The sequence below is a fragment of the Myodes glareolus genome, chromosome 14 (genome assembly GCF_982192425.1).
Source record: "Myodes glareolus chromosome 14, mMyoGla1.1, whole genome shotgun sequence".
NCBI classification, from domain to species: Eukaryota; Metazoa; Chordata; class Mammalia; order Rodentia; family Cricetidae; genus Myodes; species Myodes glareolus.
Window position 1 is genome coordinate 22,376,190 of NC_142039.1, and position 144,179 is coordinate 22,520,368.

At 40.8% G+C, this 144,179-nt stretch overlaps 1 non-coding gene and 1 pseudogene across 1 annotated transcript; both read right to left on the bottom strand.

Annotated features, from left to right (window-relative positions):
• Nucleotides 1-64,404: 64,404 nt before the first annotated feature.
• LOC125417579 (ATP synthase F(1) complex subunit gamma, mitochondrial pseudogene) lies at nucleotides 64,405-94,405 on the bottom strand (annotated as a pseudogene).
• Nucleotides 94,406-116,562: 22,157 nt separating this feature from the next.
• LOC125417712 (small nucleolar RNA SNORA68) lies at nucleotides 116,563-116,692 on the bottom strand. The gene has a single exon (XR_007237233.3). It is a non-coding gene; the product is annotated as a small nucleolar RNA SNORA68 (small nucleolar RNA).
• Nucleotides 116,693-144,179: the final 27,487 nt, after the last annotated feature.

Here is a 144,179-nt window from a genome sequence, read left to right on the forward strand (position 1 = left end):
ATTGTCATCTTTAGACATCTGTAGTAGCTGTTTTCCTTCGGCAGTTCTATAATACACCGACAAAAAGTAGCTAAGAAAGAAAGAGTTTATTGAGGTTTATAGTTCCAAAGGGATAGAGTCTATCATAGTGGAGAAGGCAAGGCAATGGAGAGGAAAGTCATGGCACAAGGAGCAGGAAGCTGGCTGATCACTTTGCATCCACACTCAGGAATCAGACAGAGAACAGCAAGTGAAATCGGGCTATAAATCTCAAAGCCTCAATGAGTCACTTCTTCCAACAACGTCCCATGCCCTAAGGATTGCATAACCTTCACAAATAGTGCTACCACTTTGTGACCAAAGGTTCAAACATATGAACATAAGAAGGACATTTCATAGTCAAATGCCTTCTTCCACCATCATTTTTCTGACCACCCACTTTATCTTCCAAGTTGGCCAAACCTCACCTTACTACCTCTATACTCATGGGGCTTGAGAGAGGGGTCAGTAACTGAGAACTTTTGCTATTGTTACAGAGGAGAACTTTGGTTCCCCTTCCAACATTTAGGTTGGATAGCTCAAAACTGCCTATAACTCTACCTCTAAGGGTCTGTCTTAATTAGTGTCCTATTGTAGACAGTGCTTCCTGTCCCAACCTCCCAAGTCCCAAATAATCACAAAGAAGCTTATACTAATTTCAAAAGCCTCAGCCAATAGTTTAGGCTTATTACTAGCTAGCTCTTACAACTTAAATTAACCCATTTCTATTAATTTCTGTTTTGCCACATGGCTTGTGGCTTCATCTGTACTGTGGGATGTATTATTCCTCCAGGGGCTGACTGGTATCTTTCCTAACTCTGTCCTTCTTCATCCAAGTTCTCAGTTTGATGGTGCTAACTTTATTCTGTCTTGCTATTGGTCAATAAGCTTTATTATTAACTAATGATATAAATCCATATTTATAGCATATGAAAAGATTATCCCATAGTATTTTATTGTTGTAAATAGATACCACAACCAAGGAAACTCTTATAAAAGACAACATTGAATTAGAAGCTTATTTAGAGTTTTAGCAAGTTAGTCCATTATCATCATGGTGGGGAGTGTAAAGTGGGAGGGTAGACACAGTGCTAGAAAAGTAGCCAAGAGCTTTACGTCATGATCACAAGGAGCACTCAAAGGGTGGGGTTTTGAAACCTCAAAGCCCATCCTTAGTGAAACACCCCCTCCAACAAGGCTACATTTCCCAACTGGGGACTAAGCATGCAAATATGCTAAATATACAAATACATGAGCCTATAGAAGTTAATCTTATTCAAATCACCACAGGGTTCAACATTCTCTTTTAAACATAATAGAAACCTGCATTCACACACACACACACAGAGAGAGAGACAGAGACAGAGAGAGACAGAGAGACAGAGAGACAGAGAGAGAGAGAACATGATACACCACTCAGCAGTTGCTTGGGAAGAGAGGAAGACAAGGAAACACAGAAAAGAACATTACTATAAAGAAACACAAATTTCCCTCAGTTACATCAACAAGGAAAATAGAACATTAAGGAGGTTCCCTACAAAGTGTGGGTTTGATGAAAAATACATTAAGAATGTAAAATAGCATAAACTATTTCCTTGGTGCCTATTTTTCTAGGAGAAAATATTCTTTGCAAATGGTTTATTGTCATAAGGTTCTACAATGAATTTCATAGAACAGAGAAAGGCAGACTGGGTAATAAACTATGCTTGCAGACTAAAGCTATCAGAAATGGTTCTTCCTTTTTCTTGTGTGCACTTCCCAATTTATGTACAATGAGAATAGATGGATTCTCAAGGAAAAAAAATAAACTTTATTTAAGGATAATAAATATTTGCACTTTATGAAATAGTATTTCTTAATACTGATGTCAGATGAAAGTTGAGAGTGTGTCGTTAATCTTGGTTGATAAGAATATTTTGGGGAGAGCTAAATTAATTAAAAAACAAAGCAATTTACATTTGAAAGCTCTGCCTGGAGCTAGTGTCTCAGGAAAAGGTTCCATTTGTTCTCCAGACTGTGTTCCAAATATCATTTATCAACTGTGATTTATACAGATTTATGTAGCAGTCAGTCTGAGGTGTAGCTCTCCTGTCAGTAGTGAAAGGCTGAGACTCTTTCTTAGTCGAAAAAGTGGTTGGCATATGTCACTTCCTAAGAAGCAGCACAGGCTCAATATTGTATGATCATTAAAGTATGTGATCTTACAAACTGCAACTGTGCCAGAGTCATTGGACAGTGGATTCATGGAAGAAAGATTACTGCTAAGATAGATAGATAGATAGATAGATAGATAGATAGATAGATAGATAGATAGATAGATAGATAGACAGACAAGAAGACAGGTAGGTAGGTAGGTAGGTAGGTAGGTAGGTAGGTAGGTAGGTAGATAGGCAGGCAGACAGACAGGCAGACAGACAGGCAGATAGGTAAGTACATACATATATAGGCAAGTAGAAAGGATAGATAGATAGATGGATAGATAGATAGATAATAAATAGATAGATAGAATGTCAGATAGATGGTTGATTGTTACATACATACATATGTACATATGTAAGTAGAAAGGATAAGCAGGTAGATAGATTAGACAGATAGATGATAGATAGATAGATAGATAGATAGATAGATAGATAGATAGATAGATGGATGGATGGATGGATGGATGGATGGATGGATGGATGGATGGATGGATGGATGGATAGATAGATAGATAGATAGATAGATAGATAGATAGATAGATAGATAGATAGATAGAGATGTATGTGGGTCTCTGTCTCTGTTCTCTTTCTCTCTCTGTCTTGTGTGTGTGTGTGTGTGTGTGTGTGTGTGTGTGTGTGTGTGTGTTTGTGTGTAGGCATGTGGTTGCACTCATGGGCAGCATATGGAGGCCAGAGGACATGGCTTTCATTCCACAGGTCCTATTCACACAGGTCTCTCACTGGCTTGGAATCAAAGAGAAGATGGACTGGCCAGTTATGAGGTTACAAGTCTGGGTACCACGCTTGACTGTTTAATATTTTGTTTTGTTTTTATAATTACGGTTTTGTGTTCTCATAGCTACAAGTCAAGCACTTGATTGAGCAAATTACCTCTCCACCATAAACTTGTTTTGTTGTTGTTGCTGTTGTTGTTGTTTTGAAAAGCTTTCCATTGACCCAGAAGTCTCTTTATGTTTTGTTGACTATGAATAGTTTTGCAATTAGATACTGGTAAAAGATTTTTTTTGAACTGGACATTTTAAAGGACAATGTGCACTTGAAGTCACATATTTAGCTGTTTTTTAATGATTCCAGTGAAAGTGCCTTTGTTAAAGTAAAATAAAAGCTATTGGTTACTTGTTAATGTCAATTATCCTGCTTGATTAAGAATTATTAACTGTGTTCCACACTATCACATTGACTCAAAACAAAATCTTCAGCAGGGATAGACATGATCCTACTTTGGCACTTAATATATGGTATATGTTTTAAAAGCACTTGGAACATAAACTTCAACAGATCTCAGGAACCAAAAAGCAGTCACCAAAGTTCACACATTGTGTGTCTCTATCTGTGAAGTTTCTCAAAAATGAGAAAATTATAGAGATGAAGAACAAATTACTCACCATTAGTGATTAGGGAGAGTGGGAGTCAGAGGATCTTTGTGGTTCTAGAAGGGTGTTGCATCTTGGTGACGGTGGTGGTGGTGGAATTGGTGGTGACAGCGAAAAAAAACTGTCCAAGATAGCACCGTCAAGACCCAGTATTAACAAACATGAATACTCCCATACACATATACACTATCACACATAAACTCACACACATAGGCAGTCACACACAAGTGTTCTCACAGATACACACTTTTAACCCCAGGGCACACATGAAACATACAGTTCTGCTGAAACCTGAGCATGGTCTGCAGATTGGACACAATGTCCATTTTCTGGTTTCCGTATCACCATACGGTTACATAAGATTAATATCACTAGATGAACCTCAGGGAAGGAGATGTAGAACTTCTGTGTTGGTTTGTGACTTCCTGAAAGCACATGGTCATTTCAAACTAAGATATTAGGAAACACCGTAGAGAAAATATCAATTGACCAGAAAGGCTCGGTCAAGTTTACTTACAGTTTCTATTCTCTTTCAAAGTAAGTATAACCAGATGTTAAAAATATTAAATTCCAGGATCACACGTTGTTTGGGGGACACCCCCTCCTTGAGCAAGAAACTTCCCACATCTCCCTGCTGAATATTTCTGCAGCTCACAGAGATGCGATGCCTCCTGCCTCAAGATGACCTGCTCCCTCCCGCAGGAGATCTGATGAAGGACTCTCGTCCCTCTTTTACTCCATCCTATGCTAAAGAACCTCTCTAGCTCTCACTTAGGGACAGGTATTCTAAAGATCCAGCTTGCTAAAAATAGAAGTTCTCCTAGGGAGCTTTTCCAGGGAGACTCTTTAAAGAAGAATTAATCTGCCTCTCTCTACACAGCACAATCACATCACAAATGGGAACTCGTGTGAGCTTTGAGGTCAACAATCTTGCCTATTTGCTCACTGTTGTATCCTCAACAGACCCCACACATCACAAACTGCTGTTGAAATAATTGAATCAGTGATTTCTACTTATATAACTGGCATTCGAATTTGTGAAATTGAATTGGTAAGTGTGAAAGGAACAAACCTAATTAATATGTTGGTCTTGGGGCATTTTAGTCTCTCTGCTCCTCCCTCTTCTCTCCGTCATTGAAAATAATTCTGTCTTTAGCTGCCCTGTTTCATAAAGAGTCTGATTTTTTTTTTGGTTTGTTTTTTGAACAGTCCTGGTGTGTGTGTGTGTGTGTGTGAGAGAGAGAGAGAGAGAGAGAGAGAGAGAGAGAGAGAGAGAGAGAAACAGAGAGAGAGACAGAGAGAGAGACAGAGACAGAGAGAGACAGAGACAGAGACAGAGGCAGAGGCAGAAACAAAGAGACAGAGATGGAAACAGAGAGGGAGGGAAACAGAAAGAGAGACAAAGTCAGAGACAGACAGAAGGACAGACAGACAGATGTGGGGTGTCAGGGAGGTCACACGTGTGAATCAGAGAGAGGAAAGGGCTAGTGACAGGAGGAAGCTGAGCTACAGTAGTTTCTAGAAAAGGTACCAAAAGTGGGATGCAGGGACAAGAAAGAGTTCACTTAGCTCTTTCAATGGAGCTCAGAGAGAGACCGCCAATTCAGCTTTGTTGGTTGCTTCTGAATTTGGGGTTTCCATTTGGTTCTGGTAAGCACTCAGTGTCTAATTGAGTGAGTTAACTGTACTCCAGTTAGGCTTAGCTGCGAAGTTGGTGTCCAGGCACTCCTGAAACTCATTCCCAGCCTGCTTCACTCCAGATTTGCTTCTTGTCACATCTTTTCTTTTCTTAATTAATTTCTTTGAGAGCTTGCTTGATTGTTCGCTGCTAAGATTGATAGGATTTTGCGGGGTATTTTTCTTACAACTTTCAGAGCAGATTTTAATTATATTCTAGCATTTTTAGTCTTGATAATTAAAAATCTTTGCTTTCATCTAAAGGTATTTTACCATAAGCCTCTAAAATGAAAATTCCACCTAAAAAAATTCCATCTTAATCAATTTAATTTCCTTCTCCTCTTTCATCTTTTGTTTTATAAGGTCAAATTTTCTCATATTTGAACATAAATGTGAGCCTCCTAAAATATGTTTTCCTATTTAATAACATAAGTACATGCATACTTATGTACTTATATGTGCAAAGACATGATTGAAATGATTTAGAAAAAAACATTAATTTGGAAGGGGAGGTCCAATTATGGAGAGAAATGAGGGAGGAATTTCATGTGTTAATCTCCACAAACTTCTTTGGTGGTTGAGCCTCAGCTATAACATGTCTATACACTTACTAAATTATTGAGTAATTTTAAATAATAAAGGCAAGGACAATGAAAAAGTGTCATTTTGGATAAAGCAGAGAATTTATTCCCTCCACTGGTTTCCGTTTTTATCACCATCTTAGAGTGTGGACCCAGTGTGGTGATGTGAGTCTGTAAACCCAGCTAAGAGTGTGAACCCAGGGTGATGATGTGAGTCTGTAATCCCAGCTAAGAGTGTGAACCCAGGGTGATGATGTGAGTCTGTAATCCCAGCTAAGAGTGTGAACCCAGGGTGATGGTGTGAGTCTATACTCCCAGCTAAGAGTGTGAACCCAGTGTGGTGGTGTGAGTCTGTAATCCCAGCTAAGAGTGTGAACCCAGGGTGATGGTGTGAGTCTGTAATCCCAGCTAAGAGTGTGAACCCAGTGTGGTGGTGTGAGTCTGTAATCCCAGCTAAGAGTGTGAACCCAGTGTGGTGGTGTGAGTCTGTAATCCAAGCTAAGAGTGTGAACCCAGGGTGATGGTGTGAATCTGGAATCCCAGCTAAGAGTGTGAACCCAGGGTGATGGTGTGAGTCTGTAATCCCAGATAAGAAAGTAGGAGCCCAAGAATCATATGTTCAAGTCCAATCCAGACTGTAGAGAGAGACCATGGCACAAAGAAAACAAAATGCAGGGATTTAGATTATTCTTATGTGAATCTTAATCTTTGTCATCCCTGGATTAGCTGAACCATCTGATGGTGATCACATCTCTAGTGATACACCCTTCTAGCTCATCAGCTCTGAATTTAACATGACCTTTTGCTTGATTACAGCATCCTGTCTATTACTTACCTTCCAAAGAAAAACAATATGTGTGTTGTACTTTTGGAGCATTGGACTGCTGTAGAAACTGTTTACACTATAATTACTTACCGAGAAAAATAAAGAGGCTGAGATCAGCCTGCCCAGGGAGTCCTTGAGCCCCTGTTTACTGTTTGTCTGTATTTGAAAACCTCTGTGCATGTTGCTCTATAGTGTTCTGACACTCACTGTCACCAGTGAGAGATGTCACCAAGCTTTTGAAAAAATGGTTTCTTTGTTAAAAATGCAAAATTATTATTTTCTTTAGACATTGCCTTCTTTCTAAATCTTCAAACTCCTTCTAGGGAGAGAATAGCATTTATGCATTTACTTTTCTTTTTTATGTAAGGTGGGTCCTTGCAAACCAAAACCAAGGCTTTAATCAAAACTTTAAAAAAAATATACTTTATTTTTTCCTTTTAATTTTCTGTAATACTAGAGATGGACCATAGGACCTCATGCATGGGAGGCAAATGCTATACCACTGAGGAACTATATTCCTAGTCCTTACCCTATTTTTTAAGCTTATTTTTACACTGCTACTTACTTAGTTTGAACAGGGGTCGGGTGGGGGACGAAGTGACATTGGCACTACATGGAGGCCAGAGAACAACTTATGGGAGTTGGTTATCCCCTTTCAACAAGTGGGTTTCGGGAACCCAGGGCCTTCTTTATTTTTGATGTTTTTCCTTAGGGTCGGTTGGGTTCTCTGTCATTGCTAATCAGTATTACCGAGGCTCAGAATCTGATTCCCAACGTAGGGTGCAGCTCTCAACTGCCTACAACTCCAGTTCCAGGGAATTCCATGCCCCTGCTGCCGTGCATGGGTACTCACAGCACGTGGTGTGCATACTGACAAACAGGTACACAAACATTAATGATGATGATAATAATAATAACCACATAAATTCTTCTTTCCAAGAAGATCCATATACACCAAAAGCTCTGACAGAAGGCACTGGACAGTACTCAGATGCTGACTGATAGAATCTCCAGGAAAAATAAAATCAGGGAGAGTGGAAAGTGGTGATCCATGAGCAGTGAGCATTGGTTTTAGTGTTCTTAAAGGATAAAGAAAACTTCAGAGACCAGAACAAAAGGGGAGAACCAGGAGCTTGTTCTATAGGGCTCAGTCCCAGTTCCTCATTCTGCTCTCAGTGTGGGATGAGTGAGCTGCAGAAGGTCAGAACCACTGAGAGAATATCTGAAAAATCTAGTAATATATGAGAGAGAAGAAGCCCCAACCTAGCAGATCAGCTGATGGGGGGGGGGAGAGACAGAACAAAAAAACCCTAAATGATCATAAACTAAAAAACCAAAACAAAGACTTAAGATGTGTAACCACCAGATCCCTCACTGGGCAGATCTGCGGTCAGACTGAAGTCTTGCCATCTGCACATCATGCTGTGCCCCGCAAATCCTCTCTTCTCAGCTTTGTAGGAGCAGTGGTAAGAGTTCACACTGTAAGGATGACTGCTGAGTCATTAGTGAGCTGCTCTTGAGACCTACTCTGGGATCAGGAAAAGTGTCAGGGGGCCATTCTCTGAGGCTTGTCAAGCAGAGTAGCTCAAGATGGAGGAAACATTGTTGCCCTGTTCTCTGTATGCTATAGATCTGGTCTGAGAAGTAGGCTGGAGTGAGACACATTAACTCTGAGGAGGATAAACCGTGGCAGGTGCCCAAAGGCACTGTAGTCTACTCCTTGGAGGTAGAAAAAGGAAGACCAGGAGTAATAAAAAGCAATTAGTCGTAAAAATTTTACAGCATGGATAAACCACAATTTATGGGGTCAGACTATCAAACCTCAAGGTTGACTCCAGCCCACAGTGGTCCACTTCATCCAACAAGGCCCCACCGACTAAAGCTTTCACAACCTCGGCAAACTATGCCGCTATCTGAGGACCAAGGACTCAAAGACCAAGCCCATAGGGACATATCATATTTAAGCCATAAAAGATCCACCAGGGTCTAAAGCATGTCAACCGTTTCCACTCCTAGAGACTAAGAGGCACGTCTAGTTATGATATCCACTGCACAGCCCATCAATCATACTCTCTGTTTTTAGGTCCAAATGAAGTGGCTGTATAGAGACAGTCTGCACCTGTTCTCGTGCAAGATGTAGGCTGTTTGCAATATCTAATTTTGATTTTGTAGATAACTTTATCCGGCACTGTTTTCCCAGCATCACCTTTGAGATAGACTGTCCCAAATGAAAGTGTCTCTTCCTCGGCTTTCCAGAGTGCTAGGGTGTTTGAGGCAGTGTGACTTTATTCTTTATTCTTTATTATTATTTCCTTCCCCTGTATTTACTTTGGGATTTTTTTTTCTGTTGTGTGAAAACTACTCACTAGTCTCACTCGGATTATTTACTTTGTATTCCTACCCTTAAGAACAACTATCTCAGCACAAATTGTCCTATCTTTATTCCCCCTAAATTATTAAAGTTGAAGGGCAAATTGTTCTTAACAGCTATCATTGCATTTTCATAGAGAGCCTGCTGCGCTTTGACTATGAAATGTCTGCAGGGGTTCCTGTGCTTGAACCTTGGTCCTCAGCCACTTGAGCAATTTGGGAAAGCTGTAGAATCTGTAGGAGGTGGAACCTCGCTGGAGGAGGAGAACCTCTGGAAGCAGACCTCCAGGGTAAGAAGTTGGAAAGGCTGGGAACGGAGGGTAGATCTGGAAGGAGTAGAAATGGCGGTCCATATGATTAAAATACACTGCATTCGTGTACGAAATTATCAAAGAATTAATAAAATACTACCTTTTTAAAAAGAAAAATTGACAAATAGAAGTGCTAAATTTCTTATAAACCTGCTTGTTATGTTTATTATCATAGGAGTGTCTTTTATGTCTATTAGCTTCCTAGGATTTTCAGTTTCTGTCTGGATAGAACATGATGGAAGGGCCAAGCTGGGGAAGTATGGGTATTTTTCTTAAGCCCCAAGTATTGAAGTAACAATTACCTTGTGTTGATATTTCTGTAGGGTTCTGAGTCTGATTCAGATCCGTGTGGTGTTTGTCTGTCTCTATCTCTGCCTTTCAGAGACACCATTCTAGATTTGGACATTTGATTGTTCACAAATCTTTGTTTTCAAAGGGATGAGTTTTTTTAAAAAATCATGTTCTGTACCATCACATGTATTTTATAGAATTATGATGTATTAAGAACAAAAACTAAATGCCAATTTAACCCCCCTCCAAAAAATAATGGAGATTTTGCTCATTTTTTTAGAAGTGGTAGAAAGAAAATTATAATTCCTAGAATCTGAAGAGTTTGTTTTTCTATCTTTACATAGTTTTGACTAAACATACCAGAATGAGATGTGATATACAAACATAGTAGCTATGAATTTCGGCCCACATTCTCAAATCTGTAAAAGATAATATTTGCTACTAAAATCTCAACCATATTTCTTATTGCCAGCCACCTTGTCACTGGGAAAACAAGGGAAATTGGCTTCTTTTTATTCCCAAAGATGTCCTATTACAATGTCTTCTCATAGCCAGAAAATATGAGCAGGCTGATTGTGGGGTCATGCAGAGTTCTGAGACCTTATGAAAGCTCTAAAATTATTGATTATCAATCTACACTGAGCCCAAAACTATTTGAATATAGTTCTTCATTTGAGCAGGGGTGAAGAAGAGGAAATACAATGGCAAATACTGATATCTCCAAACAGCAATTGACAGTTTTTGAAATCATAGTCTTGGATGTATAGAAGGCAAACATCAAGGGACTGGAGAGATAGCACTGACATAGTGTAATGTGCTTTGTAGGCACATATGAGGACCCTGGTTTCCTCCCCAGAAGGCAAGTCTAAAAAACTAGGTGTAGTGGTACATACCTGTAATCCTGCCAAGGCAGAGGTAGGAAGTTTCTTTGGATTAGCAGTCTAGCTGAATAAGTAACTTCCAGATACAGTAGAGACTCTATCTCAAAAAGCAAGGCAGAGAGCAATTGAGGAAGACAGTTGATATTGACTTCTGGCCTTCACACAAGTATGTTCGCTCGCACGTACACACACACACGCATACATACACACTCATACATGTATATACTCACGTGCATGCAGTGGAAAAACAATCAAGTATCAAGAACAGTAAGGACTTAGTAAGAAAGTCCGGTGAATTTTGGAGCTCTTGAGCCTCTCTGTGTGGTGGGGAAAGTTTCTGGGTTTCCAGAATTCTTCCTGCCTGGTCTTGTTACAGACACCACGTGTGCCTCAGTAGCTGATTTCGTTCCTCAGACGTCCTTACCTGCGTCACAGTCAAGAAGTACTTCAAAAAAAAAAAAAACCAGCAAATTGTTTGTTTATTCCTGAATTTTTCACTGCTGTTCACATATCCAGAGGAATATTTTTATTATACTGTGTGGCTATTTTTTGAAATAATAGATCAATTTCTCTTAAAATTGTGCTTATTTTGTTTTGTTTTATCTCGGTTTTTTAATTTTTTTTTGTAAAAAATACTATCTTTTTCTCATTTCACCTATCAGTCCCAGTTCCCACTCTCTCCCCTCCTCTCGTTCCTTCCACCTTCTTCCCCCTCCTAATCCACTTCTCAGAGAGGGTAAGGCTTCTCATGGGGAATCAATGGAAGTCTAGCACATTGCTTTGAGGCAGGACCAAGACCCTCCCCACTCTATCTAGGCTGAGCAAGGTATTCCTCCAAAGAGAATGGGTTCCAAAAGGCCAGTACAAGTGATAGGAATAAATTGTGGTCTCACTGCCAGTGTCCCCACAGTCTGCCCCAGTCAAACAACTGTCACGCACATTTGGAGGGCCTAGTTTGGTTCTAAGCAGATTCCCTTGCTATCAGGCCATTTTCTTTTGCCAAGAACTGGATAAATTTTTCATGCTTTAAAAGCATTACTGCTCCGGTTGTAAGACGTTGGGTGTAATACAGTAGCACAATTGGCCAGAAAGCAAGACAAGTTGATTATCCCAGCATAGCAGGTAAATAAAGGTCACTAACTACGGTTCTTTCTCTTAACTGCTGTGGGTTGCAAGAGCTCACTCATTCTGGGACATTTTCACTGCCAGTCTGAGCACATTCAGATTACGCTCTTGAAGAGGTAGTTTACATACATTAATTCTAAGTCAAAACTTAGTTAAAATTTTACAATTTGGGGAGTTTCTTTAAATATATATTTATTTATTCATCATCATAACAGTAGTTCTACATCTCCAAAGTACTCCCGTTTTCCACATTCGATTCAACACCCTACCCAAGTCCTGGCTATTGGTAGCTCCTCGAAGTGATACTTATATTTTTGTCCCCAACAGCTTTCTCCTTTCAGAATTTCTTACTAATGGAATCAAACAGCAGGTAGCTTTTTAACCTGACTTTTTCATGCAGCGGTGGAACACAGTGCCTTGAGATTTGTCCAGTGTGGGAAGTAACAAAATTCATTTCTTTTTACGGCTGATTGTGTTTTACTGCGTGGATGGACCGGAATTGATCTTTTACAGAGGTGAATAATTACCCAGGCATTATTTGCCAACAGGACTGTCCCTTCTCCACTGAATGACACCACCTGTTCAGATGCAATTAGTTATTTATGTGGAGTTTTGTTTGGGGATCGTTTATTCATTTGCTGATGAACACTTGGGTCATTTTCTGTTTTGGGCTGTCATCAAAGCTGACACGAATGTCTTCATTTGAGTATGGATTTCATTTATTTTGGATAAATACCTAGGGATAGGGTTGCTGGGTAACAAGATTAATTTCACAAGCAACTGCTAAAATCCTTTCCAATGTGGCTATAGAAGTTTGAATTCTCAGCAGCATAAGGGAATTCTTATTGTGATACATCTTCTTCAACATTTGAGCTATGGGGCTGTTTAGCACCAGCTATTCTAATAAGTACATAGTTGTATGTCATTGTCATTTAAATTTCCATTATCTTGACACCCATGCTGATTATCTCTCTTGCCATCCATATATCTTCTTTGGTGAAGTGTTTATGCAAATTTCAGGTCTACTTTTGAACCTAGATTATCACCTTTACTACTGCATTTGACATCTCTATAGTAATATTCTGGACACAAGCTTCCATTGCATTTTCCAAAACAGAAAAAAAAATTCTCCTAGGTTATAGTTTACATTCTTCATTATAATAATATATCTAAAAGGCAGGAGCTTTTATTTTATGAAGTCCACTGGATCTATTATTTCTTTCATGGATTTTCTCCCCTATGATCTGAGATATGTTTGACAATGTCCCAATGTTTACTTCTCTGGGCTTTATATTGATTCTACTCATCTCAAGTTCACATTTATAAACTGTACTTTTATTCCTTTCTCTCCTCCATCTTTCTTCATGTGGCAAACAATCATTCTGATGTCATTTGTTGAGAGGGCTCACATTTCTCCACGGAACACCACCACAGTCCAAAATCCACTGGCCATGTGCGTGTAGCACTCTTCTCTGACTCTTTGGACCCTCTGATCTACTTGTCTCTTATTCTATCCATACAGTATTGCTTTCAGGTTGTTGTGCATTTTTTGTAGCCCTTGAAATTATATAGCAGGGGTCCTCTAATTCTCTTCTTCTTTCTAAAAGAAAGTTATTTTAGCTATTCTATGTCAAATGTATAGAGAAAAACTATACATTTCAGAACAGTCTCAACACTTTCTAACACATACATACACAACTCCAAGAATATGTCTGGGAAAGTGTGACCCTATAGATCTACCCGGAGGATGTGATATACTTACTACAGGAGTTTTAAGGCAAAAGCCCTGTCTTTGGGAGCTCAGTGGACCGGGCTGTACAACTTATCCTAATATACCAGTTAGAGATGGTTAATAGCAGAACACAAAGAAACTATGTTTAACCAGCATGGATACAATTGGGAAGAGGGATAGAAAAGGGGTCCAAGTCCACCTTTGGGATACCGACATGAGATTGATGTTTAAATGGAAGAAGAATTGAGGCAAACTGCAAGAAACATCCATGATTAAGCAGCAATTTGGGTCCAGGAGTCACCTGGTTATTGTTAGGTGACGTCTGGTTCTGCAAAGAGGTCTGAAGACATTACGGTGCTGTTGCTTAAAAGAGTAAACTGGTTCCCACCAGATGACTCCCGCTCCAGGGTACAACCTCACCATCATAGATTTCTACCCACTGTTCAGATTGGCCCATCAGATGAGGTTTGTGCTGCTTAAGGATGATTCTCATACAAATGCTTATTGACCCTTCTTCCTGTTCCTGGAATCCGAGGTGATTAGGAGTTTCAAGAGCACAGGGTAAAGAGTCAAGTATGAAGCTTGAGGGGTATAAAATGGAGTCTGTTCAAGTGATTTCCAGTGTTCTCACTCAGACTGAGGCTCTTTATTCATGAGTATGGTCTCCTCAGCATTGGTGTGGGCTTGCTTATCTTTGCTCATTAGTGTTTCATAGTAGTTTTCTTGTATGGTTTTGTGAGTGTGTGTGTTCTTGTTTATGTGTGTGAGAAGATGTGTGCTGGTGTGTGTGTGTGTGTGTGTGTGTGTGTGTGTGTGTGTGTGTGTGTAGGTCAGAGGTCGGCATCAGGTATCTTTCTCCTCTCTGCTCAAACTTTCTTTTTTAAAACAGAGTCTGCCACTGACCTGGAGATGACCAGTTCAGAAGGCACAGTTGTCCAGAGAGCTGAGAAAGCGTCCTTTCTCACTTTCCCCGCAACAGGGTTATAGGAGGGTACTACCATGCCCAGCTTACTGTGGAAGAGTTGAGAATTTGAACTCAACCCTTCACAATTGTGTGGCAACCACTTTACCCAATGAATTGTCTTCCCAGTCCATTTCATAGGTTTTTAAAACCTTGGTTTTTAGCCTACTTAAAAATCTGTTTGTGTATTTTCAATGACCAATTGCATTGTTGGCACATAGAAATGCAATTGACTTTTGTACCCGACATCATTATTTTTCACCTTATAGCTTAACACAGTCTAAAATTTCTGCAGACTATTGCTACTTTTCAAAATGTTCTGTCTAGATAACCTAGAGATTTAGAATAAGGGTTATGCGGGAGCCGGAGAAGTGGCTCCATTTAAGAATGCTTGCTATTCTTGCGGAGACCCTAAGTTCAGTTCCTAGCACCCAAATTGGGCTGTTCACAATCTCCAGTAACTTTAACTTCAGGAGATCCAGCATCCTCTTCTTGCCTCTATAGGCACACACATGCGCGCGCGCACACACACACACACACACACACACACACAGAAAGAGAGAGATAAATAAATTTATATATTTTTAAAAGGCATTAATCAGTCTACTGGTAAGATTATGTCTACACTCTAAGATTCTCTTAGCTTGGTGTGGATAAACTCATTGTTTTGTCACCATTACTGTACAAGCCATGTGTGTGTGTTTGTGTGTGTGTGTGCACATGTGTGTTGCATTACAAGCCGTATGTGTTTGTGTGGATGTGCATTCATGCATGTGTGTTACAATACGAGCCATGTGTGTGTGTTTGTGTGCATGTGTGCATGCATGTGTGTTACATTACGAGCTGATTAACAATTCTTTAGGAATACAAATGCATTTTAATGAACCACCTTGATGTTTCACCTGGCTCTGGAGGAGTTGCTAATGACAACGGACTCAGGGAGGTTAATTTATCTTGCAGAATTTCAAATCTTCTCTTTTGCAGGATCAGCAAAGTGTCTAATGAATATTCACTTCATATAAAGTAAACAAAATTTCTACTAACTTTACTTAAGGTTAAAAGCCAATGTTATGCCACCAAACCACTGTGAATCTTATTCTTTCCTCTTAAACAGTATAATGAGTGAAAGCTTATAGGCAAAGTTTCTTCATACAAAAGCAGTTGAAACGAAGTAATAATGTCCTAAAATTACATAATTAATTTGTCATAAGGATTAGCATATAAAACACAGAAATGTGCCACAAATACAGAATGCAGTTTGTTGTAGGCAATTTTTAAAGTTAAGATGTTGTAGAAGTGTACACGTACACATCTCTGTGTGTGTGTGCAGGTGGGCATTTATGTGTGTGTGTGTGCAAGTATATGTGTATAATTATCACAAGCTTGTGGAGGCTAAGGTCAGCATCAGGTGCCATCTAGCTAATTTTTGGAGACAGCGATTTTCTGGCGGCTTGGACCACATCAAGTAACCTAGCCTGGTGGGGCATCAAGCTCCATGGCCCCTCCCGACTCTGTCTTTCCATAACTGACATTATAAACACACATCGCCACACCCAGTTATGTGGGTGCTGGGAACTGAATTTGGGTCCTCACCCTCAGGCACTTTGCTGACTTAGATTCTTTCTCAGGGCCCTAATTTCAAAAACATATGCATTTTTGAAGAGGGAGGGATATCAAGAGAGGGTTTCTCTGTAGCTTTGGAGCCTGTCCTGGAACTCGCATGGTAGACCAGGCTGTCCTCAAACTCACAGAGATCCACATATCTCTGCCTCCTGAGTGCTGGGATTAAAGGCATGAACCACCACTGCCTGGCTAACAAAACCAGAGCGAATGCCCCCATTTGAAGGTTCTTTTGTGCCATCAGTCAATATTTTTCTTAAATATTTTAAATAAATTCTTACTCATAAAGAATATATCCCATTTCTTTTTTAGAAGCATTAATTCTTTTATTAATATTATTTTGCTTCGTGTTGCCATTATCAACACTAATCTAACAGTATCTGCAGTGTTTGGTGACATATTTATTTATTTATTTTACCAATTTATTTATTTATTAAAAATTTCCACCTCCTCCCTGCCTCCCTTTTCCCTCCCCCTCCCCACCTCCTCCTCCCTCTCTAGTCCTAAGAGCAGTCAGGGTTCCCTGCCCCGTGGGAAGTTCAAGGTCCTCCCCTCCATCCAGGTCTATAAAGGTGAGCATCCAAACAAACCAGGCTCCCACAAAGTCAGTCCATCTCTTTTATGGGAATTTGTTGTCAGGAGCGGGGCCCCTTGTTCCATCCCACCTGGCTAGCTTACACCTGAAATAATCATACAGAAACTGTATTAATTAAGTCACTGCCTGGCCCCTTAGCTCTAGCCGCATATTGGCTAACTCTCACATCTTGATTAACCCATTTCTATTAAATCTGTGTATCACCATGTGACTTTGGCTTACAAGCAAGATTCTAACCTATGTCCATCTCAGGCAGGAGATTTATGGCATCTGCCACATTGCCCTTCTTCCCACCATGCAGTTCAGTCTACTCCACCTATCTAAGTGCTGCCCTATCGAAAGGCCAAGGCAGTTTCTTTATTAAACCAATGAAAGCAACACATAGACAGAAGGACCTCCTACATCAGGAATTATTAAGAGCAAAATAAAATGACACGCATGTTTGAAAATGCCCTAATGAGGGGACTGGAGAGACGGCTCAATGATTAAGGGCACTGACTATTCTCCCAGAGGACCTGGGCTCAATTACCAGTAGCCATATGGTGGCTCACAGCCTTCTGCAACTTCAGTTCCAGAGGATCTTAAACCCTTGCATAGATATACATGCAAGCAAAATACCAATATACACGAACTAGAAATAAAAAAATATTTTTTAAAAAAGCCCTAATGAGACCCATTATTTTGCATGCTATTTTTAAGGGCAAAAAGAAGTTGATAGATAATATGATTAGAAACAACTAGTGATATTTCCTTAAGGGTTAGCTCTGAGTGGAATCTGAAACCATTTTTACCACTGAATTTCCCATTCTCTGTTTCAAATTGTTTTTATTTGTCTCAAACAGTTTGATGTTTTCTTTGAAGTTTGATGCCTCCTTTATTCATTTTAAAAAGTAAAAGCAAGTGTGTTAAATGCTTGGGTCTGAATAAGAATTTTTCACATAAAACATTCTTCTAAGAAAGGGGTGGGTCTCATTCACCTGGCAACAAATAATCAAACAGAGTTCTATTTGAGACGATCATTGGTTTTCGACATGCAATAGAATTTGTTTAATTCTCATTTTGTCAGACAGAACATTAACAAGCTGTATAGTCAAGACTCAAGATATCATAACATCAATCATTTCTCTGCTTCATTAAGGCATTCTTAAACTATAGTAACATGCATTTACTTTTATTTAAGCATTTGATTACCCTCTTGAGCATGTGACACTTCTTGATACTTCTTGTGCTAGGGTTTTCAGGTTTATTCCCTTTTTGCACCATTGGTGCAAATGTCAATGTGATTATGATGCCAAGTAATGGTTTGGTGTTTCAGAGAAAAGAGTTTCAACCTTCTGTGTGCTTTCTCATCTGTGGATTATACTTCAAAAAACAACTGCTTCTAAAGACAAAACAAAACATTAAAAGACCCTGTTTCAAATGATAAGTTGGAAAGCAATAACAAAAAATACTTGACATCACACTCTGGCCTCCTCTGGTGCATGTACCCCTCTGACACACACACACACACACACACACACACACACACGCACGCACATGCACACACATGCACACACACACACATTCACGTGTTCATGTACACACACACACATGCATGCATGCATGTTCATTCTTGTGCATGCCCACTTACATGCACATATCCTCTACCTTCAATATTTTTTATTATATTTTGAAAGCTTTGAGCATCTCTACTACTTCATTGCTGCCTCAGTTTTCTGAGATAGTAAATTGCCAGTAAGACAGGCCATGACTGTGTGAGCAGAATGAGCCTTCTAGCATGCCAGGAGCCTGGATTCCTTGCTATTCCTTGATCTTATTTATTTCTCTGTCAGGTTTGTGATGGTAGGTCTGCTTTCTGAGCAAGCATCATCCATAACCTCAATTCTAAAGCTATTCCAACTCTGTCTAGCTCTCCATTTATCCTCCACCAAGTTCCCTGCACATTATTTGTGGCTTCAGGCTGGTGAATTTCTGCTGTGTTGTATGTCTTCTTGATAGATAGTGGTTCTTCTCTACATCTTAGAGTACTGTCTTTTCTTTATATAAAGGTACATTTTATTAATCTGTTTGTAATTCAAACTTCTCAGTTAAAGGAATATAATCTTATCTAGCTACTGAAGTTAAATTTCTAATTTATCTTATTTATGTCTAAAGTTGATGTAGCTAAAAATTTAGGAGTTCATTTTAATCCTTCCCCTTTTCCTAGAGAATTATAAAACTTGCTGTCACTGATGTTCCTCTGTCTATATTGCCTGCCTTATGATCTAACGCTACCTGGGTGGGTAACGGAGAATTTGGTAGTCAAACGTCTGCCCTACCTGATAGTGGGTCAAGAGCATAAATCATGTTCTCTGCATCCTGTTTTCTCGTGACATGCATAGAAAAGCAAGGTGATCTCTGACATGCTTTCTACTTTAACGACTTCTTATTGTCTAGAGTTAGCTTCTCTGCTCTTCTCTACTGAGCAAGGCAGGGGGGAAGGTCAAGAATAAGTGACTAAAATGGTTTCATACAAGTTTCCAGTGTGTTTGTCCATAAACTCTGCTTACCAAGCACTGTTCACCTGGACAAGCTGACGGAAAGTTTGCCTTTGATTGGCATGAGAAATTTGTCTTTTAAATATGATGAATCTGAATGACTTTATCACCTTTGCTCTTGTATAATAACTTTTAAGTAGAAGATTACAATCATATTCTTATTAGGGTTTTAGCATTGATTCCCTCAAGGATTCAAAAATACGTATCAAAGTGGCAGTGTGTGACTAAGCTTGGCATAATATTACGTGCCTGTAGCCCCAATAACAGAGGTAGAGGCAGGAAAATTTTAAGTTCAAGGTTAGCTTGGTTACGCAACAAGACCCTGTCTCAATAAGTAATAAGTAAATTATATAAACAGTTACCAAATTACGACATGCAACCTTTATAGAAAAAAAAAACAAACCAAAAAATCCTCTATTTAATATTTAACCCAAACACCTCTACTGCAGTCCTGCATCTTGTTTCTCCTTAGGCTCTGGTAAATGGGCGTGGCTTTATTTGTCTCTGAATACATATGAACTCCTTCTGATTACTGCTGTCTCCCCTTGAATCTCATTCTTCTCATTTCCGAATGAATAAAATTTCCTTGATGCTGCTCCAAGTCTTCAACCTTCTTTCAGGTAGAGATTAAATCTGAATATTCATTCACAGGCCAGTTTTTCTTTCATTTCCATTTTTAGTTCCTTATTTTCGTGTGATGTTTGTATAGGAGGGGTGTCTTAGTTAGGGCTACTATTGATGTGAAGGGACACCGAGACCGCGGCAACTCATATAAAGAAAATGTTTAATTGGGGCAGCTTGCTTTCAGTTTCAGAGGTTCAGTCCATCATCATGATGACAAGGAGCATGGCAGTAGGAGCATGACAACATGCAGGCGGATGTGCAGCTAGAGGTGAGAATGCTACATCTTGTAGGCAACCGGAAGTTGACTGACAATCACACTGAAGGAAGCTTGAGCAAAAGAGACCTCAAAGCTCTCCCCTATAGTGACACACTTCCTCCAATGAGCTCATACCTCCTAATAGTGCCACCACACCCTTCAGGGACCATTTTCTTTCAAGCTATCACAGGTGAGTATTGTGCATGTTCACAAATGTGAGAGAGGCCAGACAAGGGCATTAGAAGTCTTCTATTGCTCTTAGCCTTGTTCCCTTGATACAGGTCTATCACTGAGCCAACAGGATGGCAGTTTGGCTAGACTGATTGGTCAGCGAGCTTTCGGCATCCACCTGTCTCTGTTCTCCAGCGCTGGGGTTACAGGCACACACAGCTATTTTCTGCTTTTTATGTAGCTCCTGGGGTTTTGAGCTCAGATTCTCATTTTTGTGTATCAAGTGCTGTTACCTACCAAGTCATTTCCTCAGGCTTTCTGGGCATTTTATCATCCCACTGCTGAGAAGTCACTATAGAGATATTGGCTATGATCTGGAGCAACAGTTCTCTGATGTGTGTTGTTGTCAGCTTACAAAGTGACCTTGACCTTCTTGTCCCTCCATAGGTTACCCATGTTCCCTAGGACCATCAGGTTGAATGGATACTTACACCTAGAGATGCAGCATCCTTATCCTATAATTGCTGCTGCTTTAAACGGCATGCTGTGTTTGAGTTTATGGTGACCAAGAGATACATCATGAGAAGTGAAATCATAAGTATATTATCTTATTAAAATTAGTATCCATAGCATAAAGCACATGATTTATTATCAATTTGGCCTGACATAATAATGAGATCCACCACTGATTAGCTTAGTAATGTTAAATCTTACTTCAGTCTCTCTGACCTTCAGTGTAATTATCTGTAAAACATACATAATAATAGTTTTCAGGTTCAAGGATGATAAACTATGAGCTTGGTAGTGCTTTTCATACTGAAAATTCCAGTTATTGGCAAATAACTTCGCCTTTAACATTAATTAGAGTTCTGCTTTCAGAAGTTTGAGCGATTCATTTGAATTATATGGTAACAACCAAGCAATGATGAAAATTTAATAACTGTGTGTTATTTTCTAAAAAGCATGAAAGATGAAGTGTTGTATAAATTAATTTTATTATCTGTAGTGGGAACAAGGTAAATTCTATAACTCAGCTTAGAGTGTTCTCATTTCTTGGGGCTTCTCCTCTCATATGATGGAGAAAAGATTGATTTGATCCATTTGAAATCTGTAAGCCATCATAGTGCTGCCCACTGGCAATTATAGGGGCAAATACTGCTTCTGAGTCTGGTTCTTAGAACCTCGCCAATGGTTGGCATAGAATTCCTGTGGGATCCTCCTGCCATCATGTCCCCTATAGAAGTCATACAAGTTATTCATTTCATTTTGTAGTGAAAAAAATGTATATTTATAATTTTTCAGCTGAGCTCAGTTTAGATGATCCCAATATTGTTGGAAACATGCAGAGCATCATACTCAGAAGCCAAGCACACATACATTGTTTTCTCTCCATCAACCCTTATTGACTTTGGCCACATCAATTTCATAGAGTTTCTTCACAGCCTATTTGATCAGGTGCTTGTTGGCCTTGGCATCCACAATGAGCACAGATGTGGTGTCTTCTGCCTTCTTCCTGGCTGACCCAGTGGTCAGGGGAACTTGATGATGGTGTAGTGCTCAAGCTTCTTTCTTCTGGGCATTCTTGAGAAGGTTTTTGTACTTTCTCCTGAGTCACGGGGTCTTGGTCCACCAGAAGGTGTGTGTGCTTCAGATCTTCTATTTATGACTGTGAACACCTCTCAATACTGTTTTCTTGGCTTTCAAGACCTTTTCTTGGGAGGGACCGGGGCTTCCTTCTTTGCTTTTGGTGTCATCTTGGTAAAAAGGCATGCTATTCATTTGAAAAGTTAGACTCTAGGTGCTGGGGAGATGGTTTCATTGACAAAATGCTTGCAGCAGCACAAACTTGAGTGCCTGAATTTAGCTCTTGCACCTGTATGGTAAATGCCAGGTGTGGTGACACCTATCCTAATCTCAGATTAGGAGGATCTTTGAGTATCACTGATAGCACGGAGGAAGAGATTATGTCTTTGGTACATTCCTATTGCCATGAAGAGACACCATGGCCAAGGCAATTTATAAAAGAAAGTACTTACTTGGGAGTTTCCTTACAGTTTCAGAAGGTGAGTCAATAGCCAACATGGAGAGCATGGCAGCAGGCAGACAGGCATAGTGCTAGAGAAGTGGCTGATAGCTTGTTTCTGATCCACTAGGAAGAGGCAGAAAAAGAAATGGGAGGAGGGAAAGAGAGCATGCTAACTGGAATAGTGTGGACTTTTGAAACCATGAAGCACACCCTCAGTGACACACCTCCTCACCAAGGCCACACCTCCTAATCCTTTCCAAACAGTTCCATCAACTGGGAACCAAATATTCAAGCATATAAGTCTGTGGGGGCATTCCCACTCAAACCACCACAGATCCTGTCTCAAAATGCAGGATGGGCAGTCCTTGGTGAGTAATGATACCTAGGGTTGTCCTTTTGCCTCCATATGCATGCATACATATGTGTACATACAAATAGACAAATATACATGTATGTGTACAAACATGCACACACAAACTAAAGCTGGGCTTTGGGTATCTGTAAAGTCAATAGTCGGGGAATAAAGACAGTCGTTTTACCAGATACAATCAACACATCAGAGATTCCAATTTGATTTAGCTGAACATTGGTCGTTGTTCATATCAGAAGACTTCTGAACACAAAAATGGTCAAATGAATGATATAGTTTATTATAAAGAACATTCTAATTACAGACCCAATACCTGACTTCCATCAGTGAAGGAAAAACCCACTTTCATGATTGATTTGTTCTTTATTTAGTCATCCTATAAGGCAGATGTAAGGATAGAAAATAAAGAATGTGTGTCTTGGTTGGGAACAAATTTCATTGTCTTCCCATTTATTTATTTATTATTTATTCACCAGCAAATAAAAAATATTAATTTTAAAATTACCCAAAGAAGCCAGGATTAGGAAGGCAAATTAGATTTGGGGAAAATAATATGCTAATATATCCTCAAATAAAGCAATATTGACTTTTATTTGTTGGTTTTGTTTTGGAACAGGGTCTCACTTGGCCTTGAAGTCATTATGAAGCCTGGCACACCCCCCCCACTTCAGAGCCTCCTCAGTGCTGAGAATACAGGTGTGCAGCGCTATATTTAGCTCCAGAAATGGCTTTTTGATTAGGAGACTGGCTTCTGTTCCTGAACACAATGAACTTTTGATAGAAATTGACTAAAGCTAGTTAGTTCTTAAGAACTTTAGCTAGCTCTATAGACCAGGCTGGCCTGGAACTCACAGAGATCTGCCTGTTTCTCTAGTGCTGGGATTAACGGTATGTGCTACCATTGTCACATACAGACATTTTAAAAGTATTTTGTGTAAAGATGTTTTCCCTCCATGTATGTCTATACACCAAATGTATCCAGTGCCCAAGGAGGCCAAAAGAGAATGTTGAATCCCCTAGAACTGGAATCCCAGACAGTTGTGAACCATCATATGATGCTGGGAACTGAACCTGTAAGAGCAGCCAGTGCTCTTAACTGCTAGTCCATCTCTCCAGTGCTTCAAATGTATAGATATTTTTCGACACTCCTTCCATATCACTGCACAGGTCTCAGTGAGCTCTTGTGACACATGGGTAAATGAAACATAGAGATAAGAAGTGACTAGAATGTCCATTCGGGGAGCAAGTAAAGACAAGACTTGAGCCTAGGCCCTCTAACATCTATTCTCTTCATAAATCTCCCTTCTTGGATTTTTTATATTTATTCACTTTGTTTGGGTATGTGCCTGGTGTGGGGGGACTAATATGCCAAGGTGTGCAGGTGGTGGACAGAGGGCAAAGTGTGGGTGTCTGATCTCTCCTTCTACTCTTTGTTCTGGGGATCAAATTCAAGCCACCTGGCTTGGCAGTGAGTATCTTTACCCAATGAGCCATCTTGTTGGTCCTCCAATGTTATTTTTAATATACTTAATAACAAATAATTCAGAGGGATTTATGCATGTAGATTTACTTTAAATCATTGGTTCCATGTTAATCTTATAAACTCATTTAAATCATTAGTTTGTTCATTATTAAACTTTTAATTGGAATCAATCCAGTGTCACAAATAAGAACAATATGAGTGAAGTGATTTACACCCTGGCAGTCAGCCAGATGCCTGCAGGGTATTGCAGGCTGTCTGACTGGAAGTCATCATTGTCCATGGCTAGTAAGGCTCCAAGTCAGGATCAAAGTGATACGGGCTCTTAAAAAATTACATTTGAAGTTGAATTAAGTAGAACATTAACATATTAGGGCCAGCAGAGAGGACACTTGAGAAATGTGTCTCTACGTCGTGAGAGACCAGGATTAAAGCAAAGGCGAGACACAGTAAGATTTGAAGGTTAGAGCTCGACCTTAGATGAAAAGGAAAAAGTTAGAAGGTTAGTAGGGTTATCAGGACAAGTGATTATAAGTGATGGGGTACGTGTGGGCAGGAGTTGTGAATCTGAAGAAACTGAGGAATCTGAGAGTGAGACTGGTTGGTGAAAAATGAGCAGAGGATAAAAGAGGCTTCTTGTATCCTGGCACTGAAGATCAGAAGCGTCACTCTCAAGGGCAGAGAAAGACCAAAGGCAAAGGCACAAGAGCGTGGGAGAGCAGAGATTTAGTCTGAGTTGTATTAAGAGGTCTTTAACATTTCTTTTCAATATATTTGTTCAGTAAGTGCTAAGTACTCACATACAACCTATGTGTCCAAAATTGAGAGAAAGAAAGAAAGGGAGAGAGAGAGAGAGAGAGAGAGAGACAGAGAGAGAGACAGAGAGAGAGACAGAGAGAGAGAGAGAGAGGGAGGGAGGGAGGGAGACGGAGAAGAAGAAGAAGAAGAAGGGGAGGAGAAACAGGAAGAAGAAGAAGAAGAAAGAAGGAAGAGAGAGAGGGAGGTGGAGGAGTGAAAGAGATTTAGTTCAGAAAAAATACATTTGCCAGTCATCAAAATCTTGGAGAAATTCAAAGTGATAAAATTTAGAAGTTTTTATAAGAGGAAGAGATAGAGGAGAATTTGTGATGGCTCACACCTGAATGGAAGAAAAAGAACCTTCCATGAGCCTGGAAAGAGGCTGTAAAAAAGCAATATGTGAGCAGCCCTTCCCCTGAGGGTACTTGGTAAAGAAGACCTGGTTTGAGACTGAAGTGTGCCCACAAGCTTGTGCCTGTTTGAATCTTGGCCCCCAGGTGGTGGAACTGTTTGGGGGAAGTTTGTGGTACCTTTGGGATGGAGAGCCTAGCTCCCTTGGGGAATCATCCTGGGAAATGTAAGTCACTGGGCCCTTAAAGCTGTTTCTGGTGCTGGTTTGAGCTCTCTACTTCTTGGTCTTAGGTCTGAATCCACCTCTACAACTGCAGACCAAGCCGCTGCAGCTGCCCTGCCTTCCTCTCTGTGGTGGATTGTTCCTGCCATGTTCCCTGAAGCAATGAGCCCAAATACTCTTCCCTCCTGTAGGTTGTTTCTGTTAGGTATTTATGATAAGATACACCTAGGTATGTGTGTGGGGAGGGGTGAACCCAGTAGCAGTTGAGAAGCCAAGTGAAGAGAGACCAGAAGGACGTGTTTGACTTGATAACCTGGCTTCTTAGCTTGCGTGGGGCAGTAAACCAAGAGGAAAAAAACAAAACAAAACAAAACAAAAACACCAATAAGGAACAGACCAAGGCAAAATTAAAAAGTAAAAGAGGAATACCTTAGAATGTTTCAAACTGAGGCCTTTAGGCCTCAGGAAATTGAAAACAACTCCATCAATGTTCAGCCGCTCTACTCTATGGCCTTTACATGCTTTAGAGACTCCGAATTCGTTCTACACGGAGACATCCACAGGAAGAGGGCAGATGCATTCATTATGCTATCATCTAAAGTCGGAAGAAGAGCTACAAAGGAAATAAAGAGAGCAAGGTGACTGAGGATGCTGTCATCATCTCAAATGAAATACACAATTCCTTCACAAAATGGGAAGTTCAATATTGTAGCGATGTCAGTCCTGCCCCAAACAAATCTATACATTCAGTGCAACCCTCAACAAAATTCTAATAGTTTTCTTTTGAAAAATTAAGTAACAAAAGGAAATACACAGTAGAACAAGAGGAAATACCTTTATAATATGCCAATATGCGACGATGGTATAATGGTTTGTTGTAGCCACAAGATGTCAGATTAATAATTCAGAACCAGAACTTCATAGTTAGAGGAGAAACTGGGAGATTTAAATATAATATTTTAGATCGATAAAGAAAGGAGAGCTTATAAGGGTCCAGAGGTAACTTATGATCTGTTTAGATGAAGAAAAGTTAAACACAAATCAATCCTGCTGGCTTCTATATTCCACAGAAATAAATTCTATTTGAAACAAGGGTAATTTTAAAAAGAAGCTTGAGAAGATAGGTTTATGATAAAGGAGAAAGAATGTGTTCTTAAATAGACTTAAAAAAAGAGATGGAGACAAGGCAGGGGCAGTACTGACAAACCCGTTTTGCTTGGGGCCTTTTGCTTGTTTTTCTTCGGTGGAATGGTGTGGGTGAGTGTTCTTTGCCAGGCTGTGGGGGGCGGAGGGGGGAACCAGCCTGGTATCTTGCACTTGGCATCTTAGAGAAGGTGAGTTGAGAGATGCGAGTGTGACCTGAACATAGTCATCCAGATGTCCTAAGGAGCTGAAGAAGGTAACTAGCGCTAGGAAAGTGGTTCATTACCGAATGGGCATAATTTTGAAGAGGGTGGCATCACCATAAGACAAATCAATTAGATGACCAATTAATTAGAACCAATCAGGTCAAAACAATTTGGTTGAAAGTAATTGCATTGAAGTAAACTGGATAGATTAAGAAATGAAGTGGATAATTTACCAGAAAATACTCCATCTCTCTTTATATCTACTTGGTGTTCTCCTTTTCCTACACACAATGTGTTTTTCAAATATTTTTCAAGAGTGATGAGCTCAGAAATAACACTTTAAAATTCATGGCATCAAGTAAATGATCAAAAATATGTTTATTGGGCTGGAGAGATGGCTCAGTGGTTAAGAACATTGCCTGCTCTTCCAAAGGTCCTGAGTTCAATTCCCGGCAACCACATGGTGGCTCACAACCATCTGTAATGAGGTCTGGTGCCCTCTTCTGGCCTGCAGACATACACTCAGACAGACTACTGTATACATAATAAATAAATATTAAAAAATTATGTTTATTGCCAGATAATATCTGAAAATAACATATTAGAACTTTGAACATGACTCAACCAAGACATAATTGAATGATAGACTAAAAGGAGACGCTTAGGATTGAAAACCAGAACAAGCCAGGGTGGGGAGCTGGGTCAGCAGGCATAAAGCACAGCAGCAAAGGGGCAAGGATCTGACTTATATGTTTTTAACTTTTTATACATTTCTGATATTACAATTACAGCATTTCTCCCTGTCTTTCCTCCAACCAAACCCTCCAATATGCCTGAGTCTGAATCCTCACTCTCTACAAAAAAGCTGGGTACAGAGAATGAGTATCTGTAAAGCCATTCCTCCTGCAGGAGATTGGAGGTGGAGACAGGGGAATTGCCAGGCTGCAAAGCAAATAGTCTGGTGGATGAAACAGAAAGACCGCAAAAAGACCCTGCCTCAAGCATGATGGAAGGGGAAGACCCACACCCAAGGTTGTTTCCTGAGCTCTGCTTCTTTAAATGGCACATGTGCTCCCACATTCAGGTCCATGAATACACACGCACAAACCTTACTTGCTCTGAAAAACAATCATATGCTATTAAGATAAAAAAAAATACAGCAGCAACTTATAAGCAGATGTTGTAAGTACTCGTGATTAGGTCTTTGCCAAGACCCCCTGCCCAGTATAACTTAGCTAACGCACGAAGCTGTATTAGCCTTCATGTGCTGTCTAGTTCCCTCTCTGTGCCTTTCATCTCAACGTGAGCAGTTTTTTCAGGGATCCGTTCCCTGCATATTTACAGTTTGGCTCTTTGTCCCGCTGCTGCGCAGGTGGGCAGGTTAAGCCATTCCTGCTGCTTGCCTGCATGTAGGAATCTGCAACTCAGTGTTGACAAATTCATTTCACTATCCCTTGAGCATTTTAAAATTAAGTCGAAGCCAAAGCTGAGGAGAAACGTGGCAACATAATTCTGCACTGTCCACAAGGAGCTGACCTAGTTAATGTGGAGTTTCTATGCTCTGTAAATCCTGTTTTAGATAATCACACCTCCCTTGGAAGGGGGTTGACGCAGAAATGCACACCCGTGCTCACTGTTCCCGGCCCACCAGTGAAGCCCAGCAGGCAGCTATGAGTCTGACTGGATTATTTTTCCAATCTCAACTAACTCAGCATTTCATTCTGTTAAACAGTAAAGGACCGAAAGCCCTGGGAGTTATGACTGTACATGAGGTTTTCCCTGTTCCACGACGGTGGGCGAAGCACACACACACATGGCCTGACATGAATGGGAAGCACATGGCGGCCTGTTTGAGTCTCCAAACTTGGATTCCTTGAACAGAAAAGGGTGTCCACACAGACAGAACCCCACCAAGGCCAAAGGAGTCACATGACGCTCGGCACAGTCGAAGCCTTCTGACAGCTGGTTGTCAATGGGGAGTCAGTTTTGTTCACATCATATGTCAGACAAACACATTTTCTATGGAAAGCGCAGTGAAAAGGGGGCCTGAGATCACTGGTTAGATCATGCACACCATGCTTTTGAGAAACTAACAAGGTTCCCCTTATATCTGACTTGAAACTCCATCAAACACCTCCTCTCTGGGTCTTTTGGTAATATGAAAAATGACAAAAACAAATAAACCAAGTTGGGCATGGTTTTCATATCTTGAATTCCAGCACTTGAAAGGCAGAGGTAGGCCAGACGACTATGAGTTCAAGGCCAGCCTGGTCTACTAGCAAGTTCCGGGTCAACCAGGGCTATATTTTTTTAAAAGGCTATCTCAAAAATAAGAATTTTTTTTAAAAAGTAGACTTTCATTTTTAATAAAAAGCATTCCTAATATAATCTATTAACATGAAATTGTCTCATAATTAAGTTTATTTTTAGAACAGCGAATTACTTGGTGTTTTCATCTGCACAAGCACAAAGATGTGGAAGGGAAGTGGGGACCAGCAAGTCTTGAGGACAAGGCTGTCATTTCTCCAGACCTCACGAGACAGCTTATTTGAAGCCTATTTCAACACAGTTATGTCTGCGCAAGGAAACTGGTTTTTTGCTTTTACCTTGATATAACCATGGAAGAAAAGAGCCACCGGTATCAGAGGCGTTTGTTAGTCTGGTCTGCAAAGCTTTAGTGCTGCATACAGGACCCCTGGTAAAGCCTGCCTGGAGGGGCTCAGGGTTTACTTCCATTTATCAATGTCTAAAATAGCAAAAATATTCAGTTACTATTAACCCAACTGTCCGCATATGTAACAGGGCTCGGAATATTTTCTTCTCCTCTGAGTCTCCTTGTGCTTCCCTAGAGAGTTAAAAGAAAAAGTGACTAATTTTACTGTACTGAGCTATGTGTGTTGTCTCCATCTAACCTCTTCTCACATCTCCTCCTGTCGTGTACATTACTACCCCACTGGCTTCTCTCCTCTCGCTATCTTCTTCATCTGAACCTGTACCAGGCTTACTCGCCTAGCACTAAGCGACCATTACCAGTTTATTTCATAACCCACAAATGTTCCCTATAAAATAGGAATCTAGTATGAAGCCCTGCATTCTGGAGCTGGAGACCCTTTATTGAACGGCTGAGATCATTTCTATCTCTACAGGACGACTTTCCAAAGTCCTTGTGTTCTGTTCCCAGCTCACTCCATCTCCAACTCCGATCACACAGTGGGACCAATCCATACAGCTAGAACACAGTGCCATATCACACTGGAGTCAAAACGAATTCTCAAAATGTCTCGGTGCTAAACGTCACATCTTCCTACCCTTTATTGACTTAATTCTCAGTTGTCCTTCCAGACCCACTGCAACCTGCCTTCTTGTGAATGGTCTCACCGTTCCCCACTTCTCTGCCATCTTACAGAAGCTCTGTCTACTAAGAATTCCCTTAATGCTGTGCTTCATACCACAGAACCAAACAATTGATTGCGTGCCACATCCAGAGTCCTCTATCTGATGCTCATTGCCCTCTGAAAATTCGCATGCAATTCACATGACTGCTACATTTCTGATGATTACTATAGGCCCTGGCACTACACTGGAAATACCAGGTGGGATCTGTATTTGTTGAATAATTATAGTCAGATGTCTTCTGATTTCCTAAATCTCTTTATTTTCTTCCCAGACATGACTTAAAGTGAGAGAAAGCACACGCAGGTGATCATGAACTCTTGGAATGTGAAGGTTTATGGAACAGAGTAAAAAAAAAATAAGATTGGCCAAGTATTGGGTGCTCAGGACCTTTTCCTTAGTCCTATAGGTGTATGTTGGTTCCAAGGTGGTGAGCTTGTAAGAAAACAAAGACACAAAGTGATATTGCTGGGTTGTTTGGTGTCAGCATCACTACAATTAGGAGTAGAACACACTTCTCAACCCACTGACCACCTCAGTCACAAGAAGGTGCAGAGAGCATCCCTCCAATGGCCTGCAGAGAAATGTAGCTAGCTGAAACCTTGGAATGAGAAAGAACTCACAGAGCCGGATATCCAGTCGTGCAGGTTAGCCAGTGAGCACATGTATTTTGGACTTACTCCTTTGCCGTTGTCAGCTTGAAGTTCTTCCTAGTTTTTCAAAAGGAAAATGTTCTCATACCGCACTAAGGTCTGCAACTTCCATAGCTGCTTCTGCCTGCAGATGCATGTGAAGACTGAGTGGCCTGTGTGAGAACTCTGGAGACAACTTCCACAGCTGCTCCTGATTACAGACGCGTGTGAAGACTGAGTGGCCCATGTGAGAGCCTTGGAGATAACTTGACAGGCATACGGACTCTCTTCCTTTTTCAATAGGATGAGCTCACTGTATGCCCCTGTCAATGGTCACCTAAGGGAAATAAAGCTTTAGTTCAAAAGACAAAAGAGAGTGAAGAACTACAACACTCAAAAATCAAATGCTTTTTGAAAGCATTGGCTCTTTCAGATATCCAAGGGATGTGACTGAGGGCTCATGTCAGACTAAGAACCGCCCAAATATATTCCAAAACTTTATCTAAATTCTTCTGAAAGGGAGAGAGGGAAAAATTTCATACTTTCAACCAGAAAACATAACAACTAAACTATTGTGTTTGGTCCTAGATAAATATGCAGAAGAACCATCCTATATGGCTTCATCAAATCAATGAATATTCATGGTTTCCCTCAAAGACCTAGCACATTTGTGCATGGGATATTTAATAGACTGTGAGTAAGCCTTTCTACAGGAAAGGATGGACTCTATCAGTTATATTGTTAGTACTTACATGAGATAGACACGGGTGGGGGCAGACTCCTGCAATAATATACTTTCAGAAGGTTGCAGCTCAAATCTTGAGACCAAGCATACTCAGAAACAGACATGCCTGGCATTTTTCTAATGCAAGTTAAATATGCTCAGTTCGTGCCATCACCTTATCCCTTTGTTCAACATGTGTTCCATGACCTTGAGCTAAAAGTGTCCAGGAATATGTCTTCCATCTTTCTTTATTGACTTAAGACCTTAAATGGAACATGGTCAGTAACGTATCTTGGTAACAGAGTATTCTTGGGACTGTGGCCACCCTCAAAGTGTTTTCCCATACCGATACACATGAATTCTCTGAATAAAATCTCCATATTTCCTTTGTTCAAGGAGAAGCTTGCTTTAGAAGTGATGTCATGGTCTCTTTATATGCTGTAAAATAATTAAATAATGAAATAATAATAATTAAGTGTAGCCTTATCTCTTGGTCCTGATTGTTTTGGCTATAGTTAAGTTAAAGGACAAACCCATTACTTTTTAAATTTTTTTTTTCAAGAACACCACGCATCAATCCATGAAAAGCCATTGCTTTTGATTATAAGATACGCCAGATTCCAGAAGCTAGAAAAGAACGCCAGAACTTAAGATCTGGAAGGAGTAAGGAAAAGCACAACAGAAGCAAAACTAAACTATAAGAAAATGGAGGGTAGAGGCTGGAGACATGACTCACCAGGTAAAACAACACAGTGTCAAAGACCTGAGTTCGGTTCCCAGCACCCACTTTGGACAGCACTCAGCTGCCTGTGACTCCAGCTCCAGGAGATCCAACACCCTCTTCTGGTCTCCTCAGCACACACATTCACATGCACACTCCACTCTACCACCTAAGCAATTAGAAGATAGTCAATCGTCGGATGAAGGTTCCCTCTGGTCTTGCCTTCTTTGCTCACGTTCTCTTTCCTTCTGCTTCTCGTTTGGACCTAGGGAGTTAAGTCCAGTGTTCCAATGTGGGTCTCTGTCTCTATCTCCATCCATCGCCAGATGAAGGTTCTGGCCCTCTTGTCTATTTCCAGTCTCCAGGAGGATAACTACATGATTTTCTTCAAGTTCACCTTCTTATTTAGCTTCTCTAGGATCACGAATAATAGGCTCAAAGACCTTTAATTATGGCTAGAATCCACTTTTGAGTGAATACATACCATATTCCTCTTTTTGGGTCTGGCTTACCTCACTCAGTAAAGCGTTTTCTATGCAAGACCAGAGGGAACCTTCATCCGACGATGGTTGGCGATACAGACGGAGACCCACATTGGAGCACCGGACTGAGCCCCCCAAAGTCCAAATGAGGAGCAGAAGGAGGAAGAACATGAAAAAGGAAATCAGGACCGTGAGGGGTGCGATCACCCACTGATACAAGGGGACTGATCTAAGGAGAGTTCACCAAGGCCAGTTGGACTGGGACTGAACGAGCACGTGATCCAACCAGATTCTCTGAATGTGGCCAGATTCTCTGAATGTGGCTGGCCCGGAGTCTTTCTGAAAAGCCATTGACAATGACACTGGGACTTGTTTCCTCTGCATATACTGGATTTTGGGGATCCAGTCTGTTTGGATACTCACCTTCCTGGACCTAGAGGAAGAGGGGAGGAACTTGAACTTCCCACAGGGCAGGAAACCCTGACTGCTCTTAGGGATGGAGAGGGAGGAGGAGAGGGAGTGGGAGGAGTGGGAGGGTGTTGGGAGAAGGGGCGGAAATGATGGAAACTTTTATAATTTAACAAACTTTGAAAAAAAAGATAGTCAAATAATTCTTCCTTTAAAAAGAGAAATGAACAAATAAAATCCTTTTATTCACTAGAATTAAGAAAAGAGTGAAATTCAAATTCCATTTTTGAGGTCACAACCAAACACTAGAATCTCATCTCACTAGGCCATTTTTATAACATTGTACAATGGTGTCCACAGTCCAGAACAGACAGACAGAGGATCCATGGCTAAGCAATAAAGATGGTCTGCTTTCAAGATGACTGGCTTCTTTCTGGCCCAAGACAAAAGCTTGCCAACTTAAAACAAAGGCCCTATGGGCTTTTTCTCCTGAGGGATTGGTTCAACAAGTTCAGGCTGAGTCAGGATAGGCTTGCAAAAATTGGCCAATCAGAGGTCCTGGTCTTCAAACTGACTAACCCTAAATTAGGGGAAGAAGACCCTTCAAGGACTTTAAAAGCCCCAACCCTCAGGGAGAAACTGGACTTGCTTCCCCTCTGCTTTGCGAAAGGTCTTTCTCTCTGCAGGCTTGCTGAGTGTGTGTATTTCCTACGCCCTTTTATTAGTAAAAGCCTCTTTACTGGCAAAAGAGGAGATGAAATAAAAAGATAAAGGAGATATGGAAGGAAGAAAATGCACCCATTAATATCCTAACACTACCGAGACACTCACTGCTTGTGCCAAACTCATTAACATTCTGTACAGAAACTTACAACAGCACTTTGTACGTGTTAATTTAGTAATTGCAGTAGTCTGGGAAAAACTATTCTGCATAATTTACAGGATGGGGGAACTAATGCACTGGAGGACTCAGTAAGTTGGTCCCAGTCACACAGTTACGAAATAAGGATGTGTTTCTTCCCTGGTCAAAATCAGGTGTTTTTTTTTTTGTTTTTTTTTTTTTTTTTGCCTTGCAATAGACAATTTCAAAGTCTGTCCTCAAAGCCTCAGGAGGAGGAGAGTTGTGTCCACACCAGGCTTGGTACACGAGGAGTGTGTGGTAGCCCCTGAAATCAGTTACCGGCAAGGAATACGGCCTCTCTGAGAGGGCATACACATAGAAAATTTTGTATTCCTAACCCAGTGTCCTCATCTCTTAATCCCTCTCGTGGGCTTTGTAGCACCTTGCCCGGTTTTCTTCTGAAAACCACCTGACCTGGGGAACATAGACACACACTCCCCCCTTATCTCCTCCCCACCCAGTTTGATCCAGTACTTACTACTTTTCCCTAACACTCCTTTTATTCACACCCTACCCCCACTCCTAACCTCAGGATCTATTAAAACTCCTTCTGTTGAGACTGCCACAGCAGTGAGATCACTCCCACTTTGGCTCTGATCCGCCTGACTCCAACATGGCATGGCCTTTCATAAGACAGCAGAATCCAAACCCTTGCTTGGACCATCCCACTAAGTGGTTACAGGTTTAGCGCTTTGATTTCAGCTTGGGTAGAATGAGCTCCTTCGCGTTTGGCAGCTTGCTCTCTCTGTAGCTCAGCTCAACTCCTGACCGAGGTCTGTTTCATTTTGTTTTCTTGTTCCCGACATTTAATGAATGTCACACTAGATGAAACAAATGCACCCTGAGTGCCAAGGGGAGGATGCTGGTGAGCTGGCTCTTTTTTCTGCATCAGCTCCTTTCCTGGTTTGGGATGTTGGTGTTTGTCATAAGATGTTCTAGAAATTATAGAGGAAATGAGAACAAGAATTCCCAGACCAGATGCTGAAGGTCTCCGAACTAATTTGTTTGCAAGATACCTGCCATTGGCAGGTGATGCTGCCTTCCTTCAGCCTCCGTGAACATGTGTGATGAAATTTAATAAGAGCATCATTTATGTAGCCTGAGTGAGTACCTTTCACCGGCCTCTGGCATTGAGGAGGATGCTAGCACCGGCCCCAAGCTGGGGGCTTGTCATTGATGAATATGACCTTAGGTGGGCTGCAATTTCTTCCCTGATGTTTTGCGTTTCATGGGAGACAAATGAATGCAAGTTGAATTTCTCTGAAAAGAAGTTCAGCACGCTTTTAAAGATATAGTTCTCAAAGATGATTTTTGATTCTCGGAAGAACCATACTGGTATTTCATCCAGCAGAAGAATGGTAATACAGGCTTGGCATACCTATCAGGAAAAGCAGTGATGGATCATGCTGGAATCATTTTTCAAGACAGTTCCTCTCACCTGCATTGGGGGCTGCAATATCGTTAATTAGGGAGGGAGACCTTATTAATGCAATTTTATAAATGAGATGAATATGGCCCCAAAGGGGACAGTAATAATTCATACTGTGCCCATAGCTTAGACATAGAGGCAGCATTTAGCCTATGAGAACCGAGCCCCACAGCTCACCACCATTTTACACACACACTGTGTTCATTTCACTGATACAGTAGAACTGACTGCCCTGCGAAGAACTGTGTGGTTATTTGCACGGTGAAATGAACGAAAGCTCATGAGTAAAATGTTCATGGAACTGTGGCGCCTCTGCTCTTACCCCAAGACATTAGGAAACATGTTCAAGCTACTGTCTGCGCCTTGGAGAAAAACTTTGTCAGGACCCTGAGTAAGTCAATACACGCCTGGCTGTAGAGACACCCCAGTCAGTAAACTGCTTGTTGCACAAATATGAGCGGTTGAGTTTGCTCCCCAGAACTCATGAAAAGCCAGGGGGTTGAGCATCCCAAGATGCAGAGGTGGACACAGAAATATCCCTGGATCCAGCTGAACTAATCCAGTGAGAGACCCTGTCTCAAAAAAATAAGGTAGCTGGGCTGGAGAGATGGCTCAGTGGTTAAGAGCACTGGTTACTCTTTCGGAGGACTAGGGTTCAATTCCCAGCACTGACATGGTAGCTCACAACTGTCTGTAACTCTAGTTCCAGGGATCTGAAGCTCCCATACAGACATACACTCTGGCAGGACACAAAGCACATTAAAAATAAAATCATTTTAAAAAGTAAAGTACATCCATTAAAAAAATTAATGTGGCAAGTTATTAATGAACCACCTGCTGCTGAATTCTGATCTCTAGATGGGCATACGTGCAACACATGTACACACACAACATCAACATACACACACATATGTGTGCACACACATGCAGGGGGAAGAGAGAAAGAGAACGTTAACTCCCACGACTCCCAATAAAGTCCCAGGAGAGGGACTGGAGGAACGACTCTGATTAAAAACAATACTCTTGCCAGGGACTCAAGTACAGTTACAGTAGCCATGTTGGGCGGGCTGTGTGCTGCCACCTGGGAGCTCTCGATCCAGGGTAATCTGACCACGTGAGCTGTGCTGGCACCTGCACTCCCGTGGCTGTTCCCACACAAAGCACACACATATACACATAAGACAATACAAGTGGATCTTTTTAAAGACTCTCAGGAAATGAGGAGTCTTGTCAACTTGACTTCATTTCAAAATATATCATGAGAAATTATCATTATGAAAAGTTTCAAATAGACTCAGTTTCCAAGAATTTAGTCTTGTGATAACGGGGAGTGTTTAAATGCAAACCCTGTCAATGGTTGTCTATACTTACAACAACAGCAAAAGTCTCTGTAAGCATTTATCTGTTTGCCCACTGCTATGGCAGAATATGAGCAAATGCCAATAAGACACTGTTAAAACACAGCAAACAGTCATAACATGGTACAAAAGGCTAAGGATTTATTTATAGGTTGAGCTGAAAATGTGAAACTATCTTTCTAACAATAGCCTGGGAGAGAGATCATCATGATTTGCGTAGATAATCCTCCCAAAATGGTCAGGATGCAGGTAACTTTTTTTCTTATATATTATTGTGTTCACATTCTTTTTCACTTTGTTAAATGTACGTTGTATTTAAGCCCAGGAAATCATTAAAACTTCAATTAGCAGCTACACGCTGAGCAACTCCATGGGCCCTCCTCCAACAAGGACAGCCATACTCGTGTCTTAGACCACAGGAAATTGTCTAAGATGGCAGATTCTACTGAAGTTTGAAGAACACAAGCTTTTGCCCTTCAAGCAGCCTCCTGGGTTGTGCCCCTGAGGCTGGCCCAGGGAGCTCCTGGGGTATAGAGTTTCCTCTGCAATGAGCTAATGGAAAAGAATCACTCTGGGGACACTGAGTCTCAGAGTTGGTATCCAGAAACTTCCCATGAAAACGCAAATTGGTCATTTTGATGACTAGTTGCCCAAGTCTCTCCCATCCAGAGTGTGCCTTCCCTTCCCAGCTGCCTTCTCTCTGCTGCCATTCTGAACTCTGTAGTCCAACTTGTGAGGTTTCCTCTTTTTAGTAACCTTCTTTTGCCCCTGTTTTGAAATTAAATTCCATTTGTTCTGCTCATGTTGGCACAAAAATTGTCTCAAGTTAGTCTAATAAAACCATCACTAAAACAATTTTCTTGAGTGGTGTAATTATAGAGTTGGGAATTAGACGCCGCTAAATGAATAGTGCAGTTAGATTACATTCAGACAAGCACCACACACCCCATTCCATTTTAATCACCCCTTGAATGCTATCCTGTTTGCAGGAAAAAAGCATTTGGGATGGTAATAGCAAGACCATCGTGCACACTTGCACAAGATTATGTCCCCCTCGAAAGCCAGAGCAAATCAGCATCCACCATACTATCCATCATATCACCTGTGGTGAGGGAAGCCAAGCATGTGGAAGGAGATTCCTCTGACATGTATGATCTGGGTCTCTCACATGACACCGTTCGGATGACACAGTCTCTGCTGGAAGCTTTTCACACCTGCTCTTCTGCAAAGAGGGCATTGACTCAGCACTAGTGCCAGACAGAGCCTTTGACTCTCAGTCCACCCCTTTACTGCTCACTTCTGGGTTTCACTTGTGCCTGGTGACCTTTTCTGTGTCACCAAGGCCACTGTGATTCTTTAGAAGCAGATGCGATGCAGATCCTTCAGGGAACGGAGCTGCCTTCTGCTGCGTGGAGTATCCGCTGTCAACCTGCAGTCAGCAAGGGGAGCTTCACGTTACACAGCTGCCCTTTAGACTCAGGCACCGGCCAAAGGCCTATGGAAAAGAGTGGGACTTTGACCCATCTCAACGGAAGGTGCGCCCCTATATCTGATGGTCAACCATTAAATATTTAACTTTATTATTAGCTTTAGTTGTATTTATTCCACTTAGTCGGTCCTGTCATCTCTCTTTCATAGGTCTAAAACTTGCATTTCTCCTTCTACAGCATCCCAGCAGTGTATCCGCGTATAAACCTGACTTTTCCTGTAGGACAACCAGATACCTCTCCCCACACCATGAAGCTGTGGTGTGAAAAAGATTCAGTCAAGTCCTTGTTCTTAGAGTCAAAATTTACACAAAAATAGTCGCCACAAACTTTCTTTATTGACAGTCGTCATTGATAAGAAAGGAGCTTCACATAGGAGGTAGGATGCCTGCTCTAACAGCAGACTCAGGGAGTGTAACTACTGGTCTTCTGCTCTGACTTAACAGGCTACTAATATTCTGTATTTAACCTTTACCTTGGTTTCAACTAACATAAGAGCACAGCCCAGGAAATTAACTGTTTATACAGGGAAAAGGCCTGAGTCCCTAAAACTAGCTCCTGGAGAGAAAAATTCTCACCTGCGCACCCTGCTAGAGTCAAAAGCAGGGTCCCCAGAAGAGATTCCTTTTAACTCAACCAGTTAGATGCTAATGCAAATCAAGCCCACAGGTCACTACCAAAGCTGTGTTCCCAGCCTCAGGGGACCTTCACAGCCACACCCCCTCTGAGACATGAGGCGCCTCCTTGCCAGATCCACTGGTTTCTTGTGACTCTGTGAAAATGCATGTTTGATACCATTGTTAACACCTATGAGATTGTTAACTTGTCTGTATGTCCATATCAACTGAAAGCTTCCTGGAGATTAGCCCCGTTTTTTTCTTACCCCTTTATGCCTTGTGCCCGATACCCTTATGCAATCTTTTTACCGTGATGCCTTACTTATGTCTGATGCTTTGCCCTTATACCTTATACCCATGCTTCTCCTTTATTTCCCTTCTTTCTTCTTCTCCCAAGAAATAAAGATACATGTAGAAGGGCGTCTGCCTAAGTCAGTCAATTTGTTCTACCCCTCAGATCCATTTCCAAGTCAATCTCCGCTTGTCATAGAAGTCCTGTTCTGAACCCTGAGAGCGTGCTGAGGCTGGTATTCAGTAGCACCTGCTACAACAGCTATTGTTTCTAGTCTTATGCCAGTTGTCAGGGAAGGTATATGTGATATTAAAAGGAAGTTCTACAAGTGTTTGTCACTATCCTGATGTGGGAAGGCTTTCTGTATATATGTTGCTTTTATTCGTTAATGAATAAAGAAACTGTCTTGGGCCTGTGCAGGGCAGAATAGAGGTAGGCAGAGAAAACTAAACAGAATGCTGGGGAAAAGAAGGTGGAGTCAGGAGATGGATGTCATATAGCCCCGCCTGGAAACAGATGCTGGGGACTGAACTTTACCTGAGGTAATACACAGATTAATGGAGATGGGCTGGTTTAGGATATAAGACCTAGCCAATAAGAAACTAGAGCTAAGAGGTCAAGCAGTGATTTAATTAATACAGTTTCAGTGGGGTTACTTTGGGGCTCAGCAGCCAGGAATAAACAAGCGGCCTCCTACAACACCATCCCCTACTGGGAACATTTGACTCTTCATTTTTGTTTCTTGCTACGGTTTGAATATAGCGCCTCATGTGTGTTTGTGTATGTGTGTGTGTAGGTACACATATGTGTGGAAATCAGAGGGCAGCTTTAAATATTAGTTCTGTTCCTCAAGAAAGGGCTGTGGGGGACACATGTATGTGGAAATCAGAGGAAAAGCTGATTGAATCAGTGTCATTTCTCAAGGAAAATCCATTTTTTTCTTTTTTTTTTTTAAGACAGAATCTCTCACTAGCTTCTATCTCACCTAGTAGGCTAGGCAAACTAGCCAGTGAGGCTCTGAACTCACCTGTCTCTGCCTCCCCAGTGCTGGGATTGCATGGTTACACAACCAGACCAGGCTTCTATATGTGGGTTCTGAGGATAGAATCCAGATCTTCATCTTTGCAAGGCAAGTAAGTATTTTACTGCCTGCAGTTTTTTCCTATTTATTTAATCTATAAAATGAGATTAATTGTGTGCATGTTCTAATATTTTAGGGGATTGTATATATGTATATACACAAAATACGATAAAATACATAAAAGTATCTTGTAAAATAGAAAGCATTATAACATGTAAATTTTTATCATCATGACTTAATCAGATCCAGAATATTTAATGAATTGAGATTGTGTCTGGAGAAGTTTTGATGATGTATGTCATATCAAGGAAAAATAGGATTCTCTTACATAAAGTATTATCTATGTTTATGCATTGAACTCATTAAAATATCACAGTCTTACAAAGTAGGAAGCTCGCATGGATGTTGTGAGCCTTGTTTTTCTCATCCTGGTTTCAATTTGCAGACTTTCACTTTCCTCCTCAGTAATAGGAATTGCTCAGTTCTTGGTTGATGGATTCTAGGAATTTGCTGAATACAGCCAAACTATGACATATTTGCATTTTTAAGGCTTGAAACATTCGTTCAGTTTTTAAAATGAGTTTATTTTGAGGAAATGTATGACTTCTTGAACTAATAGCCAACTAAGTTAATAAAATTCATACCTGCTGCGGGTCACGGTGATCAGAGATCAAAGGGGAAATAAATCAAAGGCTAAATTCCACACTCTCTAATTGCCCACATTCCCCATTCATTTTGGTAGGAATACTTCTGCTTGGGATTATAGCGCAGAAGCACAGAACAAATGGTTCACCCTTTTAGGTTGTTTCCAGGCTCCTCACTCAAAAGCATGGGCAATTTGCATTGTCTCCAGCCTCCTCCCTGGCTACACAGCCCTCAGCGTCTTGGCAGAAGTGCCGGTAAGCATTGTACATGCACGACGTTACAGTTTTCCTCTTTTCGGGAAACGTGTATAGCTCTTTTTCATTTTGTTTGATGATGACTTGTTAACAACAATTACGGTGTTAAATGAACTTGAAAAAAAGCTGTCATAAATGAGGCCCAAGGCTAAAATTCAGGCATAGTTCCTACCCAGCCTTTTTCTATCCAGCTCTGGTACCAGCGAAATAGAGGAAAAGCTCCCTTGCCCAGTGACTCCCTCACTGAGAATGCATCAGTGAGTATGTTTAAAATAAGGCAAACTCAGGATCTGGATAAAGGGCAAGAAAAAAGCTGGTTATGAAAACCTGAATACCAGCATTCGGCTGGGGACCCACAGTAGAGGGTGAGAACTGACTCCTCAAAGTCACCCTCTGACTTACGTGTGTGTGTGTGCGCGTGTGTGTGTGTGTGTGTGTTCCCACTCATCACACACACAGAAGAGCAACAGCAATAGAAAGAATAATAATAGGGTAAGTCGCACTCTACAGACCAGTAGAAATGATAAGATCTCCGATGATGCTATTGGACCGAGATCGATTTGACTTTGTCTTCGGACACATTTTTCGTAAACTCAAGGCTGTCTAAGGCTGGGCTAATGAGAAATCGAGGGTAGACTAACAGATATTTATACAAACTAATGTGTATCTCAGATATGTTCTTCTTTGAGGCCCAGATTAGAATCCCTTGTATTTTGTGCCCTTTCTATTAGAAATTAGCCCTAAGGAGGCAGAATTCTGATTATGCAAATAAACCTGTCTCTAATGCAGTGCCCTAGAAGTTTCTTAGGATCTGCAATGAGTAATAATAGCTTCCTAGCTGTTATTTAAGCCATATATTATGTTGAGGTTTTCTTAGCTGATGCTTTCATAGGGATGCAACATTGATGAATGGCTGAGCACAAAGTAATTAAGTACCCAAACCAGCCCACTTAGGAAAAATAAATGGCAAAGAGCAAGTGTACTCAGAGATGCCAAGCGAACTACAAAACACAAAGAGGTGTCTTCCCAATCCACATCAGGAGGTATGAATATTTAGCAGAAATATTTCTGATGTTTATACTACAAAAGATGATAAATGGAGATTATGACTAGTTTAGAAAGTTTGTCATCAAAGGTGAATAGTCCCCAGAATTACAATGAACTTTGCAAACACGCTGCACAAACGCATTGTGGCAGGGGCTCTATATTCAAGACACCACCCCTGACTCAGAGAATTGATAACTAGGATGGAAAATTAGAGGTAAGAGTAATTAGACTATATGGATGAAAATGTCAAATAACAATTTTAATTAACAAAATAATATGCTTACAAAATGCATCAATGAATGTGAATAACTTATAAGAAGAAAACTGAAGAATATGATTAAATATGAAGTTAAATGCCTGGGTTTTGACTCCACCAAATTCAGTATAGACTTGTTTCTAGAAGGATAGAAGGGGGGGAATAAAACCTCTTAAACAAATGGATCATTAAGAAGCCTTGCACGTGAGTTCTTTAGCATGCTTACTCTCACTCTCTGGGAATAAACTTCTAGACAGGAACTGAAGTAATCAGTGATGAGACAAAAGAGAAAATAATAGGTACCACAGGAGCTGAGAAGTGGTGCCATCATGAAGAACGGTAAGCAGACCCTTTCTGTCTTAGGGTTTCTATTGTGAAATGAGACACAGTTCCTCCAACAAGGTCACACCTACTCCAACAAGGTCACACCTCCTAATAGTGCCACTCCCTATGAGCCTATGGGCATCAGTTACATCAAAATATCACATTCAACTCTCTGGCTCCCAAAGGCTTATAACTATACCATAATACAAAGTGCAGTTAGTCCAACTTCAAAAATCCACATAGTCTATAAAAGTCCAAAATCTGTTCTGAAACTCATGGCAATCTCTTAACTGTAATCCCCTATAAAATCTAAATCAAAAAACAGATCAAATATTTCCAGCATATAATGGCATAGGATTTACATTACCATTCCAAAATGGAGGAAAGGGAAGATAGTAAGGAACTACTGGACCAAAGCAAGACCGAAAACCAGCTGGGCAAACTTCAAACTCTGTATCTCCAAGGATGATGTTGAAGTTTTTCAGATCCCCAACTCCTTTCGTCTTTGTTGACTGTAACACACTTCTTCCTCTTGGATTGTTTCCACTCCCTGTTATCAGCTTTCCTCAGCAGGTTTATCATGGCTCTGGCATTTCCAAAATCTTGGGATCTCCAAGACAATCCTGTCTTCACTATAACAGATTCATATAGTGGCCTCTCTAGGCCCCTATATGCAGAGATACCACTGTTATCTGCCTGACCTCAGCAGCTGTCCTTGGTTGTGTTGGGAGATTCCATAAACCCTTCGTCTATTCTTGACTCTAAAGCTACAACCATGTGGCCAAAGCCGCCAAGTTCTGATAATTGTTGGAGCCAGAACATGATCCCCTTGTTCAATTACATCTTTACCAGTTGTCTGTTTTCCATGGTTTCCTTCCTTGCCTAAGTTTGGCTGTCCTTGACCTTGCTCTGTCAACCAAGCTGGCCTCAAACTCAGAGATCTGCCCACCTCTGTCTTTGGAGTACTGGGATTAAAGGCGTGTGCCACCACATCCAGCTTTAAACTTTGCTTGAATTTCTTTTCATGAGTTGGAAGCTTAGCTGGGAGGGATATTGCCCTGAGGACACTACTCCCTTTATTCCTTTTAACATCTGACTTTTCTTTAAGCTGTTTATCTCCTTGAACACAGGATTTAGCTTCTTCCCACTTCCTGGTGCTCCTTTTTCTCCTCAAAATGTACATTTTGTATTTTTCCTTACTCAGCTTGCCTCTTTTCATTAAGATCTGTATAAGAGCTATCACTAATAACCACACAATAAAGTCAGCATTTGGCAGCATACTAAAATTCTCCTCTGAAACCTCTTGAGTCAGACCCCCCACAGTTTAAATCACCCTCAGTACTCCTGTCTTCCGTGTCCCTACTAGTATGACCTCTTAAGCCCCACGTTAAGCCTTCCACTGCTTTCCTAACCTGTCTTAAGCATTTTTCTGCTTTTCTAACCCAAAATATCAAAATCTAAATTCCTCCAAATAAAAACATGGTCAGGCCTATCACAACAATACCCCAGTCCCTGTACCAACTTCTGTCTTAGTTAGGATTTCTGTTTCTGTGAAGAGATATCATGACCACTGGCAACTGTTATAAAGAAAACATTCAATTGGGACTGGCTTACAGTTTCAGAGGTTTAGTCCATTATCATCACAGTGGAAAGCAAAGCAGCATGCAGGCAGAATTGATGCTGAAGAGGTAGCAGAGAGGTCTCCATCTTTATTCACAGGTAACAAGAAGTGAACTGAGACACACTTCCTCCAACATTGTTACACCTCCTCGAACAAGGCCAAACCTCCCTATGAGCCTAGAGAGTCAACTACATTCAAACCACCACACAGTCAGAGAGCAGAGTTCAGTATATCTGAGAAAGATGATTGAACAGGGAAAGTTTCCAGAAGCGTAGGGACTGTGGTAATTTGAATAGGGCTTGGCCATAGGGAGTAGCAGCAAGGTGTGCCTTGTTAGAGAAGGTGTGGCCATTGGAGGAAGTGTGTCACTTGGAGGTGGGCTTTGAGGTCTTATAAGTTCAAGTCTGGCCAGTGGGATACAGACTCCTTATGCTGCTTGTGGATCAAGATACAGAACTCTCTGCTCCTTCTCCAGCACTTGTCTTCCAACATGCCACCATGTCCTGCCATGATGATAATGGAGGAAAACTCGAAAACGGCAAGCTAGCCCCAAATAAGGGTTTTCTTTTATAAGAGTTGTCATAGTCATGGTGTCTCTTCACTGCAATAGAAACCCTAACTAAGACAGGGACCAAACAGGAAATGGGAAATATTCTAAAAGAAATCTGACCTTGATTATGTACTGTGGGAGCATTGTCTTATACCATCGTGGTTGTTGATGTTTGAGATTAGAATAAGGTGTGTTGGAATTTTTTTTAAAAAAAGAAGCACGTGGAATCATGATTCATATTTGTAATCACAGCACTTGGGAGGTAGCAAGGGCAACATCATGAATTCAAGGTCAGACTCAGTTATACTCAGGTTGAAGCCTTAACTATAGAAAAGTTGGGGGAAAAGAAGAAGGTGGATGAGGAAGAAGAGGAAGGGAAGAGAAGGATGCAGGGAAAGAGGGAAGGAAGGACTAGGTGGATGATGGAAGCCCCAGAGATGGTGTGTAAATTGAAAGCCTCATGCTGTGGAAGGCAGTAAGCTTCATTCAATTTACAGTTCCAGGTTAACTTTCATCATGGCAGAAAAGTCACAGAGGCATTGCCGTCCTTTGCCAGATGGAGGATCTATGGTGATAAGCAAAATATACATCAGTATGGTTATGGGCCACGGCCGGTTCAGGCACCCTCTCCTCTGTCCAGAGAATAATCTGGGGATCTCTCCTTGGACCTGGGATCCCATATATAATCAAGTCTCCTGTAAACCCTAAAATGACTCCCTTATTTAAAATAGATTCTTCCCTGATCCCATATTCATCCTTCCTCTCTCTCCCCCTCCCAGGCCACCGAGCTTTCCCCATTCCTCCCCTACTCCCTTCTCTCTAACCCTCTCCCCTTCCAACAACCCTCCCACCTCCCCCCATGCACCCGAGGTTACCTGGGACTCTTGTCTATTTCCTACCTCCTGGCGGGTAGCTAAATAATCTTCACCCACATTGGAGCACCGGACTGAGCCCCCCAAGGTCCAAATGAGGAGCAGAAGGAGGAAGAACATGAAAAAGAAAATCAGGACTGCAAGGGATGCTATCACCCACTGATACAAGGGAACGGATCTAATGAGAGTTTACCAAGGCCAGTTGGACTGGGACTGAACGACGACGTGATCTAACCAGATTCTCGGAATTTGGCCGGATTCTCTGAATGTGGCTGGCCCGAAGTCTTTCTGAAAAGCCATTGACTATGATACTGGGACCTGTTTCCTCTGCATATACTGGATTTTGGGGATCCAGTCTGTCTGGATACTCACCTGCCTGGACCTGGAGGGAGGGGGGAGGAACTTGAACTTCCCACAGGGCAGGAAACCCTGACTGCCCTAAGGGCCGAAGAGGGAGGAGGAGAGGGAGTGGGGGGAGTAGGAGGGTGGTGGGAGGAGGGGCGGAAATGGAAACTTTTATAATTTAATAAAATTACTTTAAAAAAAAAAGTCACAGAGGCAGCGGCCTCAGGCTCCTGTGTACGTGTCTACAGCCAGAAAAGAACAACAAATGCAACCAATCAGCCCCATCTCTTCTTCTCATTGTGTTCAGGACACAACCCATGAATTGGTCCCATCCACAATTAAGATGGGTCTTCCAACATCAGTGAACATAATAGAGATAATCTGTCACAGGCATGCCCAGAGGCTCCTCTCCTGGATGGTTCTAAGTTATGTCAGGATGACAACCATCCCATGATCCCCATTGCAAGTTTATCCCATCTAAGAACTAATAGTATAAACTGATGAGTTGATAGTAGTCAGTGGGGGGGATCTCAATGCCTATTTATAGAGCATAGTGTATCACAGATGGTAAAAGAGCTGAGTTATTCAGGAAGGATGACACTTGGTTTTAGAGCTTGAGTGATTGGAAGGACGTTAGTACTATTGTGAGAGGTCAAGAATTAGGAATGCTGTTCTCCTTTAGACAAAGTAATACCTGGTTAGATTCAACAGAAAGGTTTCAGAGATTGTGGATGGAGCATGGTTGTATGTAAAGATTTGGAATATCTGTTATTAAAATTATATTTGGAGCCAAGAGGGCAATTAGTTTTCTGAATTATTAAAGCAATAATTTAAAAATAAAATAAAAGGACTCTATGATGGGTGAAGACAAAGTGGTACTCACCCATTTCCTTTTCCTACCTCTGTCTCTCACAGGGAACTGATAAAGTGCTCAGAGCGGGAAGAGAACCTTGTCTGATTTCTTTGTATTTGGATGCAAACAGAGAACAGACTATGATTTAGTAGATTTAATCAACCTACTCTGCTAAATCAGATAATTAAACCTCCTCCACCAGACTTCCATTCTCATCCACTTTGTACCTAAATTACTCAATTTGTATAGCCACATTGATTAAATATCCAACTCCTCCACTTTGTGTGGGGATACAACCATTTAAGTCTTAAATGTAGTTTCCAAAGAATTTAACTTGATTTTGGATTCCAGGAGCGTGTAAAATGAACCTTCATTAGCAGGGATTTATTTTATTAAAATCATTTTTGCACATCTTTAATTCTGTTCTGGGAATTCTTGATCAATCTTTGGAAAGCTATACATTTTTTTCAAAAGAGTTAGAGGGGCCTAACCTCAAGATAATTCTTCATCTACTGATATCCGCGGGAATGTCCATCAGATTACAATGGAAAGAATTCTTATGCTGAAGGTAAATTCTTAATTGTGTTACTAAAAACTATGCATGATTTAAATTATAGAATTCTAGTCAATAAACTATAATACAAATTTTCATTATTTTTAATAAGCGTGAAAATTTCATGCTAAGAATACTGTTGCTTCTCTAAGATTATATATATATATTATATGCTTATATACATACATATATACATATAAACATATGGACACACATATATATGTGTATCTATAGTGTTGTGGAGAGCTAACATTTCTCCATGGAAGGGGAAATGGGGACAGAAAGCTAGAGTCACCCTTTACTGGTACTCGAAAGATATCTCAATTTGCAGTGTGACCACAAAGACCTTGTTCTGGATCCCCAGAACCCACATAAAGTGAAATATGATAGGACACATCCTAGTGCTCGTGTGCTGAGATGGGAGGTGGAGAGAGAGAAAAGCTATAGAATACCATGGGCCAGTTAACCTGGTGTACTCAGAGGTCGACAAAGTGGTCATGTCTCAAACGCTGGGAAAGTGAGGCCCTGTAGGTTGCCCTTTGACCTCCACATATGAACCATGGCACATAGCACAATTACACACACACACACACACACACACACACACACACACACGCACACACTTTTTTCAAGTCTATGGTTTTCCAGTGAGCTCATAGGAGTGTTCTGAGGATTTCCCCTGATGCATTCTCCAGAGCTTAGATTCATCCAGGTAATCCCGTTGTTTGTTTCTCTTTAGAAATTCTAGTTTTTAAAGAAATGACTCTATCATTTAGAAATTTTTTTTCAAAGCCTCAGACTAGATGTTCTTTACCCAGTTGTCAATATGTAGTCTCAGTTACTGTGTCTGGGAACCATATGGATTCGTCTAGTACCTTATTTAACCCTCTTCCAGTGGCATGTGGTGTACTGGACCCGTCCTCTCTTTCTGTCCCATGCATTTCATTCCCTTCAGTCTGCTCTACTTTTCCCTTATCCTCATGACACATCTTCTAAATAATTTTAGCACACTAATCAATTGGTGTGATATAATAGTTTTGAGGTGCTGGTATTTACATTATGACTTATGTATTCATGTGCTTTACTGCACGCATTTTAAGTCTATTAGGTCTTTGCTTACTGATTTGAAAGAAATTTTAGTATATTAAAGATTAATTTTTTCTCAGTATTTGTTGCAAATATTCTTCCCAATTCAGCTTCAAATTCCTTCATGAGGGCATTTTGCAAACCATGCTCGGTGCATTAAGGGCCACACATATTTCCCTTGATCATTACTGCTATCAGTTTTGTGTTTATATTAGTCTTGCCCATATTTTAACATTCTGTGTAACTTTATTTTAAAATATTTTGTCTGTGTTTTAGTATATTTTATAACACCTGGAATTTATTTCAGCATGTTCTACAGTACGTGTACTAAGAACCTAGTATTTCAAATATTTTTTTATGAAGTACATTTATTGACTCATCCACCTACTTAGCTGTTTTACAAATGTTTGTTGAATGCCTACCATGTTCAAAGCATTGTGCTAGGTTATACCCAGTTACTAAAAACAATAGACAGTCCTTTTTTACATAAGCTAATAGCCTGATAGTGAAGATGAATATTACATAAATGATTACATATTAGTGAATTTTAATCTGAATGGTAAAACTGAAGAAGAAAACAGAGACTAATGAAAAACAGCTTGTATTGAGGACAAGGGCTTGCTTTCCTTTTAAAATTTAATGTGTGTGTGTGTGTTTGGTATGTAAATGTATGGTGATGTGGAGAGGCCAGTGGACAACTTCATGGAGTTAGTTCTCTTTTTCAACCATTATGTAAGTTGTGACATTTGAACTCAGGTACCCAGGCATATGCAGCAACCTCCTGAGCCATCCTGCTTTTCATGTGCCAATTTCAAGCTGCCGTTAAATTATGCTCTATTCTACATCGTTGACCTATATCTGTTTAAAGCAATAGCATACTGTTCTGTGTCATCTGAATAATCACGCTTTACAATTTGTTTTAATGTTTGAGCAAATTCTTCCTGACTATTCACATGCATTTAAAGGTTTATTTTCTGGTATTTAATGATCCTTGATGCTAGGCAAGTTATGACAGCTGTGGAATTTTATTTTCGCCTTGTTCCAGGTCTATAATGCAGAGTTGAGTTTCTACCCTGCTGCTGTTAAATAGATTAGTTAAATTTAAGTTGTTTGTAGAGACATTTGATTTTTCTCCCTGTATAGAATCAATTCACTCACACACAATGACACTTTTATCTCTTTCTTTCAAATGAGTCTGCTTTTTGTGTCCTCTTGCATTATTGCACTAGCCTGAATTTCTAACACAGTGTTGGACAAGAGCGACCAAGAGCATGTATCCATATTTCTTTCAACTGCCAGGGAAAAGTTAAACTCTAACTTTCAATTTGAGTGAGTCTCTTTCTGTCTTCCCCCTTTCCAATGACGGGACCCTCTAGGGCTTGTAGGGAGCCCTTTGGAACACAGGTAGTAGAGTGCTTATCTTAGCATGTGTTGATTCAGCTACCCCATATTCAGGGCTACATAGCACCCCTCAAGGTAGGGAAGGTACCAATGATGCCTTCTGGCTAAGATACAATTACTCCATCACTGACTTGCCCCTTGGGCATCTCCACTTCAGTCATATCTTTCCATCTTTTCCGATGAATTGTTTGGAAAAGGAACCAACTGCAGACTCAGACATGATCACCTTGCTGAGAATCAGAGTGCAAGGGCACTCAAAGGAGAACAAGTTGTGAACTCAACATGCTTTTAGGGGTGATAACAGGGAAGGAAACAAAAAGGAACAAGAGGGAGAAAACAAGAAATACTGACCTATTAACATTGGGAGTACAAGAAGGAAGCATTTGTTCACCTTCATTCCAGTTTTCTCTTCTATTAGTCACCTAAATTCTGATGCTTGGTCCCATGTTAAATCCGGTGTAAGTTTTCCTTCTCTGCCAAAGCAGGCAGGCATGAAAGGCAATTCATATTCACAGTTGATGCCGATGAAAATAATCCCTAGGGCTTCAGCACAATACATCCTGAATTAAAGTGCTTTGGACATTCAGGACTTGGATTCATCTGTCTCCTGGGATGCTATTAATGGGTTATGCATATTAGGCTGTTTTCAGAGTCCTGCTCTTTTGCTCTGGAAAATAAATTAAGAAATCCAGTTGAGATGCATCTGGAAGGCTTTAAGAACTGGGAGTGATTCTCATTTGGATGGCATGGTGTCAGGCTGATGTGTGAATTTGGGAGCAAGGGCTGCAGGATCTCCCCAGAGCAGTTCCAAGACTTGAATTTCACAACACTAAGACTATCTAACCAACAATTCCCTGGAGCATAGATTTCAAATTGGATATTACATGGAAAACATTTTTTTATGGAGTAGAAAAGCCTTGGAATGGGACTTTTAAAATATGACTTCTTGTTCCAACTCTGTACCTAATTATATGAATAACTTAGGAAGTCATTTAACCTTTATGGGCCTCAGATTCATTATCTGTAAATCAGTGTCAGCATGATGATGACCAATATCCCCTTAAATTACTACCACCATCCATAGTGGGCTAGAAATATGGCTCAGCAGTTAGGAGCACTGATTGCTCTTCCAGAGGACTTTGGTTCAATTCCCAGTACCTGCATGGTGGTTTACAAACTTCTGGAATTCCAATGCCAGGAAATCTGACACCTCCTGGCCTCTGCAGGCACTGAATACATGTAGTGAACAATACATACATATATCATACATACAGTCTCAGTCTTAATTAATCAATTTGTCTATCTATCATCTATCTATCTATCAATCTATTATCTATCTATCTATCTATCTATCTATCTATCATCTATCATCTATCTATCTCAGTCTCAATCAATCAGTCTATCTATCTATCTATCTATCTATCTATCTATCTATCTATCATCTCTCTCCATGAGTTGGTGTTCTTAGGTATTGGTGTACATTGAGGTTACCATCAGGTGTTGGACAGAATCCAGCAATACAGGTGCAGCAATGCAGAGTTGTGATATCATCTGCCTCACAGAGTGCAAGAAGATGAAATTTTCAATATATGCATATCACTTGTTAGAGATATTTTACTAATATTAGAGAATATTTGTGTCTAGACAATATTTATCAGTTTCCACAGTCTGACTTTATTTACTTGAGAGTGCACTTCTTGTACTTACTTGGTTAAGGAGAAAAAAGTTGAAAGCATCGAAAGCAGTCTCTATTGAAGAAGAGGAAATTTATTGGATTATTAACTACCTTTCTCTTACCTGATCTCACATGCTGAATCAGGAGATCTGTGTACTCACATAAATTTGAATCTTACCATAGGTAAGTAATTCCTCACACCACTGCCCTTATGTGATAGCTCAAAGCAAATCATATAGTACTGATCTTGACTCTGTGGCCTTGAACATAAAACCCAAGCTTGCACTTGTCTTAGGCTTTCCCAACTCTACTATCCAGGCTGGAATTATCAACAGACATTATAGTTAGGAAAATAAATTTATATCCAATAATATTAAAAACATTTGGCAATATGATGGTCAGTAAGTAAGCTGAAGTATTTGAGGTGGACAAATACATATAATAAATATCCATCTAGTCAATGCACAGCTGTATGAGCATTGACAACTGTGTATATTAAATGTGCTCAATATCTCAATGATGGTATAGACTATCAATGCTAGGAAGTCCCCTGTGGCTCCTCTTCAGTCAACAGTTCTTTCTCAGTGCCAACTTGTGTTTTGGCTCCTCTCTCAAAGATTAGTTGCTCCTGACCTAGAACTTCATAGAAATGTCATATTTGGTGTCTGATTTCTTTCACTTAGCTAATGTATTTGGGATGAATCCCTATTGTTTCATGAGCCAGCAGTTTATTCTTTGTTTGAATTTTGTAAAGAGGTTAGAGTTTCATGGGGGGATATACTGTTTATTTGTTTATTCCTTTTAGTGTTAATGGATGCTGGAGTGTTTTCCTTTTCAATGTGACAAACTGCAATGAACATGCAGAATGACAAGTGGTGGAAATTAGCTTTCCTTCTCGAAGCTTTTGATATTTCCTGTTCTGTACTTGTATTTTCTAAAGAATGAAAGATCTGTGTCTAGAGAGATGGCCCAGGAGTCAAGTGCTTGGATTTTTCTCGCGGAGGACGTGAATTCAGTTCCTAACACCCAGATGGGAGTCTCACAATCACCTGTAACTCCATTCCAAGAGATCCAATGCTCCCTCTCTTCTGGTTGCTGCCACCACCTACACACACACACACACACACACACACACACACACACACTAAATAATTAAAAATAAATCTTCGAGAGTGAAAGATATAAAATGAATCTTAAGGGTCACTCAAGTGTAATTCAACTTCTCCAAGCATTGTTCATTTCTTCATTGAGCTGCTTTGCACATGCTCCGACACAGCGTTTCACAAACATGCATGTCTGTTGCTTTTGAGTTAGTCTTATCTCTTTATTAGAAACTATTTCTATATTTATTTATAACTTACAGGATGGGGTCAATGCTGCAGTGTGTTTGTATTTTACAATACAACTGTATTTATAACTGCTATTTTGAGCAGTTATAGATATTAATGTGGAATAGTTAATTTAATAGAAATAAGAAGAAAAGACTTTGGAGACAGATGTGCTACCTCAAGCACAAACCTGATATAATTTTCCAATAGTGCTTTAGGGTCTTCTATAGTTAGTTGAGAAATGGGTTGATTATGAATTTTTATTCTGTATCTTTTCCTTGTATGTTCAAGTCACGAATCTGCCAAAATCTGTTTTGCCATAAATACACTTAAATATCCCTTTTGCACAATTTGATCAGATTATTTTTGGGAACATCTGTAAGTTCACCATTCAGATAATGTGCTCTCAGTGGGATATGGATAGAAGTTTAGCTCTAATAAGGTTCACTGTCAGAGCACAGATGAGAGCTTCTACACTCTAGATGTTGTGTAGTGTGTGTGTGTATATGTGTTACACTGAACTGATCCTCATGTTTGTCTGCAGTGTGTATTTGTGTTTATATATGTGGTGTGCCTATGTATATATGTGTGTTTCTGTGTGCTGTGTATTCATGTGCTACATAATATATATTTTATATATGCACCTACATGTGCTATGCCTCCTTTTCTTTGCATGTATCTACAGTATATGAAATGAATGTGTTTTGTGGGTTTATGCAAAAGTATATTGTGTATATTGGTGTTTTTGCATGTGTACGTGGAATTGTGTATGTATATGCAGCTATGTGACATGTATACACATATGTACATACACACATTAATTCCTGTTCACACTTCACACAACTATGTATTGATCAAAGAGAAATGATGAACATGGAATTGTATAGATTTAAGTAAGAACAAATGTAAATGACCAGTTCTTTGACAAGATACTATCTCTTGTTGCTAAGTAACCCTTACCAGAAAGGAAGGATCTCACAGAATGTTGTTTTTCTCTGATCTCCAATAGAATAATCATGTTCCCTTCCTTTCTATGTCTTGTATCATTATGCCTTTCGCAATTATGCCTCAATTGGTTTGGATCCGTATATAACACTGTATATCATATCAGTACTGATAATTAATTATATCATTTTTATGCCTGTATTTTCATGTAATCTAAGCATGTGAACTGCATTTAGTGGTATAATTTAGCAATCTTAGCTACTTAGGAGGCTGAGGTAAGATAGCATAAATTCAAGGCCTGTCTGGACTGCAGAATGAGGTCACAGTTGCCTTCTGCAACTTAGTGAGACCCTGTTCAAAATAAAGAAGAATTAATGGGCTAGGGATGTAGCTCTGTGGCAGAGCACTTGCCTAGCAGAAGAAAGAAGGAAAGGACATTAAGATTTTAGTAACAGTTTATCAAGGCCTAATTATTCTCAAAAAGTCTGAAACTTCAGTCATAACTCTTTCCTATTTTGAAGAAACAGATATGTTTTTTTTTAAAAAAAATTTATCTTCTTTAAAGTGAGGAGCTTGGCTCTATCTCAATATGATGTGCCGTACTTTGTTCATGTTCATGAGAGGCCTGCCCCTTTCTTAATGGAGACTGCAGAGGAATAAATGGGGAAGGGGTAGATGGGAGTGGGTGGGGAGGAAATCAGGGAGAAGAGGAAGGAGAAACTGTGGTCAGTTTGTAACATAAATGAAAAAAATTAACTAATAAATAAAGCTATCTCTTCCAAAAGAAAAAGGCACATGTGAAACTCATTTCTCTTTAAATGTGATCTTAAAATAAGGTTCCAGAACCTTATACTATATCGGAGAGATGTACCAGAAGCAGCAGATCAGAAACAAAGCTTAAAACTCTGCTTATATCCCCATATTTAAGGCCATGACTCCAGTGGACAGAAGAATTGAAAAGAAAGAAGGAAACTGAGCGGGTAAGACAACTCGATGGTAAATAACTTGTTTTGAAAGCCAGAGGACCTTAGTTCAGATCCCCAGAACCCACATAGAACATCAGGTGTGGCAAGCACCCTCATGCAATCCAACAATTGGAAGATGGGAGGCAGAGACTGGCAGATGCCTGGAAACTCACAAACCAGTGGACTCCATAGAGAAGGTACAGATCAGTGAGTAGCTCTGACTCAAGCAAAAGGTGGGAGGGACCAGAGGAACAACACTTGAGTTTGTCTTATGACCTACACATACACACACACACACACACATACACATACACACATGTATATATTATGAATACGTGTACCCCCCACACCCACAGATAGCACACATAACACACACACACACAAATATATGTATATGCACACATTTTTTAAACGAGGAAGAAGAAGAAGACAACATCGTAGTTCTCATGTGCACCATCACACCCAGATTGACATGGGTGATGGAGACCAAACTCAGGTCCTCATGCTTGTGTAGCGATCCCTTTATCTACAGAGTCACCTCCCCAGCCTTATAGCACTCTTCACCTTCTTACCCTAAAAAGTGACTTACACTGTTAGAAGATCATAGTCATTTCTCCTCTCTTTCACAAGTCTGGGAAAGGAAATTGCTGTGGCATCATTCATTAATCCTTCTACCTTAGTCTTTTTATTAGCAATGACCATGCTACAAAGGAGAAGGTGACTGGCTGGGGATATTCATCAAAACTATGGTCACGACTTTCCTAGGATTTTCAGTTCCATCATGTAAGGTTGCAAACATAAGCCAATCTCCTTCATCAGACTCTCTTCCACACCTAACTGTGCCTTGTGGTTGGCCCCAAAGACCCAAGACACACCTGCCATATGCGTGTATCTCAAAATAAATTTCAGACATGACAAATTTCGGAAAACTAAGCAAACCAAGAGCTCTAGATGCAATCAGCATGAGGATTCCTGGCTTTGCAAATGTTGTCATAGTAACTGATCAATATAAACCTTGATCATGCATTTAAGCCTAAATAAATACTTCTGAGTTTTAATAGGATGGAAATTCAAAGATGAGAAAACATTTACAAGATTATGACCCACTGTACTGAGGGCTGGCCAAATTGGAATAGGGTCCCAGCTCAATTCAGAAGGGCCATCTTCACTAAGTGTACCTACAATGTCTATATTTTCAATGTGCATGTTTCTAAAACATCCCAAAAGCAGGGTTTAAACTTAAGGATTTTGACGGTGACATAGTCTATAAGAATAGGGTAAATACCTTAGAAGTTGTTATTTTGTGGCAAATTCTTAACTTGGCTCCAATTTGTGCAATTTTGGTGGGATTCCATTTTAACCTACAGAATCACAATTTTCATGTTTATAAGAAAGGCAGAGCACCGATGTTTGCCACTGATTGAATCTTTCAGGTGTACATGAAATATCTGATAGTTTATTTTTATTTGAATGTATCTTTTTATTTTCTTTAGAAAAATGAGAAAGGATTCAACATGGATTTTTAAAATTACTCTCCTCTGAATCAAGATAAACTGTTAATAATATATTCACTATTTCTGCCACCGTAATAAGGAAATATAGAGCCACACAAACACACCCATTTCCCCATAAGCTGAAATGCAGCATCTGTACTGAGCAAGTGTAAAGTTCTGTACAACATACAGCATTCAACATGATGTCCCATTCTACTTATGAAGTTTTATCTTTTTTAAAATAAAATAAAATGAAATGTAATAAAATAAAGCAAAAGTTAGTACGTTGGAATAGGATAAAACAAACAGATAGAAAGGAGCGCAAGAAGATGCAAAAGAAACAGATATTAACACAAAGATCCATTTGTTTACACACGCAGGAACTCATAAAAAAGGCTAAACTGAGGTCATGATATATATCCAAAGGACACAGTTTATATCTCCTCTTCCACAGGACTCCTTGAGCCCCGAGAGAGGGATTTCATAGGGCCTTCCCATTTAGGGCTGAGATTTTCAAGGTCTCTCATTCTCTGAATAATGTCTGATTGTGGGCCTCTGTATTTGTTCCCATCTGCTGCAAGACAAAGTTTCTTTGATGACGGCTGAGCAAGGCACTGATCGATTGATATAGCTGAATGTCAATAAGAGTCATTTTATTTCTTTTTCTTTGAGAACAGTAGTATTTGCTTTTACTCTAGGTCCCTAAAGTATCCAGACTTACGTTCTTGACACCCAAGCAGGATAGTGCATGAATTCAATCTCCTGGCGCGAGCCTTAAGTCAAATCAGATATTGATTGGTTACTCTCACAAGCTTTGAGCCACCATAGCACTAGCATATCTTCCAGGAAAGAGAACATTGTAGATCAAAAAGATTGTGACTGGGCCAGTGTTAATATTTCTCCTTTCATTGTGTGCAGAATACTTTCCTATACCAAAGACATTAGAACACAGCAGTGAAGGCTCTATGTAGACACCAGTTCAAATTTCCCATTTTCACAAAGTTGTATAGATAACTTTAGCAATGGGTTTTACTATCTGTTTATTGAGTGCAACCTGTAGCGTTGGCAACAGCCTGAATTGTTTGGGGGTTCCTATATGACACCTTTGGTCAACAGCTAAGATGTTACCCAGTCTTGGTACTGGAAGCTTCATTTGTTGATAATAAATGTCCAGTTGGGTCCTGTGTCCCCGATATTTGGTGACTTCATTTGGATCCCCTTCGTGTATGCATATATTTTACAAGACTTCTACTGAATTAGATTTCCATACTACCTCTTAAATGTCCTTAATCTTAACGGCCTCTCCCTGTGTTTCCCTCAACCCCTCAAACTCCTTCCTTGTGCTCTTAATTTTCCCATTCCAACCCATTAAGTCTATTCATATTCTCTATTCTATTTTTCAAAGCAGATGTCTCTGTACATCCTTAGTCCCTTACTCTATAACTAAATTCTTGGGATCTGAGGATTATAGATTGTTTATTGGTGACTTTTTCTCTGATTTTTTTCAGTTTTCGTTTTTTATATACTTTTTATTGATATATATATATGTTTATATATATATATTCACTCCTCTCCTCTCCTCCACCTTCTCTTCTGACCTCTCCCATGATCCCCACACTCCCAATTTAATCAAGAGAGCTTGCCTTTTTTTACTTCTCATGTAGATTAGATCCATGTATGTCAATTTAGGGTACTCTTTGTTGTCTAGGTTCTCTGGAATTGTGAATTGTAGGCTAGTTTTTCTTTGATTTATGTCTAAAAGTCACCTATGAATGAGCACATATTATAATTGTCTTTTTTGGTCTGGGTTAGCTCACTTAATTTGATGTTTTCTAAATCTACCCATTTGCCCAAAAATTACAAAATGTCATTATTATTTTGTTTTTGCTATGTAATACTCCATTGTAAAAATATACCACATCTTCTTTATTCATTCTTTGGTCGAGGGGCATTTAGGTTGTTTCCAGGTTCTGGTTATGACAAATAATGCTGTTATAAACAGAGTTGGGCATATATCCTTGTGGTATGATTGAGCACCCTTTGGGTATATACCCAAAAGTGGTATTGCTGAGTCTTGAGGAAGATTGTTTTCTAATTTTCTGAAAATCGACATACTGATTTCCAAAGCGGCTGTACCAGTTTGCACTCCCACCAGCAATGCAGAAGTGTTCCCTTTATCCCACAACCTCTCCAGCGTAAGTTGTCATCGGTGTTTTTGATCTTGGCCATTCTTACAGGTGTAAGATGGAGTCTCAGAGTTATTTTGATTTACATTTCTCTGATGGCTAAGGATGTTGAACATTCCCTTAAGTGTCTTTCAGCCATTTTAGGTTCCTTTGTTGAGAGTTCTCTGTTTAGGTTTGTACTCCATTTTTAAAATTGGATTATATGTTCTTTGGATGACTAATTTCTTGAATTCTTTGTATATCTTAGAGATCAACTCGCTGTCCAATACGAGGTTGGTGAAGATCTTTCCTCATTCTGTAGGCTGCTATTTTGTCTTGTTGACTGTGTTTTTTGCTTTATAGAAGCTTCTCAGTTACGGGAGGTCCCATTTATTAGTTGTTGCTCTCAGTGTCTGTGCTACTGGGATTATATTTAGGAAGTTGTCTCTTGTGCCAATGCATTCAAGTGTTCTTCCTACTTTCTCTCCTATGAGGTCCAGTGTGGTGGATTCTATGTTGAAGTCTCCTCTTTAAGGGCCTCAAACATTCTCCTAAAGTTATTTTTTAGGTCATTTTCTTCTGCATCATCTATATTTGAGTGTTCAAGTCTTGCTGTTGTAGGGCCACTAGTTTTTGTTGGTGTCGTGTTGCTCTTTGTGGTGTTGAGTGTGTTCTTACGTTGTCTACCCATCTTTTCCTCTGATTGGTGTAGTTGGGGTCATGCCTCTGGTGATCCCTCTTCAAGGTACTAGTGGACCCGAAGCTCTGATGGTTGTTTCTCATGGTGGAGTCAGGACCATGGTTCCTGTCAAGCTGGAGGTCAACTCTCAGAGGTTGCTCTGCAATCTCTGCCATCCATCGGACCTGCTTTCATGGAAGTTGCTTGTTTGGACCTGCTCCTGCAGAGGTCACTTGCTTGGCCTGCTCCCATGGAGGTTGCTGGCTTTGGCCTGCTTCCACGGGTGTCCCTATCTCAGGTCTGCTTCTGCAGTGGTTGCTGGCTGAGGCCTGCTCCTGCAGAGGTCCCTGGCTTGGGCTTGCTGCTGAAGCTATCTCTGACTTGGGTGTGCTCCTACACAGGCCGCTGGACTAGACCTGGTCCTGCGGAGGTCACTCACTTGGGTCTGATCCTGTAGAGGTTGCTGGCTAGGGTCTGGTCCTACAGGGGTCACTGACTCAGACCTGGTCCCTTGGAGGTCTCTCCCTTGTGCCTGCTCCAGTGAAGGTCGCTGCCTTAGGCCTGGTCCCATGGAGGACACTGGGTTGGGCCTGCTTCCACAAGTGTCCCTGTCTCAGGCCTGCTCCTGCAGAAGATCTCTCCAATATTTTTGTAGGTATTTAGTGCTGTGAACTTAGCTCTAAGGATTACCTTCATTGTGTCCCATCAGGTTGGTTTTGCTATGTATTAATTTTTATTTAATTGTAGAAAGTATTATTTCTTTTCTAATTCCTAGCTTGACCCACTTTTTATTCAGTGAACAGTTGTTCAGTTTCCATGATTTTATAAGTTTTCTGCTGTTTCTGCTGTTGTTGATATCCAGATTCAATCTGTAGTAGTCTTATAGGATACAAGGAGTTATTTCAATTTTCTTGAATCTGTTGTGACTTGCTTTGTGTCTAAGTATGGGGTTAGTTTTGATGAAAGTTTCATGAGGTGCTGAGAAGAAGGTATATTCTTTTGTGTTTGGGTGAAATGATCTTTAAATATCAGTTATAAACATTTGGTTTAAAACATCATCTAGCTCCAGTGTTTCTCTGTTTAGTCTTTGTCTGGATGGCCTGTCTATCAGTGAGTATGCGGTATTGAGGTCTCCCAGTATCAGTGAGTATATGAGGGTCAATCTGTGATTTAAGCTATAGTAGGGTTTCTTTTACAAAAGCGGGTACACATATGTTTGGGGCATAGATGTTAAGGTTGAAATGTCATCTTGGTGGAATTTTTTCTTTGATGAGCATGTCCTTCCCTATCCCTTTTGATTAGTTTTGTTTTGAGGTCTACTTTGTCAGATACTAAAATAGCCATGCCAGTTTGCTTCTTAGGTCTATTTGCTCTATATATCTCTCATTACTCTGAGATGATGTCTATACTTGATGTTAAGGTGTGTTTCCTAGATGCAACTGAAGAATGGATCCTGGTTTTGCTTCCTTTCTGTTAGTATGTGTTATTTTATTAGGGAATTGAGACTACTGATGTTGAGAGATGTCAATGAGCAGTGTTTGTTGATTCCTGTTATTCTGTCTTTGTTGTTGTTGGTGGTGGTGGTGATGGTGTGTCTGTGTATGTGTTTCCCCTCTTTTGATTTGCTGAGTTAAGATTATTTATTGCTGTGTTTTCTTGTCTGTGGTTAAGCTTTTTAGGTTGGAGGTTTACTTCTAGCTCCTTCTGTAGGGCTGCATTTGTAAATAGATACATCTTAAATTTGGTTTTATTAAAGAATGTCTTGTTTTCTCCATCTATTGTGAATGAAACTTTTTCTGGGTATAGTAGTCTGGGCTGGCACCTGTGGTCTCTTAGGATTTGTAGAACTTCTACCCAAGACCTTCTGGTTTTTAGAAGTCTCCATTGAGAAGTCAGGTATTACTCTAATAGTTCTGGCTTCATATATTTTCTTAGTCTTATTCATTTCAGCTTTTAATATTCTTTCTTTGTTCTGTACATTTTGTACTTTCATTATTATAGACTGTGGGGATTTTTTTTTCTGGTGCAGTCTATTTGGTGTTCTGTATGTTTCTTTTACCTTGATAGGCACCTCCTTCTTTAAGTGAGGGATTTTTTTTTTCCCCATGATTTTGTTGAAAATACTTTCCGTTCCCTTGACCTGGGTTTCTTCTCCTTCTTCTATCCCTATTATTCACAAACTTGGTCTTTCATTGGTGCCTCAGATTTCCTGGATGTTTTGTGCTGAGAAGACTTTTAGATTTAATGTTTTCTTTTATAGAGGTATCCAGTTCTTCTTTTGAGTCTTCAGTGCCTGTGATTCTCTCTTCCATCTCTTCTATTTTGTTGATGTGGCTTCCTTAGAAGTTCCTGTTCAAGTTCCTAAGTTTTTCACTTCCAGACTTCCTTCCATTTGGGCTTAATTTTTTGATTCTATTTTCACTTTCATATTTTGAATTGTTTTTTTTTCTTTCTACTCTTTGCTTGTATTTACATAGATCTCTCTAAGGGATTTATTCAGTTCCTCTTTAAGAATCTCTATGATATTCATGAAGGTTGTATTAAGGTCTTTGTCATGTATTTCAGTTACGTTGGAGTACACAGGGCCTAGGGTGGGAGGTTCCTGGGTTCCAGGAGAGCCATACTTTCCTGGCTGCTGTCAGTTGTGTTTGTGTACTGGCATTTGAGCATCTGACTTTGGGAAGATTGTAAGTCTAGGTACTGATATCTTATCTTCGTTGGGTGAGTGTTTTGTCCCTTGGTTTCTCTTGCCCTCCCTGTTGTTAGGAGGGTGTGATGGCGGTGTGGTGCCTGGTAGAAAATACTTCTGGCTCCTAGTAGGTATAGACACTGGGAACTCCTGGTAAAATATGTTTCTAGGCATTGGGAGCTGACCCTTAGGAGTGGGGGTGACCTAGAAGGAGAGATATGAGGGCATCCGGGGGAAGGAAGAAAGTAGTATGATCTGCTTAGTCCTCTGGGAATGGGGGCAGAGGGTAAAGAGAGATAATTAACAGGCAGTCTGTTTCGGAACTGGAGATGAGACTGAGCGATTGTATATGCAGGAAAGCAGGGAGCGTGGATATCTGAAGCTCACCTAATTACTTTTCTGGCCTGCTTGATTCTCTGTCAGGCTTGGCTAGTGACTTCCTAGAGAATAATTGCTGGAGTTTGGGGCTGGGATAACAGGATGAAGAGGGAGGAAGACTGGAGAGGAAGATGGGGGCAGAGAGGAGAGGGAGGTCACAGCAGATGGTGTGCTACAGATCTGAGGCAAGGACTGGAGGATTGTGTTTGGAGGAGAGGAAGGAGGTGAAGGTCTGCAGCCAGCCTACTCACTTTCCTGGCTGGAATCTGTTTGATAATTCGGGATGCTGCTGCATGACAATGATGGCAAGACAAAGGACAAGACAAATTCTTGTCCTAATAGCTCTTACAGATCCCGGGAAAATGTAAGCATTTTATCCACTATAGGTTTTGTTCATATATGCTAGACATTCATGAAACTTTCAAAAACATTCAAAAACTTTCCTCACAAGCAAATCATTTTGATTCTATGTTTATAAAGGGGAAGAGAAGTACTTTATAATTTCTGAATAAAAAAAAAGAACAAAGAGCCGAACAATGCACTTCAAGTGTTCTTATGAACAGAACAGCATTCTCCTCCCAGACATAATTAGGTAAAAACCATATACTCATCTAATTTCTTTGAATTGTTCCTGCTAACAGCCTTCTAAATTGAAGCTCCTTATACCTAAACTTATTTTATTACATTAATTTTTAGTTTTTTTTCAGTGTTAAAAATTATATCCATTTGATCCAAAGTTGGAATCCAAAGCTTTCCAGAAAATATAGCCCATAAAACTTTGAGTGACTGAGTCCTCTCTACAGCCCAAAAGAGTCCCTGGTGAAACCGACGGAGACTGTGGGAGTGGCCTGCATGGGAGTTAGCGTTGCCGCTGCATTAGAGCCAAACACAAAATGGCATTTATTAGTGACTGAAAATAGAAAGCCCGAAGACTGAGACTCGAGTACACTGGAAAGCAATATCTAATTTTCCTTAGGAGAGTGTAAAAGCAATGCCTCTGTTCAACTACGAGTCTTTAAAGACCTGAAACAGAAAACAAAAACCCACATGATTCCGTTATAGTGAAAGCTACAGGCACCTAATAACTTTATACTTATCAGAACTGTATAGTGGCAATCAATTGTATTTTAATAAATAAAGATTGTCTGAAGATCTGAGAGAACAGTCCCACTGGTCAGCCTTACAGACCAGATTATGATAACACACATCTTTAATCCCAGTAGCCACAATGACACACACATTTAATCCCAGTAGCCACACTAATTGCCATAGAAATCAGGTGGTGCATGCCTTTAATCCCAGTGGTACATGCCATTACTCAGTGCTAGAGAGGATTATAAAACAGGAGGAAACAGCTCTTAGTCACTGAATCATTCTGAGATTCCTGGAGGCAGGATCACCACTTTCAGACTGAGGTTGAAGTAAGAGCCAGTGACTGGCTGTTTTGCTTTTCAGATCTTCAGGTTAAACCCCAATTTCTGACCTTGAGCTTTTATTACTTGTGCTTCAGAACTACATAGAACATGTAATCCAATGTCCTTCATTCCAAAAGTGAAGTTTCAGAGTAGTATATTGACATTATATTATCCCAACCATTTATTTTTTTAAGTCTAACTCACACAGTATAAGCAGGCATCTATTGCTACATAAAATTAGCATACAAACAACAGCAACAGCAAAAAAAAAAAAAAACGAGGTAGTAAAAATGAATGAAGAGGTTTGTGTTACTGGATAAGAATATCTTCAATGGGCTGGAAAGATGTCTCAGTGGTTAAGAGCACTGCCTGCTCTTCTGAAGGCCCTGAGTTCAATTCCCAGCAACCACATGGTGGCTCACAACCATCACTAATGAGATCTGGTGCTCTCTTCTGACATGCAAGCATATATGCAGGCAGAACACTGTATACATAAATAAATCAATAAATAAATCTTTTTAAAAAATCTTCAAATGGGGCAAGAAAGATGAGTTTTTCTGCAATTCTTTTCATTGTCAGCTGTTTATTGTAAGATTATTTACAAACATCTTGCTGTCTTTAAAATTCAGTGGATCAAGTTTCTCACAAAGACAGCAATTATTTGGAACACTTGATTTTAATTCATCCACAGCAGTGACCCCAGAAACTGGTTCAATCACCTTCTGGTGATAGCCTGACGGGCTTGATTGTCTGTCAACGTCACTTTGTCAATCATATCATAAGCCGTCATCCTGGCACTCTGCTCCCTGGTGGTGGACTCCTTTGGGGAGTAGTAGATGATGTTGACCAAACTGTACTCCTGGTAATTCTGCAGCACATCAGCATCAATGTCATCATAAACGCTCGTGCTCCCAGCAGTTACAGTGGTATTGAGAGCGAAGATGGGCTTCTCTATTGTCTTATGAGAGATAACGGACTTGAACTGATTAAAAGTGATAAAACCTTTATCAAACTCATATCTATAGTTTAACAATTCAAGAGCAACAATTGATGTATTTTCAAAAGTAGGGTCTTTAGTCCAATGTCTTTGAATAGCATCAAAAATGGGTCAGAGTGAGTCCGACAAAAATTGTACCTAATCTTTTCACCAATTCCAACTAGTATAACTTCTTCCCAGTAGCCATGAGGCTTGCCACCTCATTTTCCATCTGTTTAGCCAATGAGGAATGAATAGTGCCACACAATCTTTCATCTGAGGACACACCAGTAAGGGGGTGTTTCCTCTCATCCTCAGATCCCTTCACATCAGCCTTCTCATTTAAAGTCGAGGAGCCTGTTACCACTCAGCCTGGGCATACTTTATAACTGCCTCCATCTTCATAGACTTGGCAATTTCTGGATATCTTTGATCGACTTTGGTCTCTTGGAAATGCCTTTCAAAATTACCGATTTGTACTTGGATCCATTGTGACTGCACGGCATAGGCCCATAGTCACACAACTCTCTCCACAAGAATGTGGTGAAATCTTGAAGGACAGCAGGATTCAGCTGGAACAATGCAAATGCTGAAGGTACTCCATCTTCTAACACCAGAATCATCTGGGAGGCAAAGATTTCTTCACTAACATGTCTGTTCCCTGAGCAGCTGGGGAGGCTGCAGGCTGGTGTCAGCTGGGTTTATGGATGGGATTACTTAACTATGGGCTTTTTGGTAACTTGGACTTCCTCATGACATAGTGGCCTGGGACTGTTGGACAGGTGGATTTTTTAATTTTTATTCTTTTTTTCCCTTTTACTTGATTGGGTTTAGAAATGACAATTGAAAATCTCACTTCTGGATGTGTCTATGAGGATATTCATTTTCTAAGATGATTAAATGATGAGGATCCTGTCTTAACCAACAGTCCGTCTGTTGATGGATTTAAAGTTTTATGAAACCATGGATTGGGTTGCTATGGTGTGCCTATGAGGGTCCATCTGGCCCTGGCCTCCTCCTATTATTCCTCTTATCCTTGTGGCTGACATGAGGTTCCCTTACATCCCTCTTCCACAATGTTTCTCCTTTGCCCTATAGAATAGACAACGGAGCCAGTGAGCACAGATTTAGGCCCCAGAAACCATGACCCCAAATGAGTCTTCTCTCCTTTACACTGTTTCTCTTATGTATTTGACAAGGAAGAAAATCACAACTAACAATGTGAAGAGTAAATACTCTCCAAGCTACATAATTTCCCCTGATCTATCCTGGGTGCAAGACAAAGTAACTTCTGCAACATTTGAGATTTTAAAAAAATGTATCATTGAGGCTATCCTATGGCTGAGAGTGGGCAACTGGGCTCTGTCCTCAAAGGGAAGAGTTGCAACAGCATTAAAAACATGACTAGTTTAGCTAAATAATTACCTTTTCTCATTCATTCTTGTAGACAGAAGTTTCTGTCCTGTCTGGACCTGAAGATATTCAGTCCCAAAGAAACACACAGATGCTTATATTAATTATAAACTGTTTGGCCTATTAGCTCAGGCTTATTATTAACTAGCTCTTGTAACCTAAATTAATACATAATTCTTGTCTATGTTTAGCCTTGCGACTTGGTACCTTTTCTCAGTGAGACATTCTCATCTTGATTCCTCTATATCTGGGTGGTAGCTGTGTCTCTGTTTTACCTCTTCCCAGAATTCTCTTTGTTTGATCATCCTGCCTATGCTTCCTGCTTAACTACTGGCCAATCAGCATTTTATTAAACTAATACGAGTGACAAATCTTCAGTTTACAAAAGCATTATCCCACAGCACATTCTCGTCTCAGTAAATGGTGAAGTAGAATATTAAGATCATCTCACTTTTCTAGGATGGTGTCATCCAGTTGGTCTTCACTCTGAATTAATGTTCCCATAGCACTTGAATAAGTCTTTTCAAATACGGCACCTGAGCTAGTAACAGAGGTCAGGAGTTGGTAGAAGAGGTAATTAATAAAATCATATTCACCTCTTTAAATTAATAAGAAAATATTTTCTAGAAAGTTTCATTTCAGTCTCAAAATACACACCAAATAGACAAGTTTTATTCTGTACAAGTGTGTGCTTCAACAAAACTCAGGAGATCCTATGAGAACTACTGAACATCCTGGAACTTCCAAGCATTTCAAATTTCTTTCCCTAGTACCATTTCACAACTTCCATTTTTTTCCCTAGGTAGTTGACATTGTTTTCCTCTTTTGTTGTAAAAAACTAACTTTTCCATTTTCTATGATGGATTTCAATAAGAATTTGATAACAAAGCAAAATAAGATACAAAACAAATTTCTACCACACATCAAGCTCAGCTCCCCTGGGGCTGAAAGAGAGCAAAGTAAGTTATGAGCCATGGAAAACAGTTCTTTGAAACCGTTCTTTCAAAGGCCCTTACATGGGTTAGGATTTTCCTGAATTCACCTTTCAAGTAAAAACTTTGACTTTGTTCACAAATATTTGAATTTATTTAAAAATAAAAAGTATATTTTCCGAGATGATGTCAGATCCAAGTAAAGAAGCTGTATATATGCTATCTGTTCAGTTGCAATTCTCATTATTGTCAGTTGAATTAAATTAACATTTTATAAGGAAGAAAGAGAGATTTGGAGGAAATATCAAAAATGATGAAACTTCTTTTGACTTGTAGATTAGATAGCCTCCTTAAGATTATTTAAAGCATGAAGTCTGTATTAAAGCCAACATATATGCAACTGCTCTCTATTTTTTATTTCATTTAAAAATAAGTTTTTACTGTGTTTGACTGATGGAAGTAATAATGTGAGAGAGATGCAGAGAGGAAAATATACACATATTAAAGGGAAATACACTTTTGTAAAGCAAGAAGACTTATTATTTATGTGCTTTCAATGGCTCTACATATCTTCGTAGACTTAACTCTGAAAAGTGTTCTATGCCTTGAGGAAATATCCACAGATGAACCGTTCTCCTCTGAGCAGGTACAATGTCTTCCCTTAGCTCCTAAGTGCCAAGACACGGTGGTCCAAGCAGTAAGAGAAACTTGTTCCAGTATTTGTGGTTCCCATTGTCACCTTCTCCATTACCACTTCACCCTCTCCCCACTGAAAGGCACAAACTTTCATTATATTTAGCCTGTAATCTCCCTCGTCTCTCTTGTACATATGTAAGCAAACCTGAATGCAGTAATAAATTGATGGAATTTTTGAAATCATACTTGTTTATATTTACAAAAACAACTGCTGGCAGTCGCCAGGCCCTGTACCAGTGCTGTCATCCACACTGGATAGAGACTTCTTTCTATAGTGAGCCGTGGTTAATACAGAAACTCATGGCTGTTCAAAATGCTGCAAATAAATAACTGTTGGGTATCTGGCACACAATAAGACAGCTACGCTACCCATTCTAAGCCCTTGGGAAGGAACATCACAAAAAAGAGAGGTAATGAGATAGCAAGAGCTGGAGAATGGGGTGAAGTCTTATAAAAAGCTGTGTTCTCGATATGACATGGCTGATATACTCATGAACACACAGCAGCTGTGGCTACCTGTGTACGCACACACACACACGCACACACACACACACACATACACATACACACACACACACACACACGACATGAAAGAATGAGGAGGAGAGATACTTGACAAAAAGAAGGGAATCGGTAAGAGTAGAAGAGGGGTAAGAAGGTAACAAGGGTGAACGTTTTCACAGTGCAGTCTACGCACATGGAATTGATGGAAATTAAATTTAAAAAGCATTTGTTGTAGGAATGAATTAAATTATTCATGAGCAATGTGCACAACTGATTGTTACCATCGTCACAATAACAGTTAAGTCCTTGTATTGATCACTGCAAGCAGATCAGATGTTGTGATTTGTATCTGTTCTTTTGTAGAAAAATTAGAATTCGCACATACCCATGGAAAGAGAGATACGTATACATATATGCGTGCGAGAACAAAAGGTCTGTCTTTAAAAACATTTGCAGCTCTATCTCCCAGCTTGGTGACTCCTCTCAGCTTAATAGTATGTGTTCCATTTGATTTGTCTGGGCAATGGTAATTGGAATAACATCCTATTTTACACTGTTTCATTCCCTTTGTACATTGTATTTTCTTTTTATATAAAAATCCTTCCTCATTTTCCAGTGGCTGTTTAGCATGGCCTTATGGTGAAGTAGTCTGATTTATCAAACCAATGTTCCCTTTCCAAACATTTAAATGGGTCTTAGTCATCTCGGCTGCTGTTTCCTGCAACATACAAATCTGTAATAAACGTTCCCAAAGCCATATTCTTTCATACAATAATGGTTTGATCACTGTGCTTGTTCGGTTATTCTAAGTTTAAAAAGTCAGCGCAGACATTAAAGAACCATAGTTTGAGGAATATTTCTATATGACAGGAACCAAAGACCTTCTGAAATGACGGGAGCATGGCATCAGGAGTGTTTGTTTGTTTTACTGTCACTAAGGCTAGCCCAGCATCCCTGAAAAACACGCTGAGTACTGAAACCAATCTATTCCAACGACTCATATGGCCAGGCTTGGCAGAAGGAATACATCTTTTGAAGAAGCTATGACTGGGGAATACGGTGATCTCAGGAGGCTCCGCAGAAGCTGAGTTCCCGTCTGCCTTTTTTGGCAATAAAATCAAATTCTAGCTGCCACCATCATCAGCTCACACCTGATATGTCTTCTACGTTCAGTCCTCTCTGAACATCTGTCAGACTGTTCCTTTTTACACACTCAAGGATGTTATGTAATCTGTGAATATTGCCCACATGTTTCATATTTAAAATGTAAATTTCATAATTGGGTCAGAAATTCTCCAGTCTTTCTGAACCAAACAAAAACACATTTATCTGATTAACATAATCACAAAATTATGTTTTGTTTGCAGAAACATTCACGGATACAGTCAAATGAGTTTGGTTTCCTTTTCTTCTGCTGATGGTATCTTTCTAATGAAGAATGTTCGAGGAAGCAAAAAGCAGAATTGGCAAACACACATTAATTATTATTCCACCAGAAACTGAGCTTATTCTAGAGAAGCTCTGAGGTTCTCAGGATTCGCTCACCAGCACCTGTAGATCATCATTTTCTGGACCATGTCTACTTCCTGTTTCCGTTGAAATAATCGTGGTTTCATCTTATGGTTGGCTGTGTTTCACAGTTGGCAAAATGCTGCAACATGTAAAGGTCTCTCAACTGTCGTTAACTGGAAAACCTGCAAACTTGGACTTTACTAACTCACTGATCCACTCCCTCCCCCGCAACCCAAGCATGATTGTCAGTAAAACTGCGAACACCTGGGACAGTAGAACAATTGAACATAAACTTTAAAAAGTGGATCGTGTTTCCCTGTTTCTGCCTTCTATTCTTTTTAAATCCAGAGGGATGGGGGTAAGCCCACAAAATGCAAGGATGATGTTCTCTTTGGCTGAAGAAAACACAGCTGAGTAGAAGCTGGCGTGTGCTGTGGTGATACTTTGAAACTGCTATTATTGTAGCTCCTCCAGAGAAAAGTGTATTTCCGAATAAAGTATTCATTATAGTTAAAACGCACAAATGTATGTATCTCTGCCAATATAAAAATCAATGTTAACTATAAAATCAGTTGACTTAGGCCTGTAACAAGCTGGAAAGAGAACTCAACTGGTGTGGTACCTGCCATTTAAGCATGGGGATCTGGATTGGATCCCCAGAGCCCTTGTTAAAAAGCTAGGCATGTTGACACCAGCTTGTGATGCCAGCTAGTTGGTGAATTCCAGGGCAATGAGAGACCTTGTCTCTCTCTCTCTCTCTCTCTCTCTCTCTCTCTCTATATATATATATATATATATATATATATATATATACACACACACACACACACACACACACACACACACACATTTGGACAGGATATTGAGGAACTATATATGAGGTTGATCTCTGGTCTCCACATACACTCACACATGCATACACATTCAGATTCATGCACACACATATAGACCTGCACACTTACTGTTAATATGTGTATGACCATACATACACACATGAAATAATATTTTATCTGGTTGATTTCTGCTTCACTTCCAATCCATTTACCACTGCTTTCTCCAGTCCTTATTACTACATAAAGGTTTCAGTTTCAGGAAAGGGGAGTAATGGAGTAGCCTCCAGCAGTAGCCAGGGAAACTACCACATTAAGAACAACTGGATTGGTATCTTTAAGAAAAAAAACAAAACATGCAGAACTGGAAAGATGGCTTAGTGGTTAAGAGCCCTGACTGCTCGTCCAGTAGTCTTGGATTCGTTTCCCTGCATCCACATGGCAGCTCATAGAGGGCTGTAACTCTAGACCTGTGGGATCTGATGACCTCCTCTGGTATGCAAGTGTAGGTGCAAACAAAACACCCATATACATAAAATACATAATCAAATAATCTTAGAAAGAAAGAAAGAAAGGAAGGAAGGAAGGAAGGAAGGAAGGAAGAGAGAGAGAGAAAGAAAGAGAGAAAGAAAGAGAGGGAAGGAGGGAGAAGAAAAGAAGAAAGGAGGGAGAAAGAAAGAGCAATTGAGCAAAGCAGCCAAGAATGCCTAAAAGTTCCTGTGTGTCTTAGAAGACTGGACTTGGAGACACATCTTATTCTGGATGAGATGAGGAGGCTATGGGTTGTGGAGAGCAGGTGGACACAGAGAACGACAGAACTTGGGATCTATGTGGACATCCCCATTTCCAGGTACCCGGCCTTGAAGACTGCAATGAGTAAGTACTATTGATCTTTCAACTTGATGCAATCATCACCACAGACACAGGCCTATAAGCATGTCCGGGGGTGGATTTCCAGACAGCACCAACTGAGGTGGGACGACTCGCTCTAAAAATGGGTGTCGCCTTTCCATTGGCTGAAGTCCTAGGCTGAATAAAAGGAGGATGTAGTCTGAGCATGATAATTCCTCCCTTCGCTTCCCAACTGAAGTATAACCCCACCAGCTGTAGACTGACTTTCTTTTCTGACCCCAGCCCCAAATAATGACATGGAGAGCTTTTATTTATTAATTATGAAAGCCTGGCTTTTAGCTTAGGTTTGTCTCAGCTAGCTCTTACAACTGAAATTAACCCATTTATATTAAATATATTCTGTCACATGGTATTAGCTCTCATCTTGCACCTCCTATTTCCCCTCCATCTGGCTAGCGACTGCCCTTCTTCCCTGGTCCTCTCTGTCCCAGGAAGTCCTGCTTAGACTTTTTCTAGCTACAGTTTGTTCAGTTTTTATTACACCAATCACAACAATACTTCTTAACACAGTGTACAAATTTCCCACAGCAACCAGCTGCCTCACAGCCTTGTTCCCATGCCTCCCACCGCCAAAACGAACTGGACGTTCAAACTGCACCAAAGTACTTCTGACCTCGGTTAAGTTGCTCTTGATGGACATCTTGTCATAGCAAAGAGTAAAATAACTAATACAGGGATATTGAGGCACTTTTCCAGTTGGAGGTGTTTGTTTTATAGATTATGTCATTAATCTTTGAGACCAAAACTAAAACCGTTTAACTGTAAAACCGTCCTCATTTTCTGCTTGATTTCCATTTTACAAAACAGTTGAGTTTATTCTCTCTCTCTCTCTCTCTCTCTCTCTCTCTCTCTCTCTCTCTCTCTCTCTGTGTGTGTGTGTGTGTGTATGTGTGTGATTTATAAGCACATATGTAGATGAGTTCATGTGCTTATGTCTCCATATGTATAGAAGCCAGTGGAAGATGTCATTTCCTCAATTACTCTGCCTTTAAGTTTAATTGATCATTTTCTGCAATGTGTTTTGATCATATTCACGCACTCCCAAGTCCCCCCACTCTCTGCCCTGTACTTTTGAGAAGAAGCTCTCACCAAGTCTGGAGCTATACTGTCACTCAGAAAGCTAAGTGATCCTCCTGTCTTCATCCACTGGGGTTAGAGGTAGCCTGCTCACCTGCCCACACTTAGATTTTTAGGGGGTTGCTGAGATCCAGACTCAGGTGCTCATGCTGGCACAGCGAGCGTTCCCACCCACTGATCCAAGTAGCCCCTAGAAATTTTTTTTAACTCTACAATCTGAGAAATTGATCCAAGTGCTAAACTGGCCCCAGGTTCAGAAATCTCATGGTTAATCCAGGAACTGACAAACCTTGCAGATGGCCCTGTGAAAATAGCTTCATCACAGACCAATTTCGTAGTCTGATCTTCAAAACAGCTGAGTTATCCACGGCAGTGTTTATCCTATATGTGCAACATGGTAACAGAACATGTTTTACACACACACACACACACACACACACACACACACACACACACGTCCCTTCTTGGACTTTTAAACATGCAGCAGCAGCACTTGGGAAACTCTTGCCCAGGGTTCTGGCTCCACCCCAACTTCATGTGCCTTCTTTCTTTTTTACCATGAAGAAGGAAGCCTAATCATCTTTTACCAAATGTTTTCCATAGCCAGAGGACTCATTGATGGGAAATGATAAATCCCTAGCAACGTAGACTTCTAACAGATGGCGGTAAAAGGGGTTTGAAAATACTTCAGAACCCGTCTCATTTCCATTCCCCAAATGTTCTCCTGCTCCGGCCCTGCCCCCACCTTCTCTGCAGCAGCTCCTTTCATTGTTTCCAATGGACCCATTTAGTTATAATTTATACTTCCGTCTGCTCCAAAACCAGATCCAAATTACCCACAGAACAGGAGCAACTCCAGAAAGGAAACGTGCATTTCAAATGTGTCCCTTTATCCTATTGGCTGGATATTCCACTAAAGACAAAGGGGAGTGACAGGTTTTCTCTGTGCTCCCTTCTCCTTGAGACTAGAGCTGCTCTCAGGAGGGAGACTGCTTCTGCTGGAAGGGACAAGCTCACCTCACTCAGAGGAGAGAGGATTTTATTTTAGTCTGGGATGTAAATAAAAAAATAACTCTATAGCTTAGCATTAGGTAATAGAAAACAGACACCCCAAACTGCTACAAAAAATCCTCACCATATAATGCATGATTAGCAAGATATTTTTGATCCATTAAGTTTAATTCTATCACAGTACTATTTAAGTGACTTCCAGTCTCATAATTGAAGTATAATTTTAGATATACATGTAATACATATGGCATAAAAAGTAATATGATATGTTTTATGTATTTTTTATAAAATATATCTATATTTTACCTCTACTTTCTCCTTAAAGCCTAACAATAACCTTGTATTGGCAACTCACATCTTGACTGTATTTTATAGGCGTGGTAACTTAGAGAGGACAGAGACATCCTGTCCTCCCACTCATATCTGGAGCTGATGCTTAGGACAGATTCCAAAAGCAAGGTGAACAACACCTAAGGGACAATATCTCAAATTTCCATTTGACCTCTATGCACATACCTATTTCTGTACACACACATATACGCACACATGCACATGCACTCACACACACCCGACTAAGTGAAGGTGTCACTTTGATTATTTTCCTTGGCAAAATGTAGAACTTACTCCCACTGACTCTGCCGGGGGAGATAGGATAATAAGTATTATTCCTCATCACCATCTGACCTCATCATTGTGACATTCTCTCTGCCAGCCAAGTAGGTAGCTGTCACATATGGCTATCACCAGAGATCACAAGACGAATTTGGAGAACCCTATTCTATGCCAACCAGAAGAGTAAACACTCCCTCATGAAGGCATATAATCCTGAAAGTAATTTAACAAGAAATCATCTCTAAATATTTCTCTGATAAAACCCGCAATTTTGCAATGTAGAGAATGTGGCTCATCTGTTTGAAGGCTTAGATACCATGGAGTGGAACTGTTTGAAAAGGGTTGGAAGGATTGGAACTATGGCCTTGTTGGAATAGTCATTGTCTTGCCTGGAGACCAGGATGTAGCTCTTAGCTACTGCTCCACTGCCAAAATTGCCTCCATGCTCCATCCATACCCCTGCCATGATGATAATAAACTAATCCCCTGAAACTGTAAGCCAGCCTCCAATTCAATGCTTCAACATTCCTTTAATTCCTCTTCACACTTGGAAGCTTAGGTAGATAGGGCATTGCCCTGAGGGCAACACTTTTTCATTCCATTTTGAATCAGTCCACACATTAATTATTGTCTTAATCACTATTTTGTTACTAGAAAGAGACACCATGACCTCACTGAACCTGAAGAAAGCAATTTTGCTATACTGGCTGGGGTGATCTTTGGCGATCTACCTGTCTCCGCCTCCCCAGCGCTAGAATTACAGGAACACACCACTGTACTTGGTATTTTATGTCACTGATGGTGATATGAACTCAGGTCCTCGAGCTCATGTGGTGTGTGTGTGTGTGTGTGTGTGTGCGTGCGTGTGTGTGTGTGTGTTTGGGCACAGGTGTATGTGAATATACAGGGCAAAGTACAATGTTAGAACAACTCCTCAGGTGTCCACCTTCTTTTAGGGGGCAGGACCTCTAACTCACCTATGACCTCAGCATTATTGAGAGTCTCTGCTCAGCTGATTTTAGATTATGTCAGGTTGACAAAGTGAATTATCACACACAGGATGTAGTTCCTTAGGGACCCCTGTGCTCAATTCATAATTCATGTGATGGAGAAGGACGTGTAACACTCTGTGATGTTGGAGAACATGTACTTCCATGTCTGGAGGATGGAGATACACCTTTCAGCTCTCTGTCACTTTCTAACTATGTGACTTTCAGCAAGCCTCTTAAATTTGCCAAACCTCCACTTCCTGCAGAGCGTCAGGGCCACTGTTAGATCTTTATGAAGATTAAATGAATGTAAAGCAAATGTAAAATAATGCAAAGTACTCAATAAATGTGATCTTTTATTACAATCTAATGACAATTATATTACTATTAATTAAATTATAATTTAATTCATGGCAGACCCTGCTTCTGTGACATATTCAAGGTCAGATAATCAGACAACGGCAAGAACAATACTTAAAAATAGCTCCTTCAGCCCTGGAACAATGCCTACATGTGTGCAGGATGTGAATTCTTTCCCAGTACAACTCCAGCCAAATTCAGATTTCCTTATCAAACATAATTTTCTTCCTAATGCAAACTTGATCATTATTCTGGACCTAAACCAAATCACTTTTCTAATTCCAATTGCTCTTGGTCGTATAGTCATTGCCCATTTTCTGTTTTGATTGAAGGGTTTGGAGAATTTCCCTAAATCATATGTCCTACCAGAAAGCAGGCTCAGTGGTCTAGTTTCTCTAGATAAACGCTGTACTCTTTAGTATATTAGTCGGGGTTTGCTAAAGAAACATAATCTATAGAATGAATCTCTCTCATATATGCATATATATGTATCTCTCTCATATATGCATATATATATATATATATATATATATATATTCTGGGATCCTTTGGTTTAATTGCTTCTGTAAATCATGTTCTTCTCCTGACTCACCACACTCCCTTCCCCTCAAGAAATGCTCTTTCCCTCTGAATCTCTAATTCCACACTTAAAATTCATCCCATGTGTTTCTCATGAATTTATACTTTATACTTATTATTATTAGACTGACTTACAGGCTGTGGTCCAGCTAATCCAATGACTGGCTATGAATGGAAGGTCTGTGAATCCAGAAGCTGCTCAGTCCATGAGGCTAGATGTCTTAGCTGGTCTTCTGTAAACACTGGATTCCCAAAGAAGTAGGCTAGAATGCCAACGAAGGAATGAACTTGCTAGTAAGGCAAGAGGAAGCAGGAAAAAAGCAAAAGCTTCCTTCTTTCATGTCTTTATGTAGACTTCCACCAGAAGGTGTGGCTCAGATTAAAGGTGTGTCTTCCCACCTCAAGATCTGGATTAAAAAATTGTCTTTCTACCTCAAAGGTCTGGACTCAAAGTGAATTCACCCACTTCAAGCCAAGCAAAAAATTTTCACAGGTATGCCCTCCATTTCTGGACTGTAGTTCATTCTAGATGCTGACAAGCAAGAATAGGCATCATACTTAGCGAGCCTGTAACTACTGTTGGGGCCTATTGACCAAGTGAAGAGGGAGCATTATGCTTTACTGTAAGGAAGGAGCATGCTGCAGGCTCCTGAAACCATCTCTTCTGTATCTCTGAAGCATACTGCTTTTCTTCCCTGCATCTAGCCTGCTATGATTGGGCAGAGCAGAACTTCACTCACCCATCTTATCACCTTGCCACCATGGTGCCTTTTTGTCTCCAGTCTCTTTAAAAACTAAGAAGCTCATGTTGGCAGTCCCACACCCCACCTCATCCTCGTGTTCTCCTGGCCTCAGCCTCAACAGAGTGGAAGCTGGCAGCTCTGATGTTTCCCACTTAATGATTCCAAGGTTTCCACGAAAATCTCTGATTCGTGCATGCTCTGGGCAGAGCAGGTGTATCCAAATAGGCAAGAGAGCTCACCTTACTGTTATGTTCATCGTGAGCATGTCTTCTTGTTGAATCTGGTTTTTAAAAGTATATGCACTGAAGACAGACCCACCAAGGGACTTTTTGCTTTAATTCTCTCAAATAATCTGCTGACTTGACGTATATCAAGTGTTATCTCCCTTGGAAAATGTTAAGATTCACGTTGCAAAATGTGTTTCTGATATTTCTACTATGAACATCTATGGTCCATCTTCCTGAGGAGTGTGTGGGTCCCACTAGTGTAGCTTTCAGGAACCTTGTAGGAGCTACGAACCCTTCGGAGTGTGCACATACACGGCATTCACCCACAGTACTCACTGGTGAAAGATTTAGTTTGGGCTTCGGAAAAGTTGGGAATCCCAGAGAGTTTGTGAGCCAGTGACAAAACCAAACAATCCTTTCTGGAACCTTTGATTTAATTGCTTCTACAAACTATGTTCTTCCCCTATCCTACCATACCCTTGTCCCTTCAGAAATGCTCTTTCCCACTAATTCCACACTGAAAATTCAACCCATGTGTTTCTCGTGAATTTATACTTAACTCCTCAGAACCTGATGTAAGGCCCCCTGAAGCCCAAGCAGGCTTCCAGACCTCCCCTTCTCACATGCTCTCCTGGCCGTTTACGAGGGAAAGTTCGTTGATTGCCAAGACTGTATTAAGGACCAAGCCTCCAGTTTCCAAGTGACCCTCTAATCCAAGTGTACTATCTCCATCCCCTATGAATTTTGCTTCCTTTCGAACCGAGAGACTTGGTATAAGGCAGCTCCTGCATCTGTTCGTTCCCGACAGCCCCAGGAAGGGTGCCATTAATCCACAGGCACTGGGGAGGAAGCGTATGCATTTATTGTTTGCTGTTTCTCCCTCCAACTTCTCCGCCGGTGCCATACAGCTGTGTTTCTGTGAAAGCAAGGGTGCCAGAAAAGGAAAAACACACTGTTTATGAGGCTGCGTAGATTGGTGAGTCATCGCATCTCAATAGCCCTGAAATGTGTGCAGCTGACTACTTATGCAAATGTCAGAATGGTGTGTGAGCAAAAGGTTACACAGTACCTTAACCTGGAGCTTTATGACTAATGAGGCAGTCGCTTCCAGTTGAGCACAGAAGCGGTTGGCTTTTTTTAAAACCTCTCTTTCTTTCTTTTTATGACTTCTCATAATTGTCCCTAATAATACAAAAATAATTCAGAGACTTTATCTTCAGGAGGTGTAGGCATCAGGTAAATTTCCTGTCATCTTTGTGTCTGGAAGGATGCTCCATCTCTCTGGCTTCTTAATAGTATAGTTTGAAGACATGAAGCCCTGGGTGCCTCTTTGGAAAAGAAATTCTGTTAAATTTGCCTGCTTCTGAGTGTTTACTATTCTGCTGGAATGTTTTTAAATTTAATAGTTGTAACAATAAGAAAAGGAATATGATTTTTTTTAAAAGCCGTTTTTGGTTTTAGTATCAACCAGGTAAGGCAGACGTGACACAGATTAACACTGCTTTCTGTTTGCGAAAGACGTTTTGTTTTGGTACAATATAAAAATTCAGAATAAAGCAGAGGAGGAATTTCTCAACATAATCTGTATCCTGTAGGCTGTTCATTTTGTGATAGAAAATTTGGTTTGAATGAAAAAAAGAAATGAAACAGAACTGAATATAAATAACTAAAGAAGCCATGCAAACCAATGATAAGTTGAGTTGGTATCAGTGCAGGCGTGCGTGCGCATGCACACACACACACACACACACACACAGAGAGAGAGAGAGAGAGAGAGAGAGAAAGAGAGAGAGAGAGAGAGAGACTATGAATCACACTTATTTTAAGTAGCCATGGTTAAAGATTCTGGTGTGTACATATCTTATTTGAAGTGGAATTTAGTGTTAAATCTTGCCTCTTCACTTTAAAAATCTCAATTTAGTAAGTATTCTTAAATCATGTGTGCATTCCTCTGAAAATTTAACAAGATCTGAGGAGATATCAATAGGTAAAGAATTTGTGTTGTGAGCCTGTGGACCTCAGTTCAGAGAATCAGCAGAGCAGATCTATAATCTCAGTGCGGTGCAGGCAGAGACAGGAGGATTCCTGGAGCCCATTGCCTGGTAGTCTAATCAAATTGTTGCGTCCCAGGTTCAATGAGAAACCCTGTCTCAAAGAAGATGGGAGGCATTCGAAGGAGATACCTGACCTGGAACTGCCCTTGCATGCATACTGTGCTTACTCTTTAATGCGCACTTACATACACCATAGATAACACCGACAGACAGACAAGAAAGGGGGGAGGGATGGAAGGAAGGAAGGAAGGAAGGAAGGAAGGAAGGAAGGAAGGAAGGAAGGAAGGAAGGAAGGAAGAAAGGAAGGAAGGAAGGAAGGGAGAGTTAGTCTGCCTCTGAAAAAACTCCCAGGAGTTTCACCCAGCCAATAAGTGTGTGAGTTGCTATGGAGATCTGCAGGAGATTTTGTTTCCTACTAAGGGGGTTGCGGTAGGTGTAAACATAGTAACAATTTTTTTCAGTGATACCCCTAAAATGCATAGGCTTCTTCTTCCATCGACCAGGTAACCTTGAGTCATCTGCTTCTCTTCTCAGCATCACCCACCAACCCCGAGGAAGGTTCTGACTTGTATATTTTTAGCACGCCAGCATCTTCCACTTAGATTTTATATCAAAACATGCTCCAGCGACACATCCTAAGGACAGATGAGGAGAAGAGATGCTTTTCCCAGGCCTCTGTGGTTGTTGATTTTTCAGTGTCTACTAAGACAAATATGATGCTCTGTCTTCTTATCAATATTGAAGTTGGACCGTATATTTGATCCAGGACTACTTCAGGTTTGTCTGTGAGGGTATTTAAAGTGAGATTAGCTTGTCCATTAGTGGACAGGGCAAAGTGGATTCCCTTCCTACTGTGGGTGAGCCTCATCCAATCCACGGAAGAGCAGAACAGACCTACAATACTAAGAGCACTCCCCTCTCTGCCTAGATACTTGGGGTCTGGAACAGCAGCTTTCCTCGGGTCTCTCGTGTCTTCAACTTTCTGGGCTGTGGATGAGAGCACAGGCCACCAGTGATACTGGGTCTCCAGGTTATCCACTGCCGATCTTGGAAAGCATCGATCTCCATGATCATTTGAGCCAATTCCTGCTAATAGGCACTTTTCTTTATTATTCCTTCACATTTTATCATATGTATGACCTAAGCAAAGCAATGGAGTTCACTATGACATTTTTACAGATATACATAATGTATCTTTTTGCATACTTCCCCCATCACCTTCTCTTATCCCCTGTCTCCATAATTGGTGCTCCTCTACCCTCAAATTGTCAAAAGCCCCAAACCTAAATTCCACACATGAGAGAAAATATAGATTTGTCTCTTTGAGTTTGCCTATATAGATCACTTTCTTTTTTATATTTTTATTTATTTTTGATGACTTTATACGTGTATATATTTTAATCACATTCCCTTCCATTACCCTCTCTTCTTCCCCTCCCACCCTCGCTGACTCCCTCCTTCCTATAGGGTCCTACGTTCATTCTTTTCTTTTTTGTGACCTCCTAGGTTTAACCAGGGCTGCACGAGTAACCATGGCTCGGGGCTTATCTCCTGGAGCATGGGTGACCTACCAGCATCTCTGCTGCTGATCAGAGCAAATCCCCATCCAGAAGCCCTTCCTCTTTTTCTTTCACAGACACAGGGTCCTGAATTTGAATGCAGCACATCACATGTGTGCCTTGTTGCCTTCCAGGCTCCTGCACTAACAGAGTTCTTCAGAAAAATAGAATCAGCCAAGAGTACACGTGGGTGAATGTGAGTGCATTTGTTTCTTAGAGAAAATGAGATCTTCTCCAGCCTAGTGGATTAGGTGGTTAGTTCCAACATGGAAAGATCTCCTCCAGCCTAGTGAATTTGGCGGTTAGATCCAATGTGATGTGGGTGAATGTGAGTACATTTGTTTCTTAGAGAAAATGAAGTCCAGCCTAGTGAATTAGGCTGTTGGTTCCAACGTGACGTGGGTGAATGTGAGTATATTTGTTTCTTAGAAAAAATGAGATCCAGCCTAGTGAATTAGGTGGTTAGTTCCAACATGGAAAGGGCCAACAAGATCTGCAGAAACTTGACATGCTGACAAAGGGTTTGGAGAATAGTGCCATATTTCCTTCTTTCCTTCTTGGGAGATCCCCCTTTCGTGACATCTCACCTTAATGTCCCTCAGCAAGTGGGATGATGGAAACAGGCAGTCAGCTTTCTGAGGACAGCGACTCTTGCAGCAACCCTGGCCCATAAAAGCCCCATCCTCCGGATGATCCTGCCTTTGCCTTGTGACAGGCTGGCAGGGAAGAGCTGCTTTTCTGTCCCTTTTCCTAAAAGAAATCTGTTCAGACAAGTGCCAAAGTAACTGTGACAATGACATCAGGGAAGTCATCGGGGACTGACGTGATTTTTAGAAAAGAGGAAGCAAAGGAAGAGAGGAAGATTAAAGAGAAGAGGAAGGATGGAGAGGGAAAGAGAGGAGAAATAAGGGAGGGGAGAGAAAGAAGGAAGGAGATGAAAGGGAAAGAGGAAGGAAGAAAGAAGAAATGGAGGAAAGGAAGAAAGAGGGAGGGAAACACAAGAAAGAAAGGGAGGGAGGAAGGAGAGGCAGAGGGAGGACACTTTTCTTTATAAATACAAAGACACAATAGCCTAACCTGGTGGCACTGGCTTGCAACTCCTACTGTTGGAGAGGTGGGGGGACAGAAGGATCCCAAACTGAAGTTCAGCCAGGATTACAAAGTGAATTCGAGTCCAGCCTGGGCAACTTAGTGAAAATCTGACTCCAAATAAAAAACGAAAAAGACAGTTCAATGGTAGAGTTTTCTCAGCATGTGTGAAATTCTAGGATCGGTTCCTCGGTGTCAGTCAATAAATGCAAGAACAAATACACACCAATCCTTCACATATTCATAAAATGCATTTCTCAGAGATTAGCTAAAAGAGGAAAACAGCTTGCTGTCCTTTGCTAAACATGTTACACATTCGTTTGCACCAACATTGGAAGAGAAGCTACTAGAGAAGTGATGATTAATTTATGTATTAATTACATACTCTTCAGAATATTAACAGAAAAATATCCAACATAGCAGCACCACTTCGGGAACAAAAAGGAGCAGGCCACGTGGTATGAAACAGGGTTGGCAGATGTGGTGTCATTAACAGTCAGTCCTTCCATGGTTTGCACAACTCTGCTTCTAAGTAGAATGAAGAGCACTCACTTTACACCGAGGATGTAGCTCCGTTGCTAGAGAGCTAACCCAGATGCATGAAGCCTTGGTTCCATCCCCACCATCGCATGAAACAGGCACAGTGACATGTATCTGTAATCCTGGCTCTCAGCACATGGAAACATGAGGATCAATAGCTCATGATTATACTCAGCTACACGGCAAGTCTGAGGCCAGCCTGCACTACAGGAGGCTCTGCCTCAAAAAAGAACCCAAAACCAACAAATGAACAAACCAAAACCATTCTCCCCATGCACACCCCCTCACCCCATCCTATATCTTTAGCCTAAGGAAAGACATGTCCACATTGATACTATAAAGCCACCTTCCACCGATGTCTTGTGCTGGTCTTATCAATAGAATATTCCATGATTGCCAGTTTGCGACCTCAGCTGTGAGAAAGCAACTGTCTCTAGCACTGTTCATTCATTCATCTTTCCCATAATGCTGAGAACACATGGCTGTGCTCCCTAATGACTGAAAGACATGTTGCAGGGAGAAAAATAACATAAAACATGACGTCTTTGGGCATTCTGTATAAATCCTCTATTTTATAGTTAGAGAAACCAAGAGTAGAAAGATGATGACATTTTTCTGGGAGCTTTCTGGCTGCATGTGGCAAAGTTAAGACTAGAAGCGGTATTTTGGCTTACCACTCTCTGCTCTCTCTACAATACCAAGTGTGTGTGTGTGTGTGTGTGTGTGTGTGTGTGTGTGTGTGTGTAGCCAGGATTCTTCCAAGGAAGTAGGCTGTAGTTGGGGTCAAATGCACAGGGGACTCTGGCTGAGATTGGTGTATTTTTAAAACTTGAGAGATTTAATTTTCAGAACGAGAGTGAAGTTCTGGGAAAGGAGAACTGAAATGGTAGGAAGGCCTCAAGCATGTCTCTTTGCAAGGAGCTTTGGGAAAGCAAGGTCTAGCCTCAGGAAACAACCTATCCCTAGGCACCAGGTCGAATGACCCTTGGGTGCCTGCATTTAGCTCACTGCAAGGTTTCCAGTATATGAAACCAGCTTACAAGAAATGAGTTTGTGACTGTCGAGAAAATTTAATAACAGCCTTTCCTTCCAGCTGCTCTTGTATTGGGCTTTCATAAGATTTGTGCTAGTGAAGGGATGCTGGTGTTCTGCCCCTCTACTGAGAGCAAGGCCAGGAAGACAATGCAGAAGAGAGGCAGAGGGTGCCAGTTAGTGAAATGGTCTTGCGTGTAGACATTGCTATGAATTCCCTTGTCTTGCTTCCTTGAGCCTTGGAGATTGTTTATCAGTGAATATTTCCTTAAATTGGCAGAGACAGTTCCACTAACCAGACAAGAGACACATTCTGTCTACATCCTCCTCTACACACACACACACACACACACACAGAGAGAGAGAGAGAGAGAGAGAGAGATAGAGAGAGAGAGAGAGAGAGAAAGTTTGAGAATGCAGGTGCAAGATGAAAATGCCTTCCTTGTAGGTGGATGGAGGACGAGTGACCACAGGACATTCTCTCAGTGACATCCAGGGACTTGTCTACTTCCCCTGCTTTGGTAGAGGCTTCTTCACACTTACTTAAGAATACTTTTCACCAGGGGTTTAAGTTTAACTTTGTAGAGAAATTCTTCCCTGGAACTTTGTTGACATTGATTGGCTTTTTCTTCAAGCCAGACAAACTATAAAGTGATTGTCAGGTCACAGGATGAAGTCACATACCCAGGACAGGTGTGATGTGAATGAAGAGCCAAGAGTGTCCCAGATACTCCACAACCTGGGCATCTCTGAGTTCAGATGTTTTATGGAACCTTCATGCAACCTTCATTCTACACTTCCCTAATAGAGATGGAGATTTCATTGAGGCTCCTGCTTAGGTTCCCAGATAGGAGACAGAGAGGCCTTGGACTCTTACACTCCATCCCTTCATCCTCTAAACCAGCAGCCAGCAGGGAGCTAGTGGCTCTGCTGTTGTGACTGCTGTATGCAGCAGCAGCAGCACTAATGTGCCCTTGGCACTCACTCAGCAGGTGGGAAAGGTGGAGGGAGTGCTAGGGGTACACTTACTGCAGACAGGAAGCTTAGCTCTAATCCAGAGCTCATGTTATTCCCATTAATTCACAGAAGCAGATTCCCCTTCTTATTGCCTGCTTCCTTTCCAGAGCAGGCCTAGCCAGGAACTTCAGCCTTGCTCAATCTGTTTCTGCACCATTTCTGGTCCAGCAAGTTGTGTCCTTGCTGGTGAGTCTGGCAATCTGTTCAGGTTCCTTTCTTCTTCTGTCCATAAATTGTGTTTGTTTTTGCAATCAGAAAGAGTGCACCCAAGTCTATACTTTTTTCCCCAGAATCCTGCAATTTGTTTTTGTCTCTCACTCTGGACTGTGACGTGAAGCAACGAGTGTGTCTTTTATTACCTTATCGCCTAACATCAGGCATGGAGGAGTAGTGTTCACAGATGAATGTCTTGAAGAGTGGGAGCCAGTGATGAGGAAAAACATGGGCCAGATCCCAGGTGAGGAGAGCAAGTTCAATCTGTTCTTTGTCATCGAGGTAATGAAGCTACTTCCCAGTGGGCATGAAGGATTTGCATAGGTTATTGTAGGCATAAGTCCAGAGCTGGAGTAAGGAGCTAGAAGAGGAAGATAGAGGAACCAATGGGATACTATCTGTCTTCGTTAGGGTTTCTGTTGTTGTGAAGAAACGCCATGACCATGACAACTCTTATAACGACAAACATTTAATTATGGTGGCTTGTTTACAGTTCAGAGGTTTAGTCTATTGTTGTCATGGTGAGAAGCCAGGCAGCAGGCAGGCAGACATAGTGCTAGAGAAGGAGATAAGAGTTTTTATATTTTGATTCACAGGCAACAGGAAGTGATCTGAGACACTGGGTGAGGCTTGATCTAATATGAAACCTCAAAACCCACCTCCACAGTGATATATTTTCTCTTACAAGGCCATATTCACTCCAATAAAGCCATACCTCCTAATAGTGCCACTCCCTTTGGGGACCATTTTCTTTCAAACCATCACATTATCCAATCTTTAAAAATAAGGAAACTCCAGCACTCACTACAACATTCATGCAACTTTAGGATGTTAGGCTATAATAGATGAGTTAATCACCAAAGGGCAGATGCCATATGATTCCTCTTATATGAAGTAGGTATAACAATCAAATTCATAAAGACCCTAAGTAAAATGGTGATGGTAGGGAATTGGGGAAGGATGAATGGAGTTACTGTTTGGTATTTTCATAATTTCTGTTTAAGAAGGTGCAAGAATTATGGATGTAGATGATGGTGATGGCATACAGAAATATGGATGCTCTTAGTAACACTGAAATGCAGGCTTCAAGATGGCTAAAATCATGCTGGTGTGTATTTTACTATAATAAAAAGGTGAAATAAAAGAGGATACAGAAGAGGAAGAACGGGAATGAAGAGAGGGGAAGGAAAGGAAGAGAAAGGGAAAGGATGGGAAGGGGGAAAGGGAAGGGAAGAAAGGTCTGATGTGGTAAAATTTATACTTCTTTCCCCTTACCCCAGGAATAACTTGCATCTAACAAATCTAGTCTATTATCTCTATCTATCTATCTATCTATCTATCTATCTATCTATCTATCTATCTATCTATCTATCTATCTCTATCTCTATCTATCTTTATCTTTCACAAATTTATACACACACTGTGGTTTAAATAAGAAGTGTCTCTAATCTGCTCATGTATTTGAATGCTTGGTCATCTACAGGTAGTATTGTTTGGGGAGATCATGGGACATTTTGTACATGGAGCATTGCTGGAGGTAGTAAAAGGCTTTGATGGTTTGTAAGCCTGACCTCTCTTCCGGCTCTAGCTCTTTGTTTTATACATACAAATGAAGGTGTAACCTCTCTGCTTCTGACTCCAACTGTCTGCCGCCTTCCCAGCCATTATGGACTCTCCCTCTGCAACCATTAGCCAAAATAAACTCTTTCTTTCTATAAGCTGTTTGCATCATATTTTGTCACAACAATGAAAATGTTACTAATATACTGTGTGCATTTATTTCATATATAAAAGGTGCTATGATCATATTAATCCTCCATTATCCTCTCTTGTTCATCTTTTCTCCATCCCAACAAATCACTTCTTCTTTCCAACAAGAAGTCCCCCACCTACTTTCACATTCTCTCTCTTTCTCTCTCTTCCCCTCTCTATCTCTGTGTGTTTAATTAGGGCTGCCTACACGAACATGGGTATTGTGTTATTTACTTGAGTAAGGGGAAATTGATAGTGGCTACACCACTGGAGAATATAGTTTCTCCTCCTTCAACAACCAACAACTGCCTAAAGATCTTTAGGCACCCCTAAAGATCTTTAGGCACCCCTAAAGATCTGCCTCTGCTTCTAATCTCTCTTAAGGAGGGGAACAATAGAGAATACAGAAGTAAGAAATGGGTGTGGACACAGGTTTGAGTCTGAAGAAACACTGATGTGTTCTTTCTGTCCAGCTTTTCTACTGCCTCCACTCCTTTCAAAACATCTTCCAGAAGTTGGAAGTCCATAGCATCTTATTCCAAGATGAGTTCCACTGCAGGACAAAGAAGCACAAGACTAGAAGTAAATGGACTGCCATCTGAAAATTGTTCTTTATTGATCTGCACTCCCTACATTTTATCCAGAGAGGAGCTTAATCAGCCGAGCTGCTTCCCTCTTGGGCTCTAGTGATAGATTACACTGGGCAAAAGGCGAATGACTAAAAGCAAGAGGCAGAAAAGCAAATGCTTATTGATCAAGGCATTAAAACTCACAGATGATTCCTTGCTAACAGGAGTGAGCATTCCTTACAGTTTAGTGTGTGCCCCTGCTACTCTCTGTATAGTTTCACATCTAATAACCAGGACAGCTCCGCCTAAAGAACCATTTTCATACTCTTTGCCCAGACAAAGAGAGACTGGGAAATAGGAAACATGGGGAAGTCTGCAGCTAATGAACAAGGATCTGGCTAGAGTCTGGACTTTGGAACCTGCAGGTGTACTGACTGCTTCTGAAGAATTTGGTTTATGTTTTGAACCATGCCCGCTGCGGAAAAGCTTTTAAAATGTATTAGGTAGTAATGCACCGCTTAGGAGGTTTTCAAAGTGTTTGTGAGTGTGGGTTTACTTCGCTTGGGTTTTAGACTTGAATGTGAATAAGTTTATAAGGAATTGAGCTTCATGATGCAACCAGGGATCTTTAGCCTTTGGAGACATATCTAACAGTGCCATGAAACATGACAGTCTCCACCAGTCTCCTTCTGAGCGCTTTCCTTGAAGGTCCTGCTTCAGAAGTCTGTTAGGATACATGTGAAGCTGGCAGCCAGCCTTCAGCTCATGGCTAAGGACTTTTCCTACCAGCATCATGCCCAAGGTTTGGAACGGGATAAAAGTTCATTTTCTTCTTCTTCTCAATATCCCTATACATTTTAAGTTAAAACATAAACGGTGTGGTGTGGAGAGATGACTCAGCAATTGAAGAGCACTGGTTGCTCTTCCAGAGGTTCAATTTTCAGCAACTACATGGTGGCTTACAATCATCTGCAATTCAAATCTCAAGGGATCCAAATTCCCCAATTTTGGCCTCTGAGGGCAACACACACACGCACACACACACACACACACACACACACACACACACACACACACACACACGGTGGACAGACATACATATAAGTGAAACACCCAAACAAACAAACAAAAAAACTTTAAAAATTGGGAGTGAAGGCTGTAAGTCAGATAACAAGAAGCCCTTGATTCATGTTTTACCCACCAGTACCTGTGCTTTCTACAAATCCAGAGGGAATTCTTGTCTCTTCAGTATCTCATTTTCCACTCTGAGAACTAAAATTATAGCATAAACTGTTATTAATTCAGCGTCTAACTAATTGTAAAACTCATTAACAAAATGTTTTTATATCAGAAATGAGAAAGAACAATCTGCCATAAAAAAACCAATATTTTGATGCTGAAAAAAAACAAGTCATGATTGCCTGTTTTCATCCTATTTAGTACTAAACAAAGCAAGCTCTCCTTTCTTCAACGAAACCAGTATAGAGCCATGAGGTTTATGTGATACTTAGTAAAAAAGAAAGGAAGAAAGAAAAGAAGAAAGAAGGAAGAAAAGGAAGAGAAGAAGAAAAGAGTGAAGAGAGAAAGTCTCAAAAAGGGGAAGTGCTAGCAGAAAGAAGAAAGGAAAGTCTACAGAAGAATGTGAGATAGCAATGGAGAAACTAAAGACATAAGAATCAATAATAATAACAATAATAAATATTAGATAAGCAAATAAGGCCTGATAATTCATTATGACATAACATCACACACTGTAAGCAATGAAAAATAAAGACAGCATAAATGAGAAGCACTGATTCTAAGTGAGTGCAAATAGCAGTGAACTAAGGTGGGACTGGAAGAGCTTTGATGAAAGGTATGCTGACGTCTCATCCCTGATTCCAGGATCAAGAACCGTACCAGAAGGTTCCTTGGTGGGCTGTCATTCCTGTGTGTTTGAAATTGCAGACCATGGCCTGAGCCCAGCTCTGTCTCTTCTTCGCTGTGTGATCTTGGAGGAGTCACTTAACTTCAGGTCAGCAGCTTTGCTTTTTAAGTAGACATAACAATGCCTACTTTGTTGCAGTTGCAAACACCAAATTAAACAAACTATATGGAAAAATGTTACACCAAGGTCACTCAGAGAATGTCAGTTTCATCAGGCTAATGACTTCCATGTGCCTAAATTAGGTGCTGCCCAGCAGCGCTGAAGACACGTGGCCTTCAGTTAGCAATCCAGTGTCTCTGGTCTTTGATATAGCAAATGATTTACGCTAGAGAGGCCACTGCCTGCTTTCCCATGTGTGCTCCGTGAAGCACCATATTTTAGAACTGGAACAAGTGTATTGCATGCAAGATCCATCCCGTGACGAAAATATTTAGACTAGGCACTGCGGAGAAAGCTTGTGAAGTTTTTAGCAATGTAATTGGAAAACATGGCCCAATTCCAAAGCAATTTGAAATGCAGATTAAAGGCAGCATGTTTTGACGACGCTGAAATCCAGTCAAAGAATTCCACAGGAATGTGATGCTTTCTCCCTTTGCTGCAGACATCATAGAGTAAAACTGTCAGGGTGTGAAAGGGTAAGTGCCCCGGCGGCGCTCGGCAGTAACCGTGAACTTGGTGCTTGCAAAAGTCAAGTGAGCTGTAAATAGCCATGCGAACGCTTGCATGAAACAGAGTCCTGGGATGATCAGTGTTGGGTGCTTTTTCCACCCCGCTATCTGCTACTGATTTGTATCACTGCTTCCATCTCTGTACTTAGGTATTACTAAAATAATGAGATTTTATGATTAAAGAAAATATAACAGAGGAAAGTTGCTTGCCAAGATGTTTGTTTTTCAGCTTAGCACAGAACAGGTGATTTTAAATATTTTTAAATCTGGAAAGGAAAACAGAAATAAGCTAGCATTATTTTGTTCAAAATGTGTTACAGTGAAGAAGCTGAACACTGCTGCCTTTAAAAAAGGATCTATTTCTATTTTTTTTTCTTTGTGCGTGTGTGTGCATGCATGTTCCTACTCAAAGGTAGTCTCTGGGATTACAGTGCAGTATGAGCCACTGCACTGAGCTTTTTACCTGCATGCTAGAAATCCAACTCAGCCCCTCAGGCACCTATGACACTTTACCAACACAGCCATCTCTCCAGCCCCAAGGGATAAGACTTTTAATTGAACAAACTCCCTGGGATCTTTGTATCCTTTGTCTAAGCAATCAACACAATTACAAAGTAATTTCCTATAGTAACACACTATTTTGAAAATACATTGTATTCACACTACACTAAGCAAAGCTAAGGTAGGTGACGCCATGAACTCTATTCTAGTCATGTTTCCTCAGGATGCTAGATTGCCAGCTGAGATGAGGCTAACTCCCGCAGCCTTCACCAGAATTCTGGTGTCTAATTCACATGTAGAAAATCTCCCATGTGTAAAATATATTGCTTTGAAAATATGGTATGATATGGACTTCACTAAAGGATCCCAGGTGTCCCTCAGAGTAGACTGGGAAATAAATTTTTCTGATTGAACTTCATGATTCAGAGATATGCTTATCCTCCTGACTTGAAAATGCATTCCTATTAGACATGAGAACTTATAATGAAAACATTGAAAAGGAAATTCCATTGATTATTTATCATTTACAATTATTAAGCAAGGGAGAAATAGACGCCTAACTTAACAAATCTTTGGAATAATTATAATTTCTAATTATGAGAGCTTTGAGATTTGAACTTGTGGCACTAGAATGTCTGAGAACTGCTCCTGCTTAGAGCCAGTAGTGCTGTATTGGTTGTGTTCTTTTCATACTGAATGGATTGCTTTGTTTTGGATTGGATTAGTTTGTTGTTTTGTTTTGTTTTGAGGCAGGGTCTTAGTAATTCAGCATGGCCTCAAACTCTCTATGTCACCCAGGCTGGTCTCTCAAGTGTGGGGAAGACAGGAGTAGGCAAAAAAAAAAAAAAAAAAAAAAAAAAAAACCTTAGCTTTGTGTTTGTCTTTAAGCTGCATTGAGGCATTCCTAGAAAGTTTTACATGCAGGTCTCTTTTCCCCTTGTTAGTCCTCCAGGGTGTCTTGCTTGCCTCCTATCTCCATTCATTCTCCCTTTGACTGGATTACTGGTTCGAAAGGACACACGTGCTCTCTTTATGTGTGGAATGTGTGAATAGAATGGAAGAAAATAACTAGCAATCACATCTAATGCAGATGAAGGTCATGGTTAATTTAAGACAGAAAGCCAAGTGAGCAGTAGAAGAAAATGCAGCTAAATCAAGCTGGACCAAGGAAGTTCCAAGGCCTCCGTGTGAATTAATTCTAGGGGCAAAATGTCGGTATTCCTACAGAAACTTCTTACACATTCCATGATGCATTCATCAGACTGAGCCAGGGGCCAGGTTAGTGGACAGCTAGTTCTCCCAGAATTCGAGACCTTCCGTGTAGTCAGGTTAATTGGTTCCATCAGCAATGAGGAAATAGATTGAGGCTTTGACCTAGGCTTTTATGCCATAGCATATATAGTTTCCTTTCTGTGTGCTTTGGATTGCTAATTGTAGTTGAGGAGATGGCTGAGTCTTTGACAATGACCCAGGCTTTTATGCGGTAGCACATAGAGTTCCCTTGCTTGGAGCTTTGGGTTGCTAATTGTAGTTCTGGAGAATGCCTGGAAGACTGCATAGCAGAGTGGACCCAGAACAGGGTCTGATTTGTACTCTCTCATACTGCTCACTATTCAAGCTCTATCTTCTTCATCAGAGAGGGCAATGGCTTCCCTTGGTCCTGCCCAGATCTCATCACCTTAATATGAAAGGCAACTTTCCCTTATTGAGTTCAGCCTGGGTCTGGAGAGGGGCACAGTACAAAGGCAGAGGGACAGAGAGTGCCCAGGCCCTGCTGTTTGTTCAGCAAATTCTTCCTTGAGAAGCTTAGGTTCAAACAAAAGAAGTGGGAAGCAGAGACATCTTAAGATGTAAGAAAATATACCAAAGGTTTATTAGACTTGAAAGCCAGATGTCTGATTGGGTGAGAGGGATTGAAAAAAAAAAAGAATTATAGTTTTCAAAACAGTGATGTTGGAGTTGAAAACGAGAGGAGGAAAGTCGATCAGATTCAAAATCCTGCTGCCTTTGGACTAAAAGTCACTAAAGATCAATTACATGCATGACATGGGCAGTAGGATTTAGAAATCACTTAGGAAAAGTAATATTAATCTGATCCTTCCTGAGGTAGTTTGGGAAGTCATGGCTGGGAGTCTCTCCCCTGGGGTTTTTCTTAACCAGAGCCCTTGGAGTGTATTGGTCCCCATACAGTCTCCCACCCAAGCCTCACAGGACCCCGGGAGATTATTTATGTAGGCTGAATGAAGGTGCTGAGTCCAGTTCTGCAGAACGCAGTCAGGGGAAGGGGCTGCATTGCTGACAGGTTTATGAGCCACAGTAAATGCCAGGGGTCCCCACCTACTTTCTTTGTGCTTTTTGTATGCTGAGTTCCTATACGGTGAGAAGCAGCGGCTCTGTGGCCGGTTCAACGAGGATCGCGGAAGGAGTTGCCCAGATGAATTAAAATGGCTTGGGAAATAATTGCGACCATATATTTGATAGCATCAGGGTCACTTCCACACTAGCCTAGAAGGATCATGTTCAAATAAAGACTGGAGAATAGAGTAGTGTTTCTGGGGCTGTTTTCTTCCCTTCGAAAGTCACTGACCAAGAAATAAAACAAAAAACAAAACAAAATGCAGTGATCCAATTGTTTGTGCAGTAACAGGAACATAGATAAAGGTACTGTGTGGAATTTTAGAAAAGGAGAAATCATTCTTGCTTTTGCTCACATTCTGGTTATAATAAATGTGGATGTGGATGTATGTATACACATACATGTATGGGTACATCCATGGCCTGAATCATTCTACAAGATGGAAAACACTGAACACGTGGAAATCCATTCTGATTCTCAGGCACAAACTTCTCACTCGTGTCATATTTAACTTGGAAAACCTGACACTGCAGAGCCCATCAGTGTGTACTTGTCTATGCTGAAGCAGTCAGGGCCCTTTGCTAGGCGGGGAGTTGCCAGTACCAGAGGGAAGAGAATCTGATCTGTGCCAGGTGCGGCACTATGCACCGTGTCAGCACGATCCCCCTGCATCAGTGGGAAGAAGCCCATATGCTTCTGTGCGTAGGCACTTTTATTTTTCTTTTGCAACGGAGACTGCGAAGAGAGTTTTCATCGTGGCCAAATGCTAACAAGCCACAGAAGTCAGCTTGACCTCATACTGTGGCACTCAGACATTATGGGGGTCTGAGAGCTACTGCTGCAAAGGTTCCACGTGAAGAAGTGCCCCAACGCACTGGTTTGAATCAAACATGATTTACTATCACGTATATGTGAGCTGGCTGGGTTCAGATGGTCACAGCTGAGCACAGTCGGAGGTGGCTCTGCTCCATGTCGTGCTCTGTGACATCCATCTTCTTCGCAGGACCAGCACACTGGCAGAGTGAGTTCTGCTGATTAGAATGGCAGATGTGCAACCCTGTGTGGGGAAACTCACATGGCCTTGCTCCTTTAGTCTCCGAGCAGGAACAGCATGGCTACCTCCTATTTCACTAGGCCAAAAATAATAGCGCATAGCCAAGCTCAGCCTCTAGAAATGGGGAAGCGCCCTTTGACCCCTTAGATGAGAGGAGCTGCAGTCGGTAGGGCTGTGGTGTGGGTAGCGAAAGGTGAAGGACTGAGGTCCATATATAACGAACCCTCTTCATACTCAGCGCTGGCACTGTTATTTAGAATTATGCCAGGAAGTTTGAGCACTTCTGGGAGCGTTAGAATATATTCAAATGTATACAAATCAGTATGAGAAGACAAAATGAGTTCATGGCTAGGGACACAGTAGGAGCCCCCGTGAGAGCCCATTGTCTGTGGCGTGACATCAGACAGAGACCTCAGGTCAGAGCAATGACTCACGGTCATGAACATTTGCAGATGAAGAAGAAAGAACTAAAGGGTGAAAGGTGTGTGTGACTCACCAGGCCACACCACAGCTTTGGGTGGGATCGGAATGCATGATGTGAAAACAAAAAAGAATCAAAACAATTTAAAAAAAGATACAAAAATTAAAAAATGGGGTCTTGACCACTTCACTTAATTCTTGAAATCTTATGTTCTGTATGATAAGTGCTATGTGTTTAGCTTCACAAAGTTGGTGCTTATTTTTTGCTGTTGTTTGGTTTTGTTGCCTTAGGACTTTACAACTCAACAGGAGGCCAATTTTCTGGCCTCCTTAGCAGCTCCCTAGGCTCTGCCATGGGTGCTTACCGTCCGCAAGGCCAAGCTAACCAGGAGCCGCCTGTTTGGCAGAATGTAACATTTAGTTCCACCACTATGCAGAGGTAAGAACCGCATCATATCCTGATCTCCTCCTCTGATCGCAAAGCTTCACAGTGAAGGATGCTCCCATCTTTGGAGACATGGGCCTGGTTCTGCATGCCAATATACTAGATGAATCTCCAAGACACACTATGCCCACTGTGGACACCTGAGCTGGACCTGGGCTCTTTTGCTCCACAGACATACTGTTGTAAGCCCATGTCTGGCTAGCAGAGCCGAAAAAAGAGAAAAAGAAAAGAAAAGAGAAGAACAAAAGAACTGCTTGATTCCTTGTTGGTCTTTGTTGTTGTTTTTACGTTTGATTGTTTGTTTATTGTATGTGTGCGCATGTGCACACCCATATGTCTACATACTTTTGTGAATGTTAGAGAACAGCTCTCAGGAATCTGGTCGTTCCTTGCAGAATGTGGGTTCCAGGGATTAAACTCAGCTTATGCAGCTTGACAGCAAGCACTTTTATTCACTGAACCACATCATTGATCTATTTATTAATCTTGTTTCAATAAAACTCTGATCTAGAACCTAGAACTGGTGACAAAATAGTCTTGCAGGAAAGTATACAGATTCTGTGCCTGGAAGACCTGGGTTCCATCCCAGCTCTACTGTTAATGATAGAACCAAGAAAAAAAAATTCTTGTGCTTCAATTTACTCATCAGTGAAACGCAGAAAGAAGTGGGAACGTCATTCTCCCTTCCTCAAAAGGCTCCCCATTTGAGGACGTGTCTGTGACAAGGTGTGTCCAGTGGTTGGGGAGCCCTGGAGGGTGGCTTCCCTCTTCCCACTGGTGTGCGTAGCAGTGATGGTTCTCCCACGACTGTTTTAGTTGTCTGTGAATGGTTGGACAGACTCCCACTAGAGGGACACATTGGACCTACACTTCTGACTTCTCTGTGTTTGAGGGGTACATGATAGCTATTAATGGTTCAAGTAAATGGAAAAAGAAATCTGTCAATTAATCATAACTGACTGCATTTTGAATAGCTTATTTATGTATTTATGAAGCTAGAGCTTTATGCATGTTACTCTCTACTCCTGAGTCATGGCCGTAGCCCATGACTGCATTTTTGTTTGCTTGTTTGTGTGTTTGTTTTCGACGACAGGGTTTCTCTGTAGACTTGGCTGCCCTGGAACTCACTCTACAGACCAGGCTGGCCTTGATCCACCTGCACCTGCCTCCCAAGCACTGGGATTATAGGTGAGCTCCACCACCGCCTGACTTCATGACTGCATGTTTAATAAGAAATGGTGTGACGGTTAATCTTCATTTTCAACCTGGTTAGATTTAGAATTGCCTAAGAGACACACCTCTGGGCATATCTGTGAGAACATTCCCAGAGATGTTTAACTGAGAATGGAAGGCCTATCCTGGATGTGAGGAGCACCAGCCCATGGGACGGGGACCCGCAGAGAAGAAAAGAAGGGAGAAAGTAAGGCGAGCACCATCGCCCATCTCTCTCTGCTTTCAGACTGGAGATAGAATGGAACCAGCTGCCTCACACTCCCTCAGCGTTTTTTCCATGACATGAGTGAGGAATTATGTACAGTCAGACTGTGAGCTGAAAGGAAACCTCCCTTGCTTTAGTTGCTTCTTGCCATCTATTTGGCCACAACAAACAAGTACCTAATGTAGATAGCAAGAGGAGCGCATGCTCAGTTCTGGGAACTGCAGCACAGGGGTAACTTTCATGAGCTGGGAGGACAGGATGCACTCCTGTTTGGAGATCTTCCTTCCAAATCCAGGCCTTCGTCACCAACTCAGCATGGTGGGATTCTCGGGTGAGTCTCTTGACTATTTTTAATAAAGGACAGAATCTTAAATTCTGTCATTTGCAGCAACACAGATGAACCTGAAGAACATTATGCTATGCCAGGCCCAGAAGAACAAATATTGCCCGGTATTACCTGCCTATGAGATCCCGAAGAGGGGAAAGTCATAGAAATATGGCAAAGGATGATAAGTACCAAGGACTAGGGAAGGGAAATTATGATGAAGAGATATTAATCAGAGGGTACAAAGTTCAACATAAGAAGGGTAGTTTCTTGAGGTCTGTGGTACAATATGTGGTGATCAGAGTTAATAAAAATCTATAATTTAACATTGCTAAGAGAATGAATTTTAAAAGACAGCCCTCCAAAATGCATAGGGATATGATAGATCTTGTAGTGGATATGTTGCTATAACGGCCTTGATTTATTCATAAGGCTTAGATATATCAAAGCATCACACCTTATCCCTCATATATATATAAATGTCTGTCAGTGGAAAAAGAAAAGAACACTTAGCTAGCATAAAATTCTGGGCAGGTCCCTGTTTAACTACAGAGAAGGGATACCTTATCAATGTCCTGCCTCTAAGACATCCCTGCCCCACATGGAAGGGGTCAGTGATGGAATCAGTGAGGTGTCATCAGTCTTAATGACAGCCCTTCCTAAAACAGATATCCAGACTCTAAGAGGCAGCAAGATGTTGTTCACTGCTGTCTAAAAAAGGAATCAAACCTTTTTCAATATCTGCGAATGAATGATTTCAGTCACATGAGCTCAGATGTTGTCATGAGTGGCCCTTGTATGTCCAGCTGAAATGAAATAATCTAAAACCAGCCACTCTGAGTCACACTCAGTACCATGCTTCCCCTTCCTCTGCTCATTGCTACATCTTTCAAAATCTCAGCTTAGTCTTTCTCTGCCTAGCTTGACCTTCACAGGCATAAGATTCATGGAGACACTCATGGAATTGACTTTAGTCACCCAGCAATCTTCAACCTATGACAATGATTTGATCCCTTAGCCCCTCCTCAAATGAAACAACCAAAGCCCAATCCCAGGCCAGGTTCTTTGTAGCACCTTCTTATCCCCAAACTCCTCACGGTCCTCATGATCTCTCACTGTACTAGCAATAAATTCTACGTGCCTGACTCCAGGGTGTCCCGGAGGCCTTTGGTTGCAGGGCAAGTACTCACTAAGAGCTAAGTACATTCTGGAAGTTAGTTGATTTTCTGTTTTGCAACTGCCCACTATCAGTTGCTGTCTTTGTCAGGAAACCTGAAACATCTCTGTCCATATGTACATATGTAACCAAAAAGACTATATTCTTTGCACATATAATTGATGCTGTGCCTTGTCATTCACCAGCAGTAAAAGTAATCTTGTATAACCCTGGCCAGAAATCCCAAATCAGGGAACATATTTACTGAGTGTGGTAGTTTGAAAGAAAATGGCCCCCATCGACCCATAAGGAGTGGCACTACTAGGAGGTTTGACCTTGTTGGAGTAAGTGTGGCATTGTTGAAGGAAGTCTATCGCTATAGGGGCAGGCTTTGAGATCTCATACGCTCAACCTATGCCCAGTGTGGCTCACGGTTTCCTTCTGCTACCTGTGAGTCAAAATGGAGAACTCTCAGCTCCTTCTCCAGCATCATGTCTGTCTATGTTCCACCATGTCTCTAGCCATGATGCTAATGGACTGAACCTCTGAAACTTTAAGCTAATCACAATTAAATGTTTTCCTTCATACGAGTTGCCATGGTCATGGTGTCTCTTCACAGCAGTAGAAATCCTAAGACATTGAACATCTGCATGGAATGAACTGGGCTCAAGCCTACAGGGAAATGTTTCTCCCTGTTTACATATTGAGCAACCTGAAGTATTCTATGTGCTGTGGACACAGATTGCTCTTCATGTGGTCCCTGAAAGCTCCCATCTGTAAATGAATAGGAAACAAGTACTTTCTAATAAATCTGAAGCTAAAATCCAGCCCCGTCATCTATCAGCCTGTTCTTATCTGGACATTGGCAAGAGGCATTAACAAAATGGTAATGATTTATTAATGGTTACTCAAAACCTGGACCTTCTCCACATGATTTTAAAATGCACGGGGCCATTACTTTCAAGTGATTTCCGCTTTGATAGATGGAATATCCTTTCATGTTGGCAAAGGCATAAATGCAGGGATGTTAACTAGAATACCTATAGAAATTATCCCATCCTAATGTCCCACCCTGGTACAGCCTTCAAATATCTCAGAATAATCAACTACCAAGGGAAACATCAAGGGAATAGAAAACCATCTGGTCTCTGTGGCTAGAACACTTAAACAGCTTGTAAAGGGGAAAAAGCTGAACCTCTCAACAAAGGCTGGCAGGTGATAAACACAAGATTTATAAGTTGTATCAACCAATTGATGTAGACCAACAAGATCAAGATCAAGCCACAAGAAGATACTGTTGGAACCCAGGGCCCCAAGCTGGAACAAAAAGACAAGCAGAGAAAAGAAATCCTGCAAAGTGATAAGACTAATTACAGCTGCACTACCATAAACGCTACTCGCGGGAAAGTTATTTATTCTCTTTCCAAAGGATGGGAAATCCAAATCGAATAAAATTGCACAGAACATTGCCCACAAAGAGCATTTGTTGGATATTCCATCTCTGCTGTGAGCAGATTGTAAGGCTAGCCCCCCGAGAAAGGTCTGTGCTATAATTATCTAAGTCAGTCATTTATGAAGATTGGAAGGTACATCCAATCCAAAGATGATTTTAGCCTAAGCCCTATGGGGCAGTAAGCAGAGTTTCTAAACAACTGAGATCTTCCTGCCTGATAAATTTCTCTGAAATATTTCTGTTTGCCCTGCCTCTTCCTCTCCCCTTTGGTAGCCTCAGGCATTTCTCAGTTCATGGATTCATTCAACAAATGCAACTTTCTGAACCAGATGAGACTCAAGTCTCATTTGTGTGTGAGTCACTCCACACTTGCGCACCCAGGGCTCTGTAAACCTCTGAGAACTGAGCTTGATTCTATATGGACTTGCCCACTATGCTATCAAAGCATGGCTTCATGTTATTTCTAACTGTCTCTCTAAAGTCACTCCCAGAGCGGTAGGAAGCTTCAAACTAAGAACTGTAGGAGACCAGTTTCCCTTGATCAAACCCTCTAATGTTCTTTTAATTTGGGGTGTGGTTTCCTTACGAAAATACCATTGTTCTATCAACATACGAAGTCCAAACAAGAGCAGCTCTCTCCACTGACCTTTGCCTTCATATCCCAGCATACAACAGCAACTACTGCTGCCATTTTAGGAACCTTTTCATACTCATGACACAGGAAAATAACTTTTAAAACCTAATTGTACCCTATCATACATCATTTTCTGAAACATACTGCTTTACTTTACACTTATTATTAACTAATTTTTGCAGGTATACTTTCTGCTTATTGCAGGTCTCCTAGAATTATACTGGTGGGGGGGAGGTATCCTTCTGTACTCTTTATTTATCCATCATGCCCTTCTCATGACAATTACAGTAAATGTCTTTAAATGTCAGAAAACAAAATAGAATAGCCTACCAAGCTTATAACTGCTTTTTTTTTCTGAGACAGGGTTTTTCTGTGGCTTTGGAGCCTGTCCTGGAACTAGGTCTTGTAGACCAGGCTGGCCCCGATCTCACAGAGATCCACCTGCCTCTGTCTCCCAAATGCTGGGATTAAAGGCATGCGCCACCACCGCCTGGCTTATAACAGATTTTTTATACTCAAGACACTGAAAAAGACATGGATGGCTTCTAAGCCTTCTGGCTTCTTCCAAATGTAACCTCATAAGCACCCTTCAATTAACAGGCTGACCTTAGCTTTTGGGACACAACCCATGGAATGGCACCACTGACATCCAAAGCAGACCATCCCTTCACAGTTAATCATCTTTGGAAAAGACCGCACATGCCTACCTGCATACCCAAAGGTATGTCTCATTAATGCACTAAGTAATTCTTAGTCCAATCATGCTGACTATCAAAATCAGCCATCATACCTGCTTGTGTGTATGTGTGTGTGTGTGTGTGTGTGTGTGTGTGTGTGTGTGATTTGTGTGTGCAGGTGCACTTGCCTGAGCAGGCATATGTAGAGGCCAAAGTTTGGCATTGGGTGTATTAATCACTTCTTCACCTTACAACTTGAGACAAGGTCTCTCACAGAGATTGTCATTTCAGCAAGATTTGCTGGCCAATGAAGCCCTGAGATCCACTCCCTACCCCACCCTGGGCTTCAATTAGAGATGTGTGTCCCCACATTTGACATCTATGTGGATAATAAGGATCCAGACAAAAAGTTTCCTGTTTCCATAGAAAATGCTTTGCCCAGTGCTTTACTGGGCATCTGCTCCAGGCTAACACTTTCCAATACCCTCTTATTGTAACATACCACAAACTGACCCCTCCTATCTACCTTTAATCCAATAATATGGTGATGTGGGATTCCCCTCAGTATGCTATGAATACCACTGGTTAATAAAGAAACTGTCTTTAGCCCGTGATAGGGTAGAATAGAGCCAGGTGTGGAAAACTAAACAGAATGCTGGGAGGAAGGAGGCAGAGTCAGAGAGAAGCCAAGTAACCCCTCCAGAGACAGATGCCGGAACTTTATCCAGTAAGCCACAGCCTCGTGGTGATACACAGATTAATAGAAATGGGTTAAATTAATATATAAGAGCTAGCTAAAAATATGCTTAAGCTAATGGGCCAAGCAGTGATTTAATTAATACAGCTTTTGTGTGGTTATTTTGAGTGTCTGGGTGGCTGGGAAACAAACAAGCAGCCTCCTACTACAATATGCAGATATTCATAATGTCAAATTGGCACACTATTGCTCCTGTACTAATACCTATGGCTCCATTGGCTGCAGGATAAAGTAAATGTGTCCTAAAATTTGAGTTCTTCTCAAGATCCCTTGCTTTCTATATCAGCCTTCTATTCTGCCTTTCCCCATCTCGTGCCCCATGGTCCAGGCAGCCATGCAAACCACATTCAGTTTTACTTCCCTTTCTGTCTTTGGGCTCTAAACCTGTCATGCCCTGAGCTTTGGTCAGTTTTTGATATCCTCATACTCTACACAAAATCCCCCAGACTCCAGCTTTATGTGGAGTCTATCCTAATATTCCTCTTCCTGGAAAGTCTTTCCTTATCTATTTCTTTTCCACTCCAGGTTAGACCCTTCCCACAATCTCCTATCATTTGATAAGCCCCATATCACTATCACTATCACACACACACACACACACACACACACACACACACGTTTGCCTGTTGTGCCTTGTGCACTCACCCTGCCACAGGCCGCTCTTGAAAAACACATTCCACGTGACACTCAGGTCCCGCAGATACACAGTTTTGTGTATTTCTCCTTCCAGAGGAAATAGCAGACTGTATCATCCTTACTTCAGGTTATAACATGTGCACCTCCTCACAGAAATAAATGAACACCTGTCTCACGACAGCACACAACAAGCCTGTCTCCTAGGAAACGTGTCCAATTACTGGAATAGCATGTTCCTTGCTTTTTGGTGTGGGTGTTTGCAATGTTGCTGTTCGGGAACATGGAGAAGTCAGAGCTACATAAGGCAGCGAATAAGTATCAAGTTATAGTTTCTTTAGTAAGTGGTGACAATCTGAACCACAGAGTCATCCGGGTGGTCCTATTGAGATGACACTACCATTAAGCAATCCAAATCAGTTCTGGAGTACAGACTAGCTGAACCAAAATGACTAAGTACAATAGATAAAACATGGTACAAGACCGCACACGGATTGGTTAAGCCGGTGAGAAAGAAGCTATGACAAGATTCACAGGCTGGTGAATGCTTTCAGGCTAAACTGTATCTCAGTGACCTGAGCTAAAATCATACAGCTGTGATGGACTCAGCAGAAACAAAAATCTATCTATAATTCAAGGACCTTTCTGCCTTGTATATTATAAGTCTTTGCCATCTTGCAAGGTGTACCCATGGCAGGTGCATGAGATTTTGTGATGGGATGGAGGAAGAATTGAATAAAAATGAGGGACCATGAATATTGTCCAGGGAAGAGTTGCCCTCTTGATCTTGTCTCATAAATGACAGAACAGTTGTTCGTAATGGTGCAGTTCTTGGGATTCTGTCTAAGGTGCACAAAAGAAGGGGTAAAAATAGCCCACAAGGGAAAGGAACAGAGCAGAGATTGGCATCAGTGGCAATGAGGGTCTCCCCTGGGCTTTGGAAGGTGCATATGAAAAGGCGGTGGAATGGATATCCCCAAGCTTCATGGTGAGAAAAACAAATGAGCAAAATCACTAGCATGCTGGTTGTCGTCCAGATGCAGAGACACTGTGCTCGGGTGACTGGTTAAGATGGGAGAGCTATGTTGTTAGCCAGATGCTCTCGTATTTTGTTCAGATCTATATTTCCATTTGGGTCCTCAGGCAATAGTGCTGCACACTACAGGAAGCAGAGCCATGACTGCTAGCTTAGCCTCTGGATTAGGGAGACCTCAGGCCCAAGTTGTTGTCAAGTGTCCTTTCTCACGCTTTCTGGGGAAGCTAGAAAGAGCCAACTAAATAAAGGGTTGGATCCATGTTTCCTGTATTATGGTTTACAGAGCATCAATGCCTTGAGGTATTCCAGAAAAATAATGGTACCCTGATCAGATGACTATGGAAATGCTGAGCCTCCTGCTTCTCTCTTTGGAAAGAAATCATGTGAATTAAAAACTCGTTAAGCCCTTTACAAGCAAGGAAGTTATGACACACAGCACCACGTGGGTGAACTTGGAGATTTGCACGCTGAGTGAACTTAGCCAAAGAAAGACAAATACAATGTGATCTCATTTGTATGAGGTCCCTGCAAGAGCCAAATTCTCAGAGATGGAAAGTAGAACAGTGGTTGTCAGGGGCTGGGTGGGGAGGTGTTGAGAGTTAATTACTCTTTAATGGGAGCAGAGTGTCAATTTAGAAGATGCCAACACTTGCAGCTGGGTGGTGATGGTTGCGTAACCATGTAACTGTCCTTCATGCTACTGGACTGTACAGTTGAAAATGGGTTGAGATGGTAAAACATGCACTATGCCTTTCTACCACAATTGAAAAATGTTTTAACTCCCTGTTAAGAGCCATTCTAAATTTTCATTTCTAGGACACTTTTGTCATGCAGCCTATAACCCAGAAATGTAATTCTGAGCTTATGGTGTGAGGATGAAAAGGATGAACATAAAGACCAATGACCACAGTCAGCCACCACCAGGCTCTTTGGAACTTAGACAGGTACTAGAGAGCCTGTCTACAGCCCACATGTTATAGCTTGGATGTCTCTCTAAAACTCACGGTGGAACTTAACTCACATTGTGTGGTATGAAGAGGTGGGACCATTAAGAAGTGATTAGGTTATAGAGTCTATATATGTGGTTGGTATCCCTTGAGAACGGCTCTTTAAGAGAAGTTACCAGCTATGGTTCTTTCTCTTGCACAAGCCCCTCTCACCATGCAAAGTCCTGGGTCTCCTCGGGACTTGTTTTAGTTATTTTTTTTCCCTTGCTTTGACAAAACACTTGCTAAAAGCGACTTGAAGAAGGAAGGACTGACTTTGTCTCTCAGTTTGGAAGTGTAGTCCAGCATGGCAGGAAAAGCATGGTGCCAGGAAGATGAAGCAGCTTTTCACCGTTGATCTGCTGGCCGGAAGCAGAGGGTCATGAAGATCAGTGCTCAGCTCAATTTCTTGGTCTTACTCAGCCAGGGAACTCCAGCCCAGGGAACGGTGTCATCCCCGTGGAAAGCGGGTCTCCTCACCTCTATTAACACTACATGAAAGATTCCTCATGGGCGTGCCCAGGATTTCACCTCCTAGGTATTTTTTCGTCCGGTTAAACTGACAGTCCTTGTCACCAGTCATCAGGCTCCTTGGAGTGTCCCCACCAGAAAGAGGTCCTGGACCTGACGGGAGTCTTCTGCCCTGAGCCTCCCAGCCTCCAGAAAGCCAAGGGGGAATAAACCTGTATTCTTCATAAGTGATTCAGTGTAGCAGCAACAACAAATGGAGCAAGACACAGGACTTGAAGCTGGCTTGAGAAGTCCACAGGGCAACAGTTGCCTAACACAAGGAAAGGGATCCGGGACTGTGGCGAGTGCTCCTGGGCTGACACCAGGCCGCAGTGGGGTTTCTGCCTTCTGTCTTATCCACTCACCTGATTCCCGCCTCAGGGAGGAAAAGGTTGTTCTGTTTGTTCTTTATCACTGTGTCGTTGATCAAGTTGTCTTGTTTAAAGGGATCATAAAGAACAAACAAAGCAACCCATGACTACATCAAGACTAATTTCCTTCAATTGCTTAGAAACCTATGACTTTGTTAAATTTGACCACTTTTCTACAGAAATAACATTTCAAATAGTTTCACCTAAATATTTGTATGATGGAGAACATCCGTCCTGGAGCATCTATTTTTCCAGTTCAAATGTCCTCTGTATCTCCAATCATGTTCCTCATTAACTCCACTAGCCTCCCTCCGTGTTTCCACACCAGCCCTCCTCTCTCACTCCCAACTACCTCCCACAGAGATCATTTGGAATGTAAATGAAGTACAAACAGTCAACTAAGGACTCCCTAAGCCTTCTATATAGCCCTTTCCCCAGTGGGAGGTGAATCTATGGTGGTAACTTGTCTCTGGTCCAAAAGGATTTTTATTCTTCATTTTTCTCTTTCTTTAATACGCTTAATTTTAAACACATGCTCTCTCACACATACACGCACATGCACACACACACACACACACACACTTATCTGAATTCTAAATTCTTAATTCACCTGTTAATACCGTTCTTTGCCTTTTTTCCTCTGCTGTGCTCTCTCCATTTCCTTCCCATTTCACTAATTCTGCTCTAGAATTCCTCTGCACAAAGCATCCCCCATCATGCTAGTACACAGTCTATAAGCTCTTTTTTAAATTGAAACCTCTCCCTCTTCCTCTAATCTGAACCCCGCTTCAAAGGTTATATTCCAAGCCAACCTCACCCAAGCTGTTTTCCAGAATACGCTAAATTTGCTTAGTAACACTTCATTTATACACAAACGGGAGTTTGCTATTTATTGCCAAAGCATCCTGTGCTAAGCATGGACTTTTGTTCTTAGGAAACGCCTTTAGATGTGTTTATTTTATGTATTTACTCATCCATTTGAATTTTCTACAGCACTCTAAAAGGCTTTAAAGCAACAAGTGCAAATACAAACATAAATACATACATAAACCAAATATTAAAATAGCTCAGCAGTGCGACATGAATCAATAAGGTGGCTGTGCAAGAACGGGTCTCAAAATTGATAGACTAGAATCCCATTTTTCTCCTTAGGTAGATGATGAAATATTAGCTTAGGTGGATTGGATGATGTAGGAGCAATGCAGCCTTTCATTTCTGGTCACAATGGTGCATAACAATTTCAAAGCAACAGAGGCAAATTGAGCAGCAGTTTATTTGCTTACCGTTCAGGTCGTTGTGCCTGACATGGGCGAGCAGCTTTCCAGGATGGCTCCCCTCCTAGCGTGATTCGGGAATCTCTTTTCCTGCCACCTTCATGATCTTCATGGGGACTCAGGTGTGTACTTCTTCTGTTCCTGCTCCCCTGGCCAGAAATGAGCCCCGACTTAACCACTGGAAGGCTAAGCATCTTTTTCTTCTTTAGTTAGTCTTCTCTCACGTTTTACATCCCAACCATAGTTTCTCTTCCCTCTTTTCCCCCCATTCTCCCCAACCCCTCCCTTCTTCCTCAGATCCACCCCTGCTCCTCTCCCTTCAGAAAAGGGCAGACCCCCCAGAGATACTAACCGAACATGGCCTAACAAGTTACACAGAGGCTTGGTACATTCCTTCATATTAAGGCTGGGCAAGGCAACCCAGCAGGAGGAAAAGGTCCCAAAAGCAGGTGAAAGAGTCAGAGACAGTCCCTGTTCCCACCGTTAGGAGTGTCACAAGAATATCAAGCTATATGCAGAGAACCTTGGTCAGACCCATACAGAACTGTTGTTTCAGTCTCTGTGAGTCACTGTGAGCCCGGGTTAGTTGATTCTGTTGGTTTTCTTGTGGTGTCCTTTGCCCCTCTGGCTCCTACAATCCTTCCTCACCCTCTTCTGCAGGATTCCCTGAGCTCAGGCTAATGTTTTGCTGTAAGTCTCTGTATCTGTCCCCAACAGTTGCTGGATGAGGTCCCTCTGATGATGAGTGGGCTAGGCAGCCTGTAAGTATAGCAGAGTATCATTAAGAATCATTTCATTGACCTTCTTTTTGGCACTCATGTTTGGTTCTATTCTAAGTCTCTGGGCTACCCGGACTCTGGTTCCTAAGCCTTCAGGCAGTGTCAAGCATAGGCACCCTCTCTAGAATGAGTCTCAAGTTGGATCAGCCATGTTTGGTCACTCGCACAAGTTCTGGCCACCTTTCCCAGAGTCCTTCTTGCAAGCAAGATGATTGTAAGTCAAAGATTTTTTGGCTGGGTTGAAGCTGAGCATTTTGGGTTTTCGGGTGGTCTGGGAGAAGCAGTCGAGGCAGCGGGGATTCAACCATAATCAGAGTCATTCCAGAAACACAGCAATTCAGTATGGACTCAGCATCGTGGAGGTTCCTTCTCAAAGAACCCAGAACTAACCTAGGACTTAAAACAGTGCTAAAAGATTGTTAAAGTCCAAAGAAGTATCTGTCCATTTTGTATCTGCATTTGTTTTCAACTAAATGAACTTTTCCAACCCTTTGTTACCCAATATCTTAGTCCTTTGGAGATGTAATAAAAATTAACCCAAGCTGCATAATATCAGAAATTTATTTTTAATCTTTATTTTTATTTATTCTTGGAGAATTTCGTACATGTGTGCAATATATTTTGATAATATTCTCATCCTGTTCCACACTCCAACTCCTCCAAAACCCCCTCCTACCCTGACCTTCCAACTTCATTTCCTGAAGAAAAAAATGCCTTGAGTCCTATCAGTGCTGTCTATACATCATGGATGTAAGGCCCTCTGCTGGAGGATGGGTAAACCCGTCTTTTATCACTATAGAAACTAGAAAGTCCAAGTCATCGAGGTTTAGTGGCTGCAAGGTTCTGCTTCTGTCATAGATAGATATCTTCTTACCTTAGCTGCACAGGCAGAAGGGTAAACAAGGTCCCTGGTGTCCCATACAGTGCCATTCATGGGTGCTCCACTCTCCTGATCCATTTACTTTTCAAGGTCTCTCCTCTTAACACCATTACCCTGCATTTCAACAGGAATTCATGGGGAAGTAGGGAACTTCAGAACCTCAAATCCAACTAATACCCAACCTCCTAGTCTTTTTTCCTCTCATCGTAACCAAGAAGGAAAAAAAAAAACTTTAAACAGGTCACCTTTGACAGGTTCTCTGAAACTATAAAACCTGAAGCACTTAATCTTCTCTAGCCTCTCATTTGGGCCATTTAGGTTCAAAAATCTTGTAACAGATTTTAAATTGCTAACTCATGTGTGTGTGATGTTTGTGTGTATACATTTATTTATGCATGTGTGTGAATTACACATGTGTGTGCTTGTGTATATATGTTTTTATGTGTGCATTGTGTGTATATGTATGTATGTGTTTGAGTATTTGTGAATGTATGCATGTGTGTGAGTGTATGCGTGCATGTGTTTGTGCGTGTGAATGCATGCATGTGTGAATGCATACATATGTGTGTTTGCATGTGTGTGTATGTGCGTGCATGTACACCTATGAAGACCAGAGGGGACAATCCAAGGTGTCACTCCTCAGATGTCAGCTACCTTGTCTTTTGAGACAGGTTCTCTCTCTGGCCACTCACCAAATAGATTAGTCCGCTGGCCAGTGAACTCCAGAGCTTTCTGCCTCCACCTTCCCAGTGCTAGAATAGGATTTCCAGCAAACACCACACCCAGCTTTTTAAAGTGTGACTTCTGGAGCACGATATCAAATCTTTGTGACTATAAGATTAGTCTTTATCAGCTGAGGTATGTCTCTCCAGGCCAGATGTTTCTTAAGGAGAACCCCTACAGGTTCTGAAACTCTACACCTCGTAAATTTGCATCCTCCTTGCTGGTCACTGGACAGTCTCTTAGGCTGTACCTACAGTGCTGTTCTACTCCCGGGGCTTTCTCTACCACACACTCTTCTGTCTCCTTTGGCGAGTCCATAGTCGACTCTGCAGACCAGAGAATAGCTGTTCTCCCTAGGAGGATCCCATTTTGTTCCTTCCTACCTCTTCCCTTCCCACACTTCTAACCGATTTGTTTGTTCATCTCCTCGAGGTCTTGATCCTCGTTCCTTTCTCTAACACTGGCCAACTTAGTATTCCTGGCAGACTTCAGGTGCATCCTGTGGATGAGCTCTTCCAACTCCTGATAAAGACTTAATAAGCAGTTCTCACAGTCACTCTGGGACATTCTGCTAAACACTTCCTTGTAGCTAGATCTGTGACCAGTTAGTCAATGGTTCCATTACCTTCAGTTTATGGGTTTGGAGCCAGTTTTCAGTCTGCATCAGGGTTTTTCTATCTCATCCAATTTGAATGAGTTTTGCAAGCAAAAATTCATGGGACATTTTTTATCAAGTGGTTTTGCTAAAGTCCAAATAGATAACATCTGTTGTGTTCCTCTTGCCCATTCAAGCAGTGGACTGTCTATACATGTGTGAGTGTGTGTCTGTGTAAGGTGTGTGTGTGTGTGCATGTGGGTGTGTTCACAGTTCTTTTAGAGAAGCAGGCTGTTACATTTTTTTCTGGTGCAGTTGGTCCCTAACAAACCTATGCCGCTTTGGTCCTGGATCGCATTATCCTCTGGTTTGGTTCTCGTTAACTTTCATGGGTGAGCATTCTTTTTTCCCTCCTAATATTTATCTTGTACTATAAACAATTATGTTAGCTAAACAGCAAAATAGAGCTTACAGCACTGTATTTCACAGACTTGCCTGATCCCCATTGAGGGCTTCAGGGGTTTGCACTCTTCTCCCAGCTGCTTCTAATCAAACCTAATTCCTTCTCACAGCACCGCCCCTCCTTCCCATTCAGAGTGTGGACACCAATCTTCTCATTAAACAAGATGACTCAGGGCGCTTGGGAAGCAGAATCTCATTTCCTCCCCTTTCCCAGAGCAACTGCTGGCCTCCCTGTGGTCGATTCACCTGCTTCACATGCACGTCAGCCTCTCCCCTGTCCTCCTCCTTTCAAGTGTGAGCATTTTGCAGAGTGAGCAGAGCAGCTTCCCTACCTGTTCCCTAACCTTTGGAAGAAGCATGGGAGGTGGAATACACCTCGGATGTGACTATGAGGTGAAGCTGTATCTGAAGCAAATTGTAGGGCGTTCTCTTCTTAAAAATCAAGTTAGGTCCTGAGGAGTTACAGGTAGTTAAGGTTTGCAAGAAGAGGGGGCTGACAAGGTCTCACTCTCTTCTGCTTGTCTATAAGCAGCTCATGATTGCTGGAGAAGGGCAGACATTTTCTTCAATGATGTAACCACAGCTAAGGTGCCCATGCTCCTGTAAATAACTCCTTACCCATGTATGCTCCTGTAAGTCATCCCAACAAAACTCATGATGCCAGAAAACAAGCAAAAGACGTGAAAGTTGAAAGCACACTAGTTGGGAAGAGGAAGAGGATCTGTGTGGGGAGGAGGATAAGAAGAATCAATGTGGAGTTGTCTTAGGGTTTCTATTACTGTGAAGAGATGCCATGACCACAACTCTTATAAACAAAAACATTTAATTGGGTAGCTTGCATATCATCGTGAGGACATTGGTGTGGGAGGTCCTTCTGTCTATGGGTTGCTTTTATTGGTTAATGAATAAAGAAACTGGCTTGGCCTACAGCATGGGAGGAGGAAGGCAGAGTTAGGGAGATGCCATGGAGCCGCAGCTAGAGTCAGACATGATGAAACTTTGCTGGTAAGCCACTGCTACGTGGCAATACACAGATTAATAGAAATGGGTTAAATTAATATGTAAGAGTTAGCCAATAAGAAGCTAGAGCTAATGGGCCAAGCAGTGATTTAATTAATACAGTTTCCATGTGATTATTTCTAGTCTAAGCTGTCGGGAATCAACAAGTAGCCTCCCTTTTCCAACAGGACTTGGCGGTGCACAGGCAGGCATGGTGCTATAGAGGTAGCTGAAAGTTCCACATCTTGCACAGGCAACAGGAAGTGGTCTGTCTCACCGGGCGTGGCTTGAGCATATCTGAAACTCCAGATCCCTCCTCCAGAGTGACACTCTTCCTCCAGAGTGGCACACTTTCTTCAACAAGGCCACAACTACTCCAACAAGGCCACACCTTCTAATCGTGCCTGCCACTCTTTTTGAGGATCATTTTTTTTCAAGCTACCACAGGTGTTTATGATCAAAACACATTATATACAGGTATGAAAATACCATCAAGAAACCCATTGTCATGGATAATAAATATATGCTAATAAAAATTTTAAGTCAAGTCAGGAAATAGACACTGTGATTTCCCAAGAATCAGGTCATTCTTGGGTCACCTACAACCTCTACAGTGATTGTCATTGCTCAGAGCTCACATTGGACACCTACCCTGTTCCTGGTGGTTTACCTAAAATCACAGATCCTCACCATACTATCATATGGAGTAGCTGGTTTCTACGTGGTCAGGATCCCTATGAAAAATAAGGCTAAAAGTATTTCATGAATCCCAGAATAGAAAAACTCACAACCTGCTTTGGTGATTTGCCATTAGAATTTCATTCTGCTTTCCTAGTTAAATGTTAAAGTTGGCATCATGAATTTCTATGTGAACATCCAAAACACTAGAGACATTACAATCACCCGGGACTTTTGTGTGTGAGATTTTTCAGTTATTCAAACCCCACCAATCCATTTATTTAATATGTTCTTACCAGGCTGAGAGAACTTACCAGACGCTGAACTAAGCTGCAAGAAAACCTCCCTAGTTTACTTTCTCCTTCCAATTCAGCTCTCCATTAACCTTGTTCTACTTTGTCACCTTTAAGTCCACTATCCTCACCTTGTTGAAAAAGTTAACAGTAACTCAGACCAAGGAAGGGGAAATGATGCCTGAACAATCATCAGAGCAGAAAAATGAACCCACATAAAGCCACCTGCAAATGTCCGGAGGAGATAGTGTCACCATGGACATAATATGACTCTAGTGTGTCTAGTGAGGCTCTGAGAGACTTTACTAGGTGGTGTGGGAGGTCCTTCTGTCTTTGTGTCTTTTATTGGTTAATGAATAAAGAAACTGGCTTGTCCTATAGCAAGGTAGAACTTAGATAGGTGAGGAAAACTGAACTTGATGCTGGGAGAAAGGAGGCAGAGTCAGGGGGAGAAGCCATGTAGCCCTGCCAGAGACAGATACCAGAATTTTAACTGGTAAGCCACAGCCCTGTGGCAATATACAGATGAATAGAAATGGATTAAATTAATATGTGATAGTTAGCCAATAAGAAGATAAAGCTAATGGGCCAAGCAATGATTTAATTAATACAGTTTCTGTGTGGTTATTTCGAGGAACTAACTAGCGGGCTCCTTACAACAAATAGGACAGTCGGTCATGGTGATAAATTTCTTCCTCTGTGAAGTGAACACGGAGGCATTAAAAAATCTGACGTGCAAGGCAGAAGTTCTCTGAATGTGGAAAATGTAAAGCCACTTTCCTTCAATTCATCCTGAACTCTGAGTCTTGAGGACCAAGGGAAGCCCATGTGCACTGAGAGACAAAAGGCAGTTCAGGAGCTCAGAGCAGATGTATTTACTTCCTGCATTTCCTGCCAGGTCAGACATGGAGACTCTCTAGAATGAAGAGTTCCCAGAACCTTTTAGATTTGACATCACTATAGAAGGAATACAGCCTCTACCTTTACCTGGACTTGGCCACCTTTTTGACAGAAATAAGCTTCAACTCTAGTATCTTAGTTAGTAGGTATGTGTTTGTTCCCATCTGTGTCTGAATATTCTGATTAAGTTCTGATAGGAGAACATCTTGGCAAGTTACCACTTTGTTCAGAAACTACCATTGGACATATTTTTCTCCCCTGACATGCTAGAAATAAGTGGCCAGGCAGACAAAATGATTTCACCCTAGTTGAGCACCAGAGAACACATCAGACAGCACACTGGGGGATTCAAATATCCACATTTCACAGTAAATTAACACCAGACCAATACATTCCTTCAAAGGCTAATTCATTAGGTGTGAGATCGCTACATGAGATTTCACACCAGTAAATGAATATTATGCCTTAACACCTATCAGTCGGGCCGTTTTCAAAACAAATGTGGTATCTAGCTAGACCCTGAAACTAAGTTACCATTAGAGCCTTATTCTTTCTGATCAAACTGGTGGTGCCAAGGTCCAAAGAACCAGGACTCTTTATGTGGCTCAATTATAGAGGTTAGGCCCTAAAGATGCTTAAATTTTACGTAATTTCTCTTTTGTGAATATATTGATCTTGTCCTCCGCCTGCAATGATAGTGCTTTCTGCATTAGAGGTAGGTATCAAAGAATAACTGCCAATGAATGACAAAGTAGTGATTCATAGAAAATAAACACCTTCAGATGGGAAAGGACCTTCATGGAACCTCTAATTAAAGCCAGTCTTCGGGGGCACACACACACACACACACACACACGCACACACACACACACACACGCACACACACACACACACACACACACACACACAGAGAGAGAGAGAGAGAGAGAGAGAGAGAGAGAGAGAGAGAGAGAAGTTCCCAGGATTAAAAAGTGCAGGGAAAAAACAATACATTTCTGGTGTCCAGCTCTGGACTCCTCAAGGTCCTTTGGGGAGAGAGAGATTTGCCTTCAAGAAAAGATTTTTTAAAAAATCAAATTTCTGTAAGGCTCCTTAAAGTGAAACTTGTAACTCAGAAGAGTTGATGTATTTAACTTTATTCCTTATCTATCCCCGGGGATTAAAATGAAGCAAACACCTCAAACAATGCAGAGCTGGGTTCTGATAGTCGCTGTGCCCTCTGCTCCTTCCTGCAATTGCAGCTGCTAGAGGTTTCAGTGGCCAGCAAGCACTGGGGAGCCCTGCAGAGCGCAAACCCCAGTCTGCTGTCCCCCTCCAGTAATTAATCTTCGCCTTGCCGCAGGAGCCATCTTCTGCGGAGCTCAGCATTTGCCTGCAACTCTCCGACTTTTTCCTTTCTCTTCTCCACTGCCTTTGTTTTTGGAAAGGAAGAGAAGCGTCATCGTGGCTTATGAACCTTACCTGGGAGGGCACCTAAGCTTTGAATAAGCAACGGTGCATGTAAAATGCATGCGGCCTGCATCAATCCAAGCATCATTTCTCTCCCCTAAATGACTCAGAAACGATATGCCAGCCTGTATTCCTTTCTGAAGATAGTCCCAATATTTTTACCCATTAATAATGAGATAACTCTTGAGTGAGTGCAATACTTTTTTAAAGCTACCATAAACGTCATGTGAATATAGGCAATCTATTCATGCACAGGGAGAGAAAAAGAAAAAAAAGCAGTATTTTTACCTCTTTTACTCTTCACTGATGTAGTTTCCATGGAAACCATAACATTAAGCCAAGCAGTTACTTCGACATTACATAATACTGTCTAATGGTTAGTTACTCCTGAATAAGCGTGTTTATTCAGCAGGTTTTCCTCCATGTAATCAACCATATCTACCCTGATTAGATTAAACAGGGACCAGAGTCATGAAATCATTTATTGCAATGTGGTTTGTGCCTATTACTCATCTAGAAAATGGCAGACTGTGTTTGCCGAAGAAAAGGTGTCTGAGGAGTGTGCCTGCGAACTCGAGGGAAGAGAGTCCAGAGCTGCTGAGACACACTATTGTTGATCTGATATATTCAGATAAAGGGGCTATGATGCTGAAGACCAGAGCAGAGGTATTCACAATACAACTGCAAGCATTTGGTCCTCTGCCTCCTTTTAGCAAGAATTGGGGAGGGTTAGCTCCAATTCTCAGAGAACCTGTGCATCTAAATAAAGCACCCGGCACAAAAGATACTTGCTACAGAAATTCTCGGTCCCCTCAGGACCAAGAGTTCTCCCCACATGAACACTGACTGGGGTTTGTTTTTTGATTACTGTTGATTGAAAAAAACTTGTTTGGAGGGCATAACAGGCCACCAATTCCCTGTGACTCTACACTTTTTATTTGTTTTCTTTTTAATTACTTCATGAGACTATCCTTTGAGGTCTTCTACGACTCCTTTCTCATATACAACTTTCAAAAAAATTCATTGTCCCCAACTTTACAGAGGTCTGACAATTAAAAATCGTATATGTTTAGTCAGAATGACAAATTTATAATACAGAATATTTTATAGTGTGGAGTAGCCTGCTTAGTTGACCTAGTTAGTATATCCATCCAAAAATTTCAATGATTTCTTGTTTTCTTTTTTTTTAATCTTAGGACAACTCGATATTTTATTCATTGTTTTCATTTATTGAAATACATATAAATTTTATCTTTTTTCAATGAAGTAAAATAATGCTCACTATGACTAGTTCTTGGAGATAATGCTCTTTGCAGGATGTAGATATTTGATTTTCTCGTGAATGACAGGTATGAGTTAGAGGAAATGAATTTTCCTTCTTTTTCCTCTTTCCTCTATCTTTTGTCAATAATTAGTAATTTAAATAGACATTGGAAGAGTCTGCTAGGAAATGAATGGAATCCAAAGACTAGCTTTTTAAAGTCACTTAAATATTTCTATAGCTATATAACCAATTTAATGCATTTTCTGCTTACTCTTCTTATATTCTTATTGAAAATGCAGTGATAACATATATAGTTAATTTAGAAAGAAGACAGATAAACTAAAATTCCATTAAAATCTCTCAAAATCCTCCTACTACAAACAATGAATTTCCCCTTTTTTGGAGAGGTGGGGTACAAAAGGCTAGGACACGCTGCTAGTTACTAAAGGAAGACCCTTTGTTCCGGGCCTGCAGCTCTTTTCTTGTAGCTGTTGATTCTATCTTGCTCCATAAGCACAACACTTTCTATGTCAGAGTCCCAGCTCCTTTTCCTGTGTTCTGTGCATAGAGAAAAGCAGGAAATTAACTTCTCCTAATTTTCTAGAGGCTTCCTTTTCCCTGCCCTCTTTTTACTTCCACTAGTGTAGGCTCGTTTAGCACACCTTCCCCTTTTCTGGTATATTCTTCTCCTCCTCCTTCCTTCCTTGCCTTCTAGGCATCATGCCTTCCAGCCCCACTCCTCCTTTCCAAGATCCAGCCAGATCTGCTGAGATACCAGACTGTAAAGCGCTTCCCACTGAATGCACCCTCCTCGCCTCCACCCAACTCAAGGGAACTCCTCTTCTTCCTTTCACAGGGAGATGTAGTTGGTAGGATTCAGTCACACTACCCATAAAAGACACATCATTAATTGTTGACAAGCCTCCCTTCATTTATTGAACAGATGTTTATAGGCCTCCTATCCTGTCAAGTCAAGTGTAGCCCACAGAGGTGAGCAAGACCAATAAGACGCAATGGCTAAAATTTCTCTTCCTCTATCTTGAATATCCTTCTAGCCTCAGAGCATACCAAAATCTCTGACTCACAGTTCACACTTGCTGTATCAATTTGTTTTGTCAAACTAAAAGTTTTGGAAAATAAAAAACACATAAATTAACAGAAAGATAATATGAAACAATCCATCTACACTGGTACTAAGCAGAAATTAACACTGTCCTGTTTTAGGTATGTGTAGATTAGACAGTAATACAAATCATCTCAAAATAGGACCTTGGGCAGGGGAGATGGCTCAATCAGTGAAGCAATTGCTACAGAGTCTGAAGTCCTGAGTTCTGATCCCCACATGGTAAAAACTTAGGATTGGTGCCAACCCTGGGAAGGTAAAGACGTATTGATACAAGTGATCTTGAACCTGTTGGCCAGCCAACCTAGCCAAATCAGTGAATTCTAAGTTCGATGTAGGCAAATCAATGAAGCCTAGATTCAGTGAGAAACTCTGTCTCAAAATATAAGGTGAAGAGTATCTGAAGAAAAAGAAGACAAGTATTGACTTCTGACTTCTAATATGGACACACACACACACACACACACACACACACACACCAGGATCATAGGACATTTGAACTTCGCTTTCAGATGAACCAGAAGAATCATCACCAGAATTATTAATGGCCTTATGTCATACCTAAATAACAGCTTGTGAATGAGGAGACACACATAAGCATCACTGACTAGAACCATCTTGGTCTTGGATTTACTTTTTTCTTTTTCTTGGAATTGCACCAATAGTGAAGTTTAGCTGATGTCTCTTACCAGGAAGCAAGAGCATAAAAGGAAGCAGGGAGTTGATTCCCCAAAGACCAAAGAACTCAAAGCACCCAGGGTGCTCTCAGTACTGTGGACCCTCCTGATTCATGCTGGGGGGCACAGCATATCCACCAAAGGTGACAAGGTCCCTTTGCTGTGCACACCAATGTTTAAATAGCCTCTACAGGCAGCAGAGGTTCTTGGATTGGGAGTGGGGAGTTTACACATTCAAACAATGGAAACTACTCTCAACTTTTAGCATGTCTCTTTCATAGCCATTAGCCTCTGTCTACGGTGATGATGAATCATTGCCCTTGCTACTACTGATGGCCTATCCTGAGCATGATTAATTAATTTCTTATTTGAACATAAAAGATCCTAAACAACCTATCATCTGATTAAGTCTACTAGGATATTAAAAAGGCATTATGATAGGAAGGCAAACACAACACAGTGTTGTATATTAAAAGAGAAGCTTGCTGCGGTCCTTTCTCTGGATACAGGGAAAGCATTTGAAGATGAAATTCAGATCTATTCCTGATGAAAATGTTCAGAGCACTAGTCACTGTCCTCCCTGACCACACACGACCCTGACAAAAGCAGCATAAGGAAGGGCAGGTCTCTTTGGGCTCACCGTTTGACCGCACAGTGCACAATGGTGGGGAAGGCACGACCCTGGGGACTTGAAGCCGCTGATCATATGTCATGTGCAGTCAGGAAGCAGAGAGAGGTGAATACTGGGGCTCAATTCCTTTTCTGCTTTGTGTTTTTCCCAAGACCCCAACCTTTCAGATGGTACTGTCCACTTTCAGGGCGTATCTTCTCTCCTTATGTGACTCTCCCTGGAAACAGTCAGAGTTGTGTTCCCATGGCGATTCTCAGCTCCATCACGTTGACAATCAAAATTAACCACCACATTCAGCAAGCTCAGAATAAAAGGAAACCTTCCCATGGTATTTAAAAGTACTAGGGCTAAAAAGATGACTACGCACTTAAGAACACTGGCTCCTCTTCCAGATGATCCAGGTTCAATTCCCAGGACCTACATGGTGGCTCACAATCTCCTGTAACTCTGGCCCCCGGGGCCAATGCATTCATAGGCATCAGACACATACATTGTGCAGACTTGCATGCAAGCAAAATGCCCAAACACACAAAATGAAGTGGGAAAGTCAATAAAATATTAGAAATACATTTCTTCATTATAATTTATTTTATTATATTTTTGCATGTTTTGGTAGCACCTTACCAGTGAGCTATAACCATTTTGTCTTTTGTAAGACAGATTCCATTAATTTTCCCCAGGTAGGACTTGCACTATTGATCCTTTTGCTTTAGACTCCCCATAAGTAGTCAAGATTCAAGGCCCTGGCTGCTATTCAAATTTTAATTCTAAAATGCAAAGTATCAGCTTGCTGTAACTATTGGGCATTATCTCACCAATCTTGCTCAACAATTTGATAAGAAAAACAGCAAGGCTAAATACTACAAAAAAACAGACTAAACTGTTCTTATTCCTCACAATCATCTACACTAATGAATGTGTCAAATTTTTCATTCTCAGAACAATTTTGTGGAATGAGTGTAATTATTATTCTTATTTATGTGAAGTTTCAGAGCTAGGAAAATTCATAGCCAAGTTCTGACCTCAGGCAACCTGAGGTCAGGTCCCTGTATTTTATTACTGGATTAGTTCCTTTTCTGCTGCTGTGATAACACAGCATGGCCAAAGGCCACTTCAGGAAGAGAGGGATTATTTTGGCTATGGTCTCAGAGAGATGAAATCGATAATATCAGGAGAGACACAGCAGCAGGAAGCAGGCAGATCCATTTTCATCCACATCAGGTAGTAGAGGACACAGGAAAAGAGGGGGTACAGGAAGTGGGGGTGGGTACAGGAAGTCTGGGGCACAGGAAGTGGGGAAGATGCAGGAAATGGAGTGAGACTTAGGCTCTTAAAGCCAGTACTCAGTGATACTCTTTCTTCAACAAGGCTCCTCTTCCTACTGTTTTCACGATAGACGCAAACCATACCACCAACGGGAGATCAAGCATTCAAATACATGAGCTCATACAGAGCACATCTCTCATTCGAACCTCCACAGTCTTCATCTCATAACTCCTAAATATAAATCCAAAATCAAAAATAAAGATGACTGGTAATGATCATAACTATGAAAGTAGACTGCTCAGCCTCCGAGACATTTAGCCATAAATGTGTAAAAACAAGCAAATGAGACTGAGAAGCTTGTTTAAATATCACAGTTTTCCCCTGATTTAACAAAAATAAAGCAAAACCATCCTTCATTAAAATAAGAAAAACTTTGAGAGTCGCAGAAGAATGTGAGACCTCTCCAATGGCTCCTAATTATGAAATCCAAGCAAAGTATGTGCCTTATTATTTTCTCATTGCATGAGACTCTATGGGTCAGGTACAGCCTATAAAATTCATGATCTGTATGCCCTGGAGCTTGGTAAGTATACCGAAAATGTTCTGTGCTTTTCCTTCAGCCTCACAATCCTGGTCAGCAGGATTGTGGATACTGGAGAAAGGGAAGTCTTCCAAAAAAAGAAGACAGACTCACTAGAACACTTTATTACCGGCAAAAGGACTCAGACCAGTACATATAACAAATGTGGGAGTCATAACATCGTAGTGAAGAAAAACACTGTACCACATGCCTTGTGTCACTAATATCAAGAATCATGCCCTCAGAGAGAAATGTTCTGGATTTCTTGAAGGCGAGACAACCCTCACTAGCAGATTAGATCTTACAATGCATCGTAGGATGCACACAGGGCAAAAAACCCTTTACATGTATGCAGTATGAGACGACCTTATGCTCTAAGGCAGAATTGCTACTCACCAGACAATGACATTTGGGAGAAACTCTATCAATGGAATAATGGTGGAAATTGCTTTTCTTAGAAGACACAGCTCATCAGCCACCAAGCTACTCAAACAAGTGACAGGCTGTATGGATACAGGCTGTGTGTGGGCAAGTTTCCACCATACACCATCCTTTACTATACTTGAGAAAACTCACTGAAGAAAAGAAACATGAAAATATCACATGTGGAAAACTCTTTGCAAGAAGTCCCAGGTCAACAGATACTAGAGAATTCATACAGGGAAAAAAAAAACCTCATGAATGCAATGAATGTAGAAAGACCTTTCCCAATATTACACACCTGATAGAAGTATTTAAAATAAAAACAATGAGAAACTGGAGAGATGGTGGAAATGGCAAATTGTTTGTTACACAAACTGAGGACATGAATTCAGTAGGCTAAAAGTCATATAATGTCAGACGTGTACAAACACACACACACGATTGACTAAAAGTTTGCTGGACTGAGATAGAGCTTAGTCAGTAAGAGTGTTTGCTCTGAAATCATGGGGACTTGAGCTTGAATTCCCATCACTCATGTAGAGTCAAGCATGACTCCTTTTGTGTCTCTGCAGATCCAGCATTAGGAAGCAGACACTGGCAAATCCAGAGAACTCACTGGCTTGCCAGCTAGCTTAGTCTAAACAAGAAACTTTCAATTCAGTGAGAGACCATATATCAAGACAAGAAGGCAGATAGTAATAGAGGTAGGTATCTGATGTCCTGTTCTGGCCCCTAGCTCTCTGGTCCATCTAGTCTCAGTCTTGGCCACCTGAGAAGCTTGGGCTATGAGTTTCATCTCACAGAGTTGGCCTTAAATCAAATCGGATATTGGTTGGTTACTTCTACAAGTTTTGTGCAGCTTTTGTACCACCGTATCTTATAGGCAGGTCGTTATTGTAGAACGAAGGGTTTGTAACTGGGTTAGTGTTTCCTTTTCCCTTAGATAGTGTGCGAAGTGATTTCCTATACTATGAACGTTAGTCAGTAGGGATAAAGGCTCTAGGTGGGCACAAGCTCGGCTTCTCCATGCTCAATGAGTTATGTGTGTGTTGTTTTCAGCAATAGAGCTGGACCATCACTTTGTGGAGAGAAACCAATATCGTTGGTAATAGTCTGGGTTGTTTGGGAGTTCCCATGGTACCCCTTTTCACCAAGACTCTCTTTAGATGTAACCCATTCCTGGTACTGGAAGTTTAATTTGGTGATGAGAAATGACCAGATGGAACTTTGTCTCCCCTCTTATTTGGTGGTCCCATTTAGATTGCCTTTGTGTCTGTATGTATTTTATGAAGCTTCTTCTTTATTAAGTTGCCATAAAACCTCTCAAATGGCCTTTGCTTTTAGCTATCCCTTGATATGGGATGTCCTTCTGTATATGTGTTGCTTTTATTGGTTGATGAATAAAGCTGTTTCAGCCAATGGCTTAGCAGAGTAAAGCCCAGGCAGAAAATACAAACAGAAATATAGACAGAGAGTAGGCAGAGTCAAGCAGCTGCCAGCTGCCGAGGAAACAGCACATGTAGAAAATGAGTTAACACCATGGCCACGTGGCAATCCATAGATTAGTAGAAATGGAATAATTTAAGATGTAAGAGCTAGCTAGAAATATGCCTGAGCCATTGACCAAACAATGTTGCAATTAATATAGTTTCTGTGTGATTATTTGAGTCTGGGTGGCTGGGAAAAGAAAGTGCAATCTCTGTCTACAGTCGCTCCCTGTATTTCCTCCTCATCCTGCTCTTCTCTACCTCTCCCTGCTTGATCCTCCCATTCCAGTCTCTTCCTTTCATCCTTCCATAACTATTTATTCTACGTTTCCCTTCATAGGGAACTCTAACTCTCCCCCACTAGTCCCTTACTCTATACCTAGCCTCTGTGGTTATATGGACTGTAGCTTGGTTATCACTGACTTAACAGCTAACTCTCACATATAAGCAAACGCATCCCACACTTGTCTTTCTGCATCTGGGTTGCCTCACTCAGAATGATTTTTTTTTCTACTTTCATCCATTTACCTGTGAATTTTACCATATCATATTTTAAACAATTAATATCCCATTGTGTAAATGTACCTTATTTTATCAACTAAAATGTTGAAGGACATCTAGGTTGTTTCCAATTTCTGATTGTTATTAATAGACCAGCAATGAACATGGTAGTATAAAGTCTCTACAGTAGGATGAAGCATTATTTGGGTATATACCCAAAAGTCGTATAGCTGGATCTTGAGGTACAGAGATTTCCGTTTTCCTGAGGGACTGCCACACTGATTTTCACAGTGACTGTACAAACTTGCACTCCCACCATCTATGGATGGGTGTTCTCCTTATTCCATATCCTCACCAGCTGGAGCTGTCATTTGTTTTATTGATCTTAGTTATTCTTATTGGTTTAAGATGAAATCTCAAAATAGTTTTGATTTGCAGTTCCATGATGGTGGTTAAGAACGTTGTACATTTCTTTAAGTGCTTCTCAGCCATTTGATTATCGATTTTTGAGAATTCTCTAATTATACTTGTAAACTACTTTTTAATTGAGCTAGTTGTTTCCTTGATTTCCAGGTTTTTTATTAATTCTTTATACATTTTGCATATTTCTCTTCTATTGGATGTGTAGTTAGCAAAAATATTTTCTCATTCTGTAACCTGTCATTTTGTCTGAACAACAGCATCCTTTGCCATTCAGAGGCTGCTCAGTTTCATGAGAAGCTAATTGTTCATTTAATAAATAGAGATCCTATTTATTAATTACTGATCTTAGTGTCTGTGATTTTGATGTTCTGTTAAGAGAGATTCTTTTTTTTCTGTGTCGGTGCATTTAAAGCCTTTCCCTAGTTTCTCCTCTAGTTATTCTATCTGGTTTTACATTGAGATCTTTGATCCATTTGGAGTTGAGTTCTGTACAAGGTACGAACTATGGATCTATTTGCATTCTTCCACATGCAGCCATCCAGTTTGACAAGGACCATTCATTGAAGATGTTGCCTTTTTGCCTCTTTGTATTTCTGGCGTCTTTATCAAAAATCAAGTATCCTTATGTGAGTGAATTTATGTCTGGGTCTTCACTTTTATTTAATTTAAGGACATTGTTGTTGTGCCAACACTATGCTGTTTTTTATTACTATAGCTCTGTAGTACAACTTTAGGTCAGAAATGGGGATACTTTCAGTGGTTATTTTATTATTTGGGATTGTTTCAGTTATCCTGAGTTTTTTTGTCTGTTTATTTGTTTCCATATAAAATTGAAATTGTCATTTCAAGATCTGTGAAGAAATGTGGAATTTTGATTAAAACTACAGATTGCTTTTTTTCACGATGGCCATTTTTACTATGTTTAATCATACTCATCAATGAGCATGGGAGATTTTTCCATTTTTTGATATTATCTTTGTTTTTTTTTCCAAAGTCATACAAATCTTCCACTTGTTAGGTTAAAGTTATTCCAAGATATTTTATATTATTTGAGACTACTGTGAAAAATGTTGTTTTCTTAATTTCTTTCACAGTTAATTTGTCATTCATGTATAAAAGGGCTACTGATTTTTGTGAGTTAAATTTGTATCTTGCTAATTGGATAAATCATTAGCTGTAGGAATTCCCTGGTAGAACTTTTAGGGCCACTTATGTATACTATCATTCCATCTGCAAATAAAGATACTTTTACTTCTTCCTTTCCAATTTGTGTTCTCTTGATGTCCTTCAGGTATCCTATTGTTCTAAGCTAAAACTTAAGTATGGAGAGAGTGGGTAACCTTATCTTATTCCTGATTTTAACAGAGATGTTTTGAGTCTCTGTCCATTTAAGCTGATATAGGCTATGGGCTTGCTTTAAAATGCCTTTATTATATTTAAGTAGGTCCCTTCAATCCTTAATCTCTCTAAGACTTTTACCATGAAGGGATGTTGGATTTTGTCAAAGGCCCTTCCTCACCTAATGAGATTATCATGTGGTTTTTGTTTTTCAGTCTGCTTATACGTGGGTTACATTTATCGATTCAAGTGTGTTGAACCATCCCTGTATGTCTGGAAGGAAGTCTACTTGATCATGATGAAAGAATTTTTAATATATGTTCTTGGATTTGATTTGCCAGTATTTGTATTTGAAATTTTTTGCACCTATACTTGTATGTGGAATTGGTCTGTAATTCTCTTTCTTTGTTGGGTCTTGATGTGGTTTGGGTGTCAGGGTAACTGTGGCTTCATACAAAGAATTGGTCAATGTTCCTTATGTTGATAAGTTGTGGAATAATTTGAGGAAAAGTAAAGTTTTTTGAAAGTCTGGTAGAATTCACTGGACAGGTCTGTCAGACAGAAAATTAACGGAGAAATAAGGAAACACAAATGGATTTAACATACATATATAGAATATTCCATCCAAACATAAAAGAATATACCTTCTTCTCAGCACCTCATGGTTGGAACCTTCTCAAAAACTGACCACATACTTGGTAGCAAAGCAAACCTCAACAGATACAAAATAAATTGGAATAAACCCATGTATCTTATCAGATCACCATGGCTTAAAATTAGAGTTCAACTGCAAGCTGCAAGACTAATTCCAGAAGGCCCACAAATACATGGAAATTAAGCAATGCTCACCTAAATCATCAATGGGTCAAGAAAGAAATAAAGGAAGAAATTAAATCCTTCCTAAAATTCTGTGAAAATGAATATAACATAACATAACACATAACATAACATAACAAATTTATGGGACACAATGAAAGCAGTGTTAAGAGGAAAGTTTATAACACTAAATGCCTACATAAAGAAATTGGAAAAAATCCCACACTAGTGAGTTAACAGAAGATTTGAAATTTCTAGAGCAAAAAAAAAACAAAGTCACCCAGGAGGACAAGATGGCAGAAAATAATCAAATTGAGAGCTGAAATCAACAAAATAGAAACAAAGAAAACAATACAAAGAATCAATGATACAAAGAGTTGGTTCTTCGAGAAAATCAACAAAATAGACAAACCTTTATCCAAACTAATCAAAAGGCAAAGAAAGAATATCCAAATTAACAAATTATAAGTGAAAAGGGGGGTATAACAACAGGCATGGAGGAAATCCAGAGACTCATTAGGTCTTATTTCGAAAACCTACATCCCACAAAATTGGAAAACTTAAAGAAAACAGACACTTTTCTGGGTAAATATCAATAACCAAAATTAAATCAAGACCAGATAAGCAAATTAAATAGACTTATAACTGTTAAAGAAATAGAAACAGTCATCAAAAGTCTACCAACCAAAAAAGCCCAGGACCAGATGGCTTCAGCTCAGAATTCTACAAGAAGAAGAACTAATACCAATATTCCTCAAACTTTTCCACACAATGGAAACAGAAAACATTGTTTTCTGTTTGAACCTACAATTACCTTTATAAACAAAGCACATGAAGACAGTACTAAGAGAGAGAATTACAGACCAATCTCCCTCATGAACACTGATGCAAAATTACTCAATAAAATACTGGCAAACCAAATCCAAGAACACATCAGAAAAATTATCCACCATGATCAAGTTGGCTTCATTCCAGAGATGCACGAATAGTTCAACATATAAAAATCTGTCAATGTAATCCAGCATATAAACAAAATGGAAAAAAAAACCACATGATCATCTCATTAGATGTCGAAAAGTTCTTCGACAAAAATATAATTCCCCTTCGTGATAAAGAAGAGAGCAGGGATACAAGGAACATAACTAAACATTTAAAAGGCAATATACAGTACGCCAATAGCCAACATCAAACTAAATGGAGAGAAACTCACAGCGATCCCACTGAAATCAGGAACAAGACATTCATTCTCTCCATATTTATTCAATATACTTCTTGAGGTCCTATCTAGAGCAATAAGACAACAAAAGATCAACGGGATACAAATCGTGAGAGAAGTTAAACTCTCACTATTTTCTGATAATATGATAGTTTACACAAGCAACCCAAAAAATTCTACCAAGGAACTTCTTACAACTCATAAACACCTTCAGTAATGTAGCAGGGTACAAGATTAACTATAAATAAATAAATAAATAAATAGCCCACCTGTACACAGATGATAAATGGGCTGAGAAAGAAATCAGAGAAACATCATCCTTCACAATAACCACAAATAGCATAAAATATCACAGAGTAACTCTAATCAAGCAAGTAGAAGAACTGTATGACAAGATCTTTAACTCGTTGAAGAAAAAAATTAAAGAAGACACCAGAAAATGGAAGATCTCTCATGTTCTTGGGTAGGTAGAATTTACATAGTAAAAATAGCAATCTTACAAAAAGCCATCTACAGATTCAATGCATTGCCCATCAAAATTTCAGAAAAATTCTCCACAGACCTTGAAAGAATGGTACTCAACTTCATATGGAAAAGCAAAAAAAAAAAAAAAATCAGGATAGACAAAATAACCCTGTACAATAAAAGAACTTCTGGAGGCATCACAATCCCTGACTTCAAACTCTACTACAGAGCTACAGTACTGAAAACAGCCTGGTATTGGCATAAAAACAGACAGTAGAACCAATGGAAACAAATCAGAAACCCAGATATAAATTCACACACCTACAAACATCTGATTTTTGACAAAGAAGCAAAAAAAATATCAGATGGAAAAAAGAAAGCATATTTAACAAATGGTGCTGGCATAACTGGATATCAACATATAGAAGAATGAAAATAGGCCCATATCTATCATCATGCACAAAACTCAAGTCCAAATGGATCAAAGACTTCAACATAAAGCCAGTCACACTGAACCTTATAGAAGAGAGAGTGGGAAGTACACTTGAACACATTGGCACAGAAGACCAATTCCTAAATATAACCCTAGTAGCACAGATACTGAGCAAAACAATAAATGGGATCTTCTGAAACTGAGAAGCTTCTGTAAAGCAAAGGACACAGTTAACAAGACAAAACAGCAGCCTACAGAATGAGAAAAGATCTTCACCAACCCCACATCAGACAGAGGATTGATCTCTAAAATATACAAAGAACTCAAGAAAATGGTCATCAAAAGAACAAATAATAAAATAAAATAAACTGTGTACAGATCTAAACAGAGAACTCGCAACAGAGAAATATAAAATGTCTGAAAGACACAAAGAAATGCTCAACATCCTTAGCAATCAGAATAATGTAAATCAAAACAACTCTGAGATTCCACCCTGTATCTGTAAAAATGGCCAAGAACAAAAACACTGATGACAATTTATGCTGGAGAGGATGTGGGGTAAACGGAACACTCCTCCATTGCTGGTGGGAGTGCAAACTGTTATAGCCCCTTTGCATTTCTGTATGTCGATTTTCAGAAAATTAGGAAACAACTTTTCTCAAGACCCAGCAATACCACTTTTGGTTATAAACTCAAAGAATGCTCAATCATACCACAAGGACATGTACTCAACTATATTCATAGTAGCATTGTTTGTCATAGCCGGAACCTGGCCCCTAGACCAAAGAATGGATAAGGAAAATGTGGTACATTTACACAATGGAGTACCACACAGCAGGAAAAAAAACAAAAAACATGACATCTTAAAATTTGCAGACAAATGGATGGATCTAGAAAGCATCATATTGAGTGAGGTAACCCAGGCTCAGAAAGACAAATATGTTCTCACTCATGACTTTTAGACATAAAACAAAGAAAAACCGGCCTTTAATTCACAATCCCAGAGAACCGAGACAACAAAGAGTACCCTAAAAGAGACATACACGGATCTAATCTACACAGGAAGTAGAAAAAGACAAGATCTCCTGAGTAAATTTGGAGCATGCGGACTATGGGAGAGGGTGGAGGAGGACGGGAGAGGCAGAGAGGAGAGGAGAGAAGAATATATATAACTCAATGAAAACAATAAAAAAAATCTGGTAGAATTCTGTACTAATACCATCTGGGCCTGGTATGTTTTGATTGGTAGATTTTTAATGATTGTTTCTATTTCACTAGAGTTTTAAAGTGCTTATCTTGTCTTGATTTGACTTTAGTAGGTGGTATATTTTGAGAAAATTATCCATTTCTTTTATATTTTCCAATTTGGTAAAGTACAGGTTTTTTAAAGAATGTTTTTTATGATCCTTGGGATTTCTTTGGTGTCTTTTTGTTATGTCTCCCTTATCCTCTCTAATTTTGTTAATTTGGATCATCCATCTCTCTCTGACTTAATTTGGATGAGGGTTTATTAATCGTATTAATTTTCTCAAAGAATCAACTCTTTGTTTCATTGATTCTTTGAACTGTTTTTATTTTGGTTTCTATTTTCTTGATTTCAGCCCTGGGCTTGATTATTTCTTGCATCTACTCCCTCTGCACGCAATATCTTTTTTCTTGTCTAGAACTTCAGGTGTATTGCTAAGTTATCAATATGATATATCTCCAATTTTTAATGTAGGCAGTTAGTAATATGAACTTGCTTCTTAAAACAGCCTTCATTGTGTCCCATCAGTTTGAGTATGCTGTGTATTCATTTTCACTGAATTCTAGAAATCAATTAATTTCTGTCTTAGTATCTGTTTTGAACCCTTTTCATTCAGTGGAGAGTTATTCTGCTTCTGTAAATTTGTAAACTTTTTTCTGTATCTCTTGTTGTTGATAGACAACTTTAACATGTGATGATCTAATAGGTTGCAGGATGCTATATCAATTTTCTTGTATCTGTTGAAACTTGCTTTGTGTCTGAGTATGTGGTCAGTCTGGAAGAAAACTCCATGAGGTGGTGAGAAGAAGGTGTATCTTTGGTGTTTGAGTGAAATGTTCTGTCAATAATAGTTAGGTCCATTTGTTTTATGATGTCAGTTAGTTCCAGCATTTCTTTGTTTAGTTTTTGTCTGAATAACCTGTCTGTTAGCAAGATTAAGGTTTTGGAGTCACCTACTACCACTGTGTGACGGTCAATATGTGATTTAAGCTGTAGCAGTCTTTCTTTATTAACTTGGGTATTCTGGTATTTGATGCATAGATGTTAAGAATTCCAGTATCCTCTTGGTGAGTTTCACTTGCATGAATATGTAGTATCCTTCCCTATCTCTTCTGATTAGTTTTGGTTGGAAGTCAATTTTGTCAGATATTAAAATGCCTACACTGGCTTGTGTCTAAATCCATTTGCTTGGAATATCTTTTCCTATTCCTTTAGCCTGTATCCATGACACACATAAAAATCCTGGTAAACAGGCACATGCCTGTATTCCTAACCTTAGCAAGGCAGAGACAGAAGAACCCATGGGCCTTGCTGGCTAGCCCTTCTAGTCCATTTTGTGAGCTCCAGTTTCAATAAGAGACCTTGTTTCACAAAGATAAACAACAACAACAACAAAAAAGTAGAGAACTAATGAGAAAGACACCCAATGTCATCCTCTGGCCTCCAGATGTATATATCAATGCACCTGTATACACACACACACACACACACACACACACACACACACACACACACACCACATCTCATATACAATCCATATATGGACATCTCACATGCATACAATTTGTTAATTTCTTACATCCTAAAGGCAGGGCTATAACTTATATCTTTATTTGTTTCATGGAGAAACTGCCAGTCAAATTTTTACCATGTCAAACTTTTATTCTGGATCCAGTTCAGAAATTTAAGAAATACCTAGTCATCCAGAGTGTCATGGCACCCTCTGATAACTCCAGAGCCTGGGAGGCTGAGAGAAGAAATTCCTAAGTGTGAGCTCAAGCCTGGACTACATAGCAAGACCATGTGTCAAGCAGAACCAAGCATGGTGATTTGTGCATGTGACCCCGGAATTTGGTAAACTGGGGCTGGAGGATTACCATGGCCTTGAGGACAGCCTTGGCTACATATGAGTTCTAGTCTAGCCTGGATTAGAGAGTGAGATCCTATCTCAAAAAAGAAGAAAATGATATAGTAACCAAAAATCTATGTCCTTGGGCTAGATCTATATGCTCCCCCTCGTTAAATAGGACTTCACCAGTTTGAAGTCAGTGACAGCTAAGATAGGAAGGTCCTAAGAATTTCTCAAGTGCCACTCAAGGGTAAAATGGCTTACCAATTAAGTTAACAGTGCCAATGAAGTTGTAAGAACCAATTGCTGACATGTGCATTAGAGCTTCCAGTCTCAATTAGGTGCATGTTAGATCCTGTTTAAGTAGACCCTGTGACAGTCTTGGGCAGATGTGGGAACGAACAATTCTAGCACCTCTGCTTGGTAGTCAAGTGACCTTGGGCCCTGCATTTCACTTTGTTAAGCCCTTGTTTTCTCAAAAGCCAAGATGAAAATGTGTCCAAAGAGCTACTATACCAAAGCTGGGTGGATCTTAAGTTTCTGTGAGACCTCACTGTCTTTCTTCTTTTTCTTCAAAATCCACTTATTCCAAAAGATCCAACAAATAAATAAATAAATAAATAAATAAATAAATAAATAAATAAATAAAAGACCTCCTCCACCCAGCAGAGAAGCATTGGCTTAGCATGAAATAGGGACCTCTGTCTGAAAATAATGAAGACTGCTCCTCCCAAATTCCCTCTTTTACATAGCAGTTGTGAAGTTCAACTGTTGAAGTAAGATTGTATTTCAAAGTGAAGTGATAATATCTAAAAATATGACATTATGTTTGGGTTAAGAGACAGATCGGTGAGTAAAGTGCTGTCTACAAAGCCCGAGGACACGAGTTCTGATCCCGAGTGCCCAATACAAACCAGGCACAGAACAGTCACACCTCAGGGGTTTCCTGGCCAGACGGTCCTGATCCAGGTTCAGTGAGAGCCCTTGCATCAAAAACTAAATATAATAATTATAATAACCGCAATGTAGAAGATCAATTGAAGAAGACAGTCAACATCAACCTCTAGATTTTACACATACCACACATGCACACACACACACATATGCACATGCATAAACACACACGAATGACAAAAGTTATATTTCATTCTTCTAATGTGAGTTTCCCACAAGTATACTTTTAAATTGGCTATAAATAGCTTTTAAAAAGAAAAAATTACCTAATTTTTATTAGAAATATATTTCAGAATACACAACTTTAGGAAAGGTATACCATGTTATTTTCACATGTACACACACACACACAAAGATGGTCTCTGCATAAAGGTAGCTCAAAACCAAGTGCATAAACCATAAGAGATGTGGGCTTAGCTCTGAATACTAGCTAGTGAGCTGTGAAGAACAGAGCCAACTGTGCCCTGGGGGCCTGCCTCAGACACCACATTAATGATTCCTGCATATACAAATTCATTACTTGTTTAATTAAGTTAAATCAAGAATTGAATTTGTTTAATCATTAATTAAGAAACAAGTAGAGCTGTGCTGAAATTTAGCACCTCAGGAAAGAAAAACAAGGAAAGAAATAATTACAACGTTTTTGTACTCTATACCTATCTACCTATCCAATAATTTATGGCTCTGTCCTCCCAGGACTACACACACACACACACACGGGGTGGGGAGAAGATGGAAGATAGATAGATAGATAGATAGATAGATAGATAGATAGATAGATAGATAGATAGATAGATAGATGACAGATAGATGATAGATAGATAGATAGATGATAGAAAGATAGATAGATGATAGATGATAGATAGATAGATAGATAGATAGATAGATAGATAGATAGATAGATAGATAGATAGATAGATAGATGATAGATAGATAGATAGATGATAGAAAGATAGATAGGTGTTCAAACTTGTTGCTATTTTCCAAAGAAGATGAAGTCATTTGTTTGCACATCAGAAATTTGAGTTTTGTTCATTCTAAAGGTGGCGTTTTCCGCACTTTGAAAGAAAAATAGGACCAGGGAGGTGTTCCTTCAATACAGTGTTTCCTGTGCAATTAGGGGAACCTATGTGTGGATCTCCAGAACACAGCCAGGGGACAAGATGCACTGCTGTAGCCCAGGGGTATTGAGGCAGGAGAGTCCCAGTAGCTTGCTGGATCGTCTAGCTGAATCTGTGAGCTCTATGTTCAGTGAGTGGTTCTGTCAAAATAAAAGGTGAAGATGAATGGAAAAGAGACACTCAAAGTCGACACTGGGTATCCTCATGCTTGCCAGCAGGTGTACTTGCACACACCTATGTGCGAATAGGTAGGCGTACCAGACACACACAATGCCACGGAGATGAAGAGAGAAAGAAATAATGCTGACCTTTATCCCCAAATAGTTAATCTTGAGAGGAGATATTAAATTTCAGTCCCAACTAGGTTCTCAAGAAAACCACCAAACATGTCAGGTCCTTTGGTAGTGACGCTGAGAAAGTAGTCCAGCCTTGCCTCTTAATCCAGTATTCATAAAAAAACAGGAAACTGCACTTATTCAATATCTGTGATAAAATTTTCTCTGAGAAACTACTGTCAAATGTGAAATGTCCCCTCAAGCTCCAGGGCTCACAAGGACGTAAGAATACAGTCATTTCCCCTGAAAATATAGGCAGTTCCCCCCAAATGAAATACTGGGCATGGCTTGAGTTTCCCTGAGCCCTGCAATGGGTTCACAATTTGACATGCTTTGTTAGTGCACTTGGGCATTGGATTCTGGTTGCTGCTATTTGTCAACTGTCTCTCTCCTCCACGGAATCATTTACAGGTGTTCCTCTCAGACTGGATGGGAATTCTGACCTGCTTGATTTGGGGATTCGTATTATAGAGTGTGTGTGTGTGTGTGTGTGTGTGTGTGTGTGTGTGTGTAGGGGTGAGTTTCATTTGATGACATGATTCAAGAATGTGCAGCTGAGACTCCCTGCTTTGGCATAATTGTCCATGTCCTGGACTGGTTGTCATAGCAACAAGCATCCAAATTATTGACCTGATTTTTTTTCTTCTAGCTCTTCGGGGTAGGTGAAGAGAGAGAAACACTACCTCCCAGTTGCTCCCAGCCAACGTGAGTGAGTTTTCCTGAATGTGGATTTTCAAAACTCCTCTCCTCCAAGCGATAGCCTGGTGGGTTAGTCAGAACACATATACACTCAAACTACATGTAACCCTATGAAGCAGTATATCCCATGCTGGATAATGCATGGAACTCCCCATATCTGTCATGGAAAGCTAAAATCTTTGTCAACTGAAATAAATGTGAAAACTTAGTGTAAAAAGAAGTTGCAGATGGAAAAAGGGCACAATTTATTAAATGGGAATGGAATAGAGGCAGAGTAGATTCCTTTGAATGATTCAGAAAAATATGGACATTTTTTGTCCCATCCATAAAACATATGTGTATGTGATTATTTGTACAGTTAAATATATAGACCTCTAAATCAGTTTCTAATTTTAATAAGTATGACTTGGGTTTATTATTAATTCTCCTGTTTAGTACAATCTACAGATCTGCATGCATTTGTACATTTGGTACAGCTGTGAAGGAAACAGTAAACAGACAGCTTCCCCTACAGAGAGGTAAAGGATGCTGGTGACTAGAATTCAAAGGCCAACAGCAAAGCCTTTAAAGAGAAGCACACAATGCAAGGAAAAGGACATGGTGGCTCACACCTACAATCTCAACACTCCAGAGGATGAGACAGCCCAGACCACACAGTGAATTCCAGGCTAGCCTGGACTATAGAATGAATACTGCCCTACCAACCCACCAAAATAATCCACAAAATACTCCAAACGGGTCAGTCTCATAATCAGAGAGCTGAGAGGAGTGGTTTGGGATGAAGGCAGGAGGAAGGGCAAGGAGAAGTGGAGGCAGGAAAATCTGGAGTACAGGGTCATCCTCAGCTACATGATGAGTTTGAGGCCAGCCTGGGCTATGTGAGACCCCGTGTATATATTAATATATATGAAGTTTGACAATGAAGAAGGTAATGGTGTTGATGGAAAATCCATAGGAAGATATCAATCAACTATTTCAAATGCTGGCCTACAGCATGGAATAAATTTTCAAATAATCTGATATTAGAGAATCTTCCATTAAGATAGTATATATTGCAGATTTCAAAAGATCATATTCAAAAAAGTGACAAGAAATTAAATGTAACAGTAAGTATTGCAGTACCCCCTTTTCTGATAACCTCTAGGAAGAGTATAAAGAGGCATATGTAGTTTTATCAACCCCAATGTCATGTCAAATTATCCTTGTCTGTGGCCCCACTTAGCTTTCAATTTGACACATCCTAGAGTTTTCTGAGAAGGGAGCCTCAGTTGAGGGGTGGCCCAGATTTTACTGGCCTGCGGAGGTGTCTCAGGGAGATCCTCTTACTTGGTTATTGATGCAAGAGGTCCAAGCCCACTGAGAGCAGCACCACCCTAATTAGGGATGTCTGGGCTGGCTGAGCAAGGACCTCGGCCTGTGAGTGAGGCAGCATGCAGTATTCCTCCATGGTTTTTTGCTTTGATCTCTTGCTTGAGTTCCTGCCCTGACTTCCTTCAATCCTAGACTGTAACCTGTAAGCTGAAATAAACCTCTCCCTCCAGTGAGTTGCCTTTGGTCATAGTAACAACAGGAAATAACTAAAACATCCATTGTATAAATCATGTTGGCCTTGATTACATGCAAGTGATATGAAGCTGTAGGGTGATTGGTAAAGAAAAGTCCCCAGACTATCTTGATATAAAATATATAGCTTTAATAAACAGAAGTAAGACTTACAACAGCTTACACCAGAATCCAACCCATCCATCCGGACACAGGAGCCAGGCGAAAAGAGGGCTAGCGGAGCGCGTTTGCAAGATTTATAGGCAGGCTTTTGCCTGAGGGCGGCACGCCCCGAAAACAGAATATGATTGGTTGAACTCCCCTATCAGTGATAAGCATTCACAAAGTCTTATAGTGGAACATGTTTTATCTGTGTTTATATATATATATATATATATATATATATATATATATATATATATATAGTTTTTACTTAAGCCTTTTGGAGAACATCAACCAATGGATATGCTTTACCTATAGGACTCCATTGCAGTCTCCACCCTTTGTTATATACACCTCTACTTTAGGAGGGAAAAAAATGTGAAATCTGTGTCCTACATTTGAAAGCTCCTTCCCTGATGTCATAAGTCACTTCGCACATTTAATTGAGCCAAACAAATCACACAGTCTCATCTGAGCTCAAAGGGAGCAGTCATGAGAAACTTTATACAAAGGAAATGTTTAGAAATAGCCCTTCACACCTTTACATACTGAAGTATGTCCCTCCCAAGCCATCTATGAATCCCCGAACCCTAGTGTGACTGTGGCTGCATTTAGATGAGCTCTCTCTCTCTCTCTCTCTCTCTCTCTGTGTGTGTGTGTGTGTGTGTGTGTGTGTGTGTGTGTGTTCCTCTATCTCTTTCCCTGTGAAGACACAGCAGTAAGAAGGTATATATTTACAAGTCAAGGAGAAAAGGCCTTCCCAGAAACTCAGAAACTCACCTTGTTGGTACTTGACCTTGACTTTCTATCTCCAGGTCTGGGAGATATAAAACTCTGTTATTAAAAGCCACCCGGTCTGCACATTTCTCAACAACCCAAAACAGGCTAACACAAGCTCTATTGACCATCCCAACCAAGATGCCTATATTGCAAGATAAGCACCTCAGACGGCACTGTACATCTTTAATAGTTTTCCATGATGTTATACTGAGGGTTGGATGATCTGTCAAATTAAACAAACCTGGTAAAAGGAAACAGAAATCAGATGCAAACAGACGCTTCATTAAAAGCTTCTCTCATCCCCAGCAAACAGTATTTGCTCAGCATTATTTTCATTTATTTCACTTTAGGATGAATATTCTAGTGTGAAGCTTTCTGCCCACATCACCTAAAAAGTACAAATGCTGCCAAGGCAACGCTATTACTTCTTCCCGCTTTGCCTGGGATTGAGTCACAGTGCAGAGATGGAATCCTGCCTGCCGGTGATGGCTGCATACATGGACGGCAATTCAAGGTTCTCATGTTACATTTTCATCAGTGGAGCTGAATGTTTAGCAAACAGAATTTGATCGTCATGAAACATACAAAATGAAGAGACAGCTTTTCGACCACATGCCTAGGCAGAGGAACCCTGAGGTATGGATGTGGGTGCTGGATGTCTTTCCTCAGGTTTAAGAAGTCATACACCTGCTACAGGTTGTGAAGATACCACACAGTCCTCACCTACAGCCTTTGCCCTTCACAGTGCTTGGGATTAGCACAGCTTCTTTGGGAGAACTCCTTCTTGTGGCTACCAACAGCTTGCCCTGAGGTCTCTGCTTCCCGTTTCCAGTCACTGGGAGGTTTTATCCTCTGGGAGTCCAGTCTAGGGTAAGTTCTTCCCAAGGTCCCTTTAAATATCACAGCATTGATTCTGTGCTGTGCTGTGTTAACATGGTTTCCCCCATCTTCATTGTTTTCTTATGAGAAACCTGAAGGACAGATCACTGGTGGCCCAGATGACCCAGACCACCCATTCCCACACTTTCCTTTATAGTGCTCAGAATAGTGGTAGGCCAAGGATATGGCTCAGTCAGCAAAGCGATTGATTTGTAAGCGTTAAGACCTTAATCCCTAGAATGGATTAGGAAAAACTTTCTGGGCTTGGTGATATATACTTGCAATCCCAGTGCTGAGGTGACAGCAACAGGGAAATCTCTCTGGCTTGCCACCATCCAGCCTAGTTTACTTGGAAAGCTCCAGGCCAGTCAGCGACCCTGCCTCAAAAAATAAAAATAAAAAATAAAAATAAAAAGTTGGTCAATAGCTGGGGTACAACACCTGAAGTTATCACCCCCTCCACCACACCCACTTTCAAGACTACGATACAGGTGTGAGGGATTGGCAGCCGGAAGGTCTACAACTCAAAGACGTGGGTCTTAACCAAGTTTAATGCAGATGGATTTGAAGACATGGTAGCTCTTAAGTGGTTCATTCATGATGGCAGTGGGTTCAACTCTATCACCAGTCACGGTCCCCTAGAAGAGTGGTGGGTCATGAACTCCTGAGAGCTTCCACTGGGCTTTCCTATACCTCACCAAGTTATGTTCAGTAATAAATTTCACATCTAGTTGAAAAGAGAGAAGCATTAGGCATGCGGTATCCTTAGACTGAGACAGAGGAGGCAAGGGCACAGACATGAAGGACCAGGAAGGTTCCAGCTGTGTCTTTGTAGCTATATGTCCTGTGTTCTGAATGTTTCTTTGTGATGAAGCAGTCTTGAAGCTGCAGCGAGGGTTTCTCGTTACATCAGGAACTAAGGAACCAGCGCACTTTCCCCGTTGCTACACATGTGCACTAACTGGTGGTCTGCAAGGCCCAGAAATTTCTAACTTTGCTATAATCTCATTTGCAGCATGGTTTCAACCCCACCACCTTCCAATCATGGGCTTGTCTAGAGGATCATGGGAAGAAAAATTACCAGGTCTATACTGCCTACTATAATTTGGTAACAAAAAATAACACATACCTCATAAATATTCATTGAAACTTTAAAACTCCACAATGCAGAATTCAGGGCTATTCCCCTTCCTCCAGGTCAGCCTGCTCCAAATTTTCTCCAGATTGCTCTGTGACTTTGCTTTGTTAAACTTCTGTTCAAGTGTTTGTGTACTTGGCTGAAATCTCTTCTCAAAGAAGACAAAAACCAAGAAAAACCCTTTATTAGGTAACATAATTTAGAGAGGTTGACCAGAGTAACAGTGGCCCTCTCTTCCCACCCTTTCTAGAACAGGATGTCCTACACATTTCAGCAGAGGGAATACAAGTTCCCCTGGGGTATAAAATAAAGAGCAGGGTGCCTTTTGGGTCCCACCAGTGTGGTACCCTGACAGCTTTCCTGAACCTTGAACCCAGGCTTTCAACTATCCCTTATTGCATCCCCATGCGTATAAAAGTTGCTTTGCTTAAGTTCTTGTGAGAATGTGCTGTCTTCCTGCACGTGTGCCTGTGTTAGAAATGGCAACCCAGACTTGGGAAGCTGGCATGATGGAGTAGCTGCTGCCCAGCGAATCTACTTGAAAGCCAATGCAATTACTACCGAGACTTCACTGATAAGCTGGTCTAGGCATAGAATAACTCAACAGGGCAGCATCTTAGACCATATCTAGTAGACAGTTGCACTGGAGTCCACAACTAGGCAGTTGGTGTATGTGGCCACTTCCTTACACAGTACTAAAGTGACTTGCTACATTTTTCAGAAAGAAAACAAACAAACAAACAAAAAATAACAACAACGAAGCCTAAAGCCAGAGCATTAATCTGAAGTCCAGGCTTCAGCATTTAAGAGTTGTGTAGGAGAAACTGACCAACACTCGAGTAATCAACCACACTAAATATATCTGGCACCTATTTCCGAAGACTTTTGTAAAAAGCAAACTAAATACATTCCACTATAATGTTTTACAGACCGTGAATTATTTGAAAAACAGACACCTACATAATAGCGTCAGCTAAATGTATCTGGGTTCTCAGTGTTTCATTAAGAGCACAGGGATAAAGAGAAAGAACAACAGTAACCAAAAACTCTCACACTTAGTCACTTGGTACTGGGCCACTGATTCAGTAACAGTTGCATAATGTTTAACATCACTGATTCAGCTTATTTTAATGAGAACACAGCATCCTGAGCTACATTCCTTAGGGCATTAAATATATTGCTTGAGTAAAATGCTACATCTCAAGCCCTGGAGACTCCAGGCAAAATGAAAATTTTCAACAAACGCAGTTGTTTGCATAATGTCTTCATGCAGTGTTTTCGTGAAAGCGGACCAGCATTTTTTTTTTATTATTATTTAAGGTAGTGTCTCACTACACAGCTCTGGTGGGCCTGGAACTTGATAGAGGGAGAGATCAGACTGGCCTCGAAGTCACAGAGATCCTTCTATCTCTGCCTCCTTCCCATGGTTTGGAATTAAAGTTGTGTGTCACCATGCCCAGTCAAGAGTTTGGTTTTTTAAGCTTCGGAGGATAATAAAAGAATGCATTACAAATCCAGTTATGAATATCTTATCTTTAGTTTTGTGTGTATTGTTCATATTCCCCAATTATGGTAGGCTTTCCCACAGTCTCTTGGATCCAGTAGTGGGCAATTTTAATATTATGGCATGTAACCTAGTCATGGCTTCAGGCCTTTATCTGAAGATAAGGGATTTGCACATTTAGATATTATTCAATAAAAATTAATGCAAGGCATTCATGCAGCCATGAATGAATTTCAAGTATTCTAGTAGTTATATTAGGTAATGCCACAAATAGAGTTTATAAGTTTACTTAAAAATACATGATATTATATGTGTATATGTCTGTGTGTACATGCAAGCCCAGAGTTTAAATGGAGTTACATTACAGGAATGATGACATTTTCCCAAAAAACCCACAGACTATCTACCAAATCCCTAGTGCCAGTCAAAGGAAGACTTCCTTCAAGTTGTGGCCAGAGGGGCACAAGAGACTCCTCAGACAGCATGGAGCCGCCATTGCCCTTGGTTGTCTCTCAGCATTCGAAGGTATGACCCTGTCCCACCGCGTACATCAGATGTGGGGCTTGGAGGATTCGAGATGAAACCGAGACCTGGAAGTCTTTCCTGAGGACGAGCTCCCTTCCCCAGGGTTTCATGCTGAAAGGTGCTATGCAAGCTGCCAGGGAAGAAAAGCAATCAGCAGTCTGACATGGTTGTAAAACCTACAAAACACAACAACGGCAGGCCCAGCGAAGCATCCTCAGTGGTGCAATAGTGTCCCTTACATCTTGGGGGTATCCCATTGGACTTAAGGCCTACTCAATGGGTGGGAATCCATGCCTGGTACTGTAACCTAGACAACTACCCGTGGTTGCTAAAGTTGTGGACCATTAGGAAAATGTTCTCCTGACCCTTTCCTAAGCCGGTATGTTTTTATCTGCGCTCTAAATACACATCCTTACACCATAGGTAAGCGCAGCTCTCACTCAATACCAAAGAAGGGTTTTTTTGTTTTGTTTTGTTTTGTTTTTGCAGCGTATAGAGATGATTCCAGAAATCCATAACTGGTCAAATGAGAGCACACACCATAGGGTTTGCTATCCCAATTGATCACACTACAAAGGAATCCCTACATTAAGATTAAGGAAACATCACAGAAGAGGAAGCAGAAAGACTGTGAGAATAAGAAGCTCAGGGTGTCTGCTGTAGGAGGATGGCTTCTAGACACAACAGGGATGATGTATCCACAAACTCTCTACAGTGGGATTTCCTAAGAACTGCATAAGGACAGTATCAATCAGGGTGCTAACACGGCTGGAGGGGACTTCACAAGGTCCACTCCCTAGATGAAAAGACTTTGAGTATTCAATGGCTGCTGAAAGAGTTTTCTCCAGGTAAACTTCCTAATAAGTTATTCAATCCTAAAAGGTCAACATTGAACACATGTATGTAAGAGCAACACTGATTGGATCCTCTCTCTCTCTCTCTCTCTCTCTCTCTCTCTCTCTCTCTCTCTCTCTCACTGTCTCTCTGTCTCTCTGTCTCTGTCTCTGTCTCTGTCTCTCTCTGTCTCTCTCTCTCTGTGTGTGTGTGTAAAACAATAATAACTACAGGAGAAGAGGTCAGGAATTTGAGAGATAGTGAGGGTCACAAGGGACAAGTTGTGCAGGATAGAAATGATATAAATATAGTGTTCATCTGTGCAATATACACACAAAAATCTATATTAAAAATGTTAAGTAAAATAAAGCAATGCAAATAGTGAAAATAATCGAAGTACATTATATACAAACATGAAGATGTCATAATGCAATTTCTTTGTTCAAGTAATACACATTAGTAAAAAATTTATGAAAAAGATAGTTGTAATTAACTTTTAACAATACATTTCATTTAATTTGGTAAATGCAAAGTAAAATTATGACCACATGTCAAAATTTTTACAGTCCTATTTCCTATGCTGAGTGAGGGCTTATCTTGATAGACAATGCCATTGGCCCTGGAATCAGCTAATAGAGACACCTCTGTGCAGATTCTGTGAGGAAATTTCTAAGGAGAATTGACTGGAGAGAGCAAACTCCACACCTCTGCCTGGGACACAAACAAAAATGGCCACAACAAACCAAAGTAACAATTACACCAATGTTGACAGAGATTTCTGTTCCGCCAGGTCCCACAGCCATTTAGTCCCAAAGAAACACACAGATGTCTACATTAATCATAAACTGGTTGGCCTATTAGCTCAGGCTTCTTATTAACTCTTATATCCTACATTAACCTATAATTCTTGTCTGTGTTAGCCACATGGCTTGGTACCTTTTATCAGTGAGGCATTCTAATCTTGTTCCCCTGCAGCTGGGTGACAACTGCAGACCAATTCTTTCCTCTTTCCAGAATTCTCCTATTCTGGTCGCCCCTCCTATACTTCCTGCCTGGTCACCCTGTCTATGCTTCTTGCCTGGCTACTGGCCAATCAGCACTTTATTAAAGCAATATGAATGACAAATCTTTACAGAGTAGAAGACCATTGTCCCATAGCACACCAATGCCCAACTTGATGAACTAATGGGTTTATTGGAATAACTTACATAAATACAGTTGAGGGTTACATACAGAACCAGGGGCAACTCAGAAGTGGCTGCATCAATAAGAAGTCCACTCCTGGAAGGGTGATAACTCACAAAAATTGGAGGTCTGGACCCCTCTGCCAGACTGGCACAGCTTCACGGGTCCAAGAATGTCCTCTCCTCAGCTTCATACCTTGTAAGTTTCAGCTTTCCTAAACACGCAGGGCTTGTTCCAGGAGCCTCCTGCTCCTTCCTAAAGGGAACGTTCCATCTCTATGTAACACCTCTGCCCGTGCCAAGCTGTCTATTAGAGGCAGTCTGTTCTCAAGTTTTCTGAAAATTCTCTCGGTACCAGAATCCCCATTAGAAGAAAGAGCTCCCCTAATCTCCAGAGACCTCATAAAGACCGGTATTTTGGTTGCTCTCTCTGACAGACAGAAACAAGAAATCATTGTTCTTGTTCATTGCTCCTGTATTGCTGCAGAAAAGCCAGAGTCTGAATCCTTCTACCTGTAGAAGATATGCCATGCTCCACATAGCTACATAGCTTTCTCTGATACCATGCTCATAGGTTCCTATCATTTTTTTTATAGCTTTCACTTCAGGTCACAGTGATGTCTGATTCTCCTGAAATTTCTGTTTCTCAGTCTTTTCTAGCAAGCAGGCTGTAATATCTGAGTGACTTATCTTTCTTGGTGACTCTGACAGAGTCATGAAATTTACCTGTTCACATCCACATGAAGGCTTTATTTTCCTGTGCTCAGCTGTCCGGGAAGTTTGCTGGTGATGATGCCCAGAAAGTCAGGGGTCTCCTTCGCCTTCCTTCTGCAACTCTATCTGGAAAGGCTTAACCCAAAGTAATCTTTGGCTATTCCCCTGGAGGTTAGCCTATCGGAAGCATCTTCTCCACTGAATTCAAGCCATCCTAGGGAATGAGTTCATCTCCTTCACTTCTATGATGGTTATCTCTCACTTTGCTTAGGTTGCCATAGCAAAATGCCCCAGGCTGTGTGGCATAAACAACACAGTAATTATTTTCTCGCACTTCTGTAGACTGAAAGTCCAAGTTCAAGTTGCTGGCTGACTCAGTTTCTGGCCTGCAGATGCCATTTTCTAGATCTGTCTTCACAGGGAAGAGCTCTCTTTCCAATGCTATAGTTCCACTGAATGAGTGCCCTCTGACCTCATTCAACTTTAGCCATCTCCTAAAGACCGTGTCCCACCAGGAGGTCAGCGTTCCAGACATGCATAGTGAGTTCTTGTGGGTGAGATGCAACTCAATCGCAGCAACTCCTCAACTCAAGCGAACCAACATTGATCTCACAGGCAAATTGTTACCCTTCGAAATCTCCATACACACAGAAAAATCAAAGAAATGATCCCCAAGAGGATACCAATCTCTAAATTATAACTTACGCTGGATGAAATTGAGTGTTTAGCTTGGCCGTTCATCATGCTGCTTAAAACACACTCTGCTATTTTCTTAAACATCAGTCTTTGTTAATATTATATCATGCCCTTAAAAATCTAGCGAAGGAGAATAAGTGAAGAAAAGGTTCTCAAACATGAGCAGAAGGATTGTCAAGAAATCCAGATATGTAATTTCCTACCTTTTCACTGATTCTTTAAAATATTCCCAGAAGCAGCTGTGGCCAAGCTAGACCGTGTACTATCCTCTTTGACTGAATCTTCAGAAATTCTCACTTAGGAGCCGAGGAGCCTTTCAGTTGGGAGCCTTTGCTTAGCATGTATCGAGCCCTAGGTTCTACCCCCAGTACTGAGCAAAGCCAGGTGTGGTGGTACACACCTATAACCTCCGAACTAGGTGGATGTAAGCCAAAAGTATTTACCTTTGTTATGAAAACCACAAAAGGAATTGTTCCAATGTCACTCAAAGGAGAAAAGGAAGCATCAAGGGCAGCGAAGAGCCAGGATAAGTGGAACAGGTTGTCTTAGTCAGTGTTTAATTGCTGCAAAGAGACACCGTGACCAATGCAACTCTGATAAAGGAAAACATTTAATCGCTGCTTTGCTTACAGTTTCAGAAGTTAGCCGTTATCATCATGGCGGAGAGTATGGCAGAACACAGGCAGACATGGTGCTGGAGAAGGAGCCGAGAGTTCTGTCCTGATCCACAGGCAAAGACAGAGAGTCTGGGCTTGGCATGGGATTTTGAAACCTCAAAACCCACCCCTAGTGACACACTTCCTCCAACAAGGCCCCATCTCTTAACCCTTTTAATCCTTTCAAATAGTGTCCTCCCTGGTGACTAAAAATTCAAATAGATGAGCCTCTGGGGCCATTCTTATTTAAACTACCACACAGATCTTAAGCAGAAGGTGGGCTCCCACATTTTGAGAGGCACAGGAATGCCAGGCAGAGGAGGCTGGATTCATCTGAATGAAGTCAGCTGCTCTCCATGCCCAATGCTGGTGTTGCTCATTTGGACCCATTCCATTACATGGCCATGACTCTGGGAACATGAAAAGGAAAAAAGACACATTACTCACAGAAATGCAAATTGTTTAGTGATTAATAATGAACTGGCTAATGAGGCTACCCTTGAGGAAAAAATGCTTTATATTTACATAACTCAGAGCAAATTGCTGCATGGTAACAATAGGACTGACTAGGTAACTCTCCTTCCTTGTGCTAATAGACTGAGAATGTAAAAAATTGGTAACTTTGATTCTTTAAAAGCAAAAAAGAAAAAAAAAAGTCTGTTTTTATAGCTAATACCTTTGATTAATGAGTAATGGAGTAATGGGTCACTAAGTTAGCCTAAACACAAGAAGGCCAGAATGCAAAAGGTTGTGATGTTCAAAACATTAGTGCAATGTTAATGAAGGGAAGCAGAATATGCCACTCCTGAATACGCCACCCTTAAATATGCTACCCGTAAATACTCCACTTTGAAATATGCCACTTGGGCCTTGCATTTACTTATTTTGAGCCCAAGGCAATTAAGAAAGAGCAGGCTCCCTCTCATTTTCTGCCGAAAAGCAAAGCACAGGTTTGGAAGGGTAAAGATGTCTCCCTCTCCCTTAACAAGAAGAGAGGAAAGACTTTGAATCATGGAGGTGGAGGTGATGGGGGTAGCAATGCTTATGGTTGGAGATCTGAGTCTGCCAAAAATAAGGAACTAACGAACTTTAACCATGCATTAATTTCATGTATGTGAACATATGTACATATATATATATATATGCATTCCCATAAGTTTCTATCCTTAGAAGCCCAAACTCTATGTCTTTTGTCTAATCACTGCTCTGCAGCCTATTGCTTGTTTACAAAGGAGATCCCCTGAGCTCTCACACCCAAAGGCTTGCTTGAGAGTCTTTGCTTCTTTCCAGGACAGTTCTCATAGATATTGAG